General features: G+C 33.3%; 11 protein-coding genes, 1 non-coding gene and 6 pseudogenes across 13 annotated transcripts; 11 read left to right on the top strand and 7 right to left on the bottom strand.

Moving 5' to 3' along the window:
• Window positions 1-5,685: 5,685 nt before the first annotated feature.
• On the top strand, window positions 5,686-7,192 carry LOC120140023 (annotated as a pseudogene).
• A 1,177-nt stretch (window positions 7,193-8,369) lies between these two features.
• On the top strand, window positions 8,370-13,133 carry LOC120140022 (protein DEFECTIVE IN MERISTEM SILENCING 3-like). The gene is made up of 8 exons (XM_039155088.1): window positions 8,370-8,505; window positions 10,136-10,275; window positions 10,460-10,574; window positions 11,046-11,283; window positions 11,706-11,897; window positions 12,000-12,320; window positions 12,577-12,802; window positions 12,913-13,133. Exons 1-8 carry the CDS (start codon window positions 8,370-8,372, stop codon window positions 12,952-12,954), a joined length of 1,410 nt encoding a protein of 469 aa, XP_039011019.1. The 3' UTR covers window positions 12,955-13,133.
• A 326-nt stretch (window positions 13,134-13,459) lies between these two features.
• Window positions 13,460-13,531, bottom strand: TRNAQ-CUG. The gene has a single exon. It is a non-coding gene; the product is annotated as a tRNA-Gln (tRNA).
• Window positions 13,532-14,517: 986 nt separating this feature from the next.
• LOC120140042 (CLP protease regulatory subunit CLPX1, mitochondrial-like) lies at window positions 14,518-21,030 on the top strand. Its single transcript, XM_039155102.1, has 15 exons — window positions 14,518-15,244; window positions 15,571-15,632; window positions 16,002-16,102; window positions 16,430-16,509; window positions 17,926-17,976; window positions 18,292-18,366; window positions 18,442-18,519; window positions 18,759-18,815; window positions 19,051-19,121; window positions 19,222-19,321; window positions 19,419-19,523; window positions 19,868-19,930; window positions 20,035-20,157; window positions 20,632-20,772; window positions 20,847-21,030. The coding sequence occupies exons 1-15, from the start codon at window positions 14,678-14,680 to the stop codon at window positions 20,916-20,918; spliced, it is 1,746 nt and encodes a 581-aa protein (XP_039011033.1). The 5' UTR covers window positions 14,518-14,677; the 3' UTR covers window positions 20,919-21,030.
• A 1,146-nt stretch (window positions 21,031-22,176) lies between these two features.
• LOC120139937 lies at window positions 22,177-24,512 on the top strand (annotated as a pseudogene).
• A 2,656-nt stretch (window positions 24,513-27,168) lies between these two features.
• On the top strand, window positions 27,169-30,084 carry LOC120140021 (calcineurin B-like protein 7). The gene is made up of 8 exons (XM_039155087.1): window positions 27,169-27,247; window positions 27,446-27,528; window positions 27,601-27,660; window positions 28,391-28,499; window positions 28,994-29,046; window positions 29,193-29,273; window positions 29,364-29,476; window positions 30,021-30,084. Exons 1-8 carry the CDS (start codon window positions 27,169-27,171, stop codon window positions 30,082-30,084), a joined length of 642 nt encoding a protein of 213 aa, XP_039011018.1.
• A 420-nt stretch (window positions 30,085-30,504) lies between these two features.
• Window positions 30,505-33,948, bottom strand: LOC120140020 (annotated as a pseudogene).
• A 1,867-nt stretch (window positions 33,949-35,815) lies between these two features.
• LOC120140018 lies at window positions 35,816-38,202 on the bottom strand (annotated as a pseudogene).
• A 19,481-nt stretch (window positions 38,203-57,683) lies between these two features.
• LOC120139857 (F-box/kelch-repeat protein At3g23880-like) lies at window positions 57,684-59,124 on the bottom strand. The gene has a single exon (XM_039154971.1). It carries the CDS (start codon window positions 59,051-59,053, stop codon window positions 57,896-57,898), a length of 1,158 nt encoding a protein of 385 aa, XP_039010902.1. The 5' UTR covers window positions 59,054-59,124; the 3' UTR covers window positions 57,684-57,895.
• A 6,955-nt stretch (window positions 59,125-66,079) lies between these two features.
• Window positions 66,080-69,897, top strand: LOC120140017 (annotated as a pseudogene).
• A 629-nt stretch (window positions 69,898-70,526) lies between these two features.
• LOC120140016 (protein BOBBER 1-like) lies at window positions 70,527-71,036 on the top strand. The gene has a single exon (XM_039155086.1). It carries the CDS (start codon window positions 70,527-70,529, stop codon window positions 71,034-71,036), a length of 510 nt encoding a protein of 169 aa, XP_039011017.1.
• Window positions 71,037-71,158: 122 nt separating this feature from the next.
• Window positions 71,159-72,407, top strand: LOC120140015 (protein BOBBER 1-like). Its single transcript, XM_039155085.1, has 4 exons — window positions 71,159-71,359; window positions 71,599-71,647; window positions 71,729-71,895; window positions 72,245-72,407. Exons 1-4 carry the CDS (start codon window positions 71,159-71,161, stop codon window positions 72,365-72,367), a joined length of 540 nt encoding a protein of 179 aa, XP_039011016.1. The 3' UTR covers window positions 72,368-72,407.
• Window positions 72,408-75,296: 2,889 nt separating this feature from the next.
• LOC120139927 lies at window positions 75,297-77,397 on the top strand (annotated as a pseudogene).
• Window positions 77,398-82,899: 5,502 nt separating this feature from the next.
• Window positions 82,900-84,580, bottom strand: LOC120139878. 2 transcript variants are annotated; one of them, XM_039154987.1, is made up of 3 exons: window positions 84,438-84,580; window positions 83,268-83,431; window positions 82,900-82,980 (listed from the first exon to the last, which is right to left on the bottom strand). In XM_039154987.1, exons 1-3 carry the CDS (start codon window positions 84,511-84,513, stop codon window positions 82,963-82,965), a joined length of 258 nt encoding a protein of 85 aa, XP_039010918.1. In that variant the 5' UTR covers window positions 84,514-84,580; the 3' UTR covers window positions 82,900-82,962. The 2 variants fall into 2 exon arrangements, with proteins under 2 accessions (XP_039010918.1, XP_039010917.1); XM_039154986.1 differs by having other exon boundaries at window positions 83,268-83,440; window positions 84,438-84,577.
• A 20,989-nt stretch (window positions 84,581-105,569) lies between these two features.
• Window positions 105,570-107,791, top strand: LOC120140014 (spermine synthase-like). The gene is made up of 6 exons (XM_039155084.1): window positions 105,570-105,723; window positions 105,819-105,860; window positions 106,661-106,740; window positions 106,822-106,944; window positions 107,134-107,238; window positions 107,321-107,791. The coding sequence occupies exons 1-6, from the start codon at window positions 105,570-105,572 to the stop codon at window positions 107,789-107,791; spliced, it is 975 nt and encodes a 324-aa protein (XP_039011015.1).
• Window positions 107,792-110,846: 3,055 nt separating this feature from the next.
• LOC120139955 (plastidial pyruvate kinase 4, chloroplastic-like) lies at window positions 110,847-114,804 on the top strand. The gene is made up of 5 exons (XM_039155043.1): window positions 110,847-110,976; window positions 111,289-111,383; window positions 111,673-112,097; window positions 112,445-114,088; window positions 114,516-114,804. The coding sequence occupies exons 2-5, from the start codon at window positions 111,342-111,344 to the stop codon at window positions 114,649-114,651; spliced, it is 2,247 nt and encodes a 748-aa protein (XP_039010974.1). The 5' UTR covers window positions 110,847-110,976; window positions 111,289-111,341; the 3' UTR covers window positions 114,652-114,804.
• Window positions 114,805-114,963: 159 nt separating this feature from the next.
• LOC120140013 (cyclic nucleotide-gated ion channel 1-like) lies at window positions 114,964-135,449 on the bottom strand. Its single transcript, XM_039155083.1, has 3 exons — window positions 135,401-135,449; window positions 135,260-135,343; window positions 114,964-115,196 (listed from the first exon to the last, which is right to left on the bottom strand). Exons 1-3 carry the CDS (start codon window positions 135,447-135,449, stop codon window positions 115,009-115,011), a joined length of 321 nt encoding a protein of 106 aa, XP_039011014.1. The 3' UTR covers window positions 114,964-115,008.
• Window positions 135,449-140,194, bottom strand: LOC120140012 (cyclic nucleotide-gated ion channel 1-like). Its single transcript, XM_039155082.1, has 7 exons — window positions 140,133-140,194; window positions 139,408-139,644; window positions 139,094-139,227; window positions 138,483-138,694; window positions 137,303-137,583; window positions 136,323-136,434; window positions 135,449-136,105 (listed from the first exon to the last, which is right to left on the bottom strand). Exons 1-7 carry the CDS (start codon window positions 140,192-140,194, stop codon window positions 135,449-135,451), a joined length of 1,695 nt encoding a protein of 564 aa, XP_039011013.1.
• Between the last annotated feature and the right edge of the window lie 3,985 nt (window positions 140,195-144,179).

Raw genomic sequence — 144,179 nt, 5'->3', positions numbered from 1 at the left:
TATAAATTTGCAAACTTATAAGGAAATCCTCACAAGGTAAATTGTTTGCACAATTTTAGAACAAAGAAAAGAACACTCAAGAATGAATACAATTGAGTACAAGTAGTGTTCTTGAAAGCAAAATGAATATTAAATGAAAAATAGGATTAAAATGCTCAAACTTGAGGTTTGATGCTTTCTCTTTGATTCTCTCTTGATTCTAGTTGCTTGTTGTTTCTTGTTGTTGATCAATGGCTTCTAAGCTTGTTTAAATACACCTTCAAATGATTATGAACGTTGGGGATGGTTAGTGGAGTCAATAGAGTCGTTTAAGTGTGAAAACAATTAATTAAAGCAGTTGGGAGCGTCAGTGCATCGATGCATACCCTAGGTGCATCAGTGTAAAATTCAAATATTTTGACCGTTGGACTCTCGGTGCATCGGTGCACTAAGAGTGCATCGATGCATCAAGTGCATTCGATGTTTCAAAATAGCCAGAGTGCATCGATGCATGGCTGGTGCATCGATGCATCAAATGCATTCGATGTTTTCATAAAATCCTCAGTGCATCGGTGCATGGTATGTGCATCGATGCATGAAATGCATTCGATGTTCAATTTAATTCATGGTGCATCGATGCATGGATTGGTGCATCACTCTGAAAAATTGATTTTAGGCTTGATTTTGGTTCAAAATACTTTGTGAAAATTGTTTCAAAAATATATTAAGTATAAAACACAATTTTACACATTTAGTAAGGTTTGAAATTGATCTTAAAAGACTTGGAGTAATAATTTGATATTCGATTAATTGAATCGAATATACTTAGAACATCATTTGTAAAATCTTAAAATTTATTTAAACTAATTTGTTATATCGAAACACAAAAATGTTTTCAACAGCTCTGTTCAAGATTTTTTGGAAAGAGGCTGACAAATCACTAGCTGGAGCAAGAGTGAGTTGGAAAAAAATATGTCCACCTAAAAATGAAGGAGGACTCGGCCTTAAAGACATAAAGACCTGAACAAAGCAAGCATGATGCTTCTCATAAAAAACATACTGGCAGGCGAAGGATCCTTGTGGGTGGCTTGGCTTCAAAGCTATGTTTTCAATGTTACTGACTTCTAGAATGCTGAAATTAAACCTTCCATGAGCTGGAGCTTAAGACAACTCTTAAAGATGAGAACCGAAGCCCCTTCCTATTATGTTATCTGGAATGAAGAAAATTAAAGAAATCTGGAATGAACTTAGAGTGAAGAATCCCAAAGCTTCATGGAAAAAGTTCTTATGGTTTCCTCTCCACATCCCCAAGCATAGTTTAATTGCTTGGATGACTTTCCTTGATAGGCTCTCTACCAAAGAAAGGTTACACCAAATGATACTTATCACAGATTGAAAATGTATCTTCTGTGGTGCTATTTTGGAAACTAGGAACAATTTGTTCTTCGAATGCTATACTGCTGCTTCTTTGTGGACAATAGTCTTCTCCCTAAATGGCTTGAATGGCTTGCGTGTTCACCTTTTGTCATGGAATGACTTTTTAGCTTGGGCCTCTACGTTTTGGAAATGTAAATCACTTCTCACTTCTATATTGAAGATTGCTTCCAACGCTCTAATTTACATCCTATGGGAGGAAAGAAACAAAAGGATTTTCCAAGAACAATCCAGGAATTTTGAAGATTTGTTAAAGGCCATTAAGGAAATAGTTGGTTTGCAATTAAGGGGTAGAAATCTAAATAGATTAGATAGTGTTAATATTACTCTTTGTAACAATTGGGGTATTATTTTATTGCCAATTATTTTTGTATGTAAGGCAATCTTTGTAATCAGAACTCTGATTTTTTGTAGCAGTTCTGCAATTTTGGGTAATAAAAAAGAATTATCCAAAAAAACTAAAAAATGTCCCTAAATAAAAAAATACAAAATAAAAAAGGTAAAAAAACCAAATAAGTTAACTAAATTAAGGAAACAAATCAAATAAAATAAAGAGAAAAAAACAGAAACAAAAATAATATATATATATATATATATATATATATGTGTGTGTGTGTGTGTGTGTGTGTGTGTGTGTTAGATAAAATAATAGTAATGATAATAAAAGAAAATGAAAAAAAACACCTAATTCAACACTCCCCACCTAACCTAACCAACTACCATCATTTCATCAGGAAAAGGAGAAGAATTCGGGTAGAGAGAGGAAATAAAGAAATTAAAGTGGGAATCTAGCAAATAAGTAATAATGAAGGTTAGATAATATATATATATAGTATTTAATAAGTAAAAAAATAAAATAAAAATAAATAAATAAATAGTAAAAAAGAATAGAAATAAAAAAACTAAAAAAATATATAAGTATTTAAATAAAAAAGGGAAAAATAATGATAAAAAATAAAAAATATATACAAAAATGTTAGGTAAAAAAATAAATAAAATAAAATAAAACAAATAAAATAAAATATATATATATATATATATATAATGTTAGATTAAATAAATAAATACATAAAAAATAATTAAAATGCAAATTGAATAAGAGAAGACTAAATTAAAATAAAAAAATCAATCAGGTGGCCAAATAAAAGGAAAATCAATGTAAAAATCCAATTTAGGGACGTTAAATGAGCTTTTTAAAACAAATGGGAACTGAAAACATAATTATCCCCCTTAACAAAAACACGCGGGGTCACGTGGGCTATGGGTCAAGTCGGTGGCGTCCACAAGTCCAATATATAAGCTAAAGATCAGACACCCCTTTATTTTTCATCCCTTTCAAAACACAACCCCTCACATTTTTACTTTTTCTCTTTTGTTCATCATGTGGATGAATATGGGTCGCCTGGGTGTTTGAAAACCCAGTTCTGGCCAGTAGCCACCTCGCAATTTAAAAAAAAAACCCGAAAGATTTTTTACCCTCTTCTCAAAAATCAAAATATTTTTCAAAAATAAGCATCGGGGAGTCCTTTTTTTGGGGTTTTTTTAGTCAAAATAAGGATGATAAACAAGGCTACACACACATGCAAACATAAAATGAGAAAGGAAAAATTTTCACCTTTTATTTCACTTCGAACTCGTACAAAAAAGCTTCAATCTCTTGGGTATTTCCCTGTATTTTTTTGTGCAATTTCTAGTGCTTTCCCATGTATCTTTTCGAGTGATTTACATGCGTTTTTATAATGAAAATAAAATACTATTTTTAGTTTGAAAGAGTCCTAATGAACCTAAACTCTTTGCTTGGTTGTGGCTTATTTTTTGGTTGCCCTTGGAGTCATGTTCGTCGGAAAAAATGGGGGGGGTGAGGACCTTGCGGTGCTGGAACGATGGGTGAGAGGTGGTTGGAGTAAAATAGGATTTAGGGTTCTAAAACCCTACCCGACTTGGTGGAAGCTTGTGCCGGTTTGAGTCATGGACCGGGTTTTGGGTTGCTGGGTCCTGGGGTGCTACTTGTTGGATCACTGTCGGGCTTCTGTTGGGCGTGTAAATGAGTTTGGGCCTGCAAAAAAAGATATGTAATATGTGTAATGATATATATATATATATATATATATATATATATATATATACATTATATAATTATAACATGAGGACGAAAATAGGTGTCTACAGATTGATAAGAGATTAAGGAAATGAGATGCTTGTATATAGTTGTTGAAAACATTTTGATATTTCGATATAACAAATTAAGTTAAATGAATTTTAAGATTGTGCAATAAGGTTTTCTAAGTATATTCGATATAATTATTCGAATATCAAAACATTACTCTAAATCTTTCAAAAATCATTTTTAATCCTTACTCAAGTGTAAAATTAAGTTTTAATCTTAAAACAATTTCAAAATAATTTTACAAAGTATTTCGAACCATTTCAAAGCCAAAAATTCCAGATTGCTCAGAGGGAACCGATTCCCCCTTAATGGTTTGGCTCCGAGAATTTCAGTATGCTCGGAGGGAACTGATTCCCCCCTGTGTAACGGTCGAAATATTTGAATTTTACACTTAGGGAACCGATTCCCCATAGGGGGTACCGATTCCCCCCACGCTCCAAGCTGTTTTATTAATTGTTTTCACACTAAAACGGCTATATTATCTTCTCTAATCATCCCCAACGTTTAGAAGTGATTCAAGGTGTATTTAAGCAAGCTTAGAAGCCATTGATCAACAACAAGAAATATCAAGCAACTAGAATCAAGAGAAAGCATCAAACCTCAAGTTTGAGCATTTCAAGCCTATTTTTCATTCAATATTCATCTTGCTTTCAAGAACATTTATTGTGCTCAATTGTATTCATTTTTAGTGTTCTTTTCTTTGTTCTAGAATTGTGCAAACAATCTACCTTGTGAGGATTTCCTTGTAAGTTTGCAAATTTGTATTGTTGTCTTTAGGAGAGAGTGTTCTCAAGAATTTGGGGTATAATTCTTGAGGGTTTGTAAGGTTACTCTTTGTCCTCAAAAGAAAGACAAATTAGTGAATTTATGGAAAATCCTTAGTGTGGATAGCTAAGGTAGTAGACGTAGACTTTGGTTGAGAAAGTCGAACCACTCTAAATCGTTGTGCAATTTCTTTCAATTTTTTGCAAAAGCTTCCACCAAAATTTTTATTGCCAATTCCGTCAATAGATTAACTCAACAATAGTAGTTTAGCTCTTTGATGGCATACAAGTGAATGGATAATTTGGTTGAAAACATAATTTTTTTTCTATTTACTTATCCACTCTCTCAACCACCAAATCATGTAATAACACGACATATATATATATATTGATGTCCGAAATTTGCAAGGAACAAGAAGAACAACTTGTCGGGACCTCCTAATTTGAGTGCTTTTATGTATATTTGTCCCTCTTCGTCTATCTGTAATAACCGTCTCCTTTTCTCAATTGTTTTTATGCTACCACCATCCGGTCATCGTAAAACCTAGAGGTGTCAATTAGAGGTGTTCATTGTACGGTTTTAATCAAATGAATCAACTGAATCAAAATTTAGTTTAGTTAATCAGTCAATTAATTATATATTGGATCGATTAACAATTATTTTTTAAAAAGTTCAATTATCGGTTAATTCGATTCAAAATCATTTAATTAACCAAATTAACTAAAAATATTAAATATTTAATATATATTTAGGGTAAACTACGTATTTACTCACTCAACTATTATCACGGTTCCGTTTTGGTGATACAACTATTTTTTTTGAAATCATATCTAAAGTTACGTTTTGGTCACTCGCTGTTAAAAAATAAACAGAACATGTGAAATGTCATTTTTTCAATGATAACGTGTCATTACTAATGACACATCTCACCGTTCATTTTTTAACAACGGGTGACCAAAATGTAATTTTAAGAATGATTTTGAAAAAAATAGTTGTGTGACCAAAACATAATCATGAGAATAGTTGGGTGACTAAATACACAATTTACCCTATATTTTAAGCTCAAATCCTAAATAGATTCAAGTATTTTTCAACTATGACCCATTAAACTTTCAATACCCAATTAAATCTTAACCCCATCTATCGTATTAACCTAATTTTACTCGATTCGATTAATAAATTTCAAAAATATTTTGGTTAGATTAACTATAAAAAAATAATTAATTCAATTTTGACTAATTCGATTGGATAGACGATCAAATTAACCTTTTTGATCACCCCGTTTGGTCTTTATCGTGTACGAAACCCATTTTGGTGGATTCGAAATAGATAAAAACTCAATGGAACATGGTGAAGCTGGGTGGTGGATGCAGCAATTCAAGAATGCAGACGTGGATTCAAATGGGAGCCTTGATTTCAACGAATGGAAAGAGTAATTTCTTCTTTCATTTTTACCATTTTTTTCGGGTGTTCATAGTGATTTCAAAATAACAACATCATGCATGCATGCTTTTTTTTTTGGGGGGGTGAAATGCAGTTTCTTACATCCTGAAGATAGCGACAATGAAGAAATCCAGAAATGGTTGTTGAGGGAAAAGATCAAGTTGGTTTTCCTGAAAAATCTTACAATTTTCATCTGGTTTTTTTTCAATCTGATCTTGTTTAATCCTTTTTTTTTCATGATTAAATAGACGTATGAACGATGATGACGATGGAACACCGAGTTTCGATGAATTTAAATACCATGCATACGACATTTACAAAGGTTATGCAGATTTTGAAAACTCTCCTCCTACACCTACTGCTTAAGAAAAATTCGCTGAGCTTGATATCGACAACGACAAGTAATTTCTCATCATCCTTCCCTAATATGCTTGTATATAGAGATGATTATGGCTACGGCATGGACAAACACAAGATTTTATGTTAGATGATGAACTTATAAATTTTTAAGAACGAAAGAAAATATTTAAATTATATGAGAACTTGACGACACTTGTCATGAACATAACGTGTCAACTCGGTCGTTATTTCTTGTGCTGCATTTGAAAGAGACTTTTTTTTAAACAAGTCAATTTTACCTTTAATGATTTATGTTTAGATTAATTCGATTATGAGTCACACGATACTTGATTAGGGGTGTTCTCTCAGCTCTCTAGCCATCCCCATAACAACCGGAGCAAATAGAAAAACTATGGGTTAGTACACAAGTAACAATATGATCTCAAAGGCGAAAATACTTTAGGATTGAAAAGTATTGCGGGGCTTAACGAACATTATAGTTTAATCTCATTTGTTTATCAAGAGCACGATACGAGACCCACAGTTCTCGAATCATTCCTAAATATTTCTCTTGAAGAGACATTGTATCATCCACTTGATCTCAATGCACGTACACTTAGACCTCGCATGAGTCTAAAAATAGATCGCTTACACTATAGTAACTTCACATATTAGCCCTTCGATGAATCTCCATCTATCTTTGATTGATAACATCTATACAATTTTGGGATCTTTGTAGGTAGTTGTGCCTTGAGAAATTGAAACCTCTACTTAGTTATCTCCACCCTGGAGACTTGTTTTATGCCAAGTACTTCACTTGTTATCTGATGTGTGAGGTGATTTGAATTTTGTGAAAACACAATGTGTATATATATATATATATATATATTTACTTTTCGATTTAATCTAATTTATGTAATTGAATCAGACTGATGATAATAAAGATGTATATTTAACCCTTCAATAGATGCTAAATCATGACGGTACATTCTAAATACACTCTATGAAGATAATGACAACGACGATTATGACGACAAAGATCACGATTACCACGGCAATCTCTAAATTCAATTTTTTTTACTTCATGCAGTGTTTCATTCGTTTTATGATTTGTCTTTGCCTTTAGCAACACATCCCAAGCAGTAGGAGAATTACAGCACACGTATTACCCAACATGAACTCCGGTCTATTCAGATGAAAATTTTATCAATTATATTCCAAGGATTAAGTTATTCGTTCAAAAAATGGGAAGGTTTGGTCAAAGAGTAGGGATATCGGTGGGATGAGTTTCAGGGGATTCGTTTCACCTCACGCCTAACTGGACGGGAATTATTTATACGAATAAAAATTAGAGCCGTTATGGATGATAGGATGGGTGTAAATATGATTTTTTGTATTCATCAATTAAAGATTGTATTTTTTTTTTTAAGGGTGACAATTGAAATAATATCATATATGCGGTGAGAGTTTAGATTGACGTGTATTTTATAATTTTTTCACAAAAATAAATAATATTTATTGAACTAATATTCAAAAATATATTATATAAAGTGGATCGCAAGATGAATACAAAAATGATTAGACGCGTCTTTGATAATTATCTAAAATATTATCTCTTATTGTGTTATGATATACGAATAAGTGAGTAATATCCGAAGCTATTATAATAAAGAAGCCTAAAGAGTTGGCAGTTTTATGACATCATCGACTGTCGAGAAATAAAAACCAATATATTAACATAAGAAAAGTTTATTTCACAATTATAACGGGGAGTCCTCAAACACTGTCATCATTCACCATCCATGACTGCTATTCCCCAACCTCCAATCGTCTCCACCATTGGCGTCCGGAGTCTGGACCACAACCTCCGATACGTCTAGACGGTACACGAGCATCATTCACGATCCATGACTTCCAATCCTCAACCTCCAATCATCTTCGCCAACATTGGCATCTGGACTATAACATCTGAGACGTCTAGACGGTACACGAGCACCGTTGTTATACAAGACAGGGCTCCTTGGGCCTGGTAGATTTTGGTCCCCAACCTGAACTTGAGGAATCACAACCTGAGGCTTTCTTTCTTGATGCATTCCACTGGGGTACATATGCTCCATGTTGCTGTCTAAGTAATATAATAAAATTATAAACGTTTTATTTAATTAAAATGTTATTATATTTTTTTATGTTATTAAATCAACAATATATAAATATATTATTATATTAATAATTTATATTACAAATGGCGGATATTATTAAATCAACAATATACAAATATATTATTATATTACAACCTGAATCTATTGGTGTCACCGCGTCCATTTCGACCGTCTTCTCTAACATGTTATCGGTGGTACAGGTAGTTGTAGTAGTGATCGGTAATGCCATGCATGAACCCTCTTGTAAGCTTATTTGGCGGGCATGGCATGGTAGTGCCATTGCGTTGATAAATATAATCTTAATATAACATAAATATTAATATATTTTTATAATTTATATAATAAATTATTTATAATTAATATTTTAATATTATTCATTTTATAAATGTATTATTATGTTTAAATGTTATTTGTAATATAAATTATTAATATAATAATATATTTATATATTGATGATTTAATAATATCAAAAAATATAATAATATTTTAATTAAATAAAACGTTTATAATTTTAAAAAATACATATTTAATACCAAACCTAACCTTGAAATTAGTCTACACTCTATTCAACATAAATATATAAACCCATCTTTTATCAACATCTTTTAGGTTCATCTCATTTAAAATAACTCCAAATTAAATCGTTATTTTCACAGTATCATTTAGGAGTAAGTATTCGATCGAAATAAGTTGAATTGAGTAAAAAAATTAAATTATTCGAGTTGATAAGTTTTATTTTATAACTCAAATTTTATTTGAATTTTTTTCGAGTCGAGTCATGTTTATAAAATTTGAGCCAAGTCAAATGGAGTTGAGTTGTTCGAATTTTTATTTAAATTTAATTATAAAAATTTATAATCTTATGTTAATATTATACTTTAATTTAAACGATTTTCTATAATCATATGCAATATATATATATCATTTTTTTATATGTGATATATATTATACAGAATTGAATATCGACTCAAATTTAAAAATCAACTAACTAATTATTAAAAATTTAAAATTCTATTTTATAATTCAAAAAAATTAAATATTTTTTTAAGTTAAATCAATTTATAAAATTACGAGTTAAAATTAATTCAACTAAAATATTTTAGTCAAGAAATTCGATTTTTCTTCCTCTCTAGTTTCACTTCGCCTTGTATTTCTAAAGTAGAAGGAGGCGAGTCAAAGGCTCAAAACTCAACTATGTTTCCCTCCAACGACCCGGTGAGTTCACTCACTCTCGATTCTTTCTCAATCACTCAACTCAATTCTCTGTTTGGTAACTCAGAAAATTCCCCCTCGAAAGGGGGAAGAAGGAGTTTTGAATTTTCCATGTACAAGTTCTTGCATTCCCCATTACTATAAAGCGAAAAGTTCTTTTCGTTTGGTGTTCTTTTTTCCTTGGATCTAACGGGCGTTTGGTGTTCAATCTGTCATGCATGCATGTGTAAATGCTAAACAGGGCTTTACTGCTTCAATTTCAGAGGCATGCACTTCAAAAATAAATAAATGACAGTTTTCTTTTTGTCAAAGGACAATCTAGAAGATATTCCCCGTGTTTCCTGGTAGGAGGTTATCTTTAATTGAGAAGGTTTGCGGTTTCATGAATTGGGTGGGTTAACATTATCTATGATTGAATTCTGGATTGTATTCACTTAGGACTCTGTGAAATACTCGTAATAACGTTGCTTTTAGTTGTTTTTCACTGACAAAATTTGTGGGATACAAATTCGTTGCACTTTATTTCCATGTTGAATGTTTGAATTTTAGGCAATTTTCATTTATATTAAAGCTTTATTTGTTTTGTTTGTCTAAAAGATTTTTTCATACGCAAGCTAATTACTCCTGCTCCTCATAGCCTTCGAGTCAATCAAGCCCTCAGCTGTTGATTCCGTAACTCCAATGCAAGAGAGTCAGAACGAAGCGTCTTTGGATTCCAGGGATGAAACGCAAAATACAGGATTTTCTCAAGCCAAATCCATCATGGAGAGTTCTGAGGTTGTTTCAGTTTTGAACTTTATTTCGCAGTGTTTCTATCTATTTACTATAAAGAACACTAATCTATCCTCGTATGGTTACCTTTTACATTAGAGATTGTAAAAATATGTAAAAATTCTTTGATTCCACTTTTTTGTTTGTGCCTCCTTCGAATGTAGATTTTTAATAACATTGATCTATGCAGAAACATAAAGAAGATCTTCGATTGTTGGGGATGAAAATCAAGCAGCATGAGGAGAGCATAAAACTTCTAAAGATTCAGAAGAACAAACTACATGACTCTATACTTGATATGCAGGGTATAGTTCACTTATTGTCAATGCAAGCATGATGTGAGCTCCATTTCAGAGTTTAGAGAAGGAATTAAAGATGCCTAAATATTGGGCAGGTTGCTATCAATGATAACTGGAATGAATTATTTACTGTTTGTACAAAACAATAAATTTACACACTTCCCGTTAGATTTTCTTTATCATGATAGCTATATCATGTGTTTAGTTGCCTTAATCCGGCACTTAACACACTCCAATCATAGCTCTATGTTATTAATGGTTGTGTAATTTTGATGTCAGTCGTAATAGGTGCAAATTATGTGGCGAACTAATATTAGATGTTAATGGGATGGCTTTGAGTTATATTGACATGTGCTACATGGACTTAGCATTTTAGGTCCCCCTTGCCCACATTGTCTTGTGCTGATTCTTGATATAACCCTATAGTATTGCATATTTATTTTCAATATCTCCAGCTATCTATTGATCTTTTCTCAGTTAATCTTGGTAAGTATCACTCTTCTAATGTGCCTAAGATCGAAAACAAGGACCAAACCCACCTTCAAAGCGAGGAAGAAACAACTGAACAGATACTTCTGCATGAAAGGTCAGCAGCAGGAATTTTGTATGAGCTGAGAACTCATCATGAATCTCAGGCTTCTCATCTGACTTTGTTAAAGGATATACTGGGTGCTGTTGCTACACTTGGCAAAGTAGATGATGAAAATCTTAGTAGGTCTGTTTTGAACCGTCTTTATCTTCTTTTCATCATTCATGTCCAGCAACATTTAATTTATTATCCATCTATTGTATGGAATGATTGATGTTTTTGTATAAGAAAGTTATAGCTTTATCCTTCCCCTGCCCTGGATAGGGGATAGCCCATTCATACAGTCCTCTTCAGGAAAAAAAAGTGGAAGGGGGCGAGGGTGAAGATTTCAATTGAATCTTATGTTTGGGAGGCTTAGTATCATTTTGTTGTCTTTATAAATGGCGTGGGTGAATGCATGTTCTGAATTCTATCATAAGGAATTTCTAGTGAATAGCCTAACCTGTTTGTCAAATAAGTTAACAATTGGGCATCTGATTAGGGTTTTGTAACAATTGTTAATGCTTATATGCAGTTGATACGTGGCTTTATACTTTTTTAAAATGTAGGCTTCTCTCAGAGTACGTAGGAGTGCAGACTATGTTGGCACTTGTTTGTAAAACTTATGAATGCATTAAAGATTTGGAAACATACAACTATGATAGCTGCATAGACAAAACTTCTGGTCTGCACGGGCTTGGTGCTTCTATTGGGAGGTCTTTAGATGGCCGATTTCTTGTAATTTCTCTTGAAAGTTTAAGGTATCAGACTATCATTCTCATATAATTGTTTCTGATTGCTATGGCTTATTAAAGGTATTATAGTACTCGGTTTCATTTCCTTTGTCCCCCTTCTCCCTGCAGACCTTATTCCGGTGATTTTATAGCTGATGACCCCCAGCGGAGGCTTGACCTTTTGAAGCCAAGACTACCAAATGGGGAGTGTCCTCCAGGCTTTCTTGGCTTTGCAGTAAATATGATTCACGTGGACAGCTCGAACTTATTTAATGTCACTGCCACTGGGAATGGCCTAAGAGAGACTTTGTTTTTCAATCTGTTCTCCCGACTTCAAGTGTACCGAACAAGGGGAGAAATGGTTCTTGCTCTCCCTTTTATAAGTGAAGGAGCAGTCTCTCTAGATGGTGGGATTATCAGATGCCCTGGTGTATTTTCTTTAGGCAGTCGGTAAGAAACGTCTGGCAAGCGCTATATACTGTATTCAATATGTATAAAAACTTGCTTTTCTCTCTCACACTTCACCTACTTTTGGGAATAGATTCACAGTTTGCTTGTGATGCATATTTTTTGGGTTTTGAAAGCCATATTTCGTCCCGGACGCTTCCGGGACGCCCCTAATAACCAACGAATGGCAAGCGCTTTAGATTGTTGAAATTCCCAATCCATATTATTTACCGTCGAGTCTCTCTCTCTGTGATATTAGGGAGGAGGTAGATGTGATATTCCTGAAAACCTCTGCAACATTAGAAATGTCACAGAAGCACACTGAAGCTGAGAAGAAGATTAAAGAGATGAGATGTGAAAAAGAAAAGTTGGAAGAGGATATGAAGAGGGCACTTGCATTGCTGAAGGACGCCAAGTCCAATTTTGAAATAAAGAAGCAAGACTTTGTCAAGTTTCTTGCTCTAAGCTCGTCGTATGCAACTCAGGTAAACTGAACCTTAGTCACTGAAATGAGATTTTTCCCTTTGGTTTGTTGTTTTCTTTCTTTACAAATTGCAGGTGTCGAGTTTTCTCACACACATCACTTTCTTGGCAGCATCAGCTTCAGGCTGCAAGAGATAGGTTGAATCCAAGATGATGATAACAGCCAAACCTAGCTAGCAGATTGGCAAGAGTGGAGAAGCCTTTAGGCCTAAATTTCTTCTTCTGCCACTATGATAGAATTTTTGCCTTTTCGTTGGACACGCGAATCGCCGGGGCGCAAGGGAAAAACATATTTGCAATTTTGACCCTTTTTATTTTTCATGATAAGTACATACCTACACTAGTTTTGGCGTCATATATATATATATATATATATATATATATATATATATATATATATATATATACACACCGTGGTGAACCAGAAACTAGAGATCAGATCACGGAAGGGCATCCCTTGGTCCTAGTATGGTCGTCTGTACAGTGGATTATTTATATGACATGATCATTTTCAGGCATATTTGGATTTTTTGCACATTGGTTAGAACCAAGATTCTTGTTCTAACTCGAAAGTCATGAGTTTGAATTTGCAAAATGAAGAAACGAGACAATTTACATACAAGAAACATGAGAAGAAAATGAAAATGGGAAAAAAAAAGAGGTTCCACCGAGATTTGAACTCGGGTTACTGGATTCAGAGTCCAATGTCCTAACCGCTAGACCATGGAACCAAGTTGGACTCTCTCAAGACAAATTATTTTATTTAATTTATTTCTTCCATCACTAACTAGCTGTGCTTTGATTTGGCTTTATTGTTTTCATTACTTGCACGCTTTTGGTGCATCTTTCTTTGAGTGTTGCACCTCCTTCCTCTTTCTAATATTGTTTTTCATTTTCTTAAACTTCAATCTTGAAGTCCTAAGTTCGAGTAATTACATACGTAAAGTGTACGTGCATTATTAATAATGAAGAAAAATTATAAACAAATACTACCCTTGTAATCACCCTAAACTAAATTTTTTTTATCCTAATGCTAAAATTTGTGTTTAAGAATAAATATATAATTTTATGTCGAGAGATATGAACTTTTTTTTAAAAAATATATTAAAGATTTAAGAAATATAAAATTACACAACTTTAGGAATACATTTAAATTATATGATTATTTGAAATTTCAAGAGTGTCATCGTCTTTTAATAGTATTTTAATATATCATTATTTATGCTCCGTCTATTAAATTCAAATCAAATTATCTTTTATATAACCGATAAATATTTAAAAGAAATGATAATATTTTTTTATCAAATATTTAAATTCAAATTCTAAAGTCATTATTACTAAAAGAAATCTACTTCAACAACTATCATATTTTAGTTAAAGACAATCCAATCTCAACCCAATTACAAAAAAAAACACAAATGTTATTTACATTACAACAACTGAATTTCAGACAATGTTATCCATTTCCTTGCATTATCCGAACATGGTTACATTTCATAGTATTAAACAATAAACACAATACATCTTCCTACTAATACACGGCATAACGTCGTCGTTTCCCATATGAGAATTACCCCTTTTACCCCCCATGTGTAAGTAGATATCTCCATGCTCATCCGTCCTTTTGTGTAATTAACAAGATATTTTCATTGTTTTGTTTTTTCTCCTCAATTCTTCATCGTCACTTCCAGATTTATCTACCACTACTTGTTGGAACACAAAGAAACCCTCAACACTTACATGATAATCTCAAAAATCCCAAATTCAATTCAACCCTCAAATCCTCAATCTCCATCAGCTTGTTATGAACCCTTGAAATTGGCCATCTTTTTCTACCCCAAGTTTTCCTTTTTAATTGTTTTATCTTTCTTCTTCTCATGGCTGCTGCTGCTGCTCTTAGATCGAAACCTTCCGTCGAAACAGCCTCTTTAACGGTCTCTCAATTCAGGCACTTCCTATCAAGTTATATGCTGTATGGCCGCGTGGTTACCTCCTCTAGCCGTACCAAATGGGATGACTACTTTGTCAATGCTCCTTATCACTTCACTTCTTTCAAGCCCTTATCGTTTCGCGCCCAATTCCTCCAAAAGGGTTCTAGTTTATTGGAAATTACTAGGAATTCCCACTCTTTAAAAAATGGTTTCGATAGACAAGTGAGGGGGAGATTGAGTTATAATAATTCTACGGTTTTGAGCTCTAATGGAGACCCACCCGAGGTTTGGCAGCCACCTGGAGATGGGATTGCTATTCGGGTTAGTGGGGTGAATTTGGGCCGTCGTGGTGGTGGAGGAGGAGGGGCGGCTACGGGTTCTGGAGGTGGCTTTGGGCCGGGTTCAAAGGATGATTGTTGGGGGGGATCTAAGGTGGGGCATGATTTTCCGACTCCCAAAGAAATTTGTAAAGGATTGGATAAGTTTGTGATTGGACAAGAGAGGGCAAAGAAGGTGATGATTATCCGTTTGTATTTTTATTATTGTTGTTTTATTCCTTTTCAACAGTAAATGGGAATTGGTTTGCTCTATTGAAAGTAATCAAAGTACTTTGAAACTAGAAACTGCATTAATTGATTAGTTATTTATTGGCATTTGATTGGTTTGAAGTTCTGTTCATATCATCATCTTTTATTTCTCCTGGTATTAAGCTGTTATTGTATGCAATTATCCTATGGTTGATGAGGTGGTAAATTTTGAATAATAGCACTGTTCTTAAAGCTGCATAGGATGTAACTTCTACATTAGTTTTCTGGTCTAATGTTATGCCATGAATGCAGGTTCTTTCAGTGGCAGTTTACAACCATTATATGAGAATCTACTACGAGTCATTACAGAAACGGTTAGTTTAATGCCTTTGAGATATGCAGCTGTTTCCTTTTTTTCATTGCTGCAATTGTAAATTCATAGGGACAGATGGTTGATGTAGTTAATAATTACACACAAGACTTTTCCTATGCCTGAAAAAAGAGAAAAGAAACGGAAATATTTGAAGCAATACACATGAACTTTTAGCATATCGAAGATACCTGGATAAGTTGTGAAAGTCAGTAGTTATAACTGTATTGTCTAGTGAATACAAATACTTTGAATTGCAATGTTAGCTTTCTAAAGGAGAGTATTAGTTATTAATATGTCTTTGAATGTGCTGTGTGTTTTTGTGTATCTTAAGGAGAGTATTAGTTATTAATATGTCTCCTTGCTATGCTAGGCCCGCAGGAGATTCAGGTAGCAATATAGCAGATGTACTAGAAGATGATATAGTGGAACTGGAGAAAAGTAACATCCTTTTAATGGGGCCAACAGGGTCAGGTAATTTTTCATCGTATTTGGTGTTAAAAAATGAGTATTTACTTCTATGTTTCCACCCTATGAGGTTTTCTTTGGTTGGGTTGTGTAAGTTTTTTTAGATTTGTCACAAAGTTTCCTCTCTTTTTTCATATATCCGTTTAAATGAAGTGTGAATATTAGTTGACCTCCAGTTTTGCCATTATCTTTTACTACAATTGTTATTTTTCCCTTTACTCCTGCCAATTCTGCGTAATCTTAGATTATTTCAATATTTATTTGAATTGTAATAATTTCATTTTTTTTCAATTACCAGTCTCGCATAACCTTCTGACTTTGTTTCAAGGACAGGGAAAACATTACTTGCCAAAACCTTGGCTCGCTTTGTGAATGTTCCTTTTGTTATTGCGGATGCAACTACCTTGACTCAGGCAAGCTGCTGACACTTTATTGTTGAAATTAAATGTCTTTTGATAATTTCCTGCTTTTCCTTTTCTGGTGATTTTCACTTTCATTTAATTAGTGGTTCATTAAACATCTTATTACTGTTAATAGAAGTGTAATAACCTTCATAAATCATGGCATTTTTGTTTTGTTTTCTATTCTTTCAATTTCCTTTCAGGATTTTTTTATTTAAAAGCGCATCATTTTATTTTACTTCGATGCATATTAACATTGAAAGTAAACTGGGTTCTCCCATTCCTTGTACTGGCTTCCCTGCCACCAAGCCAAGGATCTCTGAGCAGCAGTATTTAGTACCAAAGCTTGATGCTCTTGCTCAGTGTCCCCCTCCATGGGATGTCTCTTTTCCATGCATTAGCTATTTAGACAATCATAAATTTAAATTTAGATTCTTTTTTGGCATTTTATTAATACAACTAAGAGTGAATTAGTATTTCTATACGTTTCTTTTTGGTGTGGATAAATTTGATTTTATTATCTATGAAGCACAATTCTTTTACAAGTGTACTATTTTCAGTCCACCTGCGACCAGATTATTTAAGGTTGTTGCTGTAACAAATCAACCAATAATCTATTTACATTCTAGTAACTGGAACTAAATGTGCTAACTCCCACATTGTGTACAACCATTTTTTGATTGAATCAGCTACCATTGTTCTTGCACTTGCAAGTCTCGTCCTCACTATCTCCTTAATGCTTCCCATTACCTCCAGTTCAGTGCTTTCCCTAGGCTTGACTTGCCTCCTATTTTTTCCTTCCAGATTATTTAGATGCATGCTTTCCAAGCCAAATGCATGATAATGGAAATTAAAGCCTCCCGCTTCAATCTGCTAGCTGCCCACTTAAATTCTGTTTGCCACTGCTTTGTGTAGCTGCTGACAAAGTTGAAGAACCTCTTTCCAGACTTTTTTGGTAAACTGACATTCAAAGAACAATGATTCCTTTCATGTTTTCTGTGTATGATAGAATATGTCCATTCCCTCGAGATAAGCCTATTCTTGTTGAGAAGATGTTTTAATATAGCCATCCAAGATATAAGGGAGTGCTTAGGTACATGAAATTGGAACTATAGCAGCCTATCTCACCTTGTCCTGCTTGTTCTTTAGCTTATTTTGGTTACCATGTACTTTGGTCAAGGGAACCTCCAAACCAGTAAGCCAGTATGAACTGTGGAGCCAAATCCCTTCGTTGCATGGTTTCTTCCAGTTCCAGCTACTTCCTTGTTTTACTTATTCCTGCCATAAAGATCTTCCTTTAAGCACTTTTTATTTTAACTTGTCTGTTTATAAAAATATATTTCACCATTATTATACCACCTTGTTTGAAATTTGGTTATTAGTATACATGTTGCGTGGAACTAAGTGTTGCTCTTATGCTATGTGCAGGCAGGGTATGTAGGTGAAGATGTTGAATCTATATTATACAAGCTCCTTGTGGTAAATTTCGAGAGCTTTATGTACTTTGCATGAATTAAGAGCTTTGAAGTGCAAATATTTGTTCATTCCACATTACATTTTAATGACATGCATTCTGTATCTTTGCCAAAGTTAGCTTTAACTTTGCATTTGATAGATCACTTTAAATTAGCATTAGTAAAAGTAAAATTTTATAGTAAACCCAGGTGCATTGATGCCAGAATGATCTAAGTTTCACTTCTTTTATTTCATGATAAATTTGTTGAGGTTGTACTCTTATGCCTTCTTTTGATTAATTACCCTGTTCTGAATTTTGTACACTTTTTTCTTTTCCAGGTTGCTGATTATAATGTAGCAGCTGCACAGCAGGGCATTGTTTATCTAGATGAAGTTGATAAGATTACTAAAAAGGTTTGTTCCATCATATTTGCAAAATTCATTTGCCTTTTATTGCTCTTGATTCATCTCTTACTTCTTGCAATGCAGGCTGAGAGCCTTAATATTAGCAGGGATGTTTCTGGGGAGGGTGTTCAGCAGGCATTGCTAAAGATGCTAGAAGGAACTGTAAGTGCATGGTTTACTAAATGCGGAAATATTTTATTGTAAATGGCAATTTGAAGCTGTGGCACCAGATTTTATGATTGCTTCCTTTGGTTGTAGATCGGCTCCATATAAGATGAACTTGCAAATTGTCATGATTTCATAAGCCAACTAATCTTCAATTGCAGTTAGTATTTGATCAGGTTGTTGATTTAATTAGTGATTCACCATCGTGATTCATGGAGCTTTTTTTGTTGATCCAGATTGTTAATGTTCCTGAAAAGGGAGCTAGAAAGCATCCTAGGGGTGAAAATATTCAGGTATGCATACTCAGAGTTGTAACAGAACTAGATGGACTTATTTATGTTATTTAATATGCATACCACATGTATAAGATATCCATATTGCTGTTTGTTTTCCAAGAATTGATCAGGACTTTATCATGGCAATGTCTGTCTGATATTTTATGGGCCATGCAATTTCGTGCTCATTTCACCCTCTATTTGTGATCACTTTTTTATTGTTTTGTTTTGATATTTTTTTTACTCTTAACAGATTGACACAAAGGATATACTCTTCATATGTGGGGGTGCCTTTATCGACATGGACAAAACAATCTCAGAAAGGTGAATTCCATGTGAAAATTTTCAATTTTAGGGTCCACAACTTTTAACGAACTGCTAGATTTTTCCTAACATTGATGAAAATTTCTTGAATGCATTTCAGACGTCAAGACTCTTCCATTGGTTTTGGTGCCCAAGTGCGTGCAAACATGAGAGCTGGTGGTGTTACAAATGCTGCTGTGACATCATCTTTAATGGAGACTGTAAGTGCTTTTTAGCATTAGAGGTGATATTAATTGATACAGCTATGAAGCTAAATTTTAGATTCTCATCCTATATGAACCACTTCTGTTTTTACAGGTTGAAAGTAGCGATCTCATCGCATATGGTTTGATACCAGAATTTGTTGGACGATTCCCCGTTCTTGTGAGTTTGTTGGCTCTAACTGAAAAACAACTTGTTCAGGTGAATGTTTTATGCTGTTTTTTTTTTGCTCTTTAGCCTCTAAAGTATATTCTTACTTGGTTATTATGGGATAATGAAGAACTGAAGGAATTGGTCGATCATACTATTGCAGTCATAATTTTGAATTTTTTACAAAGTTTCTTGAACAAAAAGTATACATGTCTTATCGTTGTCTCAGACATGTTTTGAAAAAAATGGAATTGAAGATTCATGGTCTGTGTAATGTTTCTTCAAAGGTGCTTGTATTGTTTTTTTTAAATGGCTTACTTGTACTACTGAATAGTGATGCGATTGTTCAATTAGCTTTACATGTGATGTGCTTACTGGCACCAATTCTCCTTTAGGTTCTGACAGAGCCAAAAAATGCCCTGGGAAAGCAATACAAAAAGATGTTCCAAATGAATGGGGTAAGTTCTTCATATCACCCTAATTTTGAAATTCCAGTTCCTATATTTAATTTGCATGTAACTTTGCACTGCAATTGATTTCACTTTGCTCTTCATTACCTCAGGTCAAACTGCATATTACTGAAAATGCTTTGAAATCAATTGCCAGAAAAGCAATAACTAAAAATACGGGAGCCCGAGGCTTAAGATCTATCTTGGAGAATATCTTGATGGATGCCATGTATGAGGTATGCTATTTCGTACTATTCTCTCGCTACGGACCTTACCATCATGAGAAACGTTCGTTGGATGGGTAGAACTATCATCATTGGCATGTTTTAACCTTATATGGACTTCGGCTCTACCGTTACTAGTCCTTTGAATTGAAGGACCATTCCAGTTCAGCCCTCTATGGCCCCACTCTGGTGGGACCATAATTTTGTTGAATGGCCTCTTTCTCTCTCCAATCGAGCACCGACCCTATGTCGAACTTCTTTGCCTTGTTAACCAACCCAGTAGAATATATGAGTCTGCTCTTATACTTTCATGTAGGACTGAGCATTATTTCATCATACTTGGAAGTCCAGCTAACTGATTGGTTTTGATTAGATTTGGTTTGAAAGCTAAAAGATTTCATAATGGGGTGACTCTTCGGTTACTTCATTGTTTTAGACCAAATGCTTTTAGATTCACCATGGAGATTCTTAAACCTGTGCATGCAGATACCGGATGTTAGAAGCGGTGATGATATAATAGATGCAGTAGTAGTTGATGAGGAATCCATTGGAAGTGTAGCAAAGATTCTTTACGGTAAAGGTGCATTCGACGGTTACCTTTCGCAACAAAAACCGAATGAGTTGAAGGTGCGTATGAATTTTGCATTTTAGTTGAGTAATGTGCAAGTAAATTGAAAACTGTGGTGTTGGTGTTGCTGCAGACAATTGATAAGGAGCAGGCAGAGGGTGAGGCGGAAACGGAGCTTATTCCTTCAGTTGTTGCCAGCATGTGATTACGATGATGTAAACATAAATTGTACAATGTACATAATAATTCCTACAGATGATTCATTTGACATGCACACACTTCAATTTTTAAGATATATATATGGGGTTTTAATTCAACCTTGTTTGATGTGGCATTAGTTTGATGAACAATGAATATTAGAGTATAACCACTAGTTATTATGATATGCTTTTCATACCAAAAATCAAAACTTTTTTTTTTCATCCCTTTCGTTTAATTTTTGTTCATTATGTTCAAATTTTGGTTATTATTTAATCTCGTTATAAATCCATGTTTGCGGTTGGTTTAACCTGTCTACATCACTTGTTGATACTTAGTAGACAATTAATAGAGGATTATTTTGATTGGAATTATGGGACTATTATTTGTTTCTTCAAAGGCAAGCATGTTTGATATGGTGTTACAACACCATACTTTTTAAAAATGAGCACCTTTCATTTAAAATGATTTATATTATTAGTCATTAATTTATTATTTTTTTTATATTTTTTTATTTATCATCAAAATTCATATTATTTTTTAATAACTTTATTCAAATTATTGCCACAAGTTAAACAACTAAGGAGAGTTGAGACTAGAACCCAAGACTTTTTGTACAGACATGGGTTTAGTCAAGGAGTCAAGTTAAAAATATATTAATATTTTATTAAAAATTATATTTAAATTCGATCACATAAAAATAATGGAAATTATATTGAGTTGGAGAAACGAAAGCTTTTTTAAATAACATTAAAATTAATATTTAACTTAATTTACTGATTAAGTAAAGAACATAGGTTTTTTATGAACAATTTTCAATGATTATTAGATAATATAGGTTTATACACATTACAAACATAATTGTTTAAATTTAACACATTAAAAGAGTATTTAAATTCATATCTTGACTTTTTTAAAGTTGTTTAATTTATATTCTTTTATAAGATAATGACACTTTATTAAGTTAAATAAAATTATTAAAAAGAATAATCCAATCCAACAGTAAGATGAGAGATGTGTTACTGTTACAATACCAAAATAGAGAAATATACATATAAAAGGAAGAAGCAAAGAACCTCCTTTTAACAAGAGAGAATAGACTGCTTTGGAATCCACTATTCTCTCCCATTTCTCTAATCATTAATATAATAATATTAAAGTGAGACGAAGAAGAAGAATATTTGTTATGATATGTGTAATAGTTTCTGGGTGATTAGGGTCTGTTTCAAACAAAAAAGCCCTGAGATTATTGTAATCATATGAAAATGGAGTTGGATAACATTGAGTGTGTGTCCACCACAAATGGATCGAATGAGGATCTACAACACCCCCGCCATCAATTCTCATCGTCTAAGCCCACCCACAACGCCAATGCTAATTCCACCACCACCACAGCCACCGCTACCAGCGTCCGTGAATTGTTAGAATGCCCTGTTTGCACCAATTCTATGTACCCCCTATCCATCAGGTCTCTTCTCTTTTCCATTTTAATCATATTTTGTATCAAAATTTTGGGTTTTTTCTTGTTATTAATTTTGATGTTTTTGTTTGGTGTTGTCCAACTTTATTGCTCCATTGGTTTCAATGATTTTTACACTGCTGTGGGAAATGGGTTTGAGATTATTTCATGGTTGGTTTAGATTTTTCTTAAGCAAATTTTTGAAGGAAAAAATGTTATGGGAACCGTTTGTTTATGCTATTTGTCCTTTTCATTTTAACCCGAATTTTGCAATTTCTTTTACGTATTTTCTTCAGTAATGTTATGAACTTATTTTTAGTATGGTTATTAAAATTGAAATTTGACTTGTTTTGATGCCTAGAGAGAGAAGATGAAGGATAAACCATTATTACTTAAGCTGGATTTATCCATTGTCATATTGATCTTGCTTGTCACTTGGTAGAAGGATCAAGTCTTTGGCTTTTATATATTGTCAGATTACCTTCTATGTTCTGATTTTGATGGAGGTGAAGAATCTCTGATATTGGAATGTTAATGCCCTATTTTGGCGGTGTAGTAACCCGATTATTAATGCACTTGATTCGAGTTCTCGGGAAAACTTGGGATAGTGTTTTAATCTTTTCCCTGAAAACATCGACATAGGCAGCCATGATGGATTGCAAGTTTCCAGATTGGTAAGGATGTTAGGTTGTTCGTTGTCATTCTTTAGCAAGTTGAGAGTTGAGATTGTTTACCAGGTTTTATATTGGAGAGATTTGGTGATTAGATAACAAGGATAATATTTGTAAATCCATACAGGATAAATCAGTTGCTTTAACTCTAGCATTTTGCAGTGCCACAATGGACATACAATTTGTTCTGCCTGTAAGACAAGAGTACACCACCGGTGCCCCACTTGTAGACAGGAACTCGGTGACATTAGATGTTTAGCATTGGAGAAGGTGGCAGAGGTCCTTGATTTGCCTTTCAAATACTACGACTTGGGATGCCCAGAAAATTTCCCCTATTATAACAAACTCAAACACGAGGCGGTTTGCAACTACCGACCATTCAATTGCCCATAAGCTGGATCGGAATGCTCTGTTGTCGGGATATACCTTTCCTGGTTGCCCATCTGAGGGATGACCACAAGATGGACATGCATACTGGCTGCACGTTTAACCGTCGCTATGTTAAGTCCAATCCCCGTGAAGTTGAAAATGCTACTTGGATGCTAACAGTAAGTTCTATATTTCTTAAATAGCATTTATTATCTTTCAAAGGTCACCAGTGTGTTTTTAAAACAATGAGAACTGCCCTATCTTTCAGCCATGCCTTGTTCCAATAAGTTATTTCGGGGATGGTATGATACAATTGAGCGCACATTGAAACAAGCTGAAGAAAATACACTACTTTCTGTCACGATGAGAAAACAAAAACAGAAAATGGCATCTTTTTCCTCCTAGAAACAGAATCCTTTACTGAGAGTCTCATCTGTCGATTTATTATCTACTCTTTTTTCAGGTCTTCCATTGCTTTGGTCAGTATTTTTGTCTTCACTTTGAATCCTTCCAGCTTGGCATAGCCCGTCTACATGACATTTCTCGTTTCATGGGTGATGAGATGGAAGCTAGAAACTATAGCTACAGCCTCGAGGTTTGAGCAAATGGTCGAAAACTTATATTTGAAGGTACCCCACGTAGCATCCATGATAGTCACAGGAAAGTTGGGGACAGCCATGATGGTCTAATCATCCAACGTATGCACTTTTCTTCTCCGGCGGGTATAGGAAGGAGCTAAAACTGAGGGTTACAGGGATGGTATGGAAGGAACAACAGAATCCAGATGCCGGTGTGGGCATTCCAAACTTATGTAGTTGACACAATCGATACCGATAAGGCGATAACCCTTTTCTTAATTTGTTTTGAACCCTTTCAGCTGTGTGTCTGCCTGCATCTGCCATCCCTTCCTGGTACGCATGGAAGATTTCAGATTTGTGTAATAAGCATATTTTCTCCCCAGCTTTCTATTTGCAAATGATATGAACATTAACACAAATAGGCTGGCTGGATAAGCACGTTATGTCCATAACGGAACCATGCAACTTTTACGTGCTCTACTGTATGGGGGTAAAGAAGAGATGGCCTTAAGCAGCTTCCTCATGCCGTAATGGAGGCTCACGCTCCTCCGCATGTTGGAACGGTGGTCACGCGTGCCGGTCAATGATGGTCAACAATTGATGATTGACTTTGATATTGACCTTGTTAGAATATGATTAGCCTTTGTTTCATGGATTATAATTATGTATTAGTTAGGGCGAACTTTCCTTATTGTGTACTCGTTTACTTGGGATAAACACCCATTAAGCTTGGGGAATAATCAAGATGAATCGATCAAAATCAGTCTTCTAATATATGATTTTTTTTAATTTCTACGTAGCCGTTGACTTAATCGGCAACCGGTTCAACCCTTTAACCTAATGTGACCTCCTTCATTATTTTAACTCGGTTGAGCTCGATTCAGTTCACTTTGTAGAGTTTAATCGACCTGAATTGACTTATAGGTTAACCCAATTTGACCTACTTCATTATTCTAACTTTGTTGTTTCGACCAATTTTAAAGGGACAAAAATAATTATCATTGAAAATATAAAGAAAATATTTAAAATATATAGAAATTTGAAATTTTAAAGAAGGACGACTGTACTGTCCTATGTTCATCCTTGAATTGAAGTATGGAAATAACCATCATTGTTGGTTTCATGCTTCACCTCTTGCCATGTTGACGTCATAAAATTTGAAAGAGATCCTTGTTCACTATAGGCTTCAAATCTCTCGGCTGACGTGATTAGCTACATTTGATCATTGATCAAATCTACAGACCCACTGGATCACCTAACCCATTCATCAAATGCATGCGACCCATATATCCAGGCCCAATTGACGCAAAAATCCACGCGTCCTCAATCCCTCCTAGTTGTTGTATGCGAGGATGAACGTACACGTTTTTGTTAGAGATATAAATATTTAAAATTTTAGGAGAGATGTTAATTATAAAGATTATTAAAAAAATTATAAAATATATAACAATTTAAAATTTTAGAGAGGTGACCGCCTTACCCGTCCCTTCGATCTATCTATGTCTGCGTGTAATTATGGCAAAATGAAAGAAGGGCAAGGAGGGTGAGGAAGAAAACATGAAATTGAATGAGAAAAATGAAGGCTATAGAGAGTAGGCGATAAAGACGAGGAGAAAGTCATAAATAAAAGCTAGCAATAAATACCTTAACAATAAGTTAATGAATAATAGGAGTATAAAGACATTTATGTTTTATTTACATTTATTTGATTATCTTATTATTCTACCACTAATTACAAGATAATATATGTTTAAAATTTTCTTAATCAATTAATAACATATACACTCTGTAGATATAATTTCTCGAACTTAGGACTTCTAAAGAAAACAATTTATCACTAAGATCACCTAACAAATTTATATATTAAATAATTTTTAAAACTAATAATACTGAAATTGGTGGGTATGTTATTCATATCAGTATAGATGGAAAAGCTGTACGTAGGCTATATGAACACTTTAAATGAAGATACAACCGAAAGCCAACATTTGATCACTTTAACATAAAGAAAAAATAAACAAGGTACTCCCAACAGGTGAGTCGCTCGTCTCTTCTTCTCTCGATTATCATGTTCTTTTTAGGGGTTTTCTCACCTCTTTCTTGGTTAGATTGAATTGCTAGACTCGTAATCGCTTTTAATAAATAAAACGTTTGATTTTTTCGTAACCATCTTTTTATTGTCGTTGTCGTTGTTTTATCATGTTCTTCTAGTTTGATTTTTTATTTCTATTTAATATAATAATTTATTTAAAGACTTTTAATCTAATTTTGTAGAAATATTCGACTTGTCGAGCTTACTTCTAGTTTGATTTTTTATATTAATCTGTGATGATTACAAGATCATATTTGTTCATAATCTTTCTCAGACATTGACAATCCGAGACCTCAAAGGAAAATGACACTCTCTTTAACCATTGATGTCATTCAATGAATTCTCGTTTAATTTGATTTTTAGTTTACGAACCTACATACATGAGTACACTATAAGATAACTAAATGCACATCATAAATTGTAAATTAGTCTAACGCTCACTTTCTCCTTAGTTTTCGAATTAAATTTTGGTTCATCTTCTTAAAAGAATTAAATAAAGTATTTTGAGCTTCAATTTTGATCCTTGTTACAAAATAATCCTTTAGTTCATTTTTATAAATCTAATTAACAAATAATAATAATAATAATAATAATTGCAACCTCAAATATTTTATATTTTTTCAATTTCAAAAAATATTTTTTTCATAAATTGTTTAAAACTGGTTAAATATTTTTTTCAAAAATATTTTTTGTCCCATAAAATAACTGGTTAAATATATTTTTTGATTAAAACTGATTAAATATTCCTTTTCAAACAAAGAAAAATCCTTATTTATCGAACTAGTAAATTTTTTAATATAATCTTAGCTTTGTGGAATAAGGTCTTCCATCATCATTATTTATCTTCCAAAAGGATCTTATTAAAGTATATCAAATCTATCCTTGTTGAATAAGGTTTTGGTCATGAGTGAATAGTAAGATGCTAAAAATTTATCTTTTGAAATTATTAATGCATATAGAATTATAAACAAAATTTTAAAATTTGGGTTACTATTGTTGATGAATTTTGAACATATTATATTGACAGGTGAAGCTTGTGTAGCAGATTAATCAGTAAATTTTATAGTTGAATTACACTAGTTGTTGTGATGGGGTGTATAAGCTCAAAGAGAAGCAAACAAGTACTTTCCAATGAAGACCCAACTCTTCTAGCTGCTCAAACACCTTGTGAGTAACAATTTTATTGTCTAGCTTGCCAACTAGGGATTGACCGAAGGGTGCGGGGAAGGCAATCGTCCCTAAAAATCTCAAATTCACATATTTTTAGATATTTCTCTAATATAAAATGCTGCGTCTGTCCCTGTTGCCAATTACATTTCCTTTATAGCTTATTTTTTTTTCGCCAACATTGTTGCTTCTTTGCAGTTACGGTTAGTGAAGTAGAGGCCTTGTATGAGCTCTACAAGAAATTAAGCAATTCAATAATTGCAGATGGCCTTATTAACAAGGTACATTAATTGCTTTACAATGTCCAAATCAAGTGATGTTTTGATAAATCCTATGATTTTTTGTATGAACAGGAAGAATTCCAGCTGGCCCTTTTCAAGGACCAAAATCATAGGAATATTTTTTCAGACAAGGTGTGCAGTTTTAACTCTAACATTGTTTCTATTAGGTCACCTAACTTTATTAATTTTCTGAAAAGTTATGTTATATCCATATTCATGTTAGGTTTAAAAGTGTTTGATATGAGGTTCTTTTCTTTCATTTAAAAGTTTATTTATATATTTGAAGGGTCCTAAAAGGTTTGCATGATACTAAAATTAGTCCTCCAACGTCTAATAAAATATTATTTTAGTTCATATTCCTTTTCTGGAGTATTTTGGCCCTCAACATTTCATTATAGGAAAAAATCCCTACAGTTTGACCAATAAATCACTTTGGCCCTTATTTTTTTCTGGAGCATTTTGACCCTCAACATTTTATTTTAGGATAAAAAGACCTATTTTTAGAGCGTTAACTGTTTATTAACTAATAATTTCATCCATAGAGAGACTTTTTTCTCCAAAATAAAACGTTGAGGCCAAATACTCCAAAAGAAAAAGGGGTCAAAGTGATTATTTAGTCAAACATTAGATGTATTTTTTAACATTACGCCTAAAAGGTTATATAACCGACTCATGTTTGGATATGAATTGAAGATGGATGTTGAACATAATTATCTCAATGAGAAAGAATAAGTGTAATGCATAAGTAACTTGTAACTGATACTGCAGGAATTTTCTTGATACCAAATCATTGCAGCAAAACATTTCTTTATCTGCGGCATTATTGTTCCATCTTTCTAACTACTTTTTTATGAGTTTGCAGATTTTTTATTTATTTGATGCCAAACATAATGGGGTTATCGAGTTTGGGGAGTTTGTCCGAGCATTGGGTGTCTTTCACCCCAACACACCCTTGGATGACAAAATTTCATGTAATTAGGTTTTTTTTCCTGGAGGCATAATGCTAAAATTAACTCATAATGTTAATTAAAATGGTCATTTTAGTCTCTACTCTTTTTTTTTTTGAAGTATTTTGATCTCAACGTTTCATTTTAGTACAAAATGTCCTAATGTTTGACCAAATAGTTAGTTTGACACTTATTCTTATTTTTCTGGAGTATTTTGACCTTAACGTTTCGTTTTATTAGTTAAAAATGTTTATATTTTATAGCGTTAACCGTTTGTTAACTAAAGGTTTTCATCCATTTATGGGCTTTTATGCCCTAAATTGAAACGTTGAGGGTCAAAATATTAAAAAAAAAGAATAGGGGTCAAAGTGACTTTAATAAAAAAAATTAGGGTTTCTATGACATTATGCCTTTCTAGATGATGAATGAGAAAATGATGATTCTTTCTTTCTTGTTACATGCCTTCAAATGTGATGCTCAAAGCAATATGTTGTAACTTGAGACAATTTTTTCTGCAGTTGCTTTTAGGATTTATGATCTAAGACAAACTGGTTTTATCGAACGTGAGGAGGTTGGTTTATTACAAAACTCTAAACCTTAAATCCTAAATCTTAAATATGTACGATATATATGATTCTTGGTACATAATTAAGAAGTTTTTATGAGAGTAATTGTTTTAATGAGGATCTTAGTTAATATGTATTCATCAACTCGCAGTTAAAGGAGATGGTTGTGGCAATTCTGCATGAATCAGATCTGCTTCTTTCAGAGGATTTTATTGAGAACATTGTGGATAAGGTGCATGCAAATAACTCTAACTTCATGTCAACAATTATCGTCTTCATTCATATTCAAAGATTCACTTTGTGAATCTATTTTCCCCCTCAGACATTTAGTGAAGCAAACGCAAAAGGTGATGGAAAAATTGATCCACATGAGTGGAAGGAATTTGTGTCAAAGTATCCATCTGTATTGAAGAACATGACACTCCCATACTTGAGGTGAGTAACAAGTGTTTAACCAAGGCATAGTGTCGGATTAAACAGTCATTTTGACACCTATTTTTTGGAATATTTTGGTTCTCAATGTTTCATTTTAAGATAAAAAAGCTCCTAATATTTGAATAAATAATCACTTTGATCCTTATTCTTTCTCTTGGAATATTTTGACCCCAAATAGTTCATTTTATGGCAAAAAGACACATTTTGGAGTGTTAATCATTTGTTGCCTAACAATAAAATTTTGTGGGGCCAATATACTTCAAGAAAAAGAATAAAAACCAAAGTAACTATTTAATTAAATGTTAGAGACATTTTTTGGCGTTATACTTTTAAACAATTTTCTCTGGTTTCATGATTATTACAATTATTAAGATTCGAATCTTATATTTGTTGGATGACAATGTGATTATATAAACGAATCGAACATGTGAGGATGAAGTTGATCATAATAAAATTTTCTTGATTAAGAAGTGACTAAAATGATCGTTGAGTATTAAATCAATTGTTTATGATACTAATCTCGGAGGTGGGTTATGTGTTGCAGGGAAATAGCACTTACATTCCCCAGCTTTGTGGTTAGGATGGAATCGGCGATTCAGAACAATTAGGGTTGATGATAGAAGGTAAAAAGGCATTATTTGTTCTATTGTTTGTGATGGGAATAATATTATTGTAACACATTATCCATGACCGGTAAAGATTAAAATTACATAAAATAAGTTAATATTATTGTAACATATTATTCCACCACAGCTGGCTTTTGCGCACAGGGTGTTTAGCCTGTCAATTGAGAAACTTGCATCTTTATTTGATCCAACGTATCCTACTTTAATGCAACTTTATCCGTTACCACAAGCTGCTGGTAATCACTTAGTGGCTGAATTCAATGATATGGTCTCCAATGGACCCAGGGCTGAAACAAGCCATATGTTCTCTAAACCCTTGCCCTACTATCAGGGATGGATTGAGCTGACCCGCGAATGCAGTCATTTTCTTATAATTTTAAGTTTTCATATATTTTAAAAAAATTATATTTTTATTATTAATATGTATTCACCATAATGTAGTGTATCCAACGCAAATGCAGCATTCCACTCCAGCCATCCTCTACTGTGAATGTGGTCACTGATATATGATAACATGAATACAGCTGTAGAGTACAACTTCCATGGACGGCCTAGGTATGTTTGGAAGCTACCCTTCGCTGCTGCTAGATCCGGTGTCGGTAGGATTCGGCATGCGTGGATCGATATGCCTATATTCTGATTCGGGTCCTTTCGGTTTTGTGCGGTGATGGTGTTCTTCTGTAGTGGCATTGGCTTCCGAGCATAAATGCTACAATTCTGGAAAACCACGCCGGCATTACCGAAAATGAAATCGACGGTGCCGTAAATGTCACATTCACGGTAGAATTGGCGATTGGAGTGAACGTACAAGGTGTCTTGGTAGCCGATGATGTTGCATCTGTATACCACGGCATGGTCCGCGCCGATACGTAGAGCCACTGCCTGGTGCTTGGCTGGTCCAGCCCAGTTCTGGAATGTTATGTCTCTTGCGATAAAACAGCACCGGTTGCAGCTGAAAAGAATGAGAAGAAAAGAAGGTGAAACAACCAATGTTGTACGTGTTGGGGCCTTGATGATCGATCAAGGACCATATGACTATATGACCATATTAATTATACTAACAAGAGAAGCCACGGGTAAGGATCCATCAAGAGGGGCAATCGCCCCTTAAAATTTTTAAATTTATATATATTTTAGATATTTTTTTATATTTTCTGTTAAAATTCTATTTTTATCCCTAAAATTTAAAAAATGATATTATCTTAAAATTTTATAAATAAGTCTGTACTAACATAAAATTATGTGTTAATTCTTTACTACGGGAGACAACACCGCGAGACAATGTGACCCACCTCCAATAATTTCTGCACTTTTAGCTTTAGATTGTAGACTTGTAATGACAAATCCAGTTTCGGTTTACATATACACATGATTTTGCACGTAACTGGATAACGAAAGGAGCAAGTGCGTTGAAAATAATATTTGACTAAAGTCCGTACTTTTAAGATCGGCACAAAGGTGTTGCTTAATATCATAATCTATTTACGCCCTTTCTAAATTTTATAAGGAACGTTAAAGGAATAATATGTGTTTTAATTTAATTTTAATTTTTAATATATTTAAAGATATGATAAAGTACAAAAATGGTCACTTACTATAAGATATTGCTCTATTGAATCCCACAATTATTAAAAGTTACAAAATATCATCTGATTATACGAAGTTGCTTTGTTGAGTCTCTCAACTATTCATCTGAGTATTCATTATATTCCAAGCACATCATTTTCTGTTAAATAATTGACGGCAGTATGAATTGGACGTTAACCTGCCAATTGAGATATGATAAAATATGATATCATAATCTCAAACGACTATCGTATATCAGTCAGAATGTTAACGCCCGACTCAAGCGACCATTATTTTTTAACGGAAAAAGACGAGTTTAGAACGTAATTAATAGTCGGGTGACCATGTTATAACTTTTAATAGTCGAGAGATTCAACAAAGAAACTCCCTATAGTTGGAGATCATTTTATAACTTTTGAAAGTTGAAGATTCAACAAAGCAATATCCTATAGTTGATGGACTATTTATGTACTTTACCTTTAAAGATATATAATTTCAATAATATCCTTGCTTTTTTTCCCTATGAGATCTCTATTTTACCTAATAAAAATGTAATTATATATATATATATATATATATATATATATCATATCAAATAGAGTCAAATAATGTAAGTTTTTATCTAAAAAAATCTAATCAAACTTCAAGTCTTTAAATTCGAATCGGACCAAGTGAAAAAGGAAAAGATATAATATTCATATCGAATCGAGAAAAAAATAAAATGATAAAATATATGAATCAAGTTTAAATCAAACCAAAAAGTAATCTAAATTTACCTATACTTATTTTTATATATGATAGTATTTTTAATTTTTGTGACAAATATATCCGATCTTTGATATATATTTTTAGTTTGATATAGATTAATAAAATTAATATTTTACTTGCCTAATTAAAACGGATAAATGAAATACACAATAGAATAATATATATATATATAAGTGGTGAATTGAAGTTACCGAAGACAGCAGTGTGGAATGTAGTGATGTTGTCGAATACACTTTTTCCACATGTAATTACAGTTTTACCCTTCCCCTCGCCTATAATTCTATAAACATCAAGTTTATTTTCTTCCTTCCCACCTTTAGATTAGCCACTTCGTACCGGCATGCATCTAAATACACTTAGACTAGTTTAATATTATTTTTAGAATATAAAATATTATTTTAAATTATTTGATTTAAAACATAGGCATTTAGTATTTTCAAATAAAACAAAATATTTATTTATTTCAAATATAAATAATTATGATATAAATAAAGATAAATAAATAAACGAATATAAAAAAATAATTGAGTAACTAAAATAAAAATTAAATAATAGATACGTTTTAATATTGAAAAGATAAGTGATTTTACCTGCCCGCCTTCACGTAAATGATGATCCGGCGAGTACTATGCTCCGGTGCCTTTTTAATCGCCTCGGTAATTGTGTTAACGGTGCCGTTTCCGTCTTTTGAAACGATTATGTCGGCCCAGATGGCCGTCACGGGAGTGTCCAGCATCGCCCTTTCTTCCCTCCTCAGCCATTTTGGGAAATGCCGCTCGTCCGTATTTTCTGCCGACACAACATCATTCGACGTCAGCAACCTCCTGTTCTGCGTCGGCACTCCGCCGCTCGCCGCGAATATCGACAAACAGTTACTCACGAGCTCCAACAAGTCCGCCAATTTGACTGTCATTTGGTCCCTCACCGCCCCGCTCAATCCCTCAAACCCCTCCGTACACGTGTCCTGGTTCGTCAACGCCGCGCTAAGCCACGTCATTACGTCTTGAGTGGACCCGCCTTTACCATGACCTTTCTGAGAAGGAACGACGGAGGAGAGTGAACGAGAGAGGGCGTCGACAGAATCTTCCAAAAGCTCGAGGCAGTCGTCGTACGCGGACCGTACACGTGGATCCATCTGTGTAACGGAGACGAACGATGTCGTATAAAGAGCCCTGTTGAAGCTCTGCAGTGTCACATTGAAGGAGATGTGAACAAGGTCCTGCTCACTTGCAGCATGCGAGCCAGGGAATTGGAGGAACTAGTTACAGAGAGTTTTCGGAACCGAGTTTTGCCGCACGTCCTGGAAATAGCTTGAGTTAGTTTACGGCGGATTGAGGTGCCAACTGGGGCGCCGCCACCTTCACGGAGCACAACTACGACCCCGGCACAGACAGCCGATACAATGATCATAGTCAAAGCAACAACAGGAATGATGACAACGTTTTTCTTATTGTTTTTAGCTGTGAGTTCTCCATGCCCTGATTCCGATGGTCGGATCCTGTCGTATCCCATTGCTCTTGATTTTGCCGACAATGAAGAGAGAAATTAGAAAAGAAATGAGAGAGGATATGGATGAGTTGTAAGAAGAGTTAAATAGAAAGAGGAAAACAACGGCTGAAGCTCTGAGCTGTCCTCTACTTTCACTGCGGCGCATATGAGTTACAGCTTACTAATTCGACTACAAGTCTAAAACTTCAAATATATATATAAGGTCTCTGTTATGATATACTCCATGATGCAAGTAGATGCGTATTTTTTAATTAGTTTGGTTGAATATAAAGTATTATTTGTTCAAAGATTTTTAATACTAAGCGTTCATATACCCCTACATACGTGATATTTCGAACTCGATACTTCAAGTACTTATAACAATTCCTTAACCATATTGTGTATTTGATAAGCATATCGTGTATGTGTTGTGATTTAACATGATTATTAGAAGTGTAATATGTAAAATCCATAAGGTGGTGTGTATAATGTATGTGTAGTAAATTTAGTATAATTAGCAAGTATGAGTTAAGAAAAGGACATGCTATATTGTGTTTTATGGTTAAATCATGTTTTGAACATTTTACTTATGTATGTTTCATATGGAATTATTGAACTTACTTAATAATATTAGATGAAATATTGAATTGATTATTATGTAGGTTATATATAAGAATAATTGTGTTAAACCCACAGGCTCTAATTTGTGAAACGTATAATTTAAACTCATTTTGAGGAATGTATGTAACTGCATTATGAACATATTTGATCATTTGGTAATTTAGTCACTAGCCTTTTTGGGATGTTACAGAAGGAATGTTAAGATGCGATCGCCCCTCTAAAAATTTTAATATAATTTTTTAAATTCATACCCCTAACATAACTTTTTGTCCATCCTCTGAATACCTCATTCATTACAGTTCATCATTGTTTTAGCATCTACACTTAAGCATTATTTGCCCATTATTGCCTTCTCAATTTGTGGCCACAAGAAGAGATGTCCCATGGGAATTGGTTGGATAGTCACATAGCTCAAATTTTCTGAAAGTTATGGTGTTATGTTTATCCTTTTCATCAAAAGCTGATTAATTCACAATGTGGACAAGATCAGCAGGGCAAGATATCCCATCCTACCATAGCATTGAGGCCCTTGAAACTAGCAAGCTAGTTAAGACTTTCATGAACCTCGACTTCAGGGATGGACTGAAGGGTGTTGAGGTGCGATTGTATCCTTGAAATTTTAAATTTTCATATAGTTTAGTTTATTTTTGTATTTTAAATTGATAAACTAATTTCGAATATTTGAATTTTTTAATTTCACACCTTTTAAATTTCTAATATAAGTTAATAAATTCGTACATCTAATATAAAATATCAATGTTTTTCCTTGCTCGGTTCTAATATTCAGCATCTTTTAGCTCGAGGCAGGGTTAAGTACAATTATTACAATGTGTAGGAACCTAAATATTAAATACTTCAACTAAACTAATTGTAATTACATGATATATAAATAGAAAGAGATGGGATCCTCTAAATACAACGTGGGTACCGAAACATGTTAATGGAAAAGAAAAAGTTATCACCATAGTATACACAGGGTCAGGGTCGGTCCTGACATTTTAAGGGCCCTAGGCAAAATAAGAGATAAAGTCCCTTAAAAAAATAACTTAAATTTCAAGAATAAATTTCGGTAAACGTCAAACAAATTTTTTCATTAAAAATTATACGAGTAGTTTCTATTACATTAACCAACATTATTTTACCAAATATATAAAGAGACATCACAATTTTCACTCAATTTACTCCTATTATGTCTTCAATCATCTCTTAGAATCGTTTCTCTCAATCGAAAATTGACACCTCTCACCTACAAAACAACATACACAAATTCTCATAAGAAACGGTTTCTTCTAGCATTTTGAGATGCAAAGTCATTGATAATAACATCAACATCAATGTTTCCTATCATCTCCTTCTCAATAGCTAATGTTGCTAAACCATTCAACCTTTCTTGTGACATTGATGACCTCAAGTACGTTTTTATTAATTTAAGCTTTGAGAAACTTCTTTCGGCTGAAGCTACGGTCAAAGGTACAGTTAATAAAATCCTATAAGCAATTGAAACATTCGGATAACAATCTGCAGATTTGACAAACTTAAGAATTTCAATGGCGGATAACAATTCTGTCGGCAAAGTCATTTGTAAGACTTTCAATTCAGAGAAAATATCATCTAAATCAACATCTGATGAATTGCCATGAGAAAAGGTAGAATGAAAATGAGCACAACATTCTTTCAACTCATTATCATCTATTGACTTTAACTTATTTGAATCATATAAAAATCCAAAAATACTTTCAAATGTCTTCAATTGCTCAAATCTATTCTTCGAAGAAGTAATTGCCATATCTACCACAACCAAAAAATAATTGACTCTAAATGACTCTTCAGACGATTCAACTTCGTTATTCTCATTATTCTCTCTAAAAAAATTCTTCCTAATCACACGACGTTTTGTGGGAAAGATAGGCTCCACATCCATTTCAAGTGCAAGACTTTTAGCTACATTCATACTAGTTGTAAAGCCTTCATGTCTATATTTTTCAAAGTAGGACATCACACCTTCTAATTGCCTTATGGTAGTATCAATGCACATAGACTTAGATTGTAATTTCTTGCTTACCATATTAACAGAAAATAAAATGTCATACCAAATCACAACACCAAGCAAAAACTCAAAACTTGAGAGTGCATTCACCAAACTTTCAGCTTCACTTTTTGACTTTGCATCATTTTCACAAGATTCATATAATTCACACAAAGCCAGTCTTATTTGGGGACATTGAAATCTAATAGTTTTGACACTTTTAATTCGACTTTCCCATCGAGTATTTGATAAATATTTCACAGTTAATCCAGGAACATTATCAAGTAAAATTTTCCATCTCTTTGTAGAACCCAAAAATAATGCATATATGTGTTGAACAACTCCAAAAAAAGAAATAGCTTTAACACAAGAATGTGCCATATCACCAAGAGTGAGATTTAGACTATGACAAACACAAGGCATGTATAATGCTTTTGGATTAATTTCAAGAAATCTTTTTTGAACACCTTGGTGCCTTCCTTTCATATTAGAACCGTTATCATAAACTTGTCCCCTCACATCATCAACATTAAGATCAAGAGACTTCAAAACATTTTGTTGTTCATTAAAGAGTCATAATCCAGATGTATCATCCACTTTTACAAACTCCAAAAAGAACTCCTCAATTTTAACTTTGTTATTTAATATATTAACACATCTAACTATGAGGGTCATTTGTTCTTGATGGCTCACATCAGGCGTACAATCAAGAATTATGGAAAAGTATTTAGCCTCTTTAATGATCTTAATGATAGAATTTTTCACACTTTGAGACAAAAGGGAAATGAACTCATTTTGAATTTTATGTCCAAGATAATTATAATGAATTTCACGATCCTGAATGCGTCTAACATGATCTTGCATAACCACATCAAACTCTGCAATCATTTCAATCAATCCTAGAAAATTACTATTTTTATCTTGATATAGTTTTTCATTGGATCCTCGAAATGCAAGATTATGTTTAACAAGACATTTCACAACTGAGAATATTCTTTGTAACACTTGTCTCCAACGCTCTTTCTCTTTAATAATCTCTTCTTGCAAATTTTTATCGATTGTTTGATATTTATTCAATCTAACTCTAATTCATTCCAAGTATTCATATTAGTCATATATTCAACACTATTTTCATGTTGTTTAAGCCTTTGGCTAATATGTTTCCAATCACTTAAGCCATCATTTGCTAACAAACTTTCATTACTAATCGATTTGAACAACTTGCAACAAAAACAATATATTTTGTCAACATTTTTGGAATAAACTAACCATTTTCTATCACTAGTCTCACCATTGCTCAACTTTCTAGAATAACATGCATATGAGAAATGTCTATAATATTTATCAACAGGAAATTCAAGATCCATTTCTCTTATGGGCATTTTTTCAACTAATATATCCCTCGTATTATTGTCAAGATTCTCCCAATTTATAGGATCATATATATTCAAATGAGGAAGTATTTCTTCACCAATGCCTAAATTTTTAACATTTTCATCAATTGGCACATCATTAAAGTCAGTTGGATCATTCACTTCATCATTCACATTTTTAGAATTTCCAGAATTTTCAGTATGCAAATTTTCAGTTGATTGATTCAAAGTTTCATGAGAATCAATATTTTTAAACATGAATTTATCAAGAGCACCTTTTTGTGACTTTTTTAACTCCCCCTCTCGCTTTTTTTTTTCTTTTTTCACTTCCAGACAAATGTTTTTTAGGCAACATCTCATCAAAGAGTCGAACACAAACCAATTCTAATAAATAAGTATAAGAAAAGAACAATTGCACCTGGATTCTTCAATTAGAATTGTAACAATTGCAGCCAAATTCCCAATTTGATAATTGACACTGTTGACATAAATATTAATAGTTATAACATGAACACAAAAATAAAAACATCAAAAAGCATCAAGCAAACAGAGCCTTAGCAAATTATATCAATCATCCATTCATCCTTTTAAAACATTTAAGTTATAACAAAAGTTTACTACACACAAGACAAATCATAATTTAAAACCAGAAATATATGCCAAAACTTTACTAGACAAATCATAATTTATTTTTCCCCCTCCATTCAAGAGAAATTAGAGAATACCAAACATTTTCTTTAATTTTTCGAAGCAACACAAACCAAGAATCAAGACAATACAAGAGTCTTTATCCATTCGTTTTTTTATTTCGAATACAACAAGAATAAAAACAAAAATTTATAAAGCAAAATAGAGTCAAAGAGAAAGGGGAAAGCGTTCCTTGTGAGTCATCGGAGCTTCCCATCGAAGTCGGGTTCATCGGAGCTTCCCATCGGCCATCGAAGTCGGGTTCATCGGAGTAAACAAAAACCAAAATTCAGGTCTCAGTTTAAGGGAGTTTTGGCCTTATTTATGCGATTTTCAGTTTTGATTTGGATTAAGCTAAATAGATCGGAGTGTTTAGGATATTTTAGCCTTTGGTGTTGAAGGTAAATAGAGCGGTGGCCGGTGAGATGTTGAAGGTTTTGGAAAAGGTGTGTGAGTTGCAGGCGTTTTTATCGAAAAATCACCGTTGACCGGTATATTTACCGATCTAACACCCGTAGCAGTAAAGCACTCCCTACCCCGCGCTATATGCTGATTTGGCGCCACGTGGGGTATAGCGTGCCCCCTATACCGCGCTATACGCTGTTTATCTGACACGTGGGGTATAACACGTTACAGGGGGCGCACTATACCTTTAATTACCCCCCCAACCTTCCCTATAAATACCCCTTGTCCATTACTTTCATCATACCATATTCTCTCAAATTCTCTCAAATACTCTATCTGTTTAAGGTATATTTTATAATATTTTTAATATTATGTATTTAATTTATTTAATCATTTTACTTTATTTATTATTTTACTAATATAATTTTTTTGCATATATAATGGAAGACAATCTACTTCTCTTGGATGAAAATCATATATCTCGACACTTTGCTGATACGGTAACATTTTAACGTTTTAATTTAATTTAAATTATTTGTAATAATTTGTTGATTTATTTAATGCATGATTATTAGATTAAGAATTAATTTGTGTAATTATTATTTTTTAGGAGAAGGACCGTGTATTAGATCCTTTTATTAGGAATCTTAAGTTAGTGATACCTAGTCGTGTCTTGCCGTATTTAGTAGAGGCTGGATTTGGTTACATAGGTAGATATCAGAGTCACTCTAAGATAGAACCAGACCTTATTTCTGTCTTAGTAGAGCGGTGGAGGCCGGAGACCCACACATTCCATCTTTCGTGTGGAAAGTGCACGATTACAATTGAGGATGTTGCTATGCACCTAGAGCTTTTGGTGGATGGAGATGTGATATCAGGGATCTCGTAGGGTTCATGGACTACTTTGTGCCGGGATAATCTAGGACGTGTCTCGGAAAGTTTTATCAGAGGTGGGATACCGTTAAATTGTTTAAATGCCAATTTTTGGAGTTGAGCGCAGACGCCTCTAAGGATGAAATTAAGATGTATGCATGGGCATGCATACTGCAGTTGATAGGAGGGTTACTGATTCCGAACAAATCGTGCAACCTAGTTCACTGCATGTGGTTGGGATATGTTAGCGACTTTTGTCTGGCCGGATCATTCAGTTGGGGCTCGGCAGTTTTGGCTTTGCTGTACAGGGAGATGTGTGAAGCCACTGAATACAGGCGTAATGCTATCGACGGATGTCTCCTGCTGGTGCAGTCTTGAGCATGGTATCGATTGCCCTTTTTATGTCCCGTTGGGAAGAACCCATTCGTATTTCCACTACTTCTGAGGTAATTATAAAACTGATTTTGTATATTAATAATTTTATACAACGTATAATAATTTGTTTTCCTTGAATATATGGTCTACTGATAGGAAAAATCATCAGAAGCTACCTGATGATTTAGAAAAAATTAGGGTGCTCATCGATCAGCAGGCTGGCACACAGGTATGAATTTTAATGTTTAAAAATCGATTTTAGATTATAGTTATGTAATTAGATTATTATTTTGATACAAATTATATATATTTGTTTTAGTTTGAATGGTTACCATATTCTACTGATGATGTGAGGGCGGTGATCCCACCTGAGTTGAGGGGCCCATTAAATGTTTGGACGGCGATGGTCCCTCTAATCTGTTATGCGACCGTCGAGTGGCACTCTACTGATCGCGTGCTCCGGCAGTTTGGTTGTTTTCAACCAATTCCGGAAGCACCTCGCAATATGGACGAGTTACATAGCTTAGATAGACGCGGCAAGACAGATACAGATTGACTGGTGAGGCATCATGAGTGTGTCGTGTTGTGGGAGGATCGACATCGGCGCCTTCCCCGTAGAGAGCCCATTTTACTTGACCTCTTGAGTGTTGCTGAAGGTTATTATGAGTGGTTCAACAGTAACGGGAAACCGTTTCTGCTTCCTGAGGATGCACGAGGGCAGACCTTTCCGCGACGTCGACAGAGACGTTCACCGACACAGCACCATCGTCCCCCGACTCGTGGACGGAGAGCAGGTGCTTCTGGTTCATCCTCAACTGCACCAGCAGGACCTTCACAGCAGCCACCGCAACCATTTATGATGCCGCCATATATGATGCCGCAGCCTTTCCATTACCAGATGCCGCCGCCGCCGCCTTCACCTGGTTTTATGACCCCGTTGACGCCACCGTCACAGATGACCCCTCCTAGAGGCTATTATGGGTCTATGTTTGTAGATTCGACTTGGGGTTCATATGCTAGATATCTGGCGGGTTCAGCCTCATCACCCATGGTCGTAGCACAGACACTCCTATACAGTTTTCACAATCAACGATGCCTGGGTTTTATGAGTTTTCCCAGTTTTCGCAGGCCGGTGGGATAGTCAGTCATACACCTCCAGGGTCCTTATTCTATGGAGGTGCTTCATCGTCAACAGCTCCTCATCAACCTAATTTACTGCTCAGACGACGACGATGATGACAACGAGGAGTCAGAACCAGTGTTACGAAGAAATCCTCCTCGAGACCGACAGCCACCTCTGCGGAACACATTCGCGACACAGACATCGATATTTTTTTATTATATTTGTATTTACTTTATTTTGTTAAATTGTAATTTTTATTATTTCTCATTTAATTCTTACTTTATTTTGTTAAATTTGTTGTACTTTTTTTAATGTATTTCACTTAATTTTTTATTACCATTTAATATCAGTTATTGTAATTTGGTTATCATTTACCATTTAATTCTTATTGTAAGTTTGTTGTATTTAAATACCAAATTGTTATTAGTTTGATAAAATTTAATGATTGTGTTCGTTTTTTTAATCTTCATCAGCGATTATCGAATGACATTAACTTGAAGTAAATGCAAATTAAAGTACAAGAATTATTATTTGATAAACAAATACATCATTTCCTCATCAATTGTTACTTGATGACAACAGAAGTGGACATGTTTTTCTAGTGTGTCCTGGGTTTCTACAATGACCACATCTTCTGTCTTGTCTAGATATTTCTCGAATATCTATATCGCAATGAATTCGATTAGATTTTGAACGACCACGCTCCCTCAATAAACTCGGATTTGGTACAATCGGAAGTCAATCTTGAACCTCATCAGGGTCTTTGTCATTACCTATGGGGGGAAACTCAAATTCGTATACCTTAAAAACTTCAGATAGTAGGTATACGGGATCTACAAAATGGTTATAGTCTTGACGTGTATGCGAGCAAGCTGCTATCACATGAGAGCATGGATACTTTAGAGCTTGAAAAAACCCACAGTCGCACGTTCTTCCCTTAGATTTACTCTTAACGATACAACTTCAATCCCTTGAAGAGGTCGCGGCAACTCTATGACACGAAATATTTCATGCCTTCTAGAGAAGCTTGTTACAGACATTCCATTTGATGCAGCAATTTTTTTCTGTAGATCTGCAACTAATCTAGGGTGATAGACATGGCCGCCTTGCATCCAGGTTGGAGCTTGTCCCCCGAGCTTCGCAAAAAGTGCCCTAAACAAAAATATGTAGTTTTTACCAAAGCCGCTACAGGTAAGTGACGTGCACCCTTTAAGGTTGAATTGATTGCCTCAGCCAAGTTGGTCGTCATGTGTCCATATCGATATCTACCATCATATGCGTTCGTCCACATTTCTTTATCGATGAGGCTGATGTAATCGTATCCTTCCTCGTTCTTCGCCCGCAAATCTTGAAGCAATGATTCAAACGTTCGAGGAAGTAGTTCGTAACCTGATCAAAAAATGTATAACTTACTAACTTGTTTTCTTTGCAAAATTAAAACGATTGAAAGAAAACAAACTACATCAGTTTCACTTGCCCATGCGCACAATTAATTGACGCTAATCATTCTTCTTGTACCTTCCATGATAGTTCGCAGCAATGTGTCAGAGACAATACCTATGTTGGACAAAGGATGGTTGCCACATTGGACCCAAAGACTCCATTGCTGCTTTGATCTCAGCTCCGTGATCTGAAATGACACAGATGTTTTCCCTCGTGATAACATGTGCACGTTAATTTCGGAGGAAAAAAGCCCAAGAATCTGTATCTTCTCCTTCGACAAGAGCAAAAGCAACTGGAAGAATGTTGCGATTGCCATATTGGACAACTGCCAATAATAAAAGTTGCTTGTATTTTCCATACAAGAAAGTCCCGTCGATCTGGACCACAGACTTGCAGTATTTGGCAGCATTAATGCACTGTGGGTAACTCCAAAAAACCCGGTAAATTAGCTTCGATCGCGAAGAACTCGATCATTATGGTATGCATAGGAGCTTTCGAAGTCCACAATTATCCCAAGATTCAACGTCCGCACCAGCCTAAACCAACCTGGAAGTTCGTTGTAAGATGCATCCCATTCGCCATGAAGTTTGACAATGGCATTTTGTTTTGCCAACCAAGCTTTTTTATAGGAGCCAGTGTACCCATACTGTGATTGTATAGCTGAAATCAACACAGCAACAACTATATGAGAGCTTGCTTTTACCATAGGCATGATGGCTTGACATATCATTTCAAAGTCCAAGTTGGAATGATATTGGTTGACCCCTCCAGCACAACATGTGTGAGGACCGTTGTATACTGTTAGTTCCCATATGTTGTTTTTCCTCTTCATTTTCGATACGCGAACCATCCAATTGCATCTGTTTTCGCGTCGGGCACAATAATATACATATTTTTCGGTCGTCGATCGATTGACTCTAGACTGAACATAATTAAGGATATTGTACTTTTTTTATAGCCATCACCGCTTCTTCTTTGCTTCAAAACTCCATGTCTAAATATAACTCACCATTATTTATTGATGAGTAATATTCATAGTCACCGAGATGAGACATATCCGCAAATTCTGACCCGTACATTGTACCATAATCAGCTTCATACATGTGTACAGGAGGGTTAGTTTGTGCCATATTTCCTAGAACTTCATCATCATCGGAGTTGAATTACGGTGATTCTAGGTGAATGAATAGTCTAGTCTCAGCACAATCCGCACCAGGCTCACGAAGCGGTTCTTCTGGTGGACATTGACGTCGAAAAAGCTCGCAGTCGAATGCCTCCCCCTGGAGCTTGAAGCAATCGTGTTAAATGGAAACTGCACAGATGGTTGCGTCGATGGCATCTCTATATGGTCAAAGAAATTTACAGATGAATGCCTTCCCCTTGAACTGGACGCGGTGTTGCCATACAATTGTTCGTGGACCCACCTTGGTACATATCGTAAGGAGTTGCAGATGAATATCTCCCCATTATGGCATTAAAATCATTACACATTACTGTAGTCGGCCTGTCAACTTGATCAACTTGTTCAGCCAGCCCATAGTGGGAGCTTAATGATTGACCCCGAACAGCACGCACTTGAACAAAATGTGCATACATCTAAATAGCACATCTGAATAATTACTTTGAGCTTCAACCATCATTTGAAAATTATCATTGTTAGAAACTTCGAACGCTGTATAAGTTAATGTCAACAATGATGTTGGAAATCTGTACTGCAACGACGACATTCTTCTACTACTTCCAACATGAATCTTCCTCGAAATCTTCGTTATCAGCTCCTCAAGAGTTATGTTTCTCTTGAATGGTATTTTAACACGCTCATTTAATACGAAAACAACGTCGGTTTCATCTTCTCAAATTTCACCATCATAATAAACAATAGTTGAAAGTCACGCCATTCTTTGAGTTTAAAAGTGCGGCAATATTATATCTGCAAAAAAAATAACTGAAACAAACCTGATTAAATAAATTATATATGAACGATAATATAACACAATAATTTTTTACACATTAACGTAAATAATTTAAATAATATAATTTTATATTATTACCTGCACTGCAAAACTATTTTGACGTATGCTCATGCTTTTCAAAAATTAATTGAAAATAATTAGTATAATATTTTTTTAAATAATCATAATAAACAATAAGTATAATAATAAAAATTTATAACGAAAAATCGCACGAACTTCTAAATCAAATATGAGAAAATTACCAGAATTATTACTCGTTGACGGAATTGTTGTATTAATTTATAAGTTGAGAGGAGAGATGTGAGGAGATGTGAGAAACTTAACCGGGAGTGAAGGGTATTTATAACCATATAAGGCACGGTACCTGCACCGCGTTATATGTAATTATTCAGATAAAAGGTATAGCGCGGACCCTCGCACCAAGGTATAGCGCTGAGCAGGTGCGGCTCTATACCCCTACGTGGCGTATAGCGCGGAACAAGGGGCGCGCTATACCCACGTGTAAGCCATGTCAGCGTATAGCGCGGTACAAGGGGCGCGCTATACCCCACGTGGCGCCAAATCAGCATATAACGCGGGGCAGGGATCGCGCTTTACTGCTACAGGTGTTAGATCGAGAAATATAATCTGACCGGTGTTAGATCGGTAAATATACCGGTCACCGGTGATTTTTCGGGAAAAATGCCTGAGTTGCAGAGAGAAATGGGGAGAGTAATAAAATGGCTTTTAGTGCTTATTAAAGAAATGGGGCCATGTTTTATATTTCAATTGTAAGAAAAATGGTACTATAATAACGTTCATGTCGCCATCCAACTTTTAGTGCTTATTAAATAAATGGGGCCCTGTTTTATAATTCAATTGTAAAAAAAATGGTACAATCACGTGAATGCAATTGCCATACAACTTTTAGTGGTTATTAAAGAAATAGAGACTCTGTTTGACAGATGCTTTAGAATATTTATACCCATTTCTTTTTATATATCTTCTAAGTAAAAAATAAAAAAATATGAGTCTGTATCTTGTATCGACTTTCAAGAATGGGCCTTCTCCAAGAATGGGCCCTAGGCGGTCGCCCCTAATATATAAGAATGGACTTTCAAGAGTGGATGTAAAATTTTATGTTGGAAGCAAACATATAAAATTTTTAACAAATGATAATTTATAAAATTTTAAGGGATGAAAATATATTTTCAATAGAAAATACAAAATATATATGAATTTGAATTTTTTAAAGGGCGACCACCCACACCCGACCCCTATAAGTTCATCCCTATATACATTATCTGCATCTTAGGGTTTATCCTCTTTTTCTTGGAATTGTACTTCTAGTGTAACACCCCCAATCCGTACCCGACTCGGATACGAGTCTGAGGTGTTACATTGACCAGACAAAGTATATACTTTTATAAAAACCATAGAAAAATTTAAAACTTTTTTTTTCTATAAAGTAATTCTTTTACATAAACATATTTAAAACCTTAAGAGAATCCCTCATAGCGTACATATATAATGACTTAGTTACATGCCAATATACCGAATTACATAACAAAACATACTTTACAAAATATTTCTGATCTGAACTTTGTGCGGAGATATGCTGCTCTACGGATCCGAAACTTGATATTCTGACTTATCCACACCTACGTGTAAAACACTTACACGCTAAGTCATATACTTAGTGAGACATGTAAATACATAAAGTAAACTAACAAATGCATGAACATCCCATATAACACATATTATACTTATATACCTATTAAACCCATCACTTACCGGTTTATCCTTACTTATTTCATTGATTCAATTCCATCATATAAGCATATATTGAACATAAACATATAATATAACTTCAAACACAACAATACATGGATAATTACTATGATCATATCATACATAACCATATCACATCTCATATCACTATTACCCATATACACTTGTTACCATTTTTATCATATAATCCTAACTTATCACTTATACATATAGCATATCACATGTACCATTTCACAAGAAACACACATATCATTATATCAAATTATGGTTTCTTTTCAAAGCCCATGCACACTATTGAGAACTTAAGGTACGTGAGTACATAGAGGTTGTGCACTATGTTGTCACCACAGCTCGTATAAATCCCACTAGGGGCGCGTAGAATTTGTCCCGAAGGATCACATATAACAAATATGTATCCCGAAGGACGCGTAGACCCTCGACTCTTGGCATGCCAACTATACCTATAGCTCTCATAACACATGACATGGGCATTATCTTTTACCTCATTACACATTCACATATTCATATCACATAATTCTTTTACATAGCTCTTTATCACATTTCATATGATCACATAGTCACGTAGTTTACTTTCACGTAGCATTTTCCATGAAATTCACATTATTCATCCTTTTCACACATGGTCACATCACATATACCTTTTTCTCATATGCATATAACATATTATTTCTTATCTTTTAAAATATATTACATATGCATATAATCTTATGTCTTATTATCAATATTTAATCTATCCTATTATACTAACATATCATATAGCATTCTAATAGAAGCACATATGAGTCATATTATTTTCATATATATTTTATCATATATTTCATGATCACATGACCTATTATCATAATACATGCATTTACATAATTCACACATAAAAATGCATTCAACAATTAAACATATGCATTTACTCATATACCATACATCTAACACCATAACACTACATGTTTATGCTTTAATACTTATATCATATAATATCGGAATTTGACTCATCACAAGTCTTAATTCCTTAACATAACGTACACTTACTATCATGTACTCACATGGTCTCAATGAACCCTCTTAAACTCTTGTTTCCGTTGTGTATCTTACTCTGTCGACCTATCTGAACTTTGCTTTCGATCGATGTCTACACATTCATATATATATATATATATATATATATGCTATCAGTATCCAATTAATATACTTTTAATCTATCATTTCATAGACTGAATAATGATTTATTTCATTTTCCATTGAAGTGCATCGGTGCATTCTACAGTGCATCGGTGCATTCTTTAACAGGTGCATCGATGCACTACCATGCATCGATACACAATTTACATTCGATGTTTCATTTTAAGGGGATGCATCGATTCACTCCTCATGCATCGATGCACCAACTGTACTCGATGTTTAATTATTTGAGAGTGCATCGATGCACATTGAAGATGCATCGATGCACACAACCCAAAAATTACATTTTGAGGACGAAAATTCTTACTTTGACCTCAAATTCTACTTATTAACCCTCCTTATGCCTTAAAACTTATCTATACATGTATAAACCTTCTTATAACACTATAACACTTTACCATCTCCCATAATCCACCATAATTCTTGAATCAAAGAATTTCATTAAATTTTCCATGTGTTCTAAATTCAATTGTATCACCTTTAACTTCTTAATTAACCCATTGACAAGTCAAATCCATATTTAAAACTTCAAAAACCTCTTTATATCAAGAATTCATTTCTCAACCCTTAATAAAATTTCCTTTAAAATTTTCTCTGCTTAATGTTTTAAGCTTATATAAGCTTACCTTAAGCTTATATAATACCCAAATATTACATCCCAACTTATAAATTCCAGAATTTAACCAAATTAAATCAACTTACCTTTGGGAGTTAAAGCCACGAGAGGAAGAATAAGAAAGAAATAAGATAAGCTTCTGAAGTTTTTTCCCCTGTCACACGTGTTATCTCCCTAAATAAGGGAGATAAAATATCTTCCAAGCTAAATTACCATAATACCCTTATAATCATCTCATATTTACCCTTTTATCCAATAATGAAATATTCCTATTAAAATTCTTGAACTTTCAATTTTTCCTAAATAAATCCCCAAATTTCAAAAATTCTCATTTTAGTCACTGACCCAGATTTCGGGATGTTACATTTAGATTTTATGTGTTTATTTTCAATTGATTCTTGTTAGTTAGCTTGTCATTAGATTAAGTTTTCTTGAGCATATTACGTCCTTTATCATTGGGGCAAAAGTAGTAAGGGAAAAATGTTTAGATATTGAATTACGAGAGAGAATTATTTTGGAGAGATATAATCTTTTTATAGTCTCTCTAATTTCTAGGGTTTATGTTACACTTATGAGTTTTGTAGTATATTGGGAGAGTGACTGGAGATACTCTGAGTTTTTATATAGATATTGAATTTTAGGATACATGAGAAATTATATATTTTTAGGCTTTGTGATCTCTATGATTATAACATTATTGTTCTACTCATTCGTGAAAGTAGACAAGGCCGCACTATATTAATTATTATATCTTACGCGTGATCTTTTCTACGTTGATCTCATTTTTTTATTTTTTCGCTCGTAAATTCCTATATAAAAATCATAGTATGAACCCATCATATTCTCATGGTAAAAATAATTATCCTCTCTAAAAGTCTTGATTCCAGTGGTTACGTTCACATGGGATATATACGTTTGTCAATTAATTTATAAAAGTTCTAATCACCCCACTATTAAAAAAATAGTCTACCTTTGTAAGCTATTATCTAAAGCCAAAAGGCAAATTTATAAGCTGTGGGCAATTCTCGAGAAATTCCAAGATGAATAACAGTGTGATACCCTTAATATACGGTTAAAAAAATGTTATCGGTTTTATTATTATTTAAATAATAAAATCGATAAAAAATTCTTAAAATATTATTATTTCTACATAAAATCAATATTTTTTAATATTTCGTTAAAATACCAAACAATAACAAAACCGCTAGAAAAAATAACAAAATCGGTAGAAATAATAATGTTTTCGGTATTTTTTTATCGATTTTTTATTTAAATAATAATAAAATTGGTAACGCTTTTTTAACTGTATATTAAAACTGTCGAACGTGATAATTTCCTCAATTAACAGTTGTGTTGGAAATGCCAGGCTATTATCATCCATCTTATGAGCAATTAATTGCTCAATTTGACTCCACCATTGACGATCTGCACTTCTTTGCATGTGCAGCTGTCCATCCACTGATGCTGATGAGCTATCTATTTTATAGGATCCTTGAAGAAACATCACTTCGGCTATGAGAAAAAAGTTCCAACGTTTACACAACTGTTGTAATAGTGTCCCAGTTAAAGGACACTAAGAGATTAAGAAAGGCATGTTGGGACATATTAACCTTTGTTTTCAACTCTCGGCCTTTTTCCATCCTTAAAATCATGGCCTTTTATCTTTTTCCATAGTTTGCTTTTATAGTTTAAAAGTACTTTTGAAGGCTAGGAAATTTGCTCCGGCACTTCAAGTCTTCTCATAATGAACCGAGGGGTGTAGAGGTACAGTAGTCTAGGTATGTTTTTAATATTTTATACTGATATTTTGTTGTAGATATTATTATGTATATGTATTATGTTGCTGAATGGTAGATATCATGATTCATATGTCATGCATATGTATATTTTGTGCTATGTTGTAAAGCATGTATAAGTTAAAATGAGTAATCAAGTGGTATGCAAGAATGATAAAAGTTATAGCAAGTATGATTAACTGTATACACTTGGTCAAACATACATAAAATTGATGTTATGATGCATATTCGGCATGACATTATATATATCATATATATATATATATAAATTCAATATGGTCTAGGTTAAATTTGGTGCACTTTGAAGTATGTATGAAGAATGATTTTGGCCATTTGGTGCATTTGATAACGATACTAAAGACTTAAAATATTGAGAACTAAATAAATGTATATTTTATATTGGTACTAGCATAGAGTATCAATACTACACATGTGATATCAATACCAATTACTAGAGTATCGATACTCATTAGAGGGATCAAATCTTAAAACCCTAAAAAGTTGTCGATACTATGGATCGATATCAATATTGTACATATATAGTATCGATAATGGATTAAGATATCAATACCAATACATCTTAAAATGCATCAATAAAATATTGAGAACTAAATAAATGTATATTTTAGTGAAGACGGTACATCTTAAAAATTTTATTTTATTCTTACATCGAAGTGTGAATATCCAATTATACAACATAGAATATTTGACATTCTTCTCAATATCCAACATTTCTTTTAATTTTTATTTTCTTATTAAGTCGGGAAAGTTGTTAAAATTTTAAATCTTGATCTCAAATTTTAGATTACTCAAGAATATCAACCTCTCTTTACTATCAACATGTGTGTGTGAAATCATGTGAATATATCATTTGTTAACTGAAATGAGTTCACTATGGAGCGATAATCAAGTCGCTCTATATATAGCCTCAAATTTAGTCTATCACAATCGAACCAAACACATTGAGGTTGATTGTTACTTTATTCGTGATAAAATCCTAGACAACTCAATCCACTAGTTATGTAAATACATGAGCACACAACTTATTAATTTATGTAACAAGCTAAGTATAATTCATATTTATGCCCCAACTTGAGGGGGGTTAGACTATAATGATGGCATATAGGAAAATTAGCATAATCTTATGCCAATTGTAACTTTAAGGATATGTTTGATTTACTTACCTTGCTCAAACTTATATATATATATATATATGAATAGTCTGAAATGATTATAAAGTAATATCTATAAGTCCTAGGCTTGTAAATGAACTGAACGTTCAGCGAACCGTTCATGAACCGTGCGGCGGGAAGTTCGTTTATGTGCGTTTATTTAATAAATGAACGAACATGAACAAGATTTTGTGTTCATTTAATTAAATGAACGAACATGAACATAGGTCTCGTTCGTTCATTTACGTTCGTGAACGTTCGGTTATGTTCATTTGGTTATGTTCGTTTATGTTTGTTCGGTTATGTTCGTTTATGTTCATTCATTTATGTTTAACCTAATATTCTTAAATCAATTTTGGTGACCAATTTGTAAGTATCTTAAAAATATTAATTAATCTGATATTCTGATGACCAACTCTATAATTAACTCAATTTTATTTGGAGATTAAATTCAATATGTTAACCCGTGAGGTACCTCGCACCTATATTCATTTCCCCTTTTTTCCCAAAGCCTAATGTTCACTAGAGAGTGGAGACGATCGCTGAAAATTTCAAAACAAGTTATATTATAGTGCAATCTGAAGTTTACAGGTCTGTTTTCATCTCTTTCTTTGTTTTATTTGGCTTAATAGTTGATATGTAAAGTTATTGCGAGTATCTTCACATCTAAAACTCAAGAAAACATCATACTTCTTTCTAGAAATAGATGGGAAGATAAAGGTAACAATCGGAAGTATATGAGCATCAGTAAAGAGAAAAATATAATAGAATTTATCAGAAAACAAAACAAAGGTTTCTATGCAATTTCTGAAAAAGAGTGTAATAGTGGAAGTAATGGGTTTTCCAGGAAGAACCCATTAATAAGTAGAAAATACACTTTGACAATGAACTTTTGTGTTTTCATAGTTCTTGTGTGACCTTTAGTTGTGGAGTAGACTTTAGGTATGTTAAAATTTTGAATGGTGGTTTAGCAATAATATCAGTTACGATATGTAGCACCGAAGGGATTTCGGATCTATGTTATTGCCTTGCAGTCCAATTTGTACCGTTCGAAATTTTCATGATGTTAAATTTTCTACTCTGCCAACGGAAAGGACCATTATTAACAAACCCCACTAAAGTCTGACATTGATGTCACAAAACTTTTAGCCGACGAATTTATTAGAATAACGTAGATTTGGTTGATTCGCATTGTCGACTATTTTTCATGAAAGAACAATGGAAGGTAGGGTCTCCAACATTTATGTTTGTGTTCATTTATGTTCGTGTTCGTTTATGTTCGTGTTCATTTATGTTCGTTTAACGAACATGAACAAGTTATATTCCTTAATAAACGAACATGAACAAAAAAAAATTATTCGTTTATGTTCGTGTTCATTTATGTTCGTTTATTTATTAAATGAACAAACATGAACATACCTCTGTTCGTGTGCGTTCGGTTCGTTTACAGGCCTAATAAGTCCTCTTGGGAGAACAACATTCCCTTTACTACGGAGACCACTCAATGAGTTCATGTGAATATTATATATAGTTTAGGCTTCTATATGAATAAATCATATTTTCTTTCATCTTCTGTCTCTTAACATAAAGAGAAAGAAAGAGATCTCATTATTCATTCAATTATGGATTGAACCAAACTAATTAAATTAACACCTAATATATAATTTACATAAGGAATTAAATATATACACATTGAAATGCACCTGAATTTGATTAATATAGCTCGTCACTTGGTTTATAAATCCTCAATGTTTCTCCGGCCTTGTCGTTTCATGAGAAATACAGCTCGGGGATGGGAATATTGTAGAATTATAGAAATATATGATTATGTAAATATCCTTTAATTAAGGGATTCTGTAAATATTCTACAATCCCTTATTTTAAGAGATCATATCTCCTAGGATTAATATTTTTCCTTTCTTAGAGTTTCCTACTTTAGAGAGATGATTTGTATATAAATATGTAATATGTCATATTAAAAGAATAAGAAATTACAGAGAATTACTCTAATTTCTACATGGTATCAACTTAGGTTACGGTTTCTTTCCAACCTAGACGATGTCCACAACTTCTTCTCCTACTCCGGATATCACTTCAAATCCAGAAAATTTTTCTGGTTCTGCTGCTCAATCAGAGGTAATCTGGTCATGAAAGAACCAGAAGGTAAACCTCATGCTACAATTTTTTCTCCTCCCAGTCGTCCCCTAATTGGATCCTCGATTCTGGTGCTACGGATCATATGACTAGTAATAAGGATTTGTTTTGCAATTTTTCCCAAACTTTGGTAAAGCTATCAAAACGGCTGATGGTTCTTTGTGCAAAATAGAAAGACATGGCACTGTTATTCTCAATGACCAGATTGTACTTAAAAATGTCCTCTTCGTACCAAATCTGGCTTGCAATCTCGTTTCCGTTAGTAAACTTTCCACCGACTTGCACTGCTCTGCAATTTTTAATGATATTGATTGTACTTTGCAGGCACTGAACTCGAAGAAGATGATTGGTAAGGCCAGCTTGCAGAATGGTCTCTACATTCTTCCTGCCTTTACTAAAACCGGAATCTTGAAATCTTTCACCGCTTTAGAAAAAGTTGATAATGTTATGTTATGGCACTATCATTTAGGTCATCCTAGTTTTCACTATCTTGCAAAAGTTTTTCCTGCTCTATTCATTCATAAAAGGCCAAATTCTTTTTCTTGCAAAGTTTGCTCTCTTGCCAAACATACTAAATCAACTTATTCTCCTTCTACATATAAGCCTTCTCACCTTTTTGCTTTGATCCACAGTGATATTTGGGGTCCTTCTCGGGTGAAGAATGCTGATAATTGTAAGTGGTTTATCACTTTTATTGATGATCACAGTAGGATAACTAGACTTATTTGCTAAAAGATAAATATGAAATTACTGGTGTTTTTACCCAATTTTATAACATGATTCTCACTCAATTTGGGTCTAAAATTCAGCTCTTTAAATCTGATAATGGCAGTGAATTTTTTGCTAAGTCTTTGGGTGTGTTTTTTCAGGGAAAAAGGCATAGTTCAGATTAGTTCTTGTGTTGACACCCCACAACAAAACGATATTGCCGAAAGAAAAAATAGACACCTCCTTGAAGTTACTCGTTCTCTTCTATTTACCACTAATGTTCCAAAATATTTGTGGGGGAAGCCTTATTAACTGTCACATATTTAATCAATCGAATGCCTAGTAAGGTTTTACAATTTCAAACACCTCAATCTATATTTTTGCAATACTTTCCCCATTTTAAACCTATTTCTCCATTCTTCCACTTAAAATATTTGGTTATACTGTTTTTATCCAAAACATTGCTCCTAATAAGTCCAAGTTAGATCATAAATCATTAAAGTGTGTACTGGTTGGGTATTTTTCACTTAAGAATGGTTATAAATGCTATCATCCTCCTTCAAAACGATTTTTTAGGATCCTATTTCACTCAGGCTGAAATTCAGGGGGAGACATGGAAGGATTTTCAGCCACATCAGGTATCTCCTCCTACTCTTCATTCTCAACCTTCAGAATTGCCACCAATTTTGTCCTTACCTACAGATTTGTCACCTGTAACTGCTCCCATTGATCCACCGGTAGTACCTATCACTACTTCACTCATACCCACTTTAAATATCCTTCCTGAAAATACACCTACTCCATTCAAAATATTCCACAAACAACATCAATCAAACAGCTTTGTTTCTATACAAGGAAAAGAAAACATATTCCTGAGGCTGTTTTGCAATCTGATGCTTGCTGAGAATTGGATTTGGGTCCAGCTGTCGAAATAGAAGAAGAAATTAGTAAGTCCACTTCCCCTACTCTAGATGACTTCCCTATTGCTATTAGAAAAGGGTTAGACAGTGCACCAAGCACCCTATTGAAAAATTTGCTGGTTATAATTCATTGATGTCGTCTTTTCAAGCATTTACAGCAAACTTGGATAAAGAACAGGTTCCCACAAGCATAGCTGAAGCTCTAAAGGATTCAAAATGGAGAAGGGTTGTTGAAGAGAAAATTTGTGCACTGGAGAAAAATGCTACTTGGACTGTTACGGACCTTCCTCAAGGAAAAAAAGTTGTTGGCTGTAAATGGATCTTTACTGTAAAGTATAACTCAAATGGTAGCATCCAACAATACAAAGCGAGACTAATGGCCAGAGGCTTTAACAAACATATGGGATAGATTTCACAGAAATTTTTGCACCTGTGGCGAAGCTGAATACTGTTCGAGTACTCCTAAGTTTGGTTGTAAATTGCGATTAGAAATTACACCAAATTGATGTAAAAAACGCTTTTTTAATGGCAAGCTAGAAGAAGAATCTATATGAAGTTGCCACCTGGCTTAAAGTCTGTTGTGCAAGCTCAACAAGTCTCTATACGGGTTAAAACAATCACCCAGAGCTTGGTTCGAGAGGTTCACTAAAGGCATCTTAAAAAACGGCTACAAGCAATCCCTCGCCGATCACACTCTTTTCATCAAGGTAACTTCTACAAATAAGAAAGCTATCCTTATTGTGTACGTGGACGACATAATTCTTACCGGAGATGATGAAGAAGAAATTTGCAATTTGAAGAAGTTGTTAAATAAGGAATTCGAAACCAAGGACTTGGGAAAGCTAAGGTATTTCCTAAGAATGGAGGTGGCAAGGTCAAAAGAAGGACTTGTGATCAACCAAAGAAAATATGTACTTGATTTACTCAAAGAAACTGATTTTCTTGGTTGTAAGCCGAATGATACACCAATGGAGACAAGCTTGAAATTTAACAAAGAAGATGGGTCCTTAGTAGACAAAGAGAAATTTCAAAGATTAGTTAGGAAACTAATTTATTTATCCTTGACAAGGTCAGATATAACATTTCCTGTAAATGTGATAAGTCAACACATGACTAATCCTACTGAAGAGCATATGACAACAGCAAATAGAATTCTCAAGTACTTGAAGAAAACTCCAGGACACGGTTTAATGTTTAAGAAGACACAAGACAGAACTGTTAAAATCTTTACAGATTCTAGTTGGGCCGGAGACCTTACTGAAAGGAGATCCACTAGTGGCTACTGCACCTTTGTTTGGGGAAACCTTACAACTTGGAGAAGTAAGAAACAATCTGTCGTTTCAAGAAGTAGTGCTGAAGCTGAATTCAGAGTACTAGCATTGGGAATATACGAAGGAATTTGGCTACTTAAACTACTGAAAGAACTTGTCACTAATCAAGAGGATCACTTTGAAATTTTGTGATAATCAATCTGCTATTCAAATAGCCAAGAACCCAATTCAACATGATCGGACAAAGCATGTTGAGATTGATAGGCATTTTATTGCCGATCAAGTTAACAAAAAGACAACCACACTTTCATACATTCCTTCAGAAGAACAAGTTGCAGACATTCTTACTAAGGCTTTGCCAAAGCCTGTTTTCAATAAATTCCTATTCAAGCTGGTATTATACAATGTATATTCTCCAGCTTGAGGGGTAGTTTAGGAATTATAGAAATATATGATTATGTAAATATCCTTTAATTAAGGGATTCTGTAAATATTCTACAATTTCTTATTTTAAGGGATCATATCTCTTAGGATTAGTATTTTTCCTTTCTTATAGTTTCCTACTTTAAAGAGATGATTTGTATATAAATATGTAATATGTCCTATTGAAAAGAATAAGAAATTACAGAGAATTACTCTGATTTCGACAAATATTTCCATCTTTTATTACACCTTTCAATGGAATTCAATCAAAGAAAAGTTCCCATGAAATTCAAGTCAGAGCCAAGTCCAAATAAACAATGGGAAATGGGACTGGGCAGCAGTGGTAGCCCCTGCAATGCTACAAGTTTGTTTGCAAATGCGAGCAAACGAGGGCATTGCAAGGGACTCAAGCAAAAGAAACTACTGCAGGAACAGCTTCGATAAAGCAAGCCAAATAGCAAAGCATATATGAAACACAGAATTTTCACATCGTTCACAGTCTACTAATCTCTGTTATAATGGCATACTAATCATGTGAAAAGATTAAGGGCCAAAACACAGGTCTGTAGCATAATAACAAGGCAGTTTCCCCTGCCAAAAGTATTACGCTTTCCAGCTACCCAAAGAGCGGCATCCTTTTAGGGGTCGGCACATGGCGACAACTATATATACTCGAGAAAGAGCGAACATGTTCTGAATAGCTACGAGATTGAATAGTTCTGATTTGCAATGCTAGTTTGGTTTTTCCCAAGGAAATCACCAAACAAGAATATAAATAAGTAAAACAGTAGTGATGCAGGAAATCTAATCAGAAAACATGTAATAATTGCAGGAAAGAGCAATGCATTGCTAAGTTCACCATGTAATATACCAAAGACTATAAACACAATATCCATCCCTATTCATTTATGGAACAAAAGAAGATACTTCAACTAAAGCCTTGTAGCAGTTTTATACCTAATTAAACTAAATGCCTAAGCAATCAGAGATAGACCAAAATGACCTAACTTCTGATATGCCTTTGCTCCACTACCATCCTTTAGCTTCTTCAATTGACAGTCACCAAGCTCTCCACATAACTGAAACCTTCAAAACAGAAATCAACACAATCAATTGCAAGCCTTCTAGTTCTTTGATCGACCGGATCAAACAAAAAGATACTCGACTGATCTTCTCTGTCTCTAACTCCCATATATTTAAACACCAGCTCACGGTCTCTCCAAGTCCCCACCGGAACCAAAGACTTTGAAAAATTCTCAACCACAACCAAATTAGTCCATCTTTTCGTCCCATCTTCACAATCACTTAGTACCCAAAATTCAAACCGATTCATATTATTACCACTGCTAGCAAAAACTAATGGATATACAGCAACAGCCAGTAATCCCATGTAAGACACAACTTTAACATTACCATACCGAGTAACCGGTGGCAATGGTACTGTCTTAAACACCTCTCTTCCCATATCAAAGGAGACAACAACTTTCCGATCGTCGAATCTTTGTAAACCAATGGCCGCCCAGTTCAAACTGCCATCAACAGCCACTCCATCTTGCCCTCCACATAACAGAGCTAACTCGAAACGTTCTTCTATCTCCTTCCAACCCCCTTCCCTCCATGAATAAACTTCAACCCTCATAAAAGGCGTATCATTTCCCTTAAAGGAAACGATCCTGACTAGTTTATAATCATTGTTAAAGGAATCGAAACCAAAGCCATGAAACACTATCCAAATAGGGTTATCTCTGGAGGAGGTAATCAATGGTGAAGGGAGATGTTTAAATTGTTTGGTTCCAGGGTTCCACATCACGAAATCAGAAGCATAACAAGGGGAAATATCGAGACAAACCAATCCATCGACGGAACCCACGATTTTGGGGAAGCGAGGGAGTGATTCCTCCAAGGGGATACGAAGCAGCTGGGTGCCGAAATTTAGAGTTGGGTCAGTGATGAGCCAGATTCCGTAGTCCCAACCGGATTGGGAGTGGTAGCGGCGGATGAGGAGACATGGGTCAGGAGAGGAACGGCGGAGATGGGCGGCGATGAAAACAGGTTTTGAAGTGAGGTCGGCCCAGTTCTTCGAAACGGATTTGAATCGAGTTAGGGATTTGACGGGCAACCTAGAGAGGATGTCGGTGATGGTATTTTGAGGCAATGACAATGAAGAAGCCATTATTCTGGGCCTTCTTCCCGAGCAAGAATTCATCCGACTGTTTTTCTTTTTTCTTTTTTTGAACAGTCTTTCTTTCTTCCTCCCCCGATGAGTTGAGTTTTCTGGGGTTGAACTCAGATAAGCTCTTCTTAGCTTCAACTCAACATTTATTTTTCTTCCAACCTCTATTAAATATATTTTCTTAATTTAAATTAAACACAATCAAATTTAAAATTATTAAAAAAATAAAAATTAATTTTAGATATTAATATGCATTATATATATATATATATAAAACAACTAGTTTTATTAAAAATAAAAATATTCATATTACAATTTAAAGTTTAAAACTATAACCGTAAACTGATCAATAAACTCGAACAAAAAGTATGTACGAATATATCTAACTACATCGGTAAATGAATCAAAAAAATTGATCAAACTATTGAAAGATTATCGATAAACTACAAATCAGAGTTGAGTGACGTGAAAAACTATTCACAAACATAAATCACGTATCTAAATTCAATATGAGAATCTAAAGCAGAAAAAATCAACATGATAACAAATAAATGATAACAAATAAGTGTCATATTGAGTAGTTATGACCATATCAAATATAACCCTAAAAAAATAAAAGAAAACAACGACCAAACAATTGAAATGTGTCATAAAACCATATGAAAACGTGTCATAAATGTATAATTATTTAAAATTTTAAAAAAACAAAGATACGCTATAATAAAATAAAAAAATAATAAATACTAACGGTCTATGACTAATGTCAAAATTACTATTCGTCAATCATAAAGATTATAAGGAAAAAAAATATCGTCTACCAAACAAAAAGAAAGAAAATTAGGGCAAATCATATATGCATTATATACCTGATTTAATAAAAGGCTCGCATATGACTTAATTCAATTTTAATATTTTTAACAATTTAGGATTATACTATAGGATATAATTTGTTTATATTAAGTAAAATTTATTAATTTTATATAAAAATCATTAGTTAAATTTAAAAGGCATAATGTCAAAATTAGCCCCCTAACGTTTATCAAAATTGTCATTCGCCTCTTATTTTATTTGTTGGAGTATTTTAGCCCTTAACGTTTTATTTTAGAATAAAAAAGATCATAATATTTGACATAATAATCAATTTATCACTTATTCTTTATTCTGGGGCATTTTAGTTGTTTTATGTTAACTAATAATTTTCATTTATAAATGGAGTTTTTTGCCTCAAAGTAAAATATTGACAGTCAAAATGCTCCCAAAAAAATAAGGGCCAAAATGACCATTTTTGTAAATGTTGATGGCTATTTTTTTGGAATTATGCCTATTTAAATCGATTATTGAAATTAAAATTTTTTTATTATTTTTTTAAGAATTAGAAAAATACAATATTAACACATTCAATTCTAGGGTAAAGTACAAAAATGATCCCTTGGCTACATGGTACTATTTTGTTGAGTCCATGACTATTAAAAGCTACAAAATGGTCATTCAACTATAGGGAGTTACTTTGGTGAGTCCCTTAACTATTAAAAGTTACAAAATGGTCACCCAACTATTCATTATGTTCCAAACTCATCTTTTTTCGTTAAAAAATTAATGGCCTTCTACACTGGACTTTGACATGTTGACTGAAATATGATAGTTGTTTAAGACTATGAGATCAAATTTTATCATATCTCAGTTAGCAGATTAACGTTCAGCTCAGAATGTTGTTAATTTTTTAACGAAAAATACGAGTTTGGAATATAATGAATAGTCAAGTGACCATTTTGTAACTTTTAATAGTTGAGGGACTCAACAAAGCAACTCCCCATAGTCGAGGTTTATTTTGTAACTTTTAATAGTCGAGGGACTCAACAAAGCAATATAGACTATTTATGTACTTTACCCTAATTTTTAATTTTAATCATTAGTTTAAATTCATCTAATATAAAATTAAATGTTTTATAACTTTTTAAAACCATTAATAAAGAAATCAATTAAAGATTAAAATTAAAGTATCATAAGATTAAGATATATACTTTATTTTTACTATTATTATCATATTCCTTTTTTTGAAGAGCATTATTATCATATTCCTTAATAAATTTCTTCATATACTTGCTTTCTATATTATGTCAAAGTTTTTGGATTTGATTTTATAAATTTTTTTCAATAAATTCATTTTTATTCTAATTTCAAATAGTAAAATGTTGATAAATAAGATTATTTATATTATTGTTTATATTAATGAATTGTTTTATAATGCTAAATCTTTTTTAATTTTCTGAAAATCAATATATTTTTTATTAATTATTCGAATTTTTTGAATTAAAAATGATTTTAGATTTCATAAATTTTAGACTTTGGAAGTTTACATTGGGCTTTAGTTGAATCACTTAGGGTGCGTTTGGTTCACGGAATGTAAGATTACCAGTGAGAATAAAAGATTACCAGGGAATAGGATTACTGGGAATGTTATATTACTGTGTTTGGTTGTTTGGCAGGAATGTAAGATTACAATGTTTGGTTAGAGGAATAAAATATTAATGGAATGTATATTTTACCAAATTGTCCTTGTTCTATATTTGTTTTTTAACAAGTGAAATTCTAAATATTTAAATAAAAATTATTTATATAAAAATTCTATTTGTTGATAATATGTTACTTAAGTATTTAAATATTTCATGTATTATTTTAATTTAATTAATATTAAATTTTACATAATTTTATGTAAAATATATTAAAATTTTACATCAACATTTAACTAAATGTTTACATTGTGGAAATTCTTCATTGATAATCATAATAATAAAAAGATGTAAATTATTTTTGTTATCTAAGATATAATATTTATTATATCTTTTATATACAATAATTTATTTATTTATCTTTTATATTTATACTTAATTATGCATATTTTATCATTATTATTTATCTCATTAATTTTTATTACAAAAACATAATTCAAATAAGTAAGAAAATATAACACTAAAAATCATATTATCTATAATTTTATATTTCTCCGTCATTCATCATTATCTTTGTTAATATTTTAATAAAATATTATTTCTCATTGTGCTTTAAAATCCATTATTTTTTTTGTAATGCTTAAATAAATAAAACATTGTTTTTCCTGATGTCTCAATGGATCATGTGTAAATCTTGCATACAAAACAAATACGGCTTAGAGCTATAGAAGTTTTCTTCCTCTCAGAAACGAAACTAATGGCAAATATGGGTTATGCCATTTTGTAATGTAGATTTTACCAATGAAACATAGAAGAAATAAACTCCAAATTGGCATAGTCAACAGCAAAACATTGTAAATCTTTCATTATATGCAAGTAAGTACTTTTTTTACTAATTGTAATCAAAAGTGTAGTCAAATTTAAAGATGTAAATGACATATGTATTATATGTTATGTAATGATGTTTCTTTCATTGTGGTATGACAACAAATAGAAACAACATGTTCTTAACTAACAAACACACACACACTGACACACACACACACACGGCAACCTTGAACACCAATGGTCACGTTTGCCTTCTCATTGAATCATCCATAGGCATAGAAGTTAGAGCTTGAAACCCTGGTGTGAAGATGCTTACCTGCAAAATGAAAGAACATTGTATAGACAAAAGATAAAAGTTACGGTAACACCGAATAGAATCAATTGACATCAATATTCAATGGTCAAACTATGACGTCAGTTTCGGTACTTGCAAGAAGTTCAAGATGACAAGATTCAGTACATGCTCAAAGATGACACAAATTGAACGTCCAAACTACTAGAACCAACCAACTATACAAGCCACTTTGCCACTATACACAATGCCATGTTTCTATATTAAATTTGAATCTGAAATTCTTATCAGAACCAAAGTCCATTTAACTTCAATATTTTGTGTGTGTTAACTGAGGGTGTCTCCAAACCACATTGGACTTGAAAGTAGAAAACTAATCCCCTATCGTTACAACTTAGAATGAATTGCTTTTATGCATTAAGACGAAAAATAGTCATCATTCTATTTTCTTTCCTCTCCCTTCCCTTCCTGCCAAGCACATTTAGAGTTTATTTTCTTTCCAGGTTTTTACTCTCATTTTTCCATTAGTAAAAAACTAATTAGCACCATAACCGTCAAATTGTGAAGGATAATAGCCATAAACAAAGCATGCTTAAACACTGATGACGGGTTTCATATTAATAGCTTAATTTTTTATTAAAACGATACATTTGCATCACAAGGCATTGTCACTTTACCTAAGTGTTTCAAGTCTAAATCTTTTATTTTATCATAAATTATGCCTTTTCCAGTTTATGCTTTGTCTGATTGTGAGTGAAACAGCTAGTTCATCTCATCATTCCGAGTGTTTACCAGGTTACAAAAATTTGGACTCAGTGAGCATCATTATACCTCCTTCAACTCTTTATGCACCAAAAGAACATAATCAAGGTTTAGCAAGCTTCAAAGACTAAATTAGTACCCCAATTTGATCAAACAAGCAAAAACCATTGTATTAAAGACCCAATGCTAATTTAAGAGATTTGACCAAGATGATAAATCCAACTCTTTTCTATCTACTTAAGGTCAGAAATCACACAAAAACAAGCTTAGAATGCATGCTATGAGAAGTAAAATGCAGGATCAAAAGTGCAAATATAATCTGAAACAGTGTAACAAATACCATTATTAATCAAATCACATAAAAAGATCCTCTTAACAGTAGCCTTCAATCATTTAATAGAATTGTTAACTACGATGACCATTCGATTCTAGATACTATAATACTATGACATCTTTAACAAATACCATTAATATAAAAGACTTAAATATAATGTATTTACATGCTGTGATTTGATTCTTCATTTACTAGCATCGAATAATTTACTGGTTCTTCAACTGTACATGACACATAGATTTATGAATAACAATCCAACAAAAACTCAGAACTTAATATCAATATGCAATAGTTAAATCAAATTCCATCAGTTTTGACGATAATACCTTGAAATGAACCCCAAGATCAGAGCCCCTCTATGTTGCACTGATACAGATACGGGGACGGGGATGGGAACGGGGATAGGAAATGACAATTTTTAAAATTACAGGGTACAGGGACGACAAGGATACTTCATATAAAATAATTTTAAAATTATAAATATATATAAAAAATCATAAATAAAATTTAATATCAAGACTCAAACCACAATATTAAGTTTAGAACAGGTGGGACAACAACCCTGTATAGGAAGTTTTATAATTTTGATGATCATACGAGCCACTGTTAGGAAGTTAATGGAAATGTTTCATTAAAGAAGTTAAAGAAACATAAAACTACCAATCTATAACTAATTTTTTCCCATTTATTCTTTATTTTCCTTAGATACAAATTTAACATGCTCAGAACTTCAGAAGTCTATAACATAGTTAGGTTTCATATAATATTATATCAGAGCAATCAATGATTTTCTGTTCTGACCTAATATGCAAATAAGTTGTTCTCTAATCCGGCAAAATGGGGTAAAAAACTTATTAGTAAACCTTGCCTAAATCAGGAAATCTTATTCGTATCTGAACATAATAAAAAACATCCATTTGTAGAGAACTACATACGCTAAAACTACAGCTAAGAATTGCTCGACATCAATAACGACAAAGACTAAATTTGCTTAATTACCTTGGAGGGTCAACTGCTGAGCAGTCTAACTTGGATATTACTTCTTTTTCCAAACCATTCACTAATTTCTCTAAATTCTTGTGCAAGGCAGAGTAATTTCCACTTGTATTCTCTCCAACATAGTCATCAATACTACAACAGTCAATGAAACTCCAAAATACATTGATTTAAACCACAAAAATTAAACAAATAAGAGAGCAAAAGAGAATATAGTTACTCGATTTCAAGGTGAAGGGGTTGAGAACTATTCTCAGCCAAAGTCTCGACAAGCAATTTTCTATTCATAACCAGACATTTCACCAAAACTTTCTTCGACCCTTTCTTGGGATTGGTATAGACAAACGCGTAATGGTCTTCGAATTTGTTCCAATTATCAGTTCCTACCTCGTCTAAAAACCAAAAATATTTTTTAAGGAATTGAAAAAGTAATAGTAGCAATCAAATTAGAAAGAGAAGAAAAGCGAATACCAGTAGAGGTAGAAGAGAAAACATTGTCCCCAAAGCAGCAGGCCCAATGGCAGTGAGGGCGAAACCGACCGAAAGAAACGTCGCGTGAACGGCGAACGCGACCTTGTCGTGGTCGTTCCTAGAAGAAGAAGAATGCAACAACTCTCTCCGTAAAGCTCCAAAGCAAACTAACAGAGAGAAGCAAGATAACGGGAAGCTCTCGCCAAATCGAAGAAGATGCAATGTTTTCCTTTGTAGAAGCAAACTAACAGGGAAAAGGGTATTTTAGCCAAGGGGGACGGGAATGTTAAAATACCTAAGAAAGCTGAGGGATTAACATTCCCAGTAAAACAAGGGGAAAAACTACTGGTGGTATTCAATATTTACCCTTATTTGGGAATAACATCCATCCAAACGTAGGTAAGTTAAAAAGGGAAAAAAAGATTCCTGACAGGAATGTTTTAATCCGTGAACTAAACGGGGCCTTATGTTTTGAATCGTTTGACCCATTTTTGCAAAGTCTAGATTACTTGGTTCAATTTTTGTTTATTTTATTTGTATTTGGACCACTAGGCCTATTATATCATATTTTAAAGGATAAACTATCAGATTGATTTGAAAAATATATATTCACTTATATTATCGTTTTTTTAAGTTTTTTTAACCGAATGTTGAATGTCGATAATTTGATGACGTGGAGTGAAATATTAAAAAAAAGGGTTATTTGAACCATCCATTGTTATCTATTTAAATAGTCAACTCTTTTATAACAAATTAGGTGAGTAATTAAACTCAGCTCACATCGTCAATGACATAAGCCTCAAGTTATTTTAAATCAACTGAAATCAGCAAGCAGGCATCATCTTATGCCCACCTACTCCCATCCCTTCATATTCTAGTTTTGGTTTTCATTTAGAACTGCAAATCATTAAGCTTCAAGTATATCAATGGATGAATCCGTTTGGCGAATTCAGTAATAAAAGAAAACAGTTATTTTTTCTAGAGATCTTGAGTTCGAGCAACTGCGTTTGTAGGATATACGTGCGTTGTCAATAGGTTAAGAAAGTTCTAAACAAATACTTCCTTATAATCACTCCGATTTTTCGGAAAAAAAAGTATAACAATGGATAGTGGTAGAAGAGAAATAGAAGAAGTAGGCAAAAAAGGAGGAGAAGGGATGGGAGTATGTGGTGTTGAGTCCTGGCTCTCGGTTGTTTCTTGAACCAAAAACCAGGTGTTGCGTTATAGTCATGATGGGATGCAAGACTAGTATTGATCCTGTGATTCTCAAACGGGGACTAAACCAGACTCTGCTTCGCCATCCTCGTTTCTCCTCCAAGTTGCTCGTAAGAAATTCAACTCAATCTCTCTTCTTCTAGCCCTCCCCCCCCCCCTTTTTACATGTTTAGTATTGGTTTTGAAAAGTGTCATGTAGAAATGTTTTTAAGAAATTATTTTAAATTAGAATAAATTGTGTTTAGTCATCCAACTATTCGTAGTTTCGTTTTGATCACTTAACTATTTCTTTTTTAAAAGCGTCACTATTGTTGAGATCCATTAATTGATCCAGTGGTCAAGGATGATCATGTTGTAGCACCCTGTGTGAGCTTGAATCTCGTTATTTTTTTATGATTAGTGACCAAAATGAAATCAAAACGTAACGTTAGTGATGATTTAAAAATATGTTGGTGATCAAAACGGAACCAAAGTGACAGTTAAGTGACTAAATACGGGTTTATCCTTTAAATTATTTGACAACGTTTAATGTTCCTGTCAAAAAGTACTTTCAAAAAAATAAATAATCATTTTAGACATTATATTATAATTTAATAATTTAAATTTAAAGGATATTTAAATTCTTTAATGTTAATGTATAAAGAATGGTATTAAATTAAGGCTAAAAGAGTCAATTAACTGGAATTAATGTGATGATTTCTAGTCACTTTTAGTCCTTCTTTCAGTCTATAAATACAGAATTTTTGTACTCACTTCAATCCATTCAGACACAAATCTGTCTTAAAAGTTCTTTAAATTCTTTCTTTTATTCAAAGTTACGAGAAGAATAGTTTTATCAGTTTCTGCTCTAGATTTTGAGTGTATAAATTTTGAAGCATCATGTTAATCTCACGAGACAACGTTTATTTCGAAGATTAAATTAATCATGACGATTTTACTTTTTAGATAGTGATTTTTCCACGACATAGTTAAAACGTTATTTTGATTTCATTAATTTATTTCCGGTCGGTGCTATCATTTTATTTTACAGTAGTATTATTTTCGACGGATATATCTTCCAATGCATTACTATGTTCTGAAAATATTATTAATAGGTGATTAACGGGGTCAAAAAGAAATGGGTTAAGACACAAGTAGATTTGGACAACCATGTTATAGTCCCCGTGGTAGACACTAAAATGGAGTCTCCAACCCTGTTTATTGAAGACTACATCTCACATCTCACCACAATTCCTATGGACATCTCCAAACCATTGTGGGAGCTTCACATTCTCAACCTTAAAAAGCTGGAGGCCGAGGCCGTCGCCATCTTGCGGATCCACCATTCCATGGGTGACGGCATGTCTCTCATTTCTATTCTATTCGCTTGTTGCCGGAAGTCATCCGATCCTGGAGCCTTGCCTACTCTTCCGATGCAAAAACAGGTCGATTATCGGAGAAACTGGAGAGATATTTGGTCAGTGTTAAGGCTAATCTCGAACACGGTGTTGGATCTTTCGGTGTTTATGGCGGCAATTTTGTTTATGAAAAGACACCAAGACTCCTATAAAAGGATTGTTCGGCGTTGAGCATAATCCGAAGAGGATCGTCCACCGAACAGTGAGTTTGGACGACATAAAACTAGTGAAGAATGCGATGGACATGGTACATTTCACTCTAATTAACCTTCACTTGTATTAAATGATTTCCAAGTACATATCTTGAAGATGATAGGCTTGATATTTACTAGACAGTTAACGATGTCATGTTGGGAATAACTCAAGCTGGTCTCTCACGATATCTAAATCGAAAATATGGTGAGTTTTTTTAATTTGGTGTGAAGTAAAGAATTATTGATATTTAGAATGTTATTAATTGAGCAGGTGAAGTTGATACCCAAAATCTTCCCATAAACATCCGACTGAGAGCAACTGTTTTGGTGAATATCAGAAAAGCTGTAGGGATCCAGGCAATGGCTGAGATGATGAGGAAGAAATCAAAGTAACCTTCACTTGTATTAAATGATTACCAAGTACATATCTTGAAGATGATAGGCTTGATATTTACTAGACAGTTAACGATGTCATGTTGGGAATAACTCAAGCTGGTCTCTCACGATATCTAAATCGAAAATATGGTGAGTTTTTTTAATTTGGTGTGAAGTAAAGAATTATTGATATGTAGAATGTTATTAATTGAGCAGGTGAAGTTGATACCCAAAATCTTCCCATAAACATCCGACTGAGAGCAACTGTTTTGGTGAATATCAGAAAAGCTGTAGGGATCCAGGCAATGGCTGAGATGATGAGGAAGAAATCAAAGGCCAAATGGGTTAATAAATTCGGATTCATTTTCATCCCTTTCACCATTGCATTACCAATTGATCCTTTAGATTACCTTCGTCAAGCTAAAGCAATCGTCGATAGGAAAAAGCTCTCCCTCCAAGCTTTCTGCACATACATGACCAACAATGTCGTCGTTAAGTTATTTGGATCCAAGGTTTCTGCATGTTTGGCATATAGAGTATTTTCCAACACTACAATGTCCATATCAAATGTTGTTGGACCACTGGAAGAAATTAGCTTCTTTGGTCATCCCATTGCTTTCATCGCTCCCACTGTTTATGGCCATCCACAGGTATCTATCTCTATAGTCTATATTGGATAAACTGCATAAATGAACACTGAAATATGAATAAGTTCTTTTTTTTCTTCCACTGAAGTTTTAAAAGTAACAAAACGGTTAAACATTATTGACAAGTAACAAAACAATCATCGTCGTTTATGCAATTTACCTTTTTTGGGTGTAAACTACATATTTTGTCACTCAAATATTCATGTGGGTTCCATTTTGGTCAATTAATTATTTCTTTTTTAAAATCATACATAACGTTATGTTTTGGTTTCATTTTGGTTACCAGACATTAAAAAATTAACGGCGATGTTATCGTGTCACTCAAGGGTAGACCGATAGGGGCCGAGTGGGGGGCAGTCACCCCTGAAAAATTCAAATCCCTATATACTTTAGATATTTTCTTTGTATTTTTTGTTGAAAATCTATTTTTACCCTTCCTAAATTTTTTAAGCTCGTCTCCCTCTTAAAATTTTAGAAGTTCGCCAACTTTAACATAAAATCTTGCGTATATCCATGGTGTCACCATAAGGTAAGGTCATGTCATCATTGATTTTTTTTTAAATGACATATCCATAGTTCTGTTAATTTTTTCACGAATGATGACCAACATAAAACTAAAACGGAACGTTAGACATAATTTTCAAAAAATAATAATATGACCAAAATGAAACCATTTGAATAACTAAATGACTAAATACGTAGTTTACCCTTTTTCTCTGTTCGAAATTATTAAAGGTGTGTTTGAATTTAATGAATTGCAGGCTTTGACCGTTCATTTCCAAAGCTATGTTAATAAGACGAGCATTGTTGTAGCAGTTGATCCGAGTCTGATTCCTGATCCTCACCTTCTTTGCGACGATTTTAAGAATGTCTCAACCTCTTTAAAGATACCATCCTAAGAAACGACGCTCTTTGCTAAGCCGAGGAAACGATGAAGCTTAGTTGACTCAAATTAGGGGTGTGCAAAATTATTCGATTCAAATTTAAACATAACTCGAGATTAAAATTTAGTATATTTGGTTTGAACCCAAAATAACTTGTATTCGTTTTATGATCAGATTTCAACTTGCCTACTTGACCGAACATCGAAGACGAATAAAAGATATTATAAATGCCATTATTCTCGAAAATGTATTGATATTTTGCATAATATAACAAATTGGTTTTATACATAATACATGTACTAATACAAGTAAAATAATAATAAATGTGAATCCGTCAAATGACCTCAGTGATAAAATAGAATATTGATCGCCCTGGAGATATGGGTTCGGGCAATATCATTAGTTGGGTGTGTATGCGTTGTTAATAAGTTAAAAAAATTATGAACAAATATTACCTTATAATCGTCTTATTCTATTAAAAAAACAATAACAACAAATTCAGTAAGTACATTTAATTGCTAAAAAGCTATTTATCTTGTAAATTTCATCTTATTTTGTATTATTCTTAAGGTCATAGCTGATTTTTTCTAAGGTCAATTTTGATTGAACGTTAAATTTGGTATATATCCCTTTCAATATGTTGTTTTCCTTACACATTTATATGGCTGAAGTCTCGGTTGAAATCTTCAAACTCACGTCCCATGACATCCATTACCTATATATAAACCCCTTACAAGGTGTTGCCAAGTATCCTATTCCTGATATAGCTAGAGCCATGGCAATAATCTCCGAGGTCAAACAAGAAGGTGCGAAGCCCTCCGCTTCTTCACCGCCTTCTCGTAAACCGGCATTGTTCAACGCGAGCTTCGATTCATCGAACACTATCGGTTTCCTAGAGAAAGTTTTTGATTTCGTTGCGGAAGAGAGTGATTTTCTTGGAAAACAGAACATGGATAGCGAGGTCGCGGCGGTTGTGAGAGTTGCCAAGGAGAAGTATTGCAAGAAAAAGATTGAAGCGGAGGAGAAAAAGAAAAAGGAGAAAGAGAAGATGAAAAAGGAAGCGGTAAAGGAGCCGACAAAGGCCCATGGAAAGGATAAACAGACTAACCCTAACTTAAGAGGTTCATATTTCTACATTTTTTTCCGCACAGAAATTATTTTGTTTTATTAAAAAATTCGCAAACAATAGATATAAAATGATCTCCAAAAGAATTCATATAAGGTGAACACCTTAATCAAACTAATAAGGTTCTTTTAATCATCTTCTCCTTCTTGTTGTTATTAATAATAATAATGCTCTTGATTTTAAATGGTTGGACAGCTCCAAACAAAGGTAATGGCCTTGATTTTGAGAGATACTCTTGGACTCAGACCATACAAGAGGTCACTGTTATTGTTCCAGTTCCACCTGGAACAAGATCAAAGTTAGTGGATTGTGAGACGAGGAAGAGCTATCTAAAAGTTGGACTCAAGGGCCAACCTCCTGTTATTGATGTAAGTTGGTGTTTATGCTTTCAAATAGCTCTTACCAGATATTTAAATTACGGTCACGGCCATATTTTTAGCTACATTGTGTTATTACGATTATTACGGATATTAAAGTTGTACAAATAGCAGTTTCAGATGATATTATTACCGTTATATGACGACCACTATTTCGATAGCGAACTACTATTTGAATCCAAGACTCCTACTTGGCTAACATCAAAGAAGCATATTTCTTTTATTGTCAGGGATACCTTTTCCAAGTGATAAAACCTGATGATTGCTACTGGAGCATGGGTATGATTTATGCTGAATTCCACATTGATTTTTAGAATATGGAATGTTGTTAATCTAAAAATCTTAGCACACATATTGCAGAGGATAATGATTCAATCTCAATCGTTTTATCGAAGCAAAACCAATTGGAGTGGTGGAAGTGTTTGATTAAAGGAGAACCAGAAATCGACACAGGAAAAGTTGAACCAGAGAGCAGCAGAATATCCGACTTAGATCCCGAAACACGACGAACCGTGGAGAAGCTCATGGTACTTACTTTTCGTTTCTCTTTAACATATCTAATTGCATTTCTACTTCTTTTATGATCTATTGCATTGTGGTTTTTTTTTATTATTATTGAAAATAATATTACTTTAAAATGAAATGTTAGCAATGATCGGAACAAACTAATGGAAATAAAATAAAGTCTTGACTCTGTCGTAGAGGAAAAATTACCTTAGTAGTAAAATCGTCCTGATTTAAGTAATCCTTAAAATGGACGTGAGGATAGACCAAGGGGGACGTATAAGATTTAACTTTATATTCTTTAACATTTCTTAACATTGTTTACATCATAGCCTTCATCTATGGTTGTTGACAACCTGTGGTACTGTGTAGTTTGACCAGAGGCAGAAGGCAATGGGGCTTCCAACAAGTGATGAGATTCAGAAACAGGCACTGCTAAAGCAGTTCATGTTGCAGAATCCTAATATGGACTTCTCAAATGCAAAGATCATGTGAATGGGAGGCTGTAAGTGTCACCATTCGTATCCATTCAAGTTTCCCTCTGGATTCTCCTCCATTTTGGGAGCCACAAATACAGAAATCAGCTTTCTGTTAGTTTTATTTTCTAATTTCGGGGCATGGGCTCTTATTCATTTAAAAATGTAATTTAAGGTTTTAGCTGTTGTTATCTTAAATAAAGTTTCCAATCTTCATGCGCATTATCTTACTTACAAATATAATTATTTTCCTAATATATATAGGAAAATGTTTCGAGGTTAAAGTTTTGACGTCCTTCTATCTTACTAAAGAATTCAGGATAATATTATTTTCAAAGGCGAGGTATTTATAAGGGACAGAAAACTAAAACGGATAGCATCTAAAAGGTTTAAATATTAAAAAAAATCGAGAAACACATGTTTATGTTAGTCGTGTTTTTCAAATTTAAATTTAACTCATAATTAAGTGTTTTATAAGTATGAATCAAACTATCTAAGTGATTAAGAGTGTTATTATTTCATGAGATATCGGATTCGAACAATTTATATGTGTAGATATGAATATTCAATATCAAAATAACTGGGAATCTTATAAATGTAGTGATTAGTAACTATTTTACTCAAAAATAAAATTATTTAGGGTCAAAGTTCTCCGAAAAATAGAAATCAAAATTACTATTTAATAAACGTAAATTTTTTTTATCATATCAATAAAAAAAACGGGAACAAACAAGAAGTGGCATTAGTATTAAATTTATTCATTTTTTGTTTGTCTTTTCTTGGTCCCGAAGAATCCATGAAGTGGCATCAAGTTTGGGGTCCCATTTACCAATATGCCATTTACTACATCGAGTTAGTTTCTTTTAAAAGAAGCCATCTTAGTTTGAACAGAAAGGGAATAATTATTAGATTGTTTGATTCCAATTTGAGACAAAGACAAAGACAAAGACAAAGTGAGGCAGCAACAACACTTGTATCATAGAGATGGATTAGGAGGGTGAAAGGAGACAGTCATCATCTAAAATTTTTAAATTCTTTTATGTTTTAAATTTTTTTTATGTGTATATCTATTTTTGTTCTTAAAATTTTATAAACTCGCTCCTAACATAAAATTATGCGTTTGTCCATAGGTGTCATAATAAGTAAAGCAAATGCTTCATAGCTACCAATAAGGTGGTTAGATTCAGTTCACTTCCTCCATTAACAAATGTAAAGTTTTCTTTTTCAAGTCAGCTAAAAGGGAAATGTACTGCCCAATTCCATTGTTCTCCAAAATGAAAATGGATGCAATCAGCTAAGACATTTTCTGGTAAAGTCCACTGCAAAAATAGCGGCTGTGTCAAGTGGTGGGACTGAATTGAACCATTTTCACATTATTTTTTTATGTCAAGTGCTGCCCTACGACATGACACAGGCATCGAATTTGTAACATGTGTAGGTTAACTATTCTTTTCCAAAGTCAACATAGTTGAAGTTAGATTAAGTTAGATTCAATAAAAAAAATTGTCTAAATAATACTTTTTTTCTTATTTAGGTGTTTAAATTGCAATCTCGACGGCCATATTGACGGCAAAGATGACGGTGTCTAAAAGGGAGATGATAAGGACATCATCGATGGCAGTGGTCGTGGCTGGTAAGAGAGATGATATGTTAGGGTTAGGGATTTTGGGGTTGATTTTAGAAATTTTTAGGGAATTTTTACTTTTTTTGTAATTTTAGAAAAAAAATAAGATTTTTAATATAATATTATTTTAAGTTTTATTTAAAAGCATTAAATTTTCAAAATTACTTGAATGTTGACACCTGTTACGGTGGAAACACTTAAAATGGTAATGTTTGTAACGTTAGACACCCGGATTGACCAAAAAAAGTTTAGGCACATAAATGAGAGAAAAAAATATAGTTTAGACACTTATATTTATCTTAAGCGATTAAATTAATAGAGGATTAAGTTATTCAATTTTTAAAAATAATTAAATTATAAAAATGAAGAGAATAGAGATTTGATTTCATTAATTTTAAAATGAGTAGAATCTTAAAAAAAAATCATGATTTAATTTTAATTATTTCGAACCTATTAGTGATTTAAAATGATAACTATCAAAGTTTGGAAGGCCCTGACCCCTCCCACCAACAAATGTGCCTATGTCCACAGGCACATATGCAATCCTGTGGTTTTCGTTTTAATAGTTGTTACTAAATTTTATCACACTTGCAACGTGGGCGAATGAAACTATTTAATCGAAAGATGTATTTTTGAAAATTTGTTCAACAAATGATCATAGATTAAGTGATAAAAGATTTGTACCTTGTTTCATTAATCTCGTATTTTAATTTCAATTTTTCATTATTTTATCTAAAAATTATATAAAAGTATAAAAATATGAAAAATACTCTTATAATATTATTAATTGTAATTTAAGATAAGACTATCTTAATTATTTCCTGACCAAATCGATATCTAATTAACATTTGATACCAGCCGAATTAAGGACTTCATAATATGCTAAATGTTTACATTAAAATTTAAGCGTAATAAATCTATATTTGTTATATAAAAATGTTGAAATGTTATTTTTATTCATCGAATAGAATAATAATTTAGATTTCAATGTTTCTAATTGGAGGAGAAGCCTCACTCTACAGTGTCCGTTAGAATTTCGACTTTCCAAACGTGGGAAATTTAAGGATATATCTTATGGCACTGCCACGTGGCCACCCCAAAGTGTACAATGCAATGGCATCACTGAAAAGAGGCACATTCCCTGTGCCCCACCTTTTTTGTTTTTTTGTCAAAGTTTCAATGAACAAGGTTGAAATTCTCCACCAAACTGTACAATGCAATGTTTCTAATTATATCTTATTTTATTAAAGGTACATAAAGTTGTCTTGCTTATTTAAGTGCTACATCCGAGGCCAAACACCCAACCAAAAATTCTCAATCTACCATTTTGGCTGCTCTGCTTTTATTGCTCTACGTTTTTCCTAGTGAGTCATGTCTCTCGTTCATTGTTTGAATTCTGAAGAATCGAGGAGAGTGTGCTTTGTGGACGAGAACATGTACGCAGAAACAGGGCTGTTTTCCTCTTACATGCACAACTTTTCTCAGGATTTTCAGCAGTTTGAAGATGGCTTCAAAACCCAGAAATCCAATGCTTTCACAGTACTAAATATCTCAATCTCTGTCGTTGATTTCTTTATCTCACTTCCCTTGTTCTCTTCTCTTTAATGTTCTCTGCATTTGTTTGACTGAGTCTAGTTTTGTTTACCTGAATTTGAAGAATTGAGTATCCTCGAGTCATTTCTGGAATTTTCTGTTTCATATTCCCTTGTGATGACAGAAAAAAGAAAAGTGATTTGGAAGCTTCAGCCATGATGCTGTATGCCTCTTAAAACACAGTCTCAGCAACCATCTGAAATCAGGGATGGACGGAGGTGGACAGTTAGAACAGTCGTCTCCAAAATTTTCAATTTATCATATATTTTAATTTTTTTTATATTTTCTATTGATAATAAAAAATTTATAAAAATTCATAAAATTCTGTGTGACTGAAATGAAAGTATATTGGCATGCTGGATCAGTTAAAAAAAAGGAAAGAAAACAAAGAAAAAGTTGGAAAATGATTTCCATGTCATGGGTTCCTTGTTCTTGAAGATTCTATCCAATTTCTTCAACTTTTGGTGTGAACTGGCTATTGGGGTTTTCACTTTTCAAGCCATTTATACACAGAGAAAAGGAAAAAGCAACTATTTTTTGTTCTTTGATTTGTTTGAGCGTAAATGGGAAAGAAGAGCATATTAAAATGAGCCAAGTTGGGTGTCTGTTGATGACATTTACACTAGAATCTAGAAGTTTTATGTAGGGCAATTCAGAATCTGTACAATTAATAATGTTTGTTTGTATTTCTTGATGCCTAATGCAGAATAATTCGGTTCGGGTCTCGACGATATCGGAGTACGACCTTGGAGGAGAAGGTGATCTGTTCAAAGCTCCGGAACCCATCATTGAAGAACTAGGTGACATCTCATTAATGTCCCAAGGACTCAAGGCAGCAGATGTTGAATCAATCCAAAATGAGCAGCTTTTAGAGGTTATCTATGAGTGTGAAAAGGATCTGATGGCACAAGCCGTGATAGAAACACCACTTTCCGACGTCCTTGATCTTCTGAAGACTGACGAAAACCGATATCTTCGAAGTGAAGTGCACTGCGATACCGATATGTTGTTACCGTTCCAGAAGAGTGTCAGCTCGGGTTGTTTAAGCTCAATGGAGTGGATGAAAGGGGCCGTGATCAAGCCTAATTTTCTGGATTTCCCTGGAATGGAATTCGGTCCTGCTTTCGGAATGAGGAGAGCATTTAGTGAAGGAGATATACAGGTTAGTATCTTAAAACTAATCTGATTCAAGACTTGATTTCCGATGCACCATAGTTTAGGATGTCAAGAATTCAAACATGTTCTTTCTTTTGCTTGGAAAAATACAGTGTTTCCTTTGACAAAACTCAACAGCATTATGTCACTCGTCAACTTAAAGTTGAGAATTGAGCATCTGTGTCTTTGAAACGTCTAGCAACTAAGAATCTTTTAGATGTTTTTGGTCATTGGTATTGAATTATTATGACAGACTCTTGGCAATGGTAATGTGAGCACCATCCGCTCGTCTCCGGAGCGACCGATAATTGTCAGCAGCTTTTCCGCCGAGGATCGAAGGGAAAAGCTTTCCAGATACAGGAATAAGAAGACAAAGAGGAACTTTGGAAGGAAAATCAAGGTATTTCATTCCCCATGAATAGCTCTTGCATTTGTTCCCTAGCTTTTACAATCAAACAAGGAGGACATGTACAAACTTCCATGGTTAATTTAATGATCCTTTCCCCGACTTTTGTATCAAACTCGTGATATGTTTCGCTTTGTCCAGTATGCTTGCAGGAAGGCTTTGCTGATAATCAACCGAGGATCCGCGGAAGGTTTGCGAAGACTGAAGAATGCGGCAACTCCAAGAGGCATGAGTTGCTTGAGTAATAAGGTAATGGCAAAAATATCAGTAGTGTCAACTTGGCATATGGAAATCTTATACAGTTAATGCTAAATAAACCAGAAGTCAGTTCCTGATAAATAATTCTATCTTATTTTCTGGGACAATTTACTCTCCTCTACGATACAATCTCCATGTAGGATGTAAATAACATGGCAGAGCAACAGAAATTTGTATTTGTTCATATATATAGATACATATATAGAAGGATGATGTTTATACACTACTGTTTCTTGTTATACATCCGGAGAAGTAATTTTGTTATACCTCTGGAAAGATAATTTCGTAATCCTCGACGAGACATTTGACAAATCCGAAAGATTTGTCGTGATTAAATCTATTAAATGACAGCCGTATTTATACACTTTGTTGTCTTATACATAGTAATCATGATCATAGACTTAAAAGACCGACACTAACATGTGAACGGAATCAATATATAAACCTCTATGATAGGTAGAAAGGGGGATCTTTTCTCTCCCTGGAACAATTCTTCTTCATCTCTTCGTCACTATTATTATCGACCGATCGTCGTTCAACCACCGACTATAACTCTCTGCTCAAATCATGCTCAAAGGTTCTGGATTTTTGTAAGATGGCATCAGAGCATATTCAAGGAAGTGTTTGATTTTGATAGATGAATTTTCAATAATTTTTGTCAAAGCATGAATTATTATTTGTTTACTTTGGGACTTCAATTCCAACCATCCTTTGCTACCATATTTCTCACATGTGGACAACGATTCAGTCGTCTTGTGGTAATTAAATGTCCACGAATGAAAATATATTAAATAATTGTAATATTTTAAATTAAATGTTATATATTAATAATTAAAGTATAATGATATTTTTAAAAAGTAAAAATAATAAATTTGAAAACTAATTAGGTGAAACTAGTTGAATATTATATATTTTATTAAAAGAATACATGTAAAATTTAAATTTACAAATATATTTTGTAAAAAAATATGATTTCTAAAATTTACAAATATTTTTTTATACTTACAGTCAATTTTACTTAATTAACTATATAATGCGAGTTTGAATATAATTTTATACACAGGTGATCATTTTAGTTTTGGCTTAAGAGTATAAAAATCTTTGATCCTTTTTCAAAATAATCAATCAAGTCTTTCTTTTACATCTAATTGAATCATTGAAATCGTAAATTTTATTAATTGTTCCCTTCGATAGATAATTTATAGGGTAAATTATACTAGTGACCACACAACTATAGTCTCTTCTCACTTTGACCACTATTTTTCAATTCTTATCAATCAGGCCACCCAACTATTTAAATGAATTCAATTAGACCACTGACCGTTAACAATTAATGGAAGTGCTGACGTGACAGTTAATAAAATTGGTATAATTACACATTTTGTCATTGTTACTTATATATTCTATCAATTTTGTCCTAATTTTAATAAACTAAAATAAATTTAATCTTCGAATCAAATCATGTCACGTGTCAGTAGTTCCAAATATCATGACACGTGTCTCCACTTAATTGGAGGATTTAATGTATTTTAATTTAATAAATTCATTTCCACCAATAAAAGGGTGACACGTGTCACCCTCGGATTGGTGGAAACTGAATTTATTAAATTAAAATACATTAAATCCTCCAATTGAGTGGAGACACGTGTCATGATATTTGGAACTACTGACACGTGACATGATTTGATTCGAAGATTAAATTTATTTTAGTTTATTAAAAGTATGACCAAATTTTATTAACTACCACGTCAGCACGTCCGTTAACTGTTAATGGTCAGTGGACTGATTGAATGCATTTAAATAGTTCGATGGTCTGATTGACAAGAATTCAAAAATGATGGTAAAAATGAAAGGGGTATAGTTGGGTGGTCAGTGTTATAGTCTAATTTATATTATAGTGTTGACATGATCATTAAGCTTGTTAATATAACAATTAATTTATAAACAATGATACGATAAAAAGAAATTAATTGATTTAAAAAAAAAGTTTTTAAAGGTGATTGATTTATTTAAAGTATGAAGACTTATTCGATAATGGATACTCATAATACGTTACAAGTGATATTCACAACCAAGTATAAGATTAGAATACTTGGTATATATTTAAACACCTTTCCTTTGAGAAATAGGTAAATTTAAATTATCAATACAATGAACAAGGGATTCGGTACGTAATGATTTCTTATATGTGTTAACTTCTGAAGTAGGGGGAGGGGAGTAGGCGGCTTCGATTCAAGTTTTTGACAATTTCTGACTTGCGTTATATTTTCTAGGGGTAAACTACACGGGAGACCACTAAACTATGGTCAAAAATCAATGTGACCACCGAACTTTCAATTGAATCAATCAGACCACCCAACTATTTAATTGATTCAATCAAACTACCGGCCGTTAATTTTTAACAGAGATGGTGACGTGTCCGTTAATAAAATTGGCATAATTATATATTTGGCCCTTAATATTTACATATTATATCAATGTAGTACTATTTTAATCCAATTAAATAAATTTAATCATCCAATTAGAACGTGACATGTGTCAATGCATGATTGGAAGGTTTTATTTATGAATTTTAAATTATTTAATTAAATAATTTTTCTATTCAATTAGGTGGTGACACATTTAGAAGGTTTTATTTATGAATTTTAAATTATATAATTAAATAACTTTTCTATTCAATTATATGGTCACACATGTTAATCTGTTAATACATGATTGAAATGTTTTATTTATGAATTTACATTATTTAATTAAATAATTTTTCTATTTAATTAGATGGTGACACGTGTCACCACCAATTGAAATGAAAATAAAGATTGCTCAAGGGAAATTGAACCAGAGTCTTAAGGAGATAGAACATCAAGTGCCCAAACCATTGGGCTAGCGGTCTCCAATGATTTAAAATTACAACAATTTGTATTTATCTTTTAAAGGTTTGTTAATGATAAAAAGTAAACAAATTATTTGTTTAAAAATTTATTATTTAAATTAATTGTAATTTTTTTGAATTAAAAATATTCAATTGTTGTATAAAATAGAAATTTTTTAAAAAATAACCGAAATTTGTTCTGTTCGGTTAATAATTTTCAAATAAATTTCGGTTTGAATAATGGTTAAATAAAAAAAATTGGTTAATTCGGTCCAGTTAATTTTCAAATAAATTTTGGTTTGATTAATGATTAAAGAAAAAATTGATTAATTTGGTTCGGCTAATCGAACCAAAATTTATTTGAAAAGTATTAATCAAACCAAATTAATTTTAAAATTATTAACTGAACTTGAATTAACCGATTTTTTTTTAATTATTAACCAAATTAATAGAAGAAAAATTTGGTTAATTCTGTTCGGTTAATCGAACCAAAATTTATTTGAAAATTATTAACTGAACTGAATTAATTTGAAAATTATTAACTGACCGAATTAATCGATTTTTTTTAAATTATTAACCGAATTAATCGAAGAAAAAATTTGGTTAATTTAGTTCGATTAATCGAACCAACATTTATTTGAAAATTATTAACCAAACCAAATTAATTTGAAAATTATTAACCGATTTTTTTTTAAATTATTAACCGAATTAATCGAAGCAAAAAATCGATAATTCGGTTCGGTTAATTGAACCAAAATTTATTTGAAAATTATTAACCGAACCAAATTAACCGATTTTTTTCTTTAACCAATAATCAAACCAAAATTTATTTGAAAATTATTAACAGAACTGAACAAATTTAGGTTAATTCGGTCAATTTTCGAATTAACCAAAAAATTAAATTTTTCTAATTTATATAACAACTTAATATTTTTAATTAAAAAAACAGTTTACAATTAATTTAAATAATAATTTGTTTAAACAAATAATTTATTTAATTTTTTATCCTTAACAAACCTTTAAAAGATAAATATAAATTGTTGTAACTTTAAACTATTTGAGACCTTTAGCACAATGGTTTGGGCGTCTGTTGCTTTATCCCCCATACTCTGATTCGATTCTCCTTGAGCACCCTTTATTTTCATTTCAATTGGTGGTGACACGTGTCACCACCTGATTGGATAGAAAAATTATTTAATTAAATAATTTAGAATTCATAAATAAAATCTTTCAATCATGTATTGACACGTGTCATGTTCTAATTGGATAGTTAAATTTATTTAATTGAATTAAAATAGTGACTAAATTGAAAGAATATGTAAATATTAAGGACCAAATATATAATTATGCCAATTTTATTAACGGACACGTCACCACCTCTGCTAAAAATTAACGGCCGGTGGTTTGATTGAATCGATTAAATAGTTGGGTGGTATGATTGATTCAATTGAAAGTTCAGTTGTCACATTGATTTTTATCATAGTTTAGTGGTTTCCCGTGTAGTTTTCCCTATTTTCTAGATATTTAACGTGTCATGCACTCCTTGAATAAACACGAAATTCTTAATAATCGGTTGAGATTTTAGATTGAATATACTCATTGATAGGATTTTAGATGGCGTGTTGTTTAGGAGAAATTATTTTATAAACCCTTCTCGTTACGTAGAATATGAACCAACATATAAAATTAAAACATGTTAATAAGTTTTTTCTTAATCATCATTAAATCTCCATTTATTCTTCAACCTTTTAACTCCCCTCTCCCTCCCTTAGCTAACCACAATTTTGAAAACTATACATGAGGAGAGACATTGACCTGTTCTTTTTGAATTTCTACATTTAAAATTTTGATTAAACCCCATACGTACACTTTGTTATAAGCAAATAAAGATTACGCCCATTAATCTGGCAAATAAGTGGACTTGATTCCTCAGTAGAACATCAGTCTGCAGTAACAGAAACAATAGTGTAAAACTAGGTTCTTCCTGGAAATTTTGAAATTTAAATATTATTTGATGTGTGATTAATTCAATGATTTTCAAGTGTAAAATGAAAATCGTGTATATATTTATAAAATATTCTTGGACTATAGTGGATGAGATGGAAAGTTGTAATGACTTTTTAGGTGGAATTAGCAGGTAGAAAGCCTATCAAACAACATAGGTAATCTTGGCCAAAGGCAGTACATAGGCAATCTTGATTGTTATTGTTTGTGACAATGTGCTGAAAGGGGAGATCAATCTAATAACAGAGTATACCGAGTAACTGCTTTTTCTGCACAAAGGGCCTGGACAGTTTAGTTTGAGGTTGAGGATTCCAGGAGGTTTGGTAGCTCGACCAGAGGACTTGTCACAGGGTTTGCGAAACCAATAACATCGTCCATGGCTGCTGCTACTGGTTTGGGGATGTTATGTCTTCTGTGTTTACAGCAGTATATATATTGGCTGAATAGGGATAGTGAGAAAACAAAACAGCTGAAACAGAAAACGAGCTGCAACATATTATTTCGTCGAGAATGAAGTTTCATCACCCATAACGGTTTTTAAAGATCAATTTTGATGTTTTGATCTTTTCCAACTTTAGCAAACAATTCTTCTACATATTATTTACTTACATTCTGAAAACTAATATCCCGTCACACCGGAGAAAAGTAACAGACAAGAAGTTTTTATTCTGAGCTTCTGAAAAGCTAGCATTGTCGGCTGAAAACTCAGAAGCAGCCCCCTAACTGAAAGGTGGTGAAATGAAGTACATGTTAGAATCAGCTCTGGGTGTTTATTTTACTTATTTGTGTTGTTAAAAAGGTTGCAGTTCAAGAATAAGGGAAATGCTGAGGTTTTAATCTCAAACTTGCTAGACGATACATACCTCTTAAGAAAGATAGCATAACACAACTAAATTATGTTCCGGGTTTGTAGGATTTAACTCTAAAGGATTAGCTACGCTATAATGAAGCAAGAATCTGCGACTGTGTTTACGGTGATGATAGGCTTTTAAGGAGATCATATTACTTACCATAATAGCCTCGATCTCCCTCTCAGAGACAGGAGTACGTTTCGGCAGAAGAGATGCTTTTCCTCCCACGGCAGTGTTGATAGGCGGAGCAGGAACGTCTGAACTTGACCTTGCAATCAAGCCATCGACGATGTCTGCATGTTTGCTTGGTGCTTGATTTTCAGCAATAGATCCTATACAACACAACAAACTTTAAAAGTGATTTGGAATATGCTAAAATGGTTACATCTTCCCAAAATTTTTAAAAAAGAATCTAACAAGCCAAAATACAAACATAGCCCAAACCTAAAAGAGGAAAATTTTCAAATCTGAAACAACTTAAAACCGACTAGAACCGAACCCGATCCACCCGTCTGCCTTCTCTAGTTAAGAGTTTAAGACTTAGTACAAGAATTAGTTCATTCAACTAAAGGCCTGTATTCAGATTATGTAATCCTTGGTCTGAAACTCCTTAACATAACAAATTGATAATCAATGATATCTAATACATAAATCACTCTTATTTTCTGATATCACTAACTTCTCGAAACGATCCATCCTTAATCATCCTAAGGAAAAGAACAGACTAGAACTACATCAGCAATGTTACAATACTACATGTAATTATATCACAGCAAAATTTGGTAGGTTGCTTGTGTTCAACATGTATATGCTTTGCATCCTCCAGCTATTTGGTTTCCAACACATGCTATCGTTTCGGATTTGGGGTTCGAATCTTTCGACTTTCATGGTGAAATCTAATTTGGTATTCTATTTTCTTTTTCAGGCAAGACCGGTGCGTGTTGGAATTTAATCAAATCCATCCCACTTGCCTAGATTTCATTAAAACCAACGGTGAGTGTTCTTAGCAAATATCCATATGAAATGCTCAGATAACAAAAATGGCAACTCTCAATGAAGGAATACGAAATCAGTATATTCTAAATCAAGCATCTGCAGTTCACAGTGGACCATTTGCAACAGACGAAACGTGGAAGAAAAGGTAAAGAATTGAAACAAAATTTAGTGAATTCAATTAAACGCTCAAGAAACTTCCCAAGGCCAGATCTTTTAAGGTAGATAAAGGAAACCCAGAGGCTGATTTCAGAGCACAAATTGTAGAATGGTAAGCAACTCAATTTTTCAACTCAGTAAAAGGCGTAGATGAGATGATGAAACCCAAAGAATAACCTGAAGAAGGGGATTTGGGGTGTCTTTGAGGGAACTTAATGCGTGGAATTCTCTTCAGTGCCTGCTCTGCTCCCATCTTCACTTTACCCTTCTTGTTTCCTCTCTGATCTGCTTCTCAGAAGGTTAGTTGGATGTTGGAAATTGGAATCATCAATAATCATTGTTATCCGGTGTTTTGAAAACTGGACCGGACCGGATCGGCCGGTTCAACTGGTTTAACCGGAAACGCTACTTAGTCCGGTTCATTCTATATCGGTTGAACCGCTAGTAATGAACCGGCCAGAATTGTTGAACTATTCGAATCGGATCGACTGAAAACCGAAAAAAACTGAGAAAAATCGTCAATTTTATTTTTTATTTTTTAAAAATAAATTCAACCAAACGACGTCGTTTGTTAAACGAGCCAAGTCGAACTCGAGTATTACTAAGCTCGACTCGAACTTAAAAACTTTAAAAGTAAGCTCAACTCGACTCAAACTGACGAGCTAAAAATTATCAAGTTCAACTAGAACTCAAAAAGGCTTGAACTAAAAAAAATTAGAAGCTCGATTGAAGCCTAAAATTCGAGCTTGATGAAGTGAAAAAATAGTTCACTCAATGCTCACCAAATGTTCCATGATTTTGAATGCCAAATTACCTCTATTATTTATAGAAGTTAGTTAAGATGCTCTTCTATGTTTCTTAGCCATGTGGGATTGTTTTGTTTTCATATTTTTACTCTTTAGACTTTTGGGATGTTTTTCTATGTTTCTTAGTCATGTGGAATTGTTTTTAAAAAAATTAAACTAAACAATATCATTTTGTTATGATTTGTTTAGCCCCAAATTTATTTTTTAATTATAATTATATAATTATATTTATTATTTAATATGTTTTACCTTAAATATTAGGTTGTAGTTAATTTAAATCATTTTGTTTCACTTGATTTTATAGTTTTTAACTTATATATGTTATGACTTGCTTTGAATATGACTTGTGATATAAAAAATTATTTTTTATTAAATATTTTTGGTATTTTATTTAATTTTTTAAATAATTATGATGTCGTCCGGTTCTTCCGACCGGTCGGACCGATTCGACCGATTGAACCAATAAACCGATAGCATGGCTGGTTCGCTAACCGGTCCGGTTCTAAAAACCATGTTGTTATCTTCCTCTTGTTATTCATTTATTCTTTACTTATCCAATAATTAAAAATTTTTATGTTAGTTCTACTGTACGCCAATCTTAACATATAGTTAAGAAAAGATCCTATAAAAAAATTAATATTTTTTAATACTTTTGATAAAATACTGTTTAAAATATTATTTTTACCAAAAATATTATTTTCGCTAACTAATTTTCAGTAAAACCCAATATTAATATTTTTTTAGAAAATAATGTTTTAGGTAACATTTTACCGGAAATGTTAAACATTTTAGGTAGCACTCAATATTAACATTTTCAATAGAAAAAAATATTTTTTTAGGTAGCGTTTTACCGGAAATGTTAAAATAATAATAATATTTTCGATAGCGTTTTTCTTTAATCGTATATTAAGGTTGCCGTACTTAAGACAACCCAAAAAATAAAGTCACCAACTTCTCCTTTAGTAAATAAATTAAGGGTAAACCACAAATTTAATATCTAAACTATCCATTTTATGTTGTTTTAATACCTAAAGTTTCATTTGTTTCAAAATCATGCCTAACGTTTATTGTTTGTTTCATTTTGATTAAAACATGAGTAATTTGAAAGTTGAATAGTTAAATTGAAAACTTTTAAACTTTAATGACCAAAAAAAGAGTAAGAAAATAGTTAAGTGATGAATGATGTAATTTATCCATAAAAAATAACGTGTGCAGTAGTTCCCTTAAGTTTTTAACGGCGACATATTAAAATGAAACAAAAAGTAAACGTTAGGTACGATTTTGAAACAAATAAAAGTTTAGGTATTAAAACGAAACAAAATTGATAATTTAGGTACAAATATGTAGTTTACCATAAATTGATAAATGTTAGGAAGGATTAGTAGTCTATTGGCCCATTGACGTTCCAGTGTAGCTCTTAGTTATAAACGAGTTCAGAGAATGATTGATTTGCGAAATTATGAGAAAAATGAGAAGAAAAGCAAGTTTGGTTGTTCTGATTGTGGGTATCTATCTTCAAATCAAAAGTGATCAACGTTCATCACACCAATTGTTGATGGAAATAAGTTTAATTTAGAGACTATTGATAGTCAATCCTTTTTAATTTGGATGAATAATCACAACCGATTAGAGAATGATCGCTGACTTATGATTTTCTTGAAAAGAAAAGGTGTTAGGATACTTAAGAAGAAAGATAAGGAGAAGAATCCACCATTTTCCAATAGTTGAGAGGAACTTATAGTGGTTTTGTATAATTGTGTCAGTGGGAACCAAAACGATGAAGATGTAGAGGTATGCATAGAAGGACACGTTCTCCCCTCAAAAAGATTGTTTCAAGTACCCAGGGTCTATGATACATAAAGATGGGGGTGTGGATGATGACGTTACACATCGTATAAAGGCGGGATGGCTAAAGTGGAGGGCTGCTACCGGAGTTTTGTGTGACAAGAAGGTGCATCTAAAACTTAAGGGAAAATTTTATAGAATGGCAATAAGACCAACGCTGCTGTATGGATCAGAATGTTGGGCAATCAAGAAGGGTCACGTAAGGAGGATGGAGGCCGCAGAAATGAGAATGCTTCGATGGGCATGTGGTAGGACTATGTGGGACATGACACCAAACTCTGCTATTAGGATGTCCTTGGGGGTTGTGCCTGTATCCAAAAAATTGAGGGAGGGAAGACTACGGTGGTTTGGGCATGTCCTTAGGTGACAACCGTCGGATACGATCAGGAGGGTAGAGTCGATTACAGTCGACAGTGCCAGAAGGAGAGGACGACCAAGGCGAAAGTGGGAAGACTGCTTGAAAACTGATTTGAATGATTTAACCCTTACCGAGGACATGACCTCAGATAGGAAAGTATGGAGACTTAAGATCAGGGTAGCTGAGTAGTACGGGTCACATCCTTAGGGTGTATCATCTCTGTCTTTTTTTAATACCTTTATAGAAATTTCCATGACTTCTACTTTTTATGCGTCTCTGTCATTGTAATTTATGAAGGCTAAGAACTAGGGTATTGGAGAAATGTTGCCTTAGTTTAGGTTTTAACCCATTTGACCTTATTTCTTCCCGTTGCTTGCTATCGTTGACTTCTGTGTATTCTTCTCTTCATGTTTCCTCTTTTTAATTTTAGTTGGATCTTACGTTTCTGTCTATATGCAGAGCTTTTTACGCAGGGATTTAATTGCATGGATTAATTCTCATTACAGATGTGCATATGTAGACTGCATATGAAGACTATTTAACTATGTATTTATTTTTTATTTTTATACATGCATTGCATTTTATCTTTATTTTTAATTTTCTGACTGTCGGAGGTCTTCCACGGAAGCTGCTCTCAACCTGGCATTGGGGGCAGCCTACTACCCTACCTCCCCTTACCCCATTACATATGGGAATAGGGTTTTGTTGTTGTTGTTGTGTCAGAACTACTATAGTTGTTTATAGGTTGACATATTAAACAAATCTGATAGTCAGATCTTTAGTTTTACACTAATAAGTTAAAATGGATACAAATAAAGATGCATATGATATTTAGTTTTACTCACATGCCCTTATATATTTGCTCTATTTATAGGATTTAGGTTGCATAGATAGTTTTGTAGGGATAATGTAAGAGTGTAATATCATGTATTTGTAATACTTATAATCTTTACATTTATAGTAAATTATTATTTCTCTCATCTATATAGATAAAAAAGCTGAACAACGTTAAATCTCACATCTTACTCTTGTTTTATTCTACATTGATATCGTTATAATTATTTTTTCTTACAAATTTTCAACGTGAAAAATTCATTTCTAAATCTAAACGACCCTTAGTACAACTTGAAAAGACGATGAACTTATAAAATTTTAGAGAGTAAAAATAAATTATAAAAAATATTTAAAATATATAGTAATTTAAATTTTTTATGGTAGACAACTACCTTACTACCCATCCCTAAAAATAATTTATTCCTCATCTTCCTTCCTCAACATTATCACTTTCTTCCTCATCTTTACTGTCGTCAAGTACCACTGAAAAAAAAAGACCACCCCTTTAATTTGACGTAAAATACCTGTATTTTAGTTCTCCTCTTCCTTCAAAATAATAGGTTCAAACTCAAAATTAGAGATAATAATTATCTTTTTAATTATTAAAATCATTTAATTTGTAGCGCATATTTTCTCGTATTAGAGTAATTATCATGAAAAAAGTTATGACATATCATATTTCTAAAATCCAAACCCACTTTCCAATTGCCTATGTTATTATTTTGAATTTATAATGAATTTTATATAAAAAATATTTTAGTATTATATTTCATTGTGAAATTCATATTATGTTAATTTATAGGATCTTAAATTAAAACAGACTCGAACTTGTAAATTTTATTACAAAGATAATTAATTCATTAACTAAATACCGATTTAGGACCTTTTTGAGAAGAATAAATGACCGCCTAATTTTATTTTCATGTGATCAGCTCAAGTTCTCAATCCCTCATCCTGTGCTCAATTACTTTTGTTTTAAAAAAATTTAATACAATACGATTAAAAAAATTCATGTTTGCATTACTTTAGCCCTTTCCTTTTTCTTTTCTCTTTCCAAAAAAAAAAAGTTAAAACACTTTTACACTTTGTACGCACCATTAATCACCCGAATAAATAAATAAAAATCGTTAAGTATCTTTAAATTGTTAGAAGAAGTCGTCAATCAGTTTAAGTGATTGAGTCATCAAAATTTTTAAAGGCATGTGACAATCATAATTTAATTTGGAAGCATAATTACGTGTGAGGAATGATTATCACCCTTACGATATTCGTAAAAACGACGTTTACTTGATCATAAATATTTTGTCTATTATGAATACAATAGATGTATTATTTATGTTAATATATATATATAATCCTGGATCCTCTAACAACTAAGAGAACCCATAATTACTATCGAAAACTTAAAATTTCCTTATTAATTTATATTAAAAATTGTAAGATAAATCTGTTATGGGCAATTTCAAATATTTTCCAACATCTAGAAAAATACTAAAAACATTGCCTTATTTTATAAAACATTTAAACTTATACGAATTGTGCTAAAAATCGAAATCTAAAGTTCTCTAAAATACTCCCGAATTCTCTAACATAAAAGGTTGAATATAAAATTCACTATTTAATTCTCTAAACCCTAAATAATGATAATAAAGTAAATACATAAAATTGATGAACGAAATTCGGAACTAAGGTTAATTTGAGAGATTTCAACTTGATCAACATCTAGAGTAAGAAGGACTCCTCGAATACCGAGATTTTTATTTGAAAAACAAACACATAAAAATGACTATTAATATTCATTTACCTTTTTATGAAAAAAAAATTAATTCACAAGATTCTAGTTTTCCTAATATTTAATATCTAAGACAATTAAATTATCCTCAAATAACAAAAATGTAAAATTAGATATTTAGCATGGAATGCAAATAAAATCGAGAAAATTCGACTTCCCTAACATCTAAGACAAGAGAAATTTCCCTCGATTTATTTCTACTTCACATTTAAAAGATAAAGGGAAATATGTAATTTTTTTTAGAATGGAATAATAATTTTAATATTGTTAGTAAGTATATAAAAATGTTTACAAATATATCATAGAAAAGGTAAACCGAATAAACATAAAAAAACGTTTATAAATATATAAAAGGTATACTTGCAAATTAACATAATAATATATATATACATACATATATTAAAGGTTTATTATACATAAATTACGTAACATACAACATATAAAAGGAAAAAGAAATCACATATTATCTTGAAAGAAATTATTAATAATTATTAATAAAATAAAAGGTAATTAATACTAATATTAATATCATTACCTATAATAATATTTAGTTATATGGTAATAAAACTAATTACATAGTAGTTAATATTACTAATAACAATTAAAATAAAAACATATTTTAATAATATAATAATATAATAATAATTAAAATAACAAAACATATTTTAATAAAAACATCGGACAAAAACCGGTGTATACAAACTTATTATCTTGTTCCAATCCAATTTATTTCATCACTAATAGTTAGAAATGAACCAAATTCACCAAAAATCCAATTTTCCCAACTTTTTGAAAATCTAAACATTAGTTCTTGAACTCTTATATCCTTTTCAATTTAGTCCTTTCTAATCGTAAGTACTCCAAACTAAGGAAAAAATACAACTATCATCCCTTTATGACATAAATCCTTCAAATTTTGAAATTTCTTTTTTTTGGAAAAATACAAATTTACCCCTCATAATTTGCAATCTTTTCCATTTAGTCTTTGTCCTCAAATTTGAGACTTCCTTGCTAGGAAAATCATATTCAGCCTCATTTAATCCATTATTACTAATTAATCTAATAACAGGACCTATATTCAAAATAGTTTATCTTCAAATTTCAGAGACTACTAGGCACAAACCTTTTTCTTAGAGGACTCGCACACCTCATCAACCGTGACTCCGTTCTTTCGTGTGAATCTCCATTTTTATGCTTTATCTATTGTTTTGTTTTGTGTGAATCTCTATCTTTCTTCTTTATTTACCTTTGTTTATGTGTGAACCTCTTCTTTATCCAAAGCTTGTAACAACATTTGTTATCATGGAAAAAATCAAGACAATATGATAACCGATGACAAACGCATAATTTTATATTACATGGAGAATTTATAAAATTTTAGAAGATAAAAACATATTATCAAAAGAAATACATTAATACAAAAATTATACTTTCTACCGGTCATCTTATGATCTGTTTTTTCTTTAAAAGAATGATCTTATGATTTGTATTCATGCTAAGTCATATGTATTAGTAAATGACTATTTCTAGACCCAGGGGCGGATCATAGTGAGGGCCCAAATGGGCCCCGACCCCTATTAAATTTGTATATTTGATATAATTTTGGTCTAATAATATTTTGGTTTATGTAAAAATAAATATTTAAATTAAAAAATATAAAATTTTATTAATATTTAATCAAGTAGGACCGAAATAAAGAAAGACAACCCCGTGTTCTCAAAACTTTTGGTCTAATAATATTTCGGTCATTGTAAGTTTAAATATTACACAAATTAAGTGTTATCTTGTGAATTTTGAGTTTTTCTTTTCTTTTTATAAATTTAGGGTGAATACAAGGTAATATATGTACAAAGACTCTCAACTATTTAACAAGGAACGCTCATACTCCCACATGAGCAGTGCTCGAACTCGAGACCTCAAGGACAACAACAATCCTTTAATCACTAATGTTGCTTAGTTTATGCTGAATTTTGAGTTTAAATACTTAATAAGTCTTTATATTTTTTTAAATAGTCAAATATTTCTACCTCTATTAATATTTAATTATGATTCCGTCCCACTATATAATGTTGCCTTTAATAGCATAAATTGTCAATACTCGGTCTCGCAACCGAGTGGCTGAGAATTAAGGACCAGTGTACCACTCAAGAAAATAATGTTGAACTTAAAGTATGTGACTTATATATAATAACTAATAATTAATAGGAGAAAGTATCTGAATGGTTATCCGATTATAGAGAGTTATTTTGTTAAGTTTCCCGATTATTAAAAGTTACAAAATGATCCCCGATTATAGGTGATTTTTGTTGAGTCCCTCAACTATAGTGATATTTTATTCCATCCCCCGACTATTAAAAGCTATAAAATGGTCATTCATCTAATCTCGTCCTTTTTCGTTAAAACTTAACGTTCATCTGAGCTGGAAGTAAACTTGATGACTGGAATATGATAAAATCATATTGTAATGATGTATACTGACACATTCGTTGCTTTTAAGCATTAGCTCGACGACTTAATGTTTCAAGCATTGGCTTGACGACATAATATAAATAGAGAATCGATCCACAAAATACAACTCATGCGGTTTTGGGATTAAATGTTATCATATCTTGATTAATAGGTTTACATTTAGCTCAAACAACCTCCAATTTTTATTTTTTTTACGAAAAAGAACGAGTTTGAAACATATGAATAGTCGGGTGACTATTTTGTTAATAGTCTGGGACTAAACAAAATAATGGCCTATAATTGAGGACTCAACAAAGTAGTTCCTATAATTGAGAGACCATTTATGTATTTTACCCTAATTTATATTTTATTAATAATTACAAAATATTAGTTTAAATTAAAAGTAATTTAATATAATTAAACTTTAATCATAAAATAAGTAACTAATTAAGATTAATTAATGATGGAGTTATTAAAAACTAAGATTAATGTGAAAGTTATAAAATCAGGTTTGAAGTTCGATTATAGGCAATCCCTTTCTCTCTCTCTCTCTCTTCTTTTTCTTTTGGTGTATAGAGGGAGATTGGAGTCCTATCCTAAGCTATTGGAATACTTTCTAGTTGAATCCTTTCAGCAACTATCTCTGGAGATTGAGTGAATTCATGTGATCCATTCAAGAAAACCCATGCGTGGTAAGGATGTTTATTGTCTTATTTCCTTCTGTTGAAGTTTGATTCGAATTTAAAGTGGTACAAATTAATTAGAAAAATAATAAACATAGTTCGATTAAAAGTTTATGCGTATTTGCCAAGGATGTCTATTGTCTTATTTTCTTATGTTGAAGTTTGACTCGAATTTAAAGTGACACAAATTAATTAGAAAAGTGATAAACTTAATTTGATTAAAAGTAGAGAACTTTATTAAAGTAAATTTATACTTTATTTAATTTCCTTTGCAATCAACTAATCAATTATCTATCCATAATAAAGATAAGTCTAAGGGTTTTCCATGTAAATCTTAGTATTATTTATTTATTTTCAATCATTTGTTTATCGATTATCATTTTGAAATTACAAATTCTCTTGAGATATGCTTGAAATCTTCTATCCAATCTGGGTGAATAAGAATATCGATGTTGTTTATTTTCATGGCCTTACTACTATCAGTTTTAATTATTACTCATTTTTTGTCACACCCCAATTTAAGGGCTAAATTTTATTAATTTAAAGTATTAAATTAAAGTTGTAGCAAGGAAAAAGTTAAGGATCAAATTGTAAATTTTTAAAAGTTTATAGCTCGATTTTGGAATCTATGGGAAGTTTAGGGACTTAATCCTAAATTTTACCATTTTCCTAGACAGTGAAAAATAAAAATATTAGAAACCCCATGATCCCTAAATCCCTAACCCCCAGCCAAACCCCCATCATTGCCTCACCAATTTCTTCACCATCGGTTGTTATAGCCAACTCGTTCCCCGCATCTGACCCATCTATGTCCGGCGACAAAAATCCCTAAGGTTTCATGTCGAGAATCAACGTCGTTCGTCGTCAATCAACGTTCGATCGATTCAGGGAGAAACCATGCAGCCGCCGTAAAATCTTCATTTTTCGGTTGATTTCGTATGTGTTGCAGCACACCGCCACCATCATCAGCTTCATCGGCAACGTGAGAACAAAACCCAGGTGAGTGACGCCTCTATCGCTGTGACATCGTCGACTGTCGTTGGGGGTAAGCTTCGAGTGTTTTTTCGGTTAATTTAGCGTAGATTTGGCTGATTTTTTTATTAGTTGTGGGTTGTTTTTTGTGATTAGTTGGTTAGGGGAGAATCGACCGATCGAAACAACCCCTGTCACTGTCGCACGTGCCGGTAGTGCGCATGGGGCTCTCCAACCGGTCTAGGAGGCTTCTGGAATCAGTCCAGTCATACCTAACCGATCCAGTCGAATTGAGTCAAACTAACCCAACCTGTTGACTTTAATCGATCCAACCGTTGACTTTGACCAGTCTGACCATTGACTTTGACCGGTCTGACCGTTGACTTTGACAAAAAAAGTTAAATTTTCTGAAAAGTTATATTTTATGTTTTTTGACGTCCCAAGTTCGAATCCGAAGTCTGTTTTGCCAAATTTGTACTTGATAAGTCGTTTTTCAATGATTTGTCTTCGGAGTTAAATTTGATTTTTTGATTAAGTTCAGTTTCTGACGTAAATTCGGTTGCTATGTATCCGATGAATTATTGGATGTTGAATTCAAGTTCAAGAGTGATCGAATGAAGTTTAAATTTTCGATCGATAGAGTATGAAAATCGAGATAATACTTTATTATCTCTTTGCATGCTTTATAGAACATGTTGATAATGGATAAATGCATGGATGTATATGATTGGTCTATTATGCATGTTTGATAATGGATGGACTCGAGCCGAATACAGTTTAAATGATAAATTGGTTAAGACTCGATTGAATTACATAAAGGAATTGGAAGACTTGTAAGAAATGATTTCAAGTACAGTAATTAATCTGAAGAGCCAATGACTTCAGAATTATTAAATTCTAATTATTTTCGTTAAAAGGTTTAATACCGGAATCACCTTATTACAAAATTGCCCATATGGGGTAAAAATGGCTCGGACTGACTTGAGAGCGAAAGTACCTTGAGATTCGTATTTTAATTCGATAAATCACTATTTCATCTGTTAAATTCATGATCTGCTCGGATAGTCACTAATAAGCGGATCCTAACATTCGAAAAGGTACAAGACCTATATTTATTGATTATCAAAAGCACCTAAAGACTAAAATATTGGAAATATTATTATTGTCTTAATTAGTCAGAAAAATTGAATTAAATAGAAAAAACTGGATAGAAAGAAAAGAAAAGAATAACCTTGAATTGTAATTTAACCAAAATGCCCTTACACTACCAAAAGACCATGAATACCCCTAAGAGTAAAAATAACACTAAACAAACTTATCTGACCAAATTACCAGAAAAAAGATACATATGTTTGAATTAATCAAAATTACCAAAATATCATCGAGCTACAAAATAATTAAAATAACCTTCAATGTTCAAATGACCAAAATACCCTGAACTCTAATTAAACTAGAATACCTTGAAGCCTAAGTTATCGGAAGTAGTGACACTGACAGAATTAAATGGAATGACGATAATACCCTTAAAGTGTAAAAAGGACTATGGATAGACTATGGAAACATCGATGAACCTAAATAATTGTACTGCCTCTAAATGTTATATAGCACAACTCAAGTCATCGGGGCATTTTGGATACTATTACAACACAGAAATAAAATAAATACCAATAAAATACCTATTTGTCTCCTAAAAAATTGATCAAGGATGATTTTGATATTGATCAGATCAACTAGTGCAAGCAGTAATAAGAAGTGAATAATAGTGAAGTATCACAGTCCTAATGATTGACAAGTATCACAATATTGAGAACTATAGATCAATCGGACTCGAAATCCTAATAATTCAATATATAATCTGGAATACCTTAAATCATCTCTATAATCTTGTTAGATTAAATTACTAAGAATTCTTCAAGAACCAAATGTCTAAAATGCCCCTGATTTGCCTGAATAATGGGAACACTCATGTTATGTCTAAATCTTCAATAACTCTGATGTAAAAGATTCTGAATGCCTTCCTAATACCCAATTGCCTACGAAAAATATCTTAATACTATATAATCTTGGTAAATCACTTCCCTAGTGAATAATGAATCAATTAGCTATCAAACCCCCTTTTATAGGGATCTTGATTATAAATCCTATTAAATTACAAAAGTTTCATGTTTACCTATCTGATAAATACCAAGTATCTCCGAAGAATATTTGGATCCTCTAGTACGTTCCTTATGTGACAAGTAAATGTTTTACTTATTTTAAAACATGATTTTTCGAAATCATTGATTTACTGGATTATGAACTATGGCTCCATGGTATATGTTATTTGGTTACCTGTTTTCACTGTAAAATATTATCATTTCTGATCTATGGATCATGGAATATACTGGTTAATACTTGAACTATTTTATTATTATCATTATCTAGGTAGGCCATAGGCCCCAATGCATTCCCTTAGGGTGGCTCCTTTGTTGTGTGCTTAGGTTAAGTCCTTATAGATGTAGTTTTGGGGAACTGCATAAAGATGTTTGGTTGGAGGCTTCTACTATAGTTTTGAAAGTATGTTTTAAATTGTTATTGTTTTAAAAAGATATGTACCTTTTCACTAGTTTTGGTTGGAACACACTATATATCCTATTCTGATCTCCTGAACTTGGTCCTCTGAATGTTTCTTATGAACTGAAATCTTCATTTCTTTTACTCGAAGAGATATCAGTGGAATATTACTCAAACCGAAAACCTGTAGACATCTGAATTAATAAGGAAAATTATGTTTTTCCATTTGTCTGCATGTCCTTCAATATCACTTGGTAGTTCTGTATTACTGAGCTTCTCAAAGCTCACTATTTTACTCACCATTTTAGGTTGAAAGAATTAATCCAGTTCAGCTATAAACATCTACGAATGGGAGTCTGTAATACCCCCAACCCGTACCCGACCCGGATACGAGGCTGAGGTGTCGCATTGACTTTTCAAACTTTGACTCTTGACAAAATTCAAAGAAAATTTAAATCTTTCATTAAAGTAAAAGCGGTTTAGTTACATAAATTGACCACAATACCCAAAATCAATCAGAGCATAACTAATTCAACCAATTAGTACATGCCAACTATACTCAAAATAACCAAAACATTTAAATTCTCTATTTTCTGATCTGAAATTTTATAAGGGGGGTGTTGACCTGTCTTACTCTTCTTCGCTTCTCTTCTAGCTTCTGTAACCTACGTATGAAATAATCACACGCTAAGTCTATGACTTAGTGAGACATAAAAACTTATAATGCACTTTATAACATATATCAATACATGCATGTTCTGTTCTATCATGATATACCAAATTACATGATTTCCTCATATCATGTAAAAGCATATCAATTAATTACAATAAATACATGCATACACATAAATCATCATTAGCAGTTTATCATGTAATCACATACTTTTATGCTTAACCTTTTCAATCAAACACTATACACACACAACATCATATCATTTCTATAACATTTATCATATCACTAACATATAATTGTTTATATCTCTTGATTAGCCCATGTACATATGTAAGAACTATAGATATGTGAGTCTATGGAGGTTGTGCACTAATGTTGTCATCACAGCTCATATAAATGCACCGAAGTGCCACGTAGAATTGCACCGTAGTGCCGCGTAGAATTGCACCGTAGTGCCATATAATAATGTCCATAAGGACCACATATCATTCCTTAAGAATCATATACATATGCTAGAGATCAAGTATGTGTCTCACAAGACTTCACACATGTTCCAAAGAATATATATATATATATATATCCCGAAGGACCGCGTAGACCCTCGACTCTTGGCATGCCAACTATACCCCTAGCTCTCATGACACACAACATGGGCATTGTCATTTATATCATTTCATATTCACACATGCATATTAATTATCTTTTATCACATGTCTGATCTCTTATAATCATGTAATCACATAGCTCATGTCATTTCTTGTAAAATCACATATATCATGTAATACATATAACTTATACACTTTCTCATATGTTCACATGGTTCACATCACATGAATCATATCTTTTCATATAGTTTATGTTTTATTCTCTTATATTCCCATACATGTAATACATATCAAGCATGGTTACACAACTCCTTTAATTATAACCTGCATGTACCTATATTCTTTTTCATATACTCACATAGTCATATAGTATAATATTTCATATAACCTCATGAATCAACTCACATGGATACATACTCAAATTCTCATAGTTACATATCACTTAAATTATTCATATTTACCTAATCCATGGTCATATAGCTTCTATCACCAAGTCACTTATCTAATCTCTTATTCTCATATGTTCATATTTATCATATAACACATAAGTTTTATTGCATATTTATATCTCATTCCTACATCACTAATTCATAATATAATTTACATCATATCATCTACCTTATTCTGTATTTCTTGGTATGCACTTGCATTACATAACCTACATTATACTTATAAACCTGAATATATTACTTATATTATTTCTTTTATATACAATTTAATCTATTTACTTAATTTAATTCCGTACAACTCCTATAATCATTTCATATCACTCCATAGCTTCTATTATACAACTAATGTATCATAATTTTATTTAAGCATATTAATCTTTCTCCTCTATCTTATCTTATATGCTCATAGTATCACTGAAGTTCAAGTCTCCTAGTTAATATATATTATTTATGTAGCCTTTGCTTACTTAGTTCATATCCTTTCTCATAAACTCACTTTTACCATATTCTCATATTATTACTTAAATTATCTCATAACATGTATTCACGTAGTAATATTTCATTTATATATATGTATATATCAAAGATCTTATCACATAACTTATCTTTTATATTCATATAATTTATTATCATATCATATGGTTTATATCATCATAACATATCACATATTCACATCAACCATATAATACATATATACAATAACATGTCAACACATATAAATCATACACATATATACTTCTATTTATGAATTCATGCATTTTACTATGGAAAATAGACTTGTCGCAAGTCTTATTTCCATTTAACATCATATAATACTAATATGCACTCACCTGGCCTCACTAGTCCATTCCAATCTCTCATATTCCCTTTTTATCGATCTTACTTGTCAATGATTCCAGAACTCGTTTAGGCTCTGAATCTACATAATTATACATTTTAAGACAATTATTAGATACCTACACCTTGTAATTTGATACTAGCAACTTAAACGAACTTATTAAACCAATATTTACAATTTTCCTTTAGGGGGAATCGGTTCCCTACTATGGGGGTATCGATTCCCTCATGTCATTCTGGAAATTTTTTGTTCATTTGAAGGGGTATCGGTTCCCCTTGAATGGGTACCAATTCCCCTTGCCTAGAAATCATATTTTTAGCTCGAAAATCACTTCATTTTCAGCTCAACACTTCATACTTCATTCCCTTTAATATTCCTAACTTTCATACACATACTTAAACTCATTTCTACTCCATAATTACTTCTTTAAACTCAAAATTCTATCATTTTCATGGCATTCAAAAATCACACTAAATTTCCAACATGTTCTAAAGCCCATTCTATCACTTCATATCTCTTAATTTAACCCTTGACAAGTCAAATTAAACTTCAAAATCTATTAACTCCTTCTATTTCAAAAATTAACTTAAAAACTCATTTTCTTAATTTCTTATAACTTGCTAATCTTTGAGTTTTAAGCCACCTAAAGCTTTCCTTAATCTTTCTTAACATCACAAGAATCAAAACAAGCTTTAAAATGAAAGAATTAACCAACTGAAGACCCACTTACCTTATACAAGGCTTCACGGTGGAGAGGAGGAAGAAGAAGACTGAAGAATAGTATGGAGAAAATATCTCCTTTCCCACATTTTTATATCCCTTAAACAAAAGAATAAAAATCATCTCTTAGAAAAGACCATAATACCCTTGTTATTTCCAAACTTTACCATTAAATCCAACATCAACTTTCTTCAATTAAATCCATGAACTTTTAACTTATTTCGAAATCGAGCACATAGTTTTTAAAATTTGTAATTTAGTCACTTAAAAATTTGCAATTTAGTCACTGGCCCTAATTTGGGATGTTACAAATCTCCCCTCCTTTAAAGAAAATTCGTCCTCGAATTTTCACTGCACACATTGATAAGAACATATATGCTAATGTTCTCATATTGTTTCCTTTACTTAATCTTTCTTTCCCTTAGTTCTTCAACTACCCCTTTTTTTTATACATCCTTATCATGTCACTTATCATATAACCAATATCATCAGTTCTTATCACTCAAAATCATTAATCAATCAAATATAGTCCACAATAACAATAATTGAAGAAAATTCATATAACCAATATCATCAGTTCTTCAATTAATTTTTATATCAATTATTTTTCTTTTATTTTTTAACAATAACAACTGCCACATTAAATCATAAAATTCAAAAACAAAAATGAAATAGTTTAAGATTAAATAAAAAAGTTGAGAACCGAACATTACCAGGTAAAGGGAAAAAACATAATAATAAAATTTAGTCCACAATATTCACCTAATGTCACTTAATCTTTATTTTCTTAGAATATTTTAATCCTAAAATTTTAGATTTCTTTGTCAAAATAACTTATATTAAACAAAATATTAGTTAATTAAAAGTCAACATTTATTGTAGATGTGACACATATCATATCATCTATTCTAATGAAAATAGCACATGTTATGTCAGTAATTGAACACATATAGAAATGATACATCAACAATATATGCTGATCGTTTGTCAATTAAAGATTTTCATACAATAGACTAATCGAGAATTTATTATAACAGAGGTTAAAATATTTTTTATTTTTTAATTAAGAGACATAACATTTTCTTTATGTATTTTTAAAAAATATATGTTTTCAATATTAATTAATACTTAAAAAATAATTAATGGGGACAAGGCTCCCTTTTAAGTCCATGATATTCTGTTCACGAGAAAAGAGATTATTTTGACAAAAAAACATTACAATTAAATTTTTTAAACGAAATAAAAACCAAATAATTATTTATTGAGGACTAATTTTATATTATGAAAAAAAAATATGCCGATGATTCATTAAACATTTAATAAAACGAAAAGCTTACTGTTTCTGACTAAAGTAAGTAAGTAAAAGGATTCTTGCACATGGCTATATAAACAATGGCTAGAAACTAATGTCACGCCCTTGGAACTTTGACGCCTCAGAACGTGCGGCCTTAGTCGCTTTCTTAGTGATTGCGGCTAAGTAAGCCTGAAAATATCCCAAGCAATGATGCTTAGAACCTCGACGGAAGCTAGACAAGAGAACTAGCACAAGAAGGAAGATAAGAAAGCTTTGAGAGAAGAATGCTCTTATGATTTCTCAAAGTGAAGGAGTGAGTACAAATGAGGAGGGGAGGCCTCTATTTATAGCTAAAGTTCCCCTCAAATGAACGGCTAAGATCTAATTACATCGACAAGATTAATCTTTACCTATCAAAAACAAGTGGGCATTATCTATACAAATTTAAATGCCACCTAATTCTTTGTGGCTTCTAGAAGGTCCAAACCCCCATTTGGGCTACTTCTCATGGGCTAACCTCGGTGGTGGGCTTTGGTCCGTGACATTCTCCCCAACTGGTTTCGGTGACGCCCTCGTCACTCGTTTGGCATGATATTGGTCTATTCTATTTTTGAATTGCCAAAGTCCCTCGGCATGTTCCCAACTCCCTTCGCACTCGGGTTGCCCCTTCCACAGGACAAAGTACTCATGCCTTGGGCGGTTTCCTGGCCGTCGAATAACCCTTTCCACTTGTATGTCTTGGATCTCTTTGTCATATGAGACTGCTACTCCGACTGGCGCTCGGTACGACTTGCCTCGATCTGGATCCTCGGTATCCTGATGGTACGGCTTGAGCAGGCTAACATGGATAACGGGATACGCTCGGATAGTTGGAGGCAACTCCAATTTGTAGGCCATGGTGCCTACCCGCTTCACGATTCGAAACAGACCCTCTTATCTTCACACAAGTCCCTTGTGTACATCCGCATGGCGCAAAACGTTAGCCAACTTTACAAGGACAAGGTTGCCAACTTCAAAGTTCACGTCCCTTCGTTTTTGGTCTGCCCACTTCTTGGTCTGCTTTCCCGCCTTGTGCAAACATGCTCGGGCTAAGTCGTGTTGCTCATGCCATTCCTTGGCAACGTTGTGTGCTGATGGATTGGGCCCCTCATATTTAGTAACAATCGTGTTGGGTGTCAACGGTTGTTGCCCGGTTACGATATCGAATGGACTTTGGTTTGTCGCCTCGCTCCGTTGTAAGTTGTAGGAAAATTGGGCCACATCCAACAGCTTTGGCTAGTCTCGTTGGTTGGAACTCACGTAGTGCCTCATATAGATCTCTAACAGAGCATTCACTCGCTCGGTTTGCCCATCGGTTTGTGGATGAACTGCAGTGGAAAAGTTCAAGCTCGATCCCATCAGTTTGAACAACTCCGTCCAGAATCTCCCTGTGAACCGCGTGTCCCGGTCATTGATGATGGTTTTTGGCATCCCCCAATACTTCACCACATGCTTGAGGAAAAGTCGAGCCGCCTCCACGGCTTAACAGACTTTAGAGGCTGGTATGAACGTCGCATACTTTGAAAACCTGTCAACCACAACCATTATACTTGAAAGTCCATCAGTTTTGGGCAAACCTATGATAAAATCCATGGAAATACTTTCCCATGGGCGCTCCGGAATGGGCAATGGTTGAAGCAGTACCGCCGGTTTCTTTGCCTCGATTTTGTCTTGCTGGCACACAAGACAAGTCTTCATATAAGCCTGCACATCTTCAGCCATGTGCGGCCAATAGTATTGCTCTGAAAGTAGGGCCAAAGTCCGATCAACTCCTGGGTGTCCTGCCCATTTGGAATCATGGCATTCTTTCATGAGCTCCTTGCGTAACTTTCCATATCGAGGCACAAAGAGACGATGGCCTCGGTGGTAAAGCAATTCTCCTTCAAGCTAAAACTCGTGGGTTCGCCCCTCCTTGGCTCCCTCAATGATTCGTTCGGCCACAGGATCATGGGGTAATCCTTCTTTGATCCTCTCGACGAGAGTACCTTCCACAGTTTCGATGGCATACCTTCGACTTAAGCCATCTGCAACACAGTTCACCTTCCCAGGCTTGTATTCTAAGGAAAATTTGAACTCGGTAATAAACTCTTACCAACGTGCTTGCTTGGGAGAAAGCTTCTTTTGGGTGAAGAAGTAATTGCTGGCAACATTGTCCGTGAACACCACGAACTTGGACCCGAGCAAATAATGTCGCCATATGCACAAGCAGTGTACAACTGCTGTCATCTCCTTTTCATGAACCGAGTACCTCCTTTCGGTTTCATTGAGCTTCCGACTTTCGTATGCAACCGGATGTCCCTCTTGCATGAGGACTCCACCAATGGCAACATCGGATACATCGGTGAAAACTACAAAAGGCTTGGTGTAGTCTGGTAGTACCAACACGGGCTCATTTACCATGGCATCCTTGAGTTTTTCAAAAGCATCTTGACATTTCGTGCTCCATTCCCACGCCTTGTCCTTTTTGAGTAGCTCGGTTAGAGGTGTGGCAATCTTGGAATAGCCCTTCACGAATCATCGGTAATAGTTGGCTAATCCCAAGAATGCTCGTAGTTCGGTCACCTTGGTGGGTGGCTTCCACTCGTCAATCACCCGAATCTTGTCCTTGTCCATCTGGAGCTTGCCTCCTCCAATAATATGGCCTAGGAATGACACTTCCTTTTATACAAACGAGCATTTTTCCTCCTTGACATAAAGCTCGTTCTCTCGTAAGACTTGGAACACCCTCCTCAAGTATTCAATGTGTTCTTCCAAGGTCTGACTATACACAACGATGTCATCAAGGTAAACTACAACAAAACGATCAAGAAAGGGTTGTAGTACCTTGTTCATTAACGTGCAAAAGGTTGTATGAGCATTGGTGAGACCGAAGGGCATCACAAGGAACTCATATGAACCGTAGCGTGTCACGAAAGCAGTCTTTGGTTCATCGCCTTCTGCTATCCGAACTTGGTAGTATCCGGACCGTAAATCTAACTTGGTGAACCACCTTGCACCACCAAGTTGATCGAACAAGTCGGCAATCAATGGGATCGGGTACTTGTTCTTCACGGTGAGCTTATTCAAAGCTCGATAGTCGATGTACATTCTGAGTGAGCCGTCATGCTTCCTTTGGATTTGTACTTTCGGAACACCTACGACGCCACCATAACATAGCAACATCGTTAAGATAATTGGTATCATCCTCGATACCCATGCCACGGAAGAATTGCTCCATGCCCTAAATGAAATTCTACACATCTTGGGCATTTCGACTCCCCTTGTACTCATTCGGCTTAGGGACGTCGATCCTGGGTCTTGGTGTTTGCGCCTCCCCAGTCACTCCATTCAACACGGCAACCTTGTAGACGAGCAGCTCGCTCTTAAGCTCCTTTACCTCCCGCATTATTTCGGCCCTCATGGCCAAGTACATGCTCTCGAGGCCTCTGGTACGCTCGTCTACGTTCTCCGTCAATTCGCTGATGAGTGTTTGGGTTTCTTCACGGAGTACATCCTCTACGGACTCCACCTTCTCCAAGCGAGATTCAACCGAGTCTTGAGTCTCTTGGACTTCATTATATCGGTCTTCTAATCTACCGACCCTTTGCTCGAACGAGGCCACGATATCATTCGAGCTCCCTCGTTTCTTTGCCACGGCAGCGCGAGTCTCCATCACTTCGCTTGTGGGGACCTCGTCTTGGTTGTGTTGTGCCATTTCCCGTAGAACTAGCTCTGATACCACTTGTCACGCCCTTGGAACTTTGACGCCTCGGAACGTGCGGCCTTAGTCGCTTTCTTAGTGATTGCGGCTAAGTAAGCCTAAAAATATCCCAAGCAAGGATGCTTAGAACCTCGACGGAAGCTAGACAAGAGAACTAGCACAAGAAGAAAGATAAGAAAGCTTTGAGAGAAGAATGCTCTTATGATTTCTCAAAGTGAAGGAGTGAGTACAAATGAGGAGGGGAGGCCTCTATTTATAGTTAAAGCTCCCCTCAATGAACGGCTAAGATCTAATTACATCGACGGTCGAGATTAATCTTTACCTACCAAAAACAAGTGGGCATTATCTATACAAATTTAAATACCACCTAATTCTTTGTGGCTTCTAGAAGGTCCAAACCCCCATTTGGGCTACTTCTCATGGGCTAACCTCGGTGGTGGGATTTGGTCCGTGACACTAACATTTTCATCAAAAACAAAGCTGCAACACATAAATAGGTTTATTAAATCTTATTTCTATATTTGTTTCTCAGTTTTTTTCCCTTCTTGTTTAATACTATATTCATCAACAAAACTTTCTTGTTTAATTCTTATCATCTTTTCAAAGCTGCAACATATAAATAGGTTCATTAACTCTCCGTTTTTTCCGTCTGTTAATGCATACATATAGAGCTTGGAGTTAAAGGGGTGAAAGATAATCCATGAGGGAAAAAGACTCAGGAAGAGGTTTCGAGTTCCCAACGATTATGGACGGTGTGAATTGTTCAGAGAAGGGTATCCCTTCTTGTTGCTTGAAGGCTGAAAGCCATTCTACTGTTCTTCCTGGGTGGTTCTCAGAATCTCAGTCTTCTTCTGGTCATTATCTTTGAATTCTTTCATTTTTATGTTCTTTTCATTATTATTTTCCAGAATTACATGGTTTTAACTGTTCCCCCTATCCTCGCTTGTAGGTAAGGCTGAGAAGACGGTTTACTTCAACAATCCTATATGGCCCGGTGAGCTTTAGTGACAATTCTGACCTTTTTCACCATGTTAAATCCCTTATATATAAAAAATTTAATGTTTGATTAAATAATTACTTTGATTCTTTTTTAAAAAAAAATATTTTGGCTTTAAATGTTTATTTTAAGGTAAAAATACCTATAATATTTGATTAAATAGTTAATTTGACTTTTTAGAGCATTTTACTCTAAACATTGAATTTTTATGTAAAAAGACTCATAATATTTGACTAAATAGTTAATTTGACACCTAGTTTTTTTTGGAGCATTTTGGCTCTTACGTTCTATTTTAAGGGGAAAACTTCAATTTTAGAGTGTTAATCGTTTGTTAACTAATTGTTTTCATCCATGGAGGGGCCTTTTTGCCTCAAAATAAAATGTTGGGACAAAAGTACTCTCAAAAAAAGAATATGAATTAAAGTGGTGATTTAGTAAAACGTTAGATACATTTTTGACATTATGCCTTGAGCATTTTGGCCTTAGCATTTTATTTAGGACAAAAAGATACATATGCGACTGAAAATCTTTAGTCAATAAACAAATAACGTTATGGACATTTTCCCCTAAAATGAAATGTTAAGGGTTAAAGTGAATTTTTAGTTAAGTATTATGGTCTTTTTGTTCTAAAATAAAATATTATAGACCAAAATGTTCCAAAAGAAAAAAATAAAAACTAAAGTGATTAAACATTAAGGACATTTTTAATCTTATGTCTCGATAATGTCCGAAGTTGAAATCAGAGTTGGAGTTGGAGTAGAGACAACTTCTCATGCTAATTTAATTCTTTGTTGCTGGAGAAGCACATTGTTTGAAAGTTGAAAGCATCCTGTACCAGGCAAAGTCAGACTATCAAGAGGTTCTTGTTTTTGAGGTTTGGCTCTATTTTTACCATCTTCATTCTTGTTTACCTCTGCATATTCTTCCTACTGACTATACCCTTTTTTTCCTTCAGACATCAAGCTATGGGAAAGTTCTTGCTCTCGATGGTATAATTCAGCTGACTGAGAAAGATGAATTTGCATATCAAGAGATGATAACTCATCTTCCGCTTTGTTCAATCCCATCTCCCAAAACTGTAATTCCCAATCTTATCCATGCTAATTTTTTAACTAAATGTTGAATCGAAGGGGCAATTAGGGTATTTTTCACTGAAAATTTTAAATTCTCATATATTTTAAATAATTTCTATAGTCTATTTTCATCTCTTAAAATCTTATAAATATGTCCTGTTAACATAATATCTTATGTCAGTCCTTGAATACAGGTTCTGGTTGTTGGAGGGGGTGATGGTGGGGTCCTAAGAGAGAGATCTCGGCACAGCTCTGTTGAGCACATTGATATATGTGAAATAGATAGGATGGTTATAGAAGTATGCATCTCTTGTTCTTTTCATCTTAATTTATATCTAAAAATGCTACTCAGTAAACATTTATCGTTTTCTCTTCTTCCAGGTTTCTAAGAAGTTCTTTCCAGCATTAGCTGCTGGATTCGAGGACAGTCGTGTTTTTCTTCATGTCGGTAAGACGAAACAATCTGGATTTGATGATGTTTATCATATTCTCCAGCTGATAGTTTTTTCGTGCATGATCTTAACAGCGGTTGAGTTTCTCCGTCATGTGCCGGAAGGGAAGTACGATGCGATCATTGTCGATTCGTCGGATCCTGTAGGTCCTGCTCAAGAGCTTGTGAAAAAACCATTCTTTGAGACCATAGCAAGAGCTTTAAGGCCTGGTGGTGTCCTATGTAACATGGCGGAGAGTATGTGGCTTCATACACATGTAATTGATGACATGGTCTCGATTTGCGGAGAAATATTAAAGGGTTCTGTTCATTATGCATGTGCAAGTGTTCCAACATATCCAAGGTATTCGATTATGCTTTCTATTGTTACCATTTATCAATCAGCAAAGTATCAAGTTTAGGGATAGACTGAGGAGGCGATGTCATGAAAATTTCAAAGTCTTATATAAATTAGATATTTTCTTTGTATTCTATATTAATAGTCTATTTTCGTGTCTTAAAATTTTATAAATTTCTACGCTAAAATTCTATAAATTTACCACTCCTGGTATAAAATCTTACGTCATCTGATAAATCTTTCTCATTCTTATTTCATTGCAGTGGTGATTGGTTTTGTAATATGCTCAAAGGAGGGGCCACCGGTTGATTCAGCATAAGAGAGAACTTAGATATTACAACTCTGAGGTGAGAACTCGTGTACACGATAATAAATCGAAGGGATAATTGGGATGATCGTTTTATAAAATTTTAAATTTTCATATAATTTAGATATTTTTTATATTTTATATTAATAATCTATTATCTCCTAAAATTTTATATAACGTCGTCTCTACGTGTACATGTCGTTTGTAATCTGAGAATTTGTCTTCTATGTATATGCACATGATATGATTATGTTGTTATGGACAGATGCATAAGGCTGCTTTTGCTTTGCCTTCGTTCCTGAAGAGGGAGGTGAGGTCACTACTGTGACGCAACACGAGGAGTATTTGTCTTATGGATTGAGTGGGTGGTTAGGATAGTCGTTTTCTTTAAAAATGTCAAATTATTATATATTTTAGATATTTTTATTGATAATATGTTTTCATCTAATTAAAGTTTTAGAAATTCATTCTCCTTAACATAAAATCATGCATCTGTTCATATGTCTTTATGCATCATTGTGTAATTGATAAAATTAAAAGATTGATGGTCAAAATGAAAAGAGACAATAATTAAGTGATCATAGGCACAATTTACTCAAAACTTAATGATCATTTTATAAAATTCAATAACTAAAACTATAATTTTTTTGGGTACAAACTAAAACGATGAAGATGTAGAAGTTTGCATAGAAGGACACATTCTCCCCTCAAAAGATTGTTTCAAGTACCTAGGGTCTATGATACATAAAGATGGGTGTGTAGATGTTGACGTTACACATCGTATAAATGTGGGACGGCTAAAGTGGAGAGCTGCTACTGGAGTTTTGTGTGACAAAAATGTACCTCTAAAACTTAAGGGAAAATTTTATAGAATGACAATAAAACCAGCGTTGTTGTATGGATCAGAATGTTGGGAAATCAAGAAGGATCACGTAAGGAAGATGGAGGCCGCAAAGATGAGAATTCTTCGATAGGCATGTGGTAGGACTCTGTGGGATATGACACCAAACTCTGGTATTAGGATGTCCTTGGGGGTGGTGTCTGTATCCGAAAAATTGAGGGAGGGAAGACTTCGGTGGTTTGGGCATGTCCTACGGCGACAACCGTCGGATGCGGTCAGGAGGGTAGAGTCTATTACAGTCGACGGTGCCAGAAGGAGAGGAAGACCAAGGCGAAAGTGGGAAGATTGCTTGAGATCTGATTTGAAGGATTTAGCCCTTACCGAAGACATGACTTCTGATAGGAAAGTATGGAGACTTAATACCAGGGTAGCAGAGTAGTACGGGTCACATCCATAGGGTGTATCATCTCTGTCTTCTTTTAATGTCTTTGTAGTAATTCCATTGACTTCTACTTTCTATACGTTTCTGAAATTGGAATTTATGAAGGCTTAGAACTAGGGTAGCGGAGTAGTATTGCCGTAGTTTAGGTTTTAACCCATTTGACTTTATTCCTTCTCATAGCTTGCTATTGTTGACTTCTGCGTATCATTCTCTTCATGTTTTATCGTTTTAAATTTAGTCGAGTCTTACGTTTCTATCTATATGCAGAGATTTTTTTTCCCGCAGGGATTACTTCTTATTATAGACGCGCATATGAAGACTGCATATGAAGACTGTTCAACTATGTACATTTTATCTCAATTTTTAATTTTATGTCTGCCAGAGGTCTTCTACGAAAGCTGCTCTCAACCTGGCGTTGGGGGCAGCCTACTACCTTACCTCCCACTTACCCCATTACATATGGGAATAGGATTTTGTTGTTGTTGTTGTTGTTGTTGTATTTTTGAATTTATATTTTCTAATCATAAATTATTTTCACTTCATTTTGAGAAAAGAAAAAAAAGATTATGTCAATATTCAACAAATTTTATACAAAAGGATCACTTTACATAATATCGAATTTCAGACAATTTTTATTTTAATTAAAAGAGGGAATTGTATTTTTTATAACTAAACTTTCTTTTTCACTTTTATTTTAATCACTAATCGTTTTTAAAAAAAATACTTACTGAATTTAATTTACTCTTATTTTGATCACTCGTCCGTTAAATACTCAATAATATTATGGTTTAACATTATTCTTTTAAAAATTATAAAATAATCCCAAAACTTATCTATTTTTTATGAAAATTCCCTAGTTTTGAACTCCTTTTGATTGTTTGATGATAAAATATCTTCTTTTAAATTCTAATTGCGGGAAAACAGAGAACGAGGAAGCGAGTTGTATATCTGATTTCACATTGATTAAATGGTGGATATTATAGAATAAAGTGATTTGAAATTTCATGAATTTTGGATTTAGGGTTGAGTTTTATGAATTTTAAAATGATTTAATTTAAATTTAAAGTAATAGAGTAGTAGGAGACAATGAGACAAATTTTTCGATATCTAGAGTGGTAAAAAAGACATTAAAGAATGATAATTACAACGTCAACATGATACATGGATGAAACTGTAATAGTTTCATCTTTGGAGGAAGAAGATAAAATAAAAAAAAAGAATGAAATATGACATAAATTAGGCATATATTTCATATTAATATAAAACAATTCGCATCAACACACATTACTGTCATGTTACCTCTTTATTTATGATCTAACATTCGAATGATCAAAATAAAAATAAATGAAAATTGAGCAGTGAAATTTATAATTTATCCAATAAAAATAAAATACAAACGTGGAGTACTTACAATCTCGTATTCCCGAATAGGCGGCTTTGACTAACAGTACATAACTGCCACGTGTAAAACCTTGACCGAATACAGGCACGAGTTTTCCACACTTCCCTTCCTTTCCTTTCAGATCTCATCCCTTTTTAACTTCCATGCTTCCATTTCTGGCGCAAAATCCTAAAGGCAGTGTCGCCGCCGCGGAGGAATACAGGTCGGCAAGCCCCGGGAAGGGACCAAAACCTAACGTCAATACGCCATTAAAAAGGGTACCTGATTTCATTCCTTTGTGTTTATTCTCAATTATTCCAAAATTTTCTCTCAATTTCGGAATATCAAAACCAAGAAAACAGTTGTTTGTGATTTCGTTTTCCTTTCCTGAGAATTATCGATGTAGGTTTCTGTTTCCACGAAATATCCTAAAGGATTGGAATTAGAGTGTAGTTTTCATTTTTCTTATTTATCAAAATTTTAGTGTTGAAATCTGTTTTTTTATTATTATTTCTTACGTTTGATTGGTTTCAGCCTTCTTAATGAATCTGAAGCTTTTTTTAAATGGGGATTTTTTTACGTGTTTGCAGGTTCGCACTTTCTGCAATCTGTTTCTGTGTCTGAGCTGAGGATCAGAGTATAGATGGCGGCTTCTATTATCACAAATCATAAGGCTCTACGCCATGTAATTTCTCCCCCTTTCGTTCTTTATAATTACCATGCGTTATCAAGAAACGCTTTCATATCATTAAAAAAATTCTATTGAATTGTTTTCGGTATATTTATAAAATTATTTTTAACACTGAATTCTTATGGATTTTGCTTTGTAAATCCTGTTCACATAATTATTCCCCAATTCTTTCATTTCTTTGTCAGGTTTTATTTATTTTTAGTTTCATATATATATTAGTGATTGGTTTTCTCGATGATGTGCTTTTCTACTTTTAGCTAAGCTTGATATGCTTTCTTTCCAGGCCATCCACGCTGTTGATGTTTCGGAATTGCGATTATGCAATCAGGGGGGGAAGTTTGCAGATCTGCCTTGCAGACTTAATGTAAGGCAGTCAGTGAAAACTGTTCAATTATGGCCAAAACTTAGGAACACCCTAACTATGAAGACTGCAGCTTTTGCTATTCCAAATGAAAACGACGAATCGGGAAGAAGTGGTTCACATGCTTGTTCTGATGACCAAGTGCTTATGCCTTTTGAAAATAATTATAGCTCCAGTGATCTGTATGAGGAAGCTGTTGATTCTGTTCCAGAATCAGGTTCTGGTGTCTTTCAGATGGTTGAACACTCAGTAAATCTGGCAAGCCTCCTGGACAAATTGAAGGCTGTACATTTACATGTGTTGGCGTCAGAGCAGTGGAATGCTACTAGGTTGAAATCATGTCACAAGTATGTTTGAAAGTTGAAACTATATCCGTTCTTATAGATTGACTTACATCATACATGGTCTCTTTTTCTTCTGATATAAGGCATAATCGGTCCTTAGTCTATAACCCATCTGTCAAAATTTCCTTTTTCCCTCTACTTGATATAAATCAGGTCTTTTATGATTTGTATGAGGTTTTTTAAAATCTTAACCTCAAAGAAAATGGAAAATACGTAAGTACTTAGTTGAGTGACTTGAGAAGAGATACCTATCTTGGTTATACCTATCTTGGTTGGAAACTACTTTTTCATGCACTTCAGGTTTCTTATTTTCAGGCATTTTCTGATTTACAGAGACTTTCTCATTGCAGAAATTATATGGAGAGTGCAATAAACTTAATCCATTATTTGGCATTGAAATGTCTCGACAACGAGCCACTCAAAGATGATCTTGCTTTGATCAGTCTACTGAATTTGGAGATGGTAAATTCATCTGTCCTAGCTAGTCTAATCACATGCATTGAACTGTTGAAGAACCTACAGTTGAAGTCCGTAAGAACTAACAAGAAAGCAAGTCCTGAAATTTGCACAAAGATATATCAACAAAAGAAAGGGCATTTTGCAATAGACACATTGAGAACGAAGGCATATTCAAACCGAGAGTTATTATTGGGACCGCTTCAAGGTAGCAAACTGAATCATATAATGACAACGGTTGGAGAAGAAGCTCTTGAGAGCGAAACACTAATAGCTGATCTTATAAAGGCTGGGACCTCAATTATTCGAATCAATTGTGCCCACGGAAGCCCTGAAATCTGGAGTGAGATAATTAGAAGAGTAAAGCAAAGTTCTCAAATGCTGGAGGCCCCATGTCGAATTCTTATGGATTTAGCTGGACCAAAACTTCGCACAGATGATCTAAAGCCTGGTCCATGTGTTGTAAAAATATCCCCCAAGAAAAATGCTACCGGAAATGTGATTTTTCCTGCACAAGTTTGGCTTTCTCATAAAGGAGCTGGTGCTCCTCCTCCTCATCTTTCTCCTGACGCTGTTCTGTTCATTGATGACCAAAAGTTTTTCAGTGAGATCAAAGTAGGTGATGCTTTGAGGTTCTTTGATGCTAGAGGTAAGAAAAGGATGCTAAAGATATCCAGAGTCTGTCACGTTTTTTCTGGTACTGGCTTTATGGCGGAGTGTACTAGGACTGCTTATGTTAGTTCTGGAACAGAGTTATATATCAAGAGGAAGAAAGGTAGGTTCCCTGTTGGAAAAGTGGTAGATGTCCCTGCTAGAGAGTCATTTATCAGACTAAGAGTGGGGGATTTACTAATAATATCACGGGATGGTACATGTGACCAAGATAATTTCAAAGGGCACAAAAGTGGTGCCTATAGAATAACATGTTCATCAGGCTATTTGTTTGATGCAGTCAAACCTGGAGAGCGCATAGCTTTTGATGATGGGAAGATTTGGGGAGTCATTAAGGGAACTAGTATTTCGGAGATTGTTGTCTCAATCACTCACGCTGGCCTCAGAGGGACTAAACTTGGATCCCAGAAATCCATCAACATCCCTGACAGCAATGTTAGGTTCGAAGGTGTGACTTCAAAGGATCTAGTGGATCTTGACTTTGTTGCTTCCCATGCAGACATGGTAGGTGTATCATTTATTAGAGATACTCGTGATATTATTGTGCTTCGTCAAGAACTGGAGAAAAGGAAACTTCAGAACCTGGGGATTGTTTTAAAAATTGAAACTAGAAGTGGGTTTGAGAAGTTGCCCCTCTTGCTATTGGAGGCGATGAAATCTTCAAATCCTTTAGGTGTTATGATTGCCAGAGGAGATCTTGCTGTGGAGTGTGGGTGGGAAAGATTGGCTGATATACAAGAGGAGATATTATCTATTTCCAGTGCTGCTCACGTACCAGTTATTTGGGCAACTCAGGTCCTTGAATCACTTGTCAAATCTGGTGTTCCGACAAGAGCTGAGATTACTGATGTTGCAAGTGGAAGGAGGTAAGTGATCAAATTATATTTCCCTAGCTATTTCCGTATGTTATCAGTGAAATTCATGTAATGATTTATAATTAGCTTGAGCTACATAGGCACTTCCAGTAGTTAGGCAGCCACTTTTACATGCATTTTTCAGTTCCCTTAGCGCAAATTTAATTTATTAATGGTCTTCTGACTGTTATACCAGAGCATAGCATACTACAAATATATTTCCATCTTTCGTGTATAGTGTTATTGTCCAAATGTGAAAGCAATCTGGCCTCTTTTCTCGAACATTTCTTTATATATATATATATACTAGCAGTAGGCATATCACTTCCCTTCGAAGGTCTTTCTGTTTATTTTGTTCCTTTCTCCTAGTGGAAGTCAGTGCTTAACGATCAAATGCATGTAACTCAGCATTATTAAAAGCTCCTCTATATTTTTTCAGGGCAAGCTGCATTATGTTGAACAAAGGGCGACACATCGTAGAAGCTGTTTCAACTCTAGATAATATCCTCAACTCGAACTCGAAACAGATGAAAGCGGAAGTTAGGTCACTTGTTCCGTCCAACCATCTCTTCTAGGGTAGTCCAGTTCCTTGCATCCCTATCTTATTTTTGGGCTATGTAAATATCGTTAGCATCAGTAACATGCAACCAACTAGAACTGCTATTTCAACTCTAGTTTATATCATGTAATGGTCTTATATTATGATTAACAATCATTTGTATTCGAAATGCTGCCTTTATCAACACCATGCCTATTACGATATATGTATGAATCTGCATATGCACATCATATACAAAACTCAGACTCAATCACTGGCAACTTTACGCCAAGATACATTCGTTTCTTATATGTGGAGAGATGAGGGTTCGTAATCTGTTTTACACACGACATTTTATATAAAATTAGGCTCTTCATCTGAGAGAGAGATCCTTCTATTGTTCTGCAGCAGTAAAATCAGCCTCTGCAGGCTTCTGAAGCAGCATAGGTGGAACCCTCTCCATCACTCTTGCTTTACGACTACGGTTTTTCCGTAAAGCATGAAGTGCATTGGCATCGAACCGTGAAGCATAAATAGTTGCACCCAGACTTGGTGAACTCTCACCAGCATTGGCTAAAGCATCTTGTCGTAATCGGTTTTTGCCCGAGCACGAATTTTTACTTGGCGGGAAAAGTGATATGAATAAATAGTTTTTAAAATATTTTGGGAGTCGTCATCGGCCTTTTGGGTTAGGTAGGTCGAATACCTAAAAATTATCTTTTAAAAGAGTTTTAAGAAAACATCAGTTAAAATATAAACTGGTCCGCGTTTAACCAAAAATTCATTCTTTTTAGAAATAAAAAGGGATTCGTGGTCGGTTACGTTTGGGGAATGATTAGCACCCCCACAACGCCCAAAATTGATACCTGTTGATTATAAATTGTCTCTAATAATAGAATTTAAGAATTCGAATATAAATATGAATTTAATTTACAATAGTGTTATTTCAAATTTAATTTGATATTTCTAAGGAAAAAATATTAAATATATATATATAGGGTTTTGTAAATAGGACATTTATTTATTTACAAATATCAGAAAATGACATCTAGTTGCTTTAAGACTGTCATTTCTTAATATTTGGAAAATAAATAAATATTAAAAATAATAATTTTTCTAAGAAAATAATAAAAATAAAACAATATTTATTTTCTAGTTTTTATAAGTAGGATATTTATTTATTTTTAAAATATCAGAATATGACATCTAGTTGCTTTAAGATTGTCCTTTTCTTTGATATTAAAAATAAATAAACATTATTATTTAATTAAATATATATTTATATGACTAATAATAATAAAATAATAATTAAAGTAATAATTTAAACATATAGAAAGTAATAATAAAAACAAAATAAAATTGCAAATAAATAATGATCAAAATAAAAGAAATTAAAATTAATAATATTAAAATATAAAATATTAAAAATTAAAGATACTAATTCGAAATATTATGAAAGATAATGATTAACAATGTAATTTAAACTAATTAAATATTAATGATTAAAATATTAATTATTAAAATTATAGTGACTAAATCGGTTATTTTACGTAAAATATATAAAAGTATGGCAATGACTAAATTATAAAGAAAAAAAATCAAGAGACCGAATTAAAATGATCGAAAATTGATTTAAGTGACTAAAATAGAATTTACATAATTCAGAGTGACTACGCGTGTGGTTTGACCATACGAGAATTTATACGGAGGTCCCTCACCAAAACTACGTCGTTTTGGTGAGGGAATAAATACCCATTATTAAGCCTAAAATGCTTTAACTCTTCTCATTTCTCCATATTTTTTCTCTCTCTAATAGAGAGAATTTTTTTTTCTCTCATCTCTCTCTTAAAGCCTTCGCCCAGAGAGAGATAGTCATCGGCCGACCGCCTTGCTCTGGCGCTGGTACCACCGCCGACCACCACCCACGGTGGCCGAAATGTACAAAGTTACCCTAACTTAAAGATCTAAAAACCCCAAAGTTGAATCCGGTCTCATTTTCTCCTAAAATCCCTTAGAATTTCCTAGATCTAGGTTTATACCTTCGGTTCTTTGGAGGTTCAACGACGATTTGGAGGGCTCAACGAAAGTATGTTTCTTCTCCTTTGCTTTCAAATGGCTTCTGTGTATCTCTTTGTTTTCTGTTTGGTGTCTCTCCCCGTTCTATTTGTGTGTTTTTTCTTTTTCCTTTTTTGCAGATAATGGCTTTTATAAGCCTTAATGATGTTGCTCTTGGACCAGTCCTAAGGATGGCTTTCGGTGAGTCACCAAACTATGGTGGTGACTAGGGATGGCAACTCAACCCGAATCCGACGGGTTCCGACCCGACCCGACCCGATCGGGTCGGATTTTTTAAAAAAATTCGGGTTCGGGTCGGGTCGGGTCGGGTTTTTTTAAATACACTGTTCGGGTCAGGTCGGGTTTAGGGTAAAAAAAATCCGACCCGACCCGACCCAAAAAATATATATAATTTTATCTTATATATTTAGGGATAATTACAATAATATCCCTCCATATATAATTTTTTTCAATTAAGTCACTGTTTTCATTGAATTAAATTTTTTTTTATTATTTCGGGTCGGGTCGGGTCGGGTTTCTAAGTCATATATTCGGGTCGGGTCGGGTCGGGTGAAACATTAATTTTGTCGGGTCGGGTCGGGTCACGGGTGGAGAACCCTTTCTTCTCGGGTCGGGTCGGGTGGCCCAAAAACCCGACCCGACCCGACCCATTGCCATCCCTAGTGGTGACTCACCATAGAGCTACAACGTATACGGTTGATATGCTTGCTGGAAGCTGCTGGAACGGGGACGTGGAGGGGATGCCATCGTTTGCTGGAAGTTACTGGAATTACAACGTGTAGGGGCTGCTCGGGTAAAAATGGTGCTTACAGCTGCCCTATTTTCTCGTTGCTATGGAACAGGAATGGAGCTAAGACATAAAGCACCATTTTTAGCTTGAATTGTTCAAACTTCTGAGCTATAAGTTATGATCTTCTTATTACGAACTCCTTTTGGAAATGTTAATGCTGATCTATCTCTTTCTGCGATGAGTCGAGCAAAAGATTGAATAAGCTCTTATTCTTCAAATGAGTTCTTCTTATTATGAACTTCTTCTGGAAATACTGATCCTCAAAAGAGGTGTTGATTCAACTTCATATGTGATTAATTAAGATAAGGTCGAACAATGTCTTCTCATTATGAACTTCTTCTTCTTCTTCAGATGAATTGAACTAAGGTTGAACAAGTTCTTCTCATTGTGAACTTCATCTTCTTCTTCTTCAGATGAGTTCTTCTCATTATGAACTCCTTCTGGAAATATTGATGTTGATTTATCTCCTTCTGCGATAGAGTCGAGCAAAAGGTTGAACAAGTTCTTCTCATTATGAACTTTTTCTTCCTCTTCAGATGAGTTCTTCTCATTATGAACTCCTTCTGGAAATGTTGATCCATCGAGTGATGGAAATTTCTGTTTCTAGTGAAACTGTCTCAAGCGAGACAAATCTTGTTTTAAGAAAAATTATCTTGAGTAAGATAAAATTTCTTGTTTCAAGTGAAACAATTGTCTCAAGCGAGACAATTCTTTGCTTTGGGAAAAACTATCTCAAGTGAGATAAATTTCTGTTTCGAGTGAAACTATCTCAAGCGAGACGAATCTTGTTTTAAGAAAAACAATCTCAAGTGAGATAAATTATTGTTTTGAGTGAAATTGTCTCAAGCGAGACACATTTTGTTTTAAGAAAAACAATCTCTAGTGAGATAAATTATTATTTCAAGTGAAACTTTCTCTAGCGAGAAAAAAATTGTTTTAAGAAAAACAATTTCAATTGAGATAAATTGCTATTTTAAAACATCCTGCACTGAAGGTCTTATGGATGGCCCGTAGGACTTACAAATTTGGAAAATAGTTTACTAAGTAAGAAACTTTGGAAATCGTTTTCTTACTATTCAACAATTTCATTTTCAGAAAAGATTAAATGAGAAACTTTGTAAATTGTTTTCTCATTTTTCGAAATAACTTTTTAGTTGGGTAACATGCCCCAACTTCAAAATAATGCTTCATTTGTGGATTGCATCCATCTATTTTTCAGTTGTTTGTATGATTCCTGTACTTAAGGCTTGCATTCTACCTTACACTTGTAAGGTATTTTTCACCATGAATCTTTTTTGTTCATACGAAGATCTGTAAAACTTCATGTTTGAATGCAATCAAATGTATCAATGTAATGCATTTTTTATTATGCAAATGATGTTCTTATGAATGCAAAAATATTGATGCAATCTTCATTCAACTTCAAAGTGGCAAACTTGGTTTTCATTCACTTAGTCAAAATGTAACATCCCAAACTATGGGTTAGTGACTAAATGGTAAAGTTTCAGAAATTTGGTGATTAAAGTAGAAGAATGGATTAGTTCAATGATTTATCTGGAAATAAATCCTAAAAGTTGTTAGTAATTATCAAAATGAAGTAGAGGGCAAAATGGTCATTTGACTAATAAATGAATTAAAAATAGATATGATAAGGATATATATGTTAGAGGGGATAAGGATGAAGAGATATTCTCTTCATCTTCTTCTTCTTCTTCTTCTTCTTCATGTACGAGAGAGAGAGAATAACCAAGCTTGCAAAGGTAAGATTCCCTGTTAGCTGATTATTTGTTAATTTTAAGAGTGGGTTTTGATCATTAGGTAATACTTAAGCTTATGGAAAGCTTAAGTTGTCCTAAAATCAAAAGATAAAGAAGTTATGAAAGATTAAAGAAAATGAGTTTCTTAAGGAAATTCTGGAAAAGAGTTAGTAAGTGAATTTTGAGAAGGAATTTGACTTGTCATCAATCTAATTAAGGAATATGGAGTGTTAGAATTAGATTAAAACATGTTAAAAATCTGGTATGATTCTTGAAGTTAATAAAGAGGAGATGATATTAAGGTTAAAGACGAGATAATTGATTATAAATGAGTTTAAACATGTATATGAAAGTTAGGAATATGAAAGGGGATGAAATATGAAGCATTTGAGTGAAGACTTGATGATTTTCGGGTTTAAAAAGAGGTTCTGGGCAGAGTGCATCGATGCACATTCATAGTGCATCGATGCATCAAGGTTAAAACCCAGAAATTGTTTGAATGTGTATCGATGCATTGGTAGTGCATTGATGCACTCTTTTAAAATAAAAACATCGAATGCAATTCATGCATCGATGCATAAGTAGTGCATCGATGCATACCAGTAATAATACAACATCGAATGCATTTTATGCACCGATGCATCAGTAGTGCATCGATGCATACTTTCATTGAAAGATGAAATTATCATTTTTCTTAGTCTAAGGAGTGAACCATTAGAGTATATTAGTTATAATACTAATATACATCTATGTATGATGATGTAGATATAGAACGTGATCCCGTTTCGGATCAATTGAAGGATTATAATCGAATCAAAGCAAAGCTAAGGTGAGTGCAATTTAATTTGTACTTATATTATTGAATAAACATTTGGCTTGCGAAGAGCCAGTGATGGAGTTACTATGGTAAGAAGAACTCCTAAAATGTTATTTGATTGGTGATCAATGTTATGATTTGTGTGATTATGAGATATATAAAGTATATATGAAATAAGATATGAGCTTATATGAATATGTGATATGAATAAAGCTATAAGAAATGATTTATGTGAATACATGCATTTATGATCCGTGTTATATGATATTAGATATATGTTTACACATACATATGGTATGTGACCGAAGAGAATGAACATGTGATTATAAGATCAATGATTACACGTACATTTGGTACGTGACTGAAAAGAAAAGATATATGTTCATAAGAGAAAGTATATGAATAAGTAAATTAAATTGTTATGAATGTTAATGCCCATGTTATGTGATAAGAGAGCTAGTGGTATAGTTGGCATGCCAAGGGTCGAGGGTTTACCTATGTTCTTCGGGACATATGGACTGTTTACCTATGTTCTTCGGGATATATGGATTGTTTACCTATGTTCTTCGGGACATATGGACTGTTTACCTAGGTTCTTCGGGATCTATGGACTGGTCCTTCGGGATGAATACTGAACTAAGGTTCGGTGCCCTATGAGGGAATTGATACGAGCTGTGGTGACAGCATTAGTGCACAACCTCAATGTACTCACATACCTTAAGTTCTCAAATGTATACATGGGCTAATGCAAGGGCTTTAAAGATAATAAATAACTTGTTATGATACTATATATATGCTTTGTTGTGAAATGACATGGATACTCGATGGTGAGTATAGAAAGGTTCAATATATGCTTACATGATAGAAAGAAATTAGTAATAATGATATGAGTACTGATAAGTATATTAATGATATATGTATAAGTATGCATTATGTTATATGAAATGGTTTGTGGTTTTATTATATGTTTTATATGTCTCATTAAGTCAACGACTTAGCGTGTAAGTGATTTACACGTAGGTATGGAGAGGAGTAAAGAGCGATGTGGAGTAAGACAGGTCAGTTCTCCTTACTCAATGTCAGATCAGAAAAGAGGTGATTAATATGTACTTTAATATATAAAGTTCTAGTTGGCATGTATTCAAAAGAATATATTGTATAAACTCTGAATAAATTTGGTAAACATTTTGAATAAGTTGAATGTTATAAAAGTTTTTAAATTACTCAATATTTTATACGAATAAATGTTTGAAAAGTTAATGTGACACTTCGGACTCGTATCCGGGTTGGATACGGGTTGGGGTGTTACATTTAATGGTATCAGAGCTACGGTTTAGCCGATTCTAGGCTTAAATCGAAGTCAGAAGTGTTTTAAAAAGTATACATGCCAAATCAAAGTGAAAAATTCTGATATGATAATGTAAGGAGTATGCTGTCTTGCTAATAAAAATAGATTATTATGTGATAATAGAAGTATGATAATAAGAGCTTCGAAAGAAGTGAAAGGTAATAAACCTGAAGGTAATAGCATCACCTGCCCTGGCCAGGCAGGGAGAAGAGCGAACACCTCAGGAAGTGTCTGTATAAAATTTGGAAAATTATTCTTCATGTTGAAGAATGTTCTGATGTGTTTTCAATTAGTTAATAAAGTTGCGAGCACCCAAGTTCAAGGGTGGATTTGAGGAAGGTTCTATTGTTATAGACCTTTGGTTGAATGATATGATATAAGGTTTTCATTTCTTCAAAGTGGAGATGTTGAATTGAGTAGTTTTGTTACTACTTTGGTAAGTTAGAGTATGGTGGACAATTGTCACCATAAGAACGTTAAAAGATAAATGATGTGATTAGAATTGTATAAGAGTTCAAGAATAAGTGCATTGATGACCAGTTTATAAGACAGATGAAACTGGAATACACGAGCTTGAAACAAGGGAATTACACCTTGTATGAGTATGATTATAAGTTTAATAAGCTAAGCAGAATTGCTGCTGAGTTAATTCCGACTAAAAATGATATATGTGATTTGTTGTTTAGGACTTGCACCTTAAATTAAAAGAGTGTTACTGGTTTTGAATTTGTTATCGTTTCAAGAAATGGTTAATCGTGTTAAAGCTTTAAAGAGTAAGAGCTCAGAATGAAAAGTTTGGAGAATAAAAATCTCATATGATTAAGAGAATTGGTGCTTCATAGAGTTCAGTACCATCAAAGAGATGTAGAGATTCTGGTTTTTAACTTCAGATAAGGTATGAATTAGTTGTATTCTCTGCCAGAGAATCAAATATGATGAGAGTCAGACAGACTCAATTAGTATGGTCTGGTACTGAAAGATTAAATATGATAAAGGGTTATAAGGAAGTGCAGATTATAAGTTTGATTAGAAGTAAGAAAAGTATGTAAGGTTATATGAAGAGATTATGTGTATCGTAATACAGACAATGATGAAAGAATGAGTAAAAGTTTGGATTGTGGTGAATTAATTAGAAAATGAGGAAAGAAATCAATTGATTGATTTTTGATTTTGAGTGATAAGAATTGATGTTACTGTCTACAGGATAAGTAACATTATATGAATGAAATCAGAGCTATGAATTTGAAACAAAGGGATAATATTGTGTATAAGAAAGAGTGTGGAGATGATAATGATTTGTACTTTAGAATGAAAGAGTTAGCGTTGACTAACAAGATTTTGTGATGAAATTGTATTGGATATAGTTGTATATTTTGATTACGTAAATGTGATATAGTGAATAAAGTGAGGATTCGTATGGAAGTGTAAATGATAAGTTCGATATAGAAACACGAAAAGTGTGCAAGGTGATGTGAAAATATTGTTTGACTCCTTAAAGTATATGTTTAATCACAATTGAAGAAGATTTAAAGTTGTGTTTTGGTCAAATGATGACGAAATACAAGTTTGGTATGGTTATAAGGTAATTAGAGAGTTATGAAGAAATAGATGGATTTATGATATAGAGTGATGAGATGGATGTTACTGTCAACGTGATGAGTGACATTATATGGAATTTTAGAAAGGTCAAAGGAAATATGCATAATCGAATGAGAGAAAAGACAACAATGGATTGGTATTACTGGTTATTGTTTATATGATAAGCAACAGAAGATGAATGTATAAACGAAAAAGATAGTTGGAAAACTAAAGGATTGAAAAGTAAGTTTATGATGATGAGAAGAAAGAATAAGTCAGGGAAGCAACATAAGAACATTAGAAGATATGTTCTTATTAAGATATGCAGTGAAAATTCGAGGACGAATTTTCTTGTAAGGAGGGGAGAGTTGTAACATCCCAAACTATGGGTTAGTGACTAAATGGTAAAGTTTCAGAAATTTGGTGATTAAAGTAGAAGAATGGATTAGTTCAATGATTTATCTAGAAATAAATCCTAAAAGTTATTAGTAATTATCAAATGAAGTAGAGGGCAAAATGGTCATTTGACTAATAAATGAATTAAAAATAGATATGATAAGGATACATATGTTACAGGGGATAAGGATGAAGAGATATTCTCTTCATCTTCTTCTTCTTCTTCTTCTTCTTCTTCTTCTTCATGTACGAGAGAGAGAAGAGCCAAGCTTGCAAAGGTAAGATTCCTTTTTAGCTGATTATTTGTTAATTTTAAGAGTGGGTTTTGATCATTAGGTAATACTTAAGCTTATGGAAAGCTTAAGTTGTCCTAAAATCAAAAGATAAAGAAGTTATGAAAGATTAAAGAAAATGAGTTTCTTAAGGAAATTCTGGAAAAGAGTTAGTAAGTGAATTTTGAGAAGGAATTTGACTTGTCATCAATCTAATTAAGGAATATGGAGTGTTAGAATTAGATTTAAAACATATTAAAAATCTGGTATGATTCTTGAAGTTAATAAAGAGGAGAGAATATTAAGGTTAAATACGAGATAATTGATTATAAATGAGTTTAAATATGTATATGAAAGTTAGGAATATGAAAGGGGATGAAATATGAAGCATTTGAGTGAAGAGTTGATGATTTTCGGGTTCAAAAAGAGGTTCTGGGCAGATTGCATCGATGCACATTCATAGTGCATCGATGCATCAAGGTTAAAACCCATAAATTGTTTGAAGGTGCATCGATGCATTGGTAGTGCATCGATGCACTCTTTTAAAATAAAAACATCGAATGCAATTCATGCATCGATGCATACCAATAATAATACAACATCGAATGCATTTTATACACTGATGCATCAGTGTGATGATGTAGATATAGAACGTGATCCCGTTCCGGATCAATTGAAGGATTATAATCGAATCAAATCAAAGCTAAGGTGAGTGCAATTTAATTTGTACTTATATTATTTAATAAACATTTGGCTTGCGATGAGCCAGTGATGGAGTTACTATGGTAAGAAGTAACTCCTAAAATGTTATTTGATTGGTGATCAATGTTATGATTTGTGTGATTATGAGATATATAAGTTATATGGAAAGTATATGTGAAATAAGATATGAGCTTATATGAATATGTGATATGAATAAAGCTATAAGAAATGATTTATGTGAATACATGCATTTGTGATGCGTGTTATATGATATTAGATATATGTTTACACATACATATGGTATGTGACCGAAGAGAATGAACATGTGATTATAAGATCAATGATTACACGTACATTTGGTACGTGACTAAAAAGAAAATATATATGTTCATAAGAGAAATGATATGAATAAGTAAATCGAACTATTATGAATGTTAATGCCCATGTTATGTGATAAGAGAGCTAGTGGTATAGTTGGCATGCCAAGGGTCGAGGGTTTACCTATGTTCTTCGGGATATATGGACTGTTTACCTATGTTCTTCGGGACATATGGACTTTTTACCTATGTTCTTCGGGACATATGGACTGTTTACCTAGGTTCTTCGGGATCTATGGACTGGTCCTTCGGGACGAATACTGAACTAAGGTTCGGTGCCCCATGAGGGAATTGATACGAGCTGTGGTGACAGCATTAGTGCACAACCTCAATGTACTCACATACCTTAAGTTCTCAAATGTATACATGGGCTAATGCAAGGGCTTTAAAGATAATAAATAACTTGTTATGATACTATATATATGCTTTGTTGTGAAATGACATGGATACTCGATGGTAAGTATAGAAAGGTTCAATATATGCTTACATGATATAAAGAAATTAGTAATAATGATATGAGTACTGATAAGTATATTAATGATATATGTATAAGTATGCATTATGTTATATGAAATGGTTTGTGGTTTTATTATATGTTTTATATGCCTCACTAAGTCAACGACTTAGCGTGTAAGTGATTTACACATAGGTATGGAGAGGAGTAAAGAGCGATGTGGAGTAAGACATGTCAGTTCTCCTTACTCAATGTCAGATCAGAAAAGAGGTGATTAATATGTACTTTAATATATAAAGTTCTAGTTGGCATGTATTCAAAAGAATATATTGTATAAACTCTGAATAAATTTGGTAAACGTTTTGAATAAGTTGAATGTTATAAAAGTTTTTAAATTACTCAATATTTTATACGAATAAATGTTTGAAAAGTCAATGTGACACTTCAACTCGTATCCGGGTCGAATACGGGTTGGGGATGTTACACAAAATATCATTTCAAGCGGTATTTCTGATGAACCATCTGATCCACTTGCATCTTTGTGTCTTTTTTGTTTCATTAAAGTCTCAAAAGAAATATTTCATTTATGGAACTCTTGTCGTAATCAAATTATGACCTTGATGCCCCATTTTGTCATGGATAAAATTGGTTTTCTTCATCTGATTTTGTGTAGAAATCCAATGAAGCTTTCATCTTTGAAAAGAGAATCTATCATCTTTGAAGAATATAGATGTAGATATGTTAAAGTCAGCAGAGTAATTAGGAGATCAGCGTCTGTTCTGATTTGACTCTTGAAACACATCATAAGGAGGATTTATCCTAATTCCTTTCATGTTTCCACATCTAATTGGATCTCGGACAAAGCCATTCAGACCATATCATGTCAAGATGCTTAACTACAACCTATTGTTCAATCTTAGTTGGCTCTACTAGTTTCTTGTTGTTAAAATTTCAGTTTCCCTTTTGTGGAAAGAAATCTTCATCATATTTAACTTCTAACCTTGGGGTCGAAGAATTCAAACTTCATCTTGGGTCCATAAATGGAAATGCCTTATGATTGCAATATTGGTTCAGCACCATAATCACTAGTTCGTAAAACATTTGACAACACATTCATCCTTTATTGTGGCTTCTGTACAGATTTTTTTTGTAAGTGAAGTTCTTTGCATAGTGTTCGGAGCTTTTGTAGGACATCTCTTAATAACAAAGCTCAGTGAGACCACAAGTGGGATGCTTTGACTTGCCAGCATCAAATCACCAGAATAATGCAACTTTCTGTCTCATTGGAAATATTTGCTCAAATCAATGATCTTTCTGCAAGATGATATAGGCCTTCAGCATGCCCCAATATTTTTTGATATGAACGTTCAAAATACATTCAAAATTGTTCTTTGATGATGTGAACCCTCAAAATAAACTTTCAAAATGCTTCACATGAATCATTTCTATCTGAAATATGCTTTCGATATGTCCCAACATTTACTTCTTGCTAAAATGAGTCTCCAAGAATGCCCAAATATTCCTATTACTGTTAGCCTTCAAAATACCCCACATAGATCATTTCTGTTTGAATTAGGCATTCAAGATGCCCTAATATTCTATTTCTGTTTGAAATGGGCCTTCAAGATGTCTCACATGGATTTGTCTAAATTGGGCCTTCAAAATGCCCCAACATTCTAAATTGTAAGGCTTACTCTCAACGTCTGTTTGACTTGAATATCATGATCCCCACGAGGTCCAATTTTGACAATGCATTGTTATGGGTACTTGTGGCTTTATTCGTGCCCCAAATAGGTTTATCTTGAATACTCTCATTCTGGTGTTACAAAACAGCAGTGTTGTCAAGTAATTTGAGAAATTCTCTTTATGTTGTCACAAACTTAAGAAGTATTCAATCATTCTGACAGAAACGTCTAAGATATGTGCATCTTCTTAATGAGGTGATCATCTTCTGGATATGGAGGGGTCTAGTCGGACAGAGTGGTATAAATCGCTTGGTAATACATTTCAGGTCGACACAGTGGTCTATCATCTTTCATTCTTAAGAAACATGTTTCCCAGGGGTATCAATGTTCTGTCTCTTTTCTTTGGGATTGGTGGTGCAAAGATTGTCCTTTACCGGCTCGGCATACCTTTGAAAGTATATGTGCAAAAACTGAATGATGATCGGTTGGAGCAATTGATGAGTAGATTTGGTCGGATTCAAACTTGTTGTCGATGGCATCCCGTATAACAACTTTACTGGAAGAAATAAACATCATCAGGATGGACTTAAGGATTTTTGTTGGTGCATTTTCTTGCAATGATTGGTACAACAAATGTCTCTTCTGCTGCTCCAAGATACACACTTACATATCCCACTCTTCCCGAACCATGGAAAGGTTTAGTTGATAGTAAAACTGGTTATCTTTACTTTTGGAATCCCGTAACAAATGTTACCCAATATGAAAGGCATACAAGTGTAGAATCTGTTCCGATGTCAAATTTAAGTTCAGCAATCTTCTGAAGGACATAATGGTTATAATAATGACAAGGAAAATGATTGGCATGAAAGAAGTAGCAATGATGTATCAAGACTTGAGCTAGTATCATGATATAACCAGAGTGCAGGTGGAGGACTTGTTCATTCCCATAATACACCTAATGAGACTTATAGCTCTGTGATTAGAGGCTGGGGAAAATAATGTCTGGTGATGCTTATTGCCCTCAGCATGAGATAAGTGATAATCGTTCTTGATGGATAACTAATGATATCATAGAAGAGCGTCACAAGTTTAATTCTCCAAACTTTCTGGCTTCTTGGACCATTTTCTTTTAAGAGAGTGAAATGCTTCATCATTATGGCCTTGTCCATTCTTTTTCTTCAATGAAGGTAGAATAGGCAACAACTTGCTTCAAGGACTTTCCTCATTTGAGACTGCCCTGTTTGAAAATGTTTTTTCTTCTTTCTTTATCGAAGAATGAAAGAATTTTGTAAAGTATTTCTCCTTACAGGTTCACAATAGAATCAAATCATAAAACATGAGTTTAATGAATATCAAATAAATCAACTACTCTTTTAACTCATAAAATCATAGTCATTTGGCAAGTGTCAAAATTTTTGACTGATTTAAGGTGTAGGTTGATTCTGGTAAAGTAAGGTCTCTTCAGGTTGGTCCAGGATATATGTATCTTTGAAATTTAACTAACTTGAAGAAATGGTTGTTATGTTCATCTCATAGAGATACTTCTTGGTTCCAGAATATCAGGAACGTCTCTAGGATGCGCGGTGCTTCATCAAGAGCTTAAGATCGTCTCTTATGTCATTATTGCACCATTCAATATTCGAGCCACCTTTTCAGGTTTTCAACTCGAATCCACCTTTTCAGGTTTTCAACTCGAATCCTCCTTTGGTTTCAAGATGTTATTTAAAAATTTATATCTTGAACTCCCCTTTTATCATTTTTCATATCATGCATTAAAGTTTTAAAAAAACCAATTTTGTAAATAAAAATCAATACTGAGAGGCGTAATGAAATATGAAGATAGTCCCTTTCACATAGAAATCCATGTATGATTATAATGGACTTTTCAGGTACGTAACGTAGGTCAGGGCTCATGGTTATGAAAAAAAGGATAAAAGGCCCAAACAAGTGTTTAAGGGTAATTGAACCAAGGATCAATTCATTCTGATGCCTTCAATTTTGCTTTGCTTGACTTGGATCTACTTTGCTGGGGATTTTTCCATAAGATTCATTCATCTCCAACATTTCTTGCGTTTCTTGTTGAATATGAATCTTTGAACTAATTGCACTTTATCAACATTGTAACTTGAGGCTCAATGAGTCACCCATCTTGATTCAATTTCTCATCTTTTCCTTTTTCATCTTCAAGCACTTTGTATTTGATCTACCTTGTGGTATCAAAACTCTCTTCATTTCATGACGATTTGCCTTTGTAATTTATAATTTTTATCCCTATGAGCAGATAGCCTTCTTCTTGTCCCCCAATGTGGAGGGTGATCCTTGGTTAAGGTTGAATCAGAAAAAAAATATTATAGGCTAAAAATGGGACAACAAGGGATATATATATATATATATATATATATATATATATACATATATTTGAAAGGATAAATGAAACAATGTCGTTCGTCATCTCATGCACAAAAGTCTTTGTAAAAAGTGGTATCCCCAGGGGGATGAATATTCAAGATTAATCTTTATTTAAATGAAAACAATTAATGCATGATATATTTATCTAAATCAATCTTTTTTCTTCTTCTTTGAGTATGCCCCAATCACTCGAAATTATCTTCGATAAGTTGGTCCATGATGCCTCATCTCGTCTCTTCTTGCAGGAAGATTCAAAGATAATTGAAAGTTTGGTTCTTTTGAGGTCTTTTGGTTATGATGATTTTGTATTTAGAAGGATAAATGTATGACTTCTAAAGTCGTATATATGGTGGAATGTTATAAACCAATCAACTCTACCCAAGAATGTAAACATCTGGATTTGGTGTCTCAAAAACAAGTAGAGACGTTACTTCAGAATCTCAGGTATTTGTAGGGTCAAGATTTGGTTTTAGTAAGGGTCAAGTAATTGACATTGGATGGGATATGGAATGTATAATTTTACCACTTGCCAAAGATTTATAATTCTTGAAAAAGGGTATTTACTCTACTTGATACTCAAAAATTTCAAGATTAAAATTTGATTCATTGCACATAACCATAAAAACAACACAAGTTTATTTATTGTACACCAAGATAGAGAAAGAAACAAAAGACAAGTTCAAACAAGATGCTGAAAATATAAAGCACTACAGTGGTAGATAACAACTTCATTTGTTTATTTAGCTTGCCCTATCATTCCTCGAATGTCCATGCCCCTGATTCAATTAAATTTTGAACCTTGTGCTTTAATGCCCCGCAATTCTTAGTAGTATGCCCTGAGCTTCCCATGTGGTAGCTACATATTGCATTAACATCATATCCTTAAGGAAATGGGGGTTCTTTTGGTTTAGATTGAACTGGAGTCACGAGATTCTGTTGAACTAGTAATGGGAGCAGTTCTTCATATGTCATTGGAATTTCATCGATATGAGCCTTCTCTCGGGTCATTCTATAAGATTTGGTCCCATGATTAGTTGAATAAGACCTCACTGTATTGATCTCGTCTTCTCCCTCGATGTCAGTACTGTTGAAGCCTTTTATCTTGCCATTCTTGATAGCTATTTCGATCATTTCTCCACACATGACGATGTCAGAGAAATTATTAGTCGCAACACCTATCATGTGATTAATATAGGGAGATTTTAATGTATTGATGAACAAAGTAGTGAACTCCCTTTCAGTCAATGGTGGATTCACTTGAGAAGCAATGTTCCTCCATCGTTGTGAATATTGTCGAAAGCTCTCGTTGCACTTCATATTCATGTTTTTCAACATTGTTCGATCAGGGGCCATATCAGCCATGTGCTTGTATTGACCCAAAAAGGCTTGAGCTAAGTCTTTCCAAGAACAGATTTGAGTATGTTTTAGCTGATTATACCATTTGGAAGCAGGTCCAAATAAACTGTCTTGAAAACAGTGAATCAATAACTTTTCATTCTTTACAGAGCTAGTCATGCGATGACAATACATGGTGATATGAGATGAAGGGCATGTGGTCCCATTATACTTCTCGAAATCTGAAACCTTGAACTTTGGTGGGAGAACCAAGTTAGGGACCAAACTTAGCTCTTTGGCGTCAAACCCAAAAATGACTCAGTCGTCTCTCTAAATTTTATCACGTCTTCTATATTTTTCAATCGTTGGATGAGTTTTTTCTTCTCAACTAATTCATTCGGGTCAGAGATCTCATTATCAGTACAAAATTCATCTGGCTTCAATCCAGAAGCAGTAGGACGATCAGCGGGGAACGAAGATCCAGCATGATATTGTGGGTTCTTAACAGTGAAGTGAACTGGTGGTTGGATTTCCTGATGCGCAGAAGTATGCCCTGGAATGTAAACAGGTGTAACACCAAGAGGATGTGTGGGGTTTTCAACAAGACTTTTCCCAGTGGTCAAATGTTTCCCAATCATTTCTTCCATCTTGTTCAGTGATTGATCTGAGAATTTGCGATATTAGCTTCAACTTGTACCAACTTGCTCCTAAATTATTCTTGCGTCTCTTTCTGCTCTATCTCAAAATTGGCTAGCCTATCCTCAATTTCTTTAGACATTTTTCTTGTGTCGTGCTAAGCATTTTTTCTACAAGTAAGAACCAAGATCACTTTGGTTGAAATCCTTCTTTTAATGAATGAATGATCTTGATTTTACTTTTACAAAACCTTTAATAAATTATTTACATGTTTTTATAACCAATGCATATAACAATACTTAAATAAAACTGTAATGTAAATACGAAAATGTAAAAAATAGGAAAGCAAACTGTGCAATATGACATCAAACATAAAAGTATGAATGCAAAATGAAAATGCAAAGATGCAAAATGCAAATGCATGTATGAAAAGGTGTTACTCAAGAGTGATCATCTTAGAACAAATTTCATTGAACACAAAAGTTTATGTACATCAAACAAAACTTTTACATGTAGGGGACAACTTTTAGTCCAAACTTCAACAAAACTTTATATATATAGGGGATAACCTTCCCTCCTAACTTCTCTAAAGCCAAGTTAGTTTCGATTCATGCTCAAAAGTTATCGGGACTGCGGCTTCTTCCACACCATTCTCTTTTTCCTTCATCTTCTGTGTCAATTCTCGGAGTTGCTCATTTTCCCTTGTAAGAGAACCTTTGTGTTCAAGAAGTTCTTGGACAAGATCTTTGTATATGTTCCAATTCTTTTTTAGTTTGACGACCCCTGTTATCCACTCTTCTGGGGTGTTTTCTATGCCAGCATTTTGAAAGGCTTGACTGATTTTCTGGAAATCTTCATGCATGGTTTCCATTTTTGTGCTCAATTTCTTGTTTTGATCCTACAAATAACATGCTTGAGCTTCATAAAAACCTCCTCTATTATACGTGTCTCGACTGATTCTCTTACCGTAGACTGCTTTTGGTATCAATCTGGCAGGATCTTTGTGTAATACTTTTGGTATTAATATAACATGATCTTTCTGTGCATAGCTTGCTTCTATCCTCGGGGTTTCCTCAGGATGTCTTTCCTTGGCTGCGTCATAGTTTGCTTGATCATAAAACTTTTTGTCCATTTATGAATTCTTTCCAATTTGATGAACAATCTTTCAAGTAAACATCTTTTGGTTATGTCATGATCATGTAATGCAAACAAAAGAAATTAATATAAACAAGTTAAAGCAAAACAAAATGTATAAAAAGTAAAAATGAGAAAGGAAAAATAAATTGGTTAGTACCAATTAATGGAAAGAAAAAAAATCTATCTATTATGGTATAAATTCTAACCTCATGCTTTCTAGTTTCATGCTTTGTTTGGAAAAATGAAATAAAATAAAAACTATAGCTTATTTCTCCTTTGTGTACACCTACGGACAGGATTTCAGTATTGTCTTAGATTAGGAGAATTTCTAGGGTTTATTATATGCAGAGTTTTAGTTCTAGGAGTAAAGGTACTCAAACTATCCTTGTTGGTGCCCCATTGGGCTGCCAAACCCTCAATCCTAGTCCATCACAAACTTAAGCGGATCGAGTTCAATTCAAGGGGACACATTTCCCTATGCCTGACACGGAGAATAAATTCTCACGAAGACGTAGAGCATATGAACCCCGAAAGCTACTTGCTATGTCTGACACGGAGAATAAATTCTCATGAAGACGTCGCTTTCACTCTCACTTAAAAGGGACAAACTTGATTATAAAGCTTATGTTATGCAATGCACGTGTTGTGTGTAAGGAGAAATATTCAAACCTTTGACAAACAAATAAATAATGAAATTTAATACATGAAAATAAAATAAAGATATTAATAAAAAATAATATATAAAATATTATGAAAATAATAAGTATATATATAAAAAAATTTGAAAGGAAAGAATTATAAATTAAACATATGAATTTTTAATTTCTAATTGATAGAGATAATTTATAATTAATTTCAAAGCTTGACCACATCCCCAGTGGAGTCGCCAAGCTGTCGTAACCGATTTTTGCCCAGGAATGAATTTTTGCTTGGCGGAAAAAGTGATGTGAATAAATGGGTTTTAAAATATTTTAGGAGTCGTCATCGGCTTTTTGGGTTAGGTAGGTCGAATACCTAAAAATTATCTTTTAAAAGAGTTTTAAGAAAACATCAGTTAAAAGATAAACTAGTCCGCGTTTAACCAAAAATTCATTCTTTTTAGAAATAAAAAGGGATTTGTGGTCGGTTACGTTTGGGGAAGGATTAACACCCCCACAACCCAAAATTGGTATCTGTTGATTATAAATTGTCTCTAATAATAGAATTTAAGAATTTGAATATGAATTTAATTTACAATAGTGTTATTTCAAATTTAATTTCATATTTCTAAGGAAAAAATATTAAATATATATATATATATTTAGGATTTTGTAAATAGGATATTTATTTATTTACAAATATCAAAAAAGGACATCTAGTTGTTTTAAGATTACCTTTTCTTTAATATTAATAAATAAATAAATATTAATAAGAATATAATAATTTTCCTAAAAAATAATGAAGTAAATATATATATATTTTTTATAAGCATGATATTTATTTATTTTTAAAATATCATAATAAGACATCTAGTTGCTTTAAGACTGCCATTTCTTAATATTTGGAAAATAAATAAATATTTAAAATAATAATTTTTCTAAGAAAATAATAAAAATAAAACAATATTTATTTTCTTGTTTTTATAAGTAGGATATTTATTTGTTTTTAAAATATCATAATAGGACATCTAGTTGCTTTAAGACTATCCTTTTCTTTGATATTAAAAATAAATAAACATTATTATTTAATTAAATACATATTTATATGACTAATAATAATAATAAAATAATAATTAAAGTAATAATTTAAACATATAGAAAGTAATAATAAAAACAAAATAAAATTACAAATAAATAATGATCAAAATAAAAGAAATTAAAATTAATAATATTAAAATATAAAGTATTAAAATTAAAGATACTAATTCGAAATATTATGAAAGATAATGGTTAACAGCGTAATTTAAACTAATTAAATATTAATGATTAAAATATTAATTATTAAAATTACAGTGACTAAATCGGTTATTTTACCTAAAATATATAAAAGTATAACAATGACTAAATTATAAAGAAAATAAAATCAAGAGACCAAATTAAAATGATCAAAAATTGATTTAAGTGACTAAAATGGAATTTACAGAATTCAGAGTGACTACGCGTGTGGTTTGACCATGCGGGAATTTATAAGGAGGTCCCTCACCAAAACTACATCGTTTTGATGAGGGTATAAATACCCATTATTAAGCCTAAAATGCTTTCACTCTTCTCATTTCTCCATTTTTTCTCTCTAATAGAGAAATTTTTTTTTCTCTCATCTCTCTCTTAAAGCCTCCGCCCGGAGAGAGATAGTCATCGGCCGCCTTGCTCCGACGTCGGCACCACTGCCGACCACTGCCCACGGTGGCCGAAATGTACAATGTTATCCTAACTTAAAGATCTAAAACCCTAAAGCCGAATCCAATCTCTTTTTCTCCTAAAAACCCCTAGAATTTCCTAGATCTAGGTTTATACCTTCGGTTCTTCGGAGGTTCGACGGCGATTTAAAGGGCTCAACGAAAGTATTTTCTTCTCCTTTGCTTTCAAATGGCTTCTTTATATCTCTTTGTTTTTTGTTTGGTGTCTCTCCCCATTATGTTTGTGTATTTTCTTTTTCCTTTTTCGCAGATAATGGCTTTTATAAGCCTTAATGATGTTGTTCTTGGACCGGTCCCAAGGATGTCTTTCGGTGAGTCACCAAACTATGGTGGTGACTCACCATAGAGCTGCAACGTGTACGGTTGATATGCTTGTTGGAAGCTGCTGGAACGGGGACGTGGAGGGGCTGCCATCATTTGCTGGAAGTTGCTGGAATTGCAACGTGGAGGGGCTGCTCGGGTAAAAATGGTGCTTACACATCTTGCAATCTATTCTCTTCTTCTCTAAGAGATTCTTCGAGTCTCTTTTTGTTGTAACGGCGCCAACCAGTTTGTATAAAACAAGCTGCCCAAGTTCTCTACTACTGCGAATAGAACCTAAAAGTATGGCGCAACTGCTTACTGTGAAGCCGGCGGAACTGAAAAGCAACAGACTTCAAGTCATCAGCCATCAGAGCGAAAGCTTCAACTTCTGTAAGTGCTCAGAAGTTCTAGTCGAGATAGGGAGGTTCAACGAAGAATAAGGATCCAGTGCCCATGTGAGAAATTCCTCTCCACAGAAATCACCTGCCCCCAGATATTCCGAATTGAAGAAGCCGGTTTTTCCACCGTTTGTTATCATGGTCAATAGTTTGCCCCTCATGATGAAGAGCATCTCATCAACTGGTTCTCCCTCCCGGACAATGTAGCTCTCCTCAGTAAAGAGAACCGGCTTGAGACGATCACACATTGCATCCAATAATTGCTCATCCATTTTCTCAAACACTGGCTCAGTAAAGGAACCATTTAAGGATATCAGTGAAAAAACCAAAATTAGTGATTGGTAGTGAGAACACAAGTCAAACAATGACCAAAATGTCAAGGCACTTGCTCTCATGAGCAGAGCCAAGCAAAGATGGCGCGTTATATCCCTTCTTAGGTCCTTGAGAATATTACAAAGTAAATTCTCTTCATTAACTCCTCTAGTTTCTTGCCACTTGTATTGCTCGTATTGTCTAATCCGCTCCCTTAGACTCTCAGGTAGTAAGCGATGGGACATCCATTGTTCGGCATCACGTCGTTTCAATCTCATCTCCTCCAACCTGGTAGTTGTGGACTGCAAATATGTCTGTTTCACAGTAAATATGAGTGAACGGCATACAGTTCATGCAGAAGATTTTCAAATATCAGAAACATAGAAACTAGTTATTTAGAAGAAGCCTGCAGAATACAAAGAATTCCCAACAAAATGTCACGTCTTACAAGAAATTAAAAACCAGTTCCACTTCCATAAAACAAAAGCCTTGACATAAAAATTCAGAGAATGCAGATACTTTGGTACGAACCAGCATATTTCCAATGAGAAATGAAAACAGAACCAAGCCCGAGATTGAAATGAAAACTGCAAAGCAGGTCTCCAAGACATAGGTACTAGTTTCAAGATTCTGACCCAGAGAACTGCAAAAGCATTTGGCAAAAATTATATCAGACACTGCTGTGTGCTGTCTGATTTTAATAGCACTATGCTAACAGAATGAGAGAGTAAACAGAGAAATTGACTCAAGTCTAAATATAGAACATGATTAAGACCACCGGTAAACACTGACCCCTTACAACCATTTTAGCAAGAGTATTCTAAAGCACCACAAGGGCTATGGAGAAAGAGAAATAAAAAAGTGGTGAACATGTTTATAGAAAAGGAGAGATGCTTATACCCAGAATATTCCCAATGATCATAACATATATCATGAGGAAGGTTTATCACAATATATACTCTATGTAGACTGCATGCATATTTCTGCTAACCACCCACTAAAGGCAAAGATTATTGATAAAAATAAGAGGCCAATTATTTTATTGTGATTCTGAGGTCATGGTTGGTGTTAACCAGACAAAAAAATTATATACTAATAAGAGAATGTTGAAAGAGTAAATATTTTCTGGAAAGAAATATTAGTAGAGTAATTACATCCATATATCTTGTTGATCCAATATGAATATAATAAAAATATAAATAATAACAAAAAAAGATGAAGAAAATAAAGATTATTACAATGGTGGAATTTGGGATATTAATGATATACAGTCAAATACTAAAACTAGTTTCCAAAAAATCAGATGTTGCATGCCAATAAGCATATTGGAGTTTGGGATGCATATCTATGTATCTAATTATCTATAAAAGCTACTAGAGATGAAATGCAAGTAATCTGATGTAAAACAATTAGCTAAAATATAGCTCATCTAGTAAAAAGAAACAAGCAATGACTAGTGAACATTCTATGGGAAAAGGAAAAATAAAAGAAAAGTGTCTTTTTCAGCACACCTTAGATTTTGCAGACCCCACCAAAAACAGTAAAAAAATTTCTCTTGAAAATCTTCTGACTCTACAACACCAGATTGAAGGGCATCAAGGAATATCCCAAAATTGGAATGAGTTGTGTTGGGTGTTTGTATAGGACAAGATTGATACAGCAACATACTAAAAGAAAAATCACCATCACAGTAAAATGATTGGGGAGAGCATTCAGTATTATTCCAACAGGCGTTTTTCCAGTATGTGTATTCCATTTCAATGGAAAACAAGTACCAAAAAGCCCCAAAAACCTACAAGGAAAGCTAGTCATTTTACCATTATAATATATATAACAGAAGAATGAATTAAGCTTCAAGTCATAATATATATATATTAAACAAGGAATATTACTGCTTCAGGACTTGTGAAAATAACCAGATTTCATATCATTCAAAAGTTTATCTAATGCAAATGAGAAAATAACACCCACACAACATTTATCTTATGGTCAGTTCTAGAGCAAAAATCAGCATGCTTAAGGCCGAGTTTCCTCCAAATAAGACGTCAGTTTTTGTAAAACTAAGTAATCTACTTTAAAACATAAATACATTAGACTAGAAAAAAATAAATACTATATATATACATATATTCCAGGGAAGTGTATTGATTTCAGGGCACGATTATTTAAAACAACTTCTAACGAAATGTTGCTATAATTTATATTGAGAATATGGTGACATTAACGATTATGAAAAACTTAACCTGATGATCATGATAATAATAACTATTCAATGCCTAGTCATTATCCATGTATTTGGTCAAAGGTTTGATAATAACCAATCACATTTGCTGAGCTCTTCTACCCATTTCAATCATATATTAATCCACAACTAGGAATGGCTTTACAAATTACCATACTCCAGATTCAGTCTCTATTTTAAACTAATATATATATAACTTGTTTGCATCCTGGAAATTATAGCCATTGAAATAGGATGGATCGACTTTAGAAGACGTGAAAAACCACCAAAATCATATGGTAAGAGATCTGCTCTCTTTTTCCTCTGCTGTTTTAATTGTGAAATGTCTAGAAGCAATAAACCACTCAAGAGCCCAGACCAAGCACAAAAGGTACATCCACAAAAGCAAATATGAGAAAAGGTGCATGTTTCTTGTTAAAAATATTCTAATAATGGTTTAGCAAAGTTACGTGGCTTACTAGCACGTAAAGAAACAGATTGAATACAGCTCCAGCCCATGCAGTTTCATTTAGTATGCCAGAAGTCCTTGTAATTTCCTTATACAGTGGATATATTCGAAAAACTCTTGGAAGATATGGAAGAAAACAATAAATGTCAACAAGTTCTTCATATTCAACGACTCCAAGGCTCTCATTTGAGGTATAACAATTAAAATCACCACCTGGTCAACAAGCAAGAAGTTAAAAACCAGTATCAAATTAAATGATCATACATTTGCAGATTGAAACAAAGGAGTTCCTATAACAATGGACTGCGATAAAACAGCATATTTCCATTAAATATGCAAACCATAAATAGCTGGAGCAATTAAACTCATCCTCTGACCTAATGGCGGATTATACAATGGTTCAACAGCTCAGGGTGCAATGGAATTTCTCAATAAAATTCACAATTCAAAGCACATAACATGAAGTGCCCACTCACCCTATAAAATAAAAAGATTCATCCATGCATTTCATTTCATTTCCATTTTAAAGCCTAGATAGAGCATGACCTGTCACACATAAATCAATCAAATGCTTGAGGAAGAACCTTTTCAAAGGCCTAATAATTTCCTTACCAGTGGGAGGGGAAGAACTGCTAGAACATCGATTATAAAGTATGATTGCAGATACCTCTCTGCTATTGCCAATGAATCTTAAACTAAAACCCCTCTTCCAAATAAACGAGAAGGTGTAATGAAGCAGTACGAAACTGAAAAATTATATGGATTATATAAAGATATCCGTGAATTAACGCAGCACGCTGGCTGCGATCTCCATCTTTTCATCCAAAACAAGGCACTTCTAATCGTCATTAATCAATGGGACATAAAAGAATAAAGGATCAATTGAGACTGCTAAGATGCATGATAATAAAAACATCTTGTTCCACCTTTGAAGGAAAGGCCCCTGTAGATCAAGAACTTCCTTACTAGAACCAATGTTGCAGTTAAATGAATAAGATTTAAATGATTTTCTAATCCCTTTAAACCTGTCGGAACCAGATTCAGCCCCTCTTTGAAACTTCTCTGATAATGAAATTATTGCGAATCTAATTTTCCCCAAATTTATCCTGTTATTATCAGAGAAATGTCCTTCAGTGCTTCTCTCTGAATTCCAGTCCTGGAACCTGGAAGAAATCATTTAATATAAGAAATCAGATTATATTTCCGGCACAATAGATAACACTTTTCAGGCACAGAATATAATTGCTGTCACGTGAGAAATGAGGCACCAATCAGTATCGGAGTAGTATATGAAACTTAAGCTTAATCAAAAGAAGTGCTGTTTTTATATGAAATACTGGAAAACATAGGGTGTTGATGACAGTGTCGAGGACAGTAACTACAACCAATTGTAAATTGCGATAGCATCATCGGGTAATGAAAAGGATCAACATGAATCTCACTTGAAAAAAATGCATATATAGTGTTATCTTAATGGTTTTAGAATTTTTTTTTTTAAAGTACATCTAAGACTTATAATTAAGCACAACATCCACTCAAAAAACATATCATTCCCCCATAACAAAATCAAGGGACAAAAATCAATAATGTACTAAGCTCACAAGCTTCTCTTGTGGATAATTCATAACTATAGCTTCCCTAATGATCCCACCTGGCCACCTCTAAGAGAAGAATGATCAGCTCTGAAACACAAACGAATTTAAGAAACTTCATCACATACAGCAGAAATCTTATTGCCGGATGGCCCAGACCAAAATGCAAAAAGAAAAAGTTGGAACATTCACAGCTCAATTGCAGGCCAGACACAATTAGAAAGAAGCTCAGAGGAAAAATGATATATACTATTGCACAAACATTAAAGATATCAAAATCAGAGACATCAAAGACAACTGGAAACCATACATGAAATTAGTCGTATCCAGTCACTCAACAAGCTGAAACGATAAACTAGTTAACTACTCTTCTTTTCACATGAACAACTCGATAAATCGTTGCACATTCATAATAATTAGTGGCCAAAAACAAGAGAAATAACTTAGCGTTAGAAAATAAAAAAGGGTCAAATATTGATTGTGTTTCATAAAGTTGCAGACAAGCCACTTACTCAAAAATGACCGAACACCAAAAATTGAAGATCAAACTATGAATAAAGTAAAAATTATTCAAAGAAAGAGGAAACATACAAGGGAATAAATCTGAGTGGAGTAAACAAACAGGAAGGAAATGGACTATATTGTTACTGAAACTAAAAGTTCCTTCTTCTTTACTTGCTTCTTCAAAGAGGAGAAGGGAAGGAAGGGGAAGAAATATCCCGGAAAAGACAGAAAGGGTGGCGTTTGGGAAGCAAGAAAATCTTGTGAAATAGGGTCCCAACTGGTAAAAGAAAGCATTCTAGTATTAATTGAGCAGTTCTGTTCCACGGTTGCAGGGTTGAGTCCACTGTACTGTTCAATGAATTCTCTACTTCGCGTACAGTTGCGCGTCAAAGTGGGTGGCACAGATGAGATTCTCAACAGCCAACGATCTGGTTTAATGTGCGAGTTAAATTTTGACTATCACAAAATAGTGGTAAGGGGATTCATATTTAATTTTTAATTAAATTAATCGATTAGATTAAATTAGTTTAGTTAAAATCATCAGTCACTAAATTAATTTGATCGAAAATAATTTTTTTTAATATTCTATTAACAGATAATTCGGTTTGAAATCAGTTAATTAACATAATTAATCGAAAATATTAATTATTAAAAATATTATATATATTAAATAAATATTTTAAACTCAATTAATTCGAGTAATCGAAATTCAATTCATTAGTTATCGAATTAACCGTTTGAACACCCCAAATAGTTAAATGAGCTATGAGTCTCAGAGCAAGTTGATTTTGTTAGATAGATTGAGTCAATATACTCTTAGTTGTTATGTGTTGTATGTACATTATACATATGTAATTATTTGAACTTAAGATCTTCTTTAGAATAATATTCTCTTTATCAACTGAGATCACTTGATGATTTCTTAGTTGTTACATGTTAAAATGTTAATATGTTGGACATAATTTATTAACCTAAACATTCTACATATGTAATTATTTAAACTTAAGATCTTATATTAGAATAACATTCTCTTTATCAACTGAGATCACTTGATGATTTCTTAGTTGTTACATGTTAAAATGTTAATATGTTGGTATTTATTAGCCATTTAGGTCGTTACATGGGTTGTTGTTAAGCAATGGTGGAGGTGTACTATGTTGAAAATGGATAAGTGTTTATCTTAAAATTTAAATTTTATTTGATTAGTTACTTATGTTACTGATTGTGTCTATCTTAAAATTTTATTTGTGTTCATTCTACATACAAAAAATACATTGTTACTACATACATATACATCCTAAAAAAATATTTTTTGATCCATCATTGTTACCGAATAATTGAACATGAACTATAAATATTTTTAGATATACGTACATCCAAAAAATTTGTATCGTACAATGAGAGGATCATTTGTGTACTTTACTCTAATAAAAATTATAATTAAAAAACTTATTGTATCCTAAATTTTCAAAAAGTAACTTAGTTAATCTAGAATTAAAAATTAAAACTCAATTTTAGCATACATCGAAGCCTAAAAAAATGGTAAAGTATATAAATGATCATCTAATTATATGATATTATTTTGTTAATTTATCTGATTATTAAAAGTTATAAAATGATTTTTTAACTTTAGGGAGATGCTCTGTTGAGTCATTCGACTATTAAAAATTATAAAATTATCACTCGACTATTCATATGTTCCAAACTCATCATTTTTTGTTAAAAAATTGATGGTCGTCTGAGTTAGATGTTAATCTGCTTATTGAAATATGATAAAATCTTATTTCAAAAACATTTAAAATGTATAATTGTTTAAGATGTTAGGATCATATTTTTTCATATCTCAATCAGCAAATTAACATCCATATCAGACAATCGTTAATTTTTTAACAGAAAAGACGATTTTGAAATATATGAATAGTCGTATGATCATTTTGTAATTTTAATAGTCGAAGACTCAAGAAAACAACACTCTAATTAAATATCATTTTATAATTTTTAATAATTGAAGGATTTAATAAAGTATTGACTTATAGTCAGGGGACCATTTATGTACTTTACCCAAAAAATTCAACCAAAACAAAGCTGTATAAATAGTCGTAGGACGTACTTGGAGAAACAGATGGCAAATTCAAAGCGCAAGCGCAGAAGACGAGCCTCCCAAAATAGAACTAGATATGCATGGAGAGTGCCACGTTTCCCCTTCTTCCCGGTGCCAACCGACAACACCTCTAATACTCTCTTCAAATCACTCTCGTCTTCATTATTTTCCTCTCTATACGCTTTCACATCTCCTTCTCATTCATATCACTTTTCTTTTACTCGACAGAAAACGCTACGATACGCGGTCGATTCTCGCCGATCTCCATTTCAGATTCGGATCCTCCATGTCGTCCAACCTGGGCCCTGCAATTGTTGTTTGTTTCCCCCGATCGGATCCGGTTATTTTATCCGGACTTTTCCACGATAGGTCTTTTTTATTTTATTTTGAATTTACAGTTTCGTTTAGATTTAATCAATAATGCGGCCTTTTCTTTATATGTATTCCTTCTCTGTTACATGATTTATTAGCTCTAGAAATGAGGCGATTACTTTGAAAAGTATGTCTAATATTTGGAATCTCACTTTAATAATGCTAATTATTGCTGCTTATGGACAAATTGTATTATTGTTGTATTCATATTGTAGACATTTATTTTTGTCCGGATTTATAAAAAATTTTATTATATTAAATTATTCTATATTATTTATTTATTATTATTTTTTATTTTTTATTTTTTATACGTCCTAATCCAACCTCTCACCATTATCTCACCACTACTACTAAACAACTACCCACAACCTCCACGTCTCAACTAAACTCACATATGGTTCCTTGTTTTTCTCTCTTTTTTCTCCTTATAAAACACCACGGATTTCATCTATAAGGGTGGGAGTTTAAGCTGATCATCAACAACAATATTGGAATCATCGACAACAAACCCTTGTATCCCTTCTGTAATCCCTTTGCCTAAACCGGTCCAAAATCACCAAAAGTTTTCTCACCTGGAAATCCAAAACCAAAAGAATCACATTGGCAGGTACCTTGATTCCTCATTGTCCCTTGTTGGCAGCCGACTGTGGGTATACAAGTGAGTTGGGATCGATCTCACTCAACTGATTTCATCTATAAGGCGAATGTTTTGCTTTCCTTGATGAAGTACGACTCAGTGCACATGCAAAATTCTCAAAGTTACAAGTGCCTGACGAAGCCTTATCTCATGTTATGAGTATGGGATTTAAGGAATGTGATGTAAGGAGGGCATTACGATTGAACAATCAAGATATTGGGAGAGCTATTGATTTTCTTTCTGAGGAAAAAGCAAAGAGAGTACAAAAGCGAGAGGATGATATCAGGTACAAAGAGGAAATCATGGAGCTGAAGCAATATGGAGTAACGCCATTGAAGAAAGCTGTGAATCTTGACAAATTGAAAGAATTAATGGCTATTGGATTTGAGAAGAAACTTGTTGTTGAAGTGCGACTCAATGCAGGCTGTTGCTGATTCTCGGGTTTAGTCTTTGGGGGGGCACGGAGAGTTGAAAAGCGTAAATCTCGAGCCT

Source organism: Hibiscus syriacus, unplaced genomic scaffold (assembly GCF_006381635.1).
Source record: "Hibiscus syriacus cultivar Baekdansim isolate YM2019G1 unplaced genomic scaffold, ASM638163v2 tig00110777_pilon, whole genome shotgun sequence".
NCBI lineage: Eukaryota > Viridiplantae > Streptophyta > Magnoliopsida > Malvales > Malvaceae > Hibiscus > Hibiscus syriacus.
The sequence above is the reverse complement of the archived record's forward strand: the minus strand, read 5'-3'. Positions and strand labels throughout refer to the sequence as shown.

Coding starts and splice junctions, on each gene's coding strand:
- LOC120140012 (XM_039155082.1), bottom strand. CDS start 140,194: ATGAAGTTTCTTAAATTCGTTTGTGTTTCAGAGCTGATCATTCTTCTC. Junction 137,584..138,482: donor TTTACGTGCTAGTAAGCCAC/GTAACTTTGCTA, acceptor CTTTCCTTGTAG/GTTTTTGGGGCTTTTTGGTA. Junction 136,106..136,322: donor TTCTCATTGGAAATATGCTG/GTTCGTACCAAA, acceptor ACTGTGAAACAG/ACATATTTGCAGTCCACAAC.
- LOC120140014 (XM_039155084.1), top strand. CDS start 105,570: ATGAGGGAAAAAGACTCAGGAAGAGGTTTCGAGTTCCCAACGATTATG. Junction 105,861..106,660: donor CTTCAACAATCCTATATGGC/CCGGTGAGCTTT, acceptor AATTCTTTGTTG/CTGGAGAAGCACATTGTTTG. Junction 106,945..107,133: donor CAATCCCATCTCCCAAAACT/GTAATTCCCAAT, acceptor CCTTGAATACAG/GTTCTGGTTGTTGGAGGGGG.
- LOC120140022 (XM_039155088.1), top strand. CDS start 8,370: ATGGCGGATATTATTAAATCAACAATATACAAATATATTATTATATTA. Junction 8,506..10,135: donor GGTAGTTGTAGTAGTGATCG/GTAATGCCATGC, acceptor TGCTCCTCATAG/CCTTCGAGTCAATCAAGCCC. Junction 11,284..11,705: donor GATGATGAAAATCTTAGTAG/GTCTGTTTTGAA, acceptor TTTAAAATGTAG/GCTTCTCTCAGAGTACGTAG.
- LOC120139955 (XM_039155043.1), top strand. CDS start 111,342: ATGGCGGCTTCTATTATCACAAATCATAAGGCTCTACGCCAT. Junction 111,384..111,672: donor ATCATAAGGCTCTACGCCAT/GTAATTTCTCCC, acceptor CTTTCTTTCCAG/GCCATCCACGCTGTTGATGT. Junction 112,098..112,444: donor AGGTTGAAATCATGTCACAA/GTATGTTTGAAA, acceptor TTCTCATTGCAG/AAATTATATGGAGAGTGCAA.
- LOC120140013 (XM_039155083.1), bottom strand. CDS start 135,449: ATGGCTGATGACTTGAAGTCTGTTGCTTTTCAGTTCCGCCGGCTTCAC. Junction 135,344..135,400: donor TCAGTTCCGCCGGCTTCACA/GTAAGCAGTTGC, acceptor GAACTTGGGCAG/CTTGTTTTATACAAACTGGT. Junction 115,197..135,259: donor AGAAGAGAATAGATTGCAAG/ATGTGTAAGCAC, acceptor GATTACGACAAG/ATGCTTTAGCCAATGCTGGT.
- LOC120140015 (XM_039155085.1), top strand. CDS start 71,159: ATGCTCTTGATTTTAAATGGTTGGACAGCTCCAAACAAAGGTAATGGC. Junction 71,360..71,598: donor GCCAACCTCCTGTTATTGAT/GTAAGTTGGTGT, acceptor TTTTATTGTCAG/GGATACCTTTTCCAAGTGAT. Junction 71,648..71,728: donor TGATTGCTACTGGAGCATGG/GTATGATTTATG, acceptor CACATATTGCAG/AGGATAATGATTCAATCTCA.
- LOC120139857 (XM_039154971.1), bottom strand. CDS start 59,053: ATGAATTCTTGCTCGGGAAGAAGGCCCAGAATAATGGCTTCTTCATTG.
- LOC120140042 (XM_039155102.1), top strand. CDS start 14,678: ATGGCTGCTGCTGCTGCTCTTAGATCGAAACCTTCCGTCGAAACAGCC. Junction 18,520..18,758: donor TAAAGATGCTAGAAGGAACT/GTAAGTGCATGG, acceptor TTGTTGATCCAG/ATTGTTAATGTTCCTGAAAA. Junction 20,773..20,846: donor AAAAACCGAATGAGTTGAAG/GTGCGTATGAAT, acceptor GTGTTGCTGCAG/ACAATTGATAAGGAGCAGGC.
- LOC120140021 (XM_039155087.1), top strand. CDS start 27,169: ATGGGGTGTATAAGCTCAAAGAGAAGCAAACAAGTACTTTCCAATGAA. Junction 27,529..27,600: donor CAGATGGCCTTATTAACAAG/GTACATTAATTG, acceptor TTGTATGAACAG/GAAGAATTCCAGCTGGCCCT. Junction 29,274..29,363: donor TTGAGAACATTGTGGATAAG/GTGCATGCAAAT, acceptor TTTCCCCCTCAG/ACATTTAGTGAAGCAAACGC.
- LOC120140016 (XM_039155086.1), top strand. CDS start 70,527: ATGGCTGAAGTCTCGGTTGAAATCTTCAAACTCACGTCCCATGACATC.
- LOC120139878 (XM_039154986.1), bottom strand. CDS start 84,513: ATGGGAGCAGAGCAGGCACTGAAGAGAATTCCACGCATTAAGTTCCCT. Junction 83,441..84,437: donor CCCCAAATCCCCTTCTTCAG/GTTATTCTTTGG, acceptor TGTGTTGTATAG/GATCTATTGCTGAAAATCAA.